This window comes from Ursus arctos, unplaced genomic scaffold (assembly GCF_023065955.2).
Source record: "Ursus arctos isolate Adak ecotype North America unplaced genomic scaffold, UrsArc2.0 scaffold_12, whole genome shotgun sequence".
NCBI lineage: Eukaryota > Metazoa > Chordata > Mammalia > Carnivora > Ursidae > Ursus > Ursus arctos.
This window is the reverse complement of record NW_026622786.1, coordinates 26,272,445-26,416,623: the sequence shown is the minus strand read 5'-3', so window position 1 is coordinate 26,416,623 and position 144,179 is coordinate 26,272,445. Positions and strand designations below refer to the sequence as shown.

General features: G+C 34.7%; 1 protein-coding gene across 5 annotated transcripts; it reads left to right on the top strand.

The window, feature by feature from the left end:
* The first annotated feature begins 51,811 nt into the window (after positions 1 to 51,811).
* PTBP2 (polypyrimidine tract binding protein 2) lies at positions 51,812 to 127,441 on the top strand. Of its 5 annotated transcripts, none has more exons than XM_026497561.4 (14): positions 51,812 to 52,049; positions 53,754 to 53,784; positions 77,660 to 77,735; positions 90,549 to 90,721; positions 91,607 to 91,750; positions 94,115 to 94,279; positions 94,381 to 94,491; positions 100,278 to 100,473; positions 117,200 to 117,354; positions 118,793 to 118,826; positions 119,244 to 119,336; positions 125,372 to 125,588; positions 125,692 to 125,769; positions 125,943 to 127,441. In XM_026497561.4, the coding sequence occupies exons 1-14, from the start codon at positions 52,042 to 52,044 to the stop codon at positions 126,073 to 126,075; spliced, it is 1,614 nt and encodes a 537-aa protein (XP_026353346.1). In that variant the 5' UTR covers positions 51,812 to 52,041; the 3' UTR covers positions 126,076 to 127,441. The 5 variants fall into 5 exon arrangements, with proteins under 5 accessions (XP_026353346.1, XP_026353349.1, XP_026353348.1 ...); XM_026497564.4 differs by having other exon boundaries at positions 51,848 to 52,049; positions 117,215 to 117,354; positions 125,946 to 127,441; XM_026497563.4 differs by having other exon boundaries at positions 51,901 to 52,049; positions 117,215 to 117,354.
* Positions 127,442 to 144,179: the final 16,738 nt, after the last annotated feature.

Sequence of the window (144,179 nt, the reverse complement as noted above, 5' to 3'; positions counted from 1 at the left end):
ACAAACACAAACATAAAAGAGTGCATGTAAAAGCTGGTGAACTCTGAACAAGTTGTGTAATTTAGTTAATAACATTATACCAGTGGCAATTTCCTGGTTTGATAAATAAGTATGATTACTTAAGGTGTTATTGAAGAAAGCAGGGTGATGTTTGCATAGAAAATCTTTGTACTATTTTTGCAACTTCTTGTGAGTCTTACATTGTTTCAAAATAAAGTTTTTAAAAATTGATGTAAGATGTAACTGGAATATAAATTTGCTTCCACCTGCAACTTCAAGTCTGTGTGAATATTATACTGGCTAAAAAGAAGAAAAACCTTGACACATCTAAAATATTCAAATCCATACGACAACAGATATGTAAAGAACCTAGATTTCTGAGTGATTTCTCTAGTAATAAAGTAGTCTAGAAATAGTGTTTATAAAACTGGGGAAATAATGATTTATGGGCCTGGCAAGAGCTTTGGAAATGAAAAAAGGAAGGAGTAAGGAGATTTGAAGCTAACACCAGAGACTACCATTGGAGATAAATTCAGGGAAAATAAACACAGGAAAATTGGAGTTCCCAGAAAAAATTCAGTGATGAGCTTACCTAGCATTGAGTTTCACTGAGTGATGTTAAGACAAAGGTTACAATCTTGACTTCAAATTGCTTTTTTTGTTACTTACTGTCAAGTTAAGCTAATGATTGAACTACTTTGGAATTTAAAGTTCTGTAAATGGGCAAAAGACTTGAATAGACAATTCACTGTAGAGGATATGCAGATGGAATATAAACACATGAAAAGATTTTCATGGAAATTGGAAATTCTTGGAAATTCTTATCTATTTCATAAAATGACAAAGTTTATAAGTTATGCCAACATTTGTCTCTAAAAATGTCTCTCAAAATTCAAGGAGTTCTTTTGCAGTTGGAAGTACTCTGTGATCATTGTAGGTTCTTTATTCATGTGCTGTTGTTATTTACAAACTATCTTACCATCTTGGAAATATAATTGGCCTTGGCCCACAATTTCAAATGATCTCTTATCTAAAGAGGGGAAAATTTCTCCAAAGTTACAATAGGAAAGGTTATAATCTCTCTAGATAACTTTTTTTTCTGAAGAGAATTTGCTAACATTTTGCATCCTTCCTCTAAATTAAAGATTATAAGGCGGCAACATCAGAAAATTGGGTATTTGTGATATGGAAGACAAGCATCAGTTCTTGGATGAATATCCAATGCACCAGATTATAGACACTGATGCAGCCACCATTGCAGCAAATGGACTGCAACTACATATTTTGAATTATTGAAGCAGTGGCTTGAAACTATTCAGTAGATCAGATGTATTGCCTTCCCTCATGAGATTGATGAGAATTCAGTTCTGCTCGCTACACTCCAGTGCAGGGACTGGAGGGCATTTAGCGCACTGAGAAAGGTCAAAGTAAGACTGTATTGGTTTCTGAACCTAAAAATTCCAAACTCTTTGCTTCCCATTAAAATGAATGAAGAAAAGCTGTGTTTTGCTGGGTAGCATCCCAAAGACTTGCTTGAGGCATAAAGGAAAGAAAGTCCCATGGCTGAGACCAGGAAATGCTTATCTGCCACCTTCTAGAGCATATAAAGGAGCACAGTGCTGCGCACTATGTCGTTCCTGAAACATTATCATCTCAAAAGTTATATGCAGCTTAAATAACGGAGTTTCCAACATGGAAAATACATTACTGGGGGGGGGGGAGACAGAGAGGCAAACCAAGAAGCTGACTCTTAACTATAGAGAACAAACATGGTTACCAGAGGGGTGGGGGTGGGGGATGGGTGAAATATGCGATGGGGGTTAAGGGGTGCCCTTGTGATGAGCACAGTGTGATGCGTCCAAGCGTTGAATCACTATACTGTGCACCTGAAACTATTACACTGGGTGTTAACTAACTGGAATTTAACAAAACCTAAAAAAAAAAAAAAAGAAAATACATCACTATATTTGGCTCTTTTTTTTTTGGCAGATATTCTAGGAACAAAACAATTTTGTGATTCAAATTGATTGCAAAATGGATTTTTCATACAAAAGCTGTAGTCAGATTTCACTGTAGGCAAAAGTTTAAAAGTTTAGGGAAAGCACTAGTTATGCAGAATATTAGATTTCTGAGAAAACACTTGCACTAGTGACCAAAGATATTTAACTCTTAAATTGAGTTCAACTCTTTGGCTAAATCAAAACAGCTCCAAATCATACGAAATGTTTTAGGATGTGAGGAATACCCTCAGTCAAACACGTTCAGTGGAAACGTTAAAAGGAAACAATTGCTCATCGAGCTGAAATAGTTGGGATTTGATACGATGAAGGTTTTTTCCCTGCTTATGTGCTTCTTGTTAGCATGTCAGATTGAACAGAGCTAGAATTCTACCAGTCTCTCCCACAATTTCCCCCCTCCTCTGACTCTCTTTAGCATCAGAGATCATAAAGAGCTTGACACATCTATTGATAAATTCTGGAAGAAGGAAATGTGATAAGTAATGTGCTTGGACACATACACACACACACACACACACACACACACACAGTTTCTTCTCTTTGAGTTTATTTCTGAATTTTTTTTCTACTGTTCTTAGTCAAATCAAAAAATAAGGCTCAAAATAAAATCTTCCTTTGAGACCCCATGATTGGTAAGCTCCCAGAGGAAAAAAAAAGACTATTTTTAAGATGATTATTAAGACTATTTTATTCTAAATAACACTTTTTGTTATTTAGAATGCCCGTGGTGGGCCCTTGGGTGGCTCAGTCAGTTAAGCATCTCCCTTTGCCTCAGGTTGTAATCTGGGGGTCCTGGGATTAGTTCCACATCAGGCTCACAGATCAGCAGGGAGTCTGCTTCTCCCTCTATCCTTCCCCCCTGCTAGTGATCTCACTCTCTCTGTCTCTCACTCAAATAAATAAATAAAATATTTAGAATGCCTATAGTAACAAAAAAGGGATACATACGTTCATCAATTAGGCTTCTATTCCATCCTTTTTATTAACATTTGACGTATGTATAAGAATACATGTAACATCAATTATTTGAAACACAAATAGAACAGTTCCTAACCTACCCCCAACTGAAGAATATTGCCAATAATGTTGCATCTATCTATGTGTCCCTTTCCCATATCACTTCTTTGCCTCCCTGTGCCCCAAAAGGTACCACTATTATGAAATTTGTGTTTATCCTTGTTTCCCCCATCCCCTAGTTTTATCACAAACGTATTTAGGTCTAAACAATACACTGTTTGATTTCTTGGTTTAAAGATTGTAAAAACAGTAACCTATTGTACATATTCTTCTATGATTTTCCTTGTTTAAGCAACATTTTGTTTCAGTCATGTTGTTGCATATAATTGTAGATCATTCATTTTCACTGCTGCATGAAATCACATTGTGTGAATATTCTGCAATTTGATGATCCATGATCCTGTCAACAGACATTTGGGACATCCTAACTGGATAGAATTGGACATTCTAACTGGACATTCTAATTGGATAACCCAGTTATCCAAGACCTTCTCATCACCCATTTCAGGTTGGGTAATCCTGACTATCAATAAGCTAAAAAGTTTCTTCAGGTAGAACAGGATTAACACCATGATAAGTTATAGCCTTTGTAAGGTATAACCCAAGAAGGCTCTTTAGATCCTTCTGATCATGGGCTGCTTAGCCCTAGAGTAAGTCATACGACTGATTCTAATATCCATTCCTTCCCTTTACGGTACACAGGTTTTGTAATACTATATTCTGCTTCATGATTACTTTGAATAAACATGGTCTGAGAAACATTTTCCATAATGCAAAGACCTTGTGCTTTGGATTCAGTCACATTTGGATTGAAATCCCGATTCTGCCACTTTCTAGCTATGAGAGCTTGAATAATTTATTTAACTTCCCCAAGCCTCAGCTTCTCTTTCAATAAAATGGAAACAATAATACATATTCATAAGATTGATACCATTTTAAAATAAGGTAATATATTCATGCCTAGCATAATGGCTAGCCTATAGAAGGCACTTAATAACTGTGTAGGAGTAAAGGACTGAAGAATGAGTAGTGGAAGTGGTGAGCAAGAGGGCAACTGAGATAGTGGCAGAGCACAGAAGGTAACAAAGCTGGGTGAATCAGGTGTGAGAAAACACTTAGTGGTGGGTCCTGTTCGAAGGAGGGAACACATGCCCCTTATTCAGGGGGCTACCACATTACACACAAGTGGTATTCTCTTGTATTGTGCAACATGGCAGCCCTGTTTTGAGACGTTTATATACTTCTTTTTTAAAATATAACATGCTGATCAACAAAACATATCTGCATGTGATTGGCCTGGATAACTATTATTCAATCCCTGATTTATAGAACTCTCATCCAGGGTTGGAGGAATGGTCAAATAGGTGGCAAAACCAAAGCTAATATCTTTGGTGTGCCTACTATATGTCATGTATCTTCTGGGAGGGGACAAGAGGAAAGTGCTGTTGAAAACATCTCATCCCTTTGCCCAAGAACTTAAAATTCACACCTTCTGTCTTGTGACATAGTCTCCTGACATGGTCCACTTGCTTGGGGAGTTTCTCTTTGTCTAGGCCTTGTGGAGTCAGTCCAGGCCAAAGGGCTCCAAACACCTAAGATACCCTTCAAAACTGCAAAGCACATATACTTACGAGACAAAATAAGCTCCTCAGCTTCTCCGTAGCGAGGATATACTGGATGTTCCTGTCCATCTCCTTCATCCCTCTTACCCCCCAGCCCCTTTCTAGTATTTCCTATTTCTGTCATCTTTTCTTCAAATCCCTACTCCCTAAACCAGAGATGTGCTGGGCAGTCCATCTCTTTAATTTTTTTTTTTAAGATTATTTATTTATTTATTTGACAGAAATAGAGACAGCCAGTGAGAGAGGGAACACAAGCAGGGGGAGTGGGAGAGGAAGAAGCAGGCTCATAGCGGAAGAGCCTGATGTGGGGCTCGATCCCATAACGCCGGGATCACGCCCTGAGCCGAAGGCAGACGCTTAACCGCTGTGCCACCCAGCGCCCCAGGCAGTCCATCTCTAATCCCCTTTATTTACCTCATCCTGGGAACAACTCTAAGGAAACAATCATTTTGCTTGACTAATTGTTGTAGTTCAAGTTCTTAGTTTGTATTACACATATCATCTACAGCATTAGTGCTGTGAAACCTTTCTCTTCCTACCATTATTAATTCAAGTAGGTTATAGTCAACCATACAAAATTCAAAACATAGCTGAGCATATTTCAATGCCAAAATTTGCTGCAAAAATAGTGGCTACATCTACCAAATTCTGACTTGTAAATTACATATTGATCTTGAAAAGTGTTAGTCATTCTGGCCTCTTTCCAACCTTTTGAAAACCTGGTCTTATGTACATTGCCCACTATTGATGCTGGATGATTAACCTAGGCTTGTCATCAATCTGACCTGCTTGCCTTGCATGCCTTAATGATTTCATTTTATTTTGCCTAACCCTATCATATATTGCCTGGCAATTTCAAATAACATGCTTGACAACTTTCTATTTTTGTCACTATGTCAGAGATCTCTGAAACACAGAACAGGTATAGTCTGACTTGCCCATTCTGTAGCATTCCTATGACCATATTAGTAAGAAAAAATAATTAATATACAAATTAAACATTAAATGATAGATGATATGTACAGGTTGCAAAATTCCAACCTTTAGGACATGCTGGCTTCATTTATAATGACTGGGAAGTGAAGAGTTCTCACCTGGCTTTCCTGCTCACCTCTGCTGCATGCCTAGTGATGTAGTACTTCTGATTCTTCCTTCTCTGGCTCCGTGTATGTCAGCATCACCTCAAGTCTTTCCAGAACCATAAGCAACCTTCTGGCCTGTCATTTATTGTCAGTTCTGCGCTCCATTTCTGCCATGATATCCACAAGGAATAATTCTTCTGAGGAGGGGCTAAGGTAAAACTCATTTCCTTGCTAAGAGCAAGTATGTTAGTGTCATTCCTCTTCTGTGTTGCTAGTATGTCACCTGCTCATTCTAGCGGCATGCTTCAATAGGAAGAGCTTGCCTTCTTGTCTTTATGCCCTTGGGAGACTCTCATGCATTGGAGAGCAGCAAAGGAAGAGCCATCCACTGCCTGTTTAAGTCTGGACTAGAATGCATTCAGCTAAAATGGAAAAGAAATATTACCAAAACTGGCTTAAGCAAACAGGAGAGTTTTTTTCCCTTATATAACCCCAAATTTAGAGGCAGGAAGTGTACTGCAGCTACTTTACAATGCCATCACAGACTAAGGCTCACATAAGCTATCTTTCTGCTCTGTGTACTAAGCATGTAGTTTTTGTCCTCATATCTACAAAATGGCTACTGCACCTCCATACATCACATCTGTGTTCATGGCAGGAAGAAGGCAGAGGGTTATTTGACATTTTATCACAGTTTCTCCTCTGGGCTTCCCTGACCAAGCAACCTCTATTTATGCCATCACTGACCAAAACTGTGTCTTTAAAGCCAATCCAGCCTACAACTGTGGCTGAGAAATCAAGTGTTTTAACTTTCCAGCCCTTAGAGTAGAAGAAGACACAAATTTTACAAACATATTACTCCTTCCATTGAAGGTTAAATCAGAGAATTTTTCTTAAAGTTTAAGGAAATTGTATTCATGAACTATATATTTCTCTATGTATATCTGTTACATTTTATTGCGATTTTCACGAGGTTGCTTAAGGCACTACATAAGTAACTCTCAAATGATAGACATTTTGCAAAATAACTAATATCTTAAACATGATCCTGCAGGGCCAAAGTGTATGAAATAAATAGAGGAAGATAACAGGGAGGGGACAATACAAAAAGAAGCACATTAAGAAATGGAAGAGGGGAGAGAACTGAATTAAATATGATAATAATAAGTGAGCGACCATCCTAAGTGCTTCTTTCTCAAAATCAAAGTCAACATGCACTCACTCTCATCTTCCCAGGGTGTCAAGGAGGGTGCTGCAGGAGAGAAAAATTCCGGATTCTTCGGTGCCTTCACAAAAACACATATGTAATCATTTTCACATACAGAAAATATTATTGATTTTATTACGCTGCATAAAAATATTAGACCACAGGCTTTAAAAATGTTGTTTCTATCTGAGGAATTCAAAACAATTATTAGCCTTTAAAAGGTACCCAGAAGAAATTTGCTAACAATACACTATATTATAGGGTAAAATTACAGTGAATCAAAGATCATTTTCTCCTTTTTTTCTCCCCATCCTTTCTTTTATATTCTCTCTCTTTCACTTGCTTTCCTTTTCCCTACACACACACACATGCATGAACACACACTAATTTATCCAAATAATATTGTATTTCCCTAAAGGGTTTAATAAAAAACACATTTTAATAATAAATATGCATATTTGTAAATAAAAGTAAGTTATTAGAATATTAAAGCATATGGTTTAATTTAAGAGAACAAATGCTTCAAATTGTTCCCTTCAGTTGTCACATTTTTTTTTTAATTAGGCAAGATAGGATGGCAATAACATCTTCATTGCCTGGTTTTCTCCTTTATCCTAGCTTATACCATTGCTCATAAAAGTGCAGATAAAATTTGCCACACATTTATTATGGAGCCTGAAAATAGTTGCAAAAAATGTTATTTACATTTAGATAATGTCTCCAACATCTTACTATGATAATAATAGTTTTCATTTTCAATGACACTTCAAAATCTACTTTTCATATTTGTATATATATCTTGATTCCACAATCGTGAATATGTCTGCGACCATATTGTAATTAATACATTAAATAGAAATCTCATGAGTAGTATCTAATGTTTGATCACAGCAGGATAAAGGTTGCATTTTAAATTCATTAATTCATTTGACATAATTTGGGGGGGACCTGCTATATACCAAATATCACGATTGCTTCTTTTCTTCTCTGTAGCCTGTGGTTAAAGACTGGAGACTAAGCATGGGTCTGTCTTCTCCTCTCAGTTGCTAGCATCTAATTTAGTGTCTAGCACATAGTAAGTGTTGAATAAACATGTGTGGAATGCACAAATAGACATTCATCTTAAAAGTCTGTTTCTGTTTTCTGGTCCACTTCTTAGTCATTGTAAATCTAAACTTTTCTTTCCAAAAGAATAATCCTTTTCCTTGTAGCAGAATTTCAGGCTTGAATGGTAGTTACATTTGTTTCCCAGCCATCTACCCATGTGCCAAACTGCTTGAAGCAGTACTTGAGTGAATTCTTAAAGCATTTCTCTTGCCTTCCCATTCACCGTTACCTGCATGCAGATCACCAGCCAGGAGCTTCTTGAGTGTCTTCTCAGGGGCAGCCTGTTGTGAAAATCAAGCACTTTTAAATAAAAGCGTCATTGAGTCACCCAAAGGACTGTCCAACCAAAATGATCCTCCCCACAGAGGGCAAAACTTCTATGAACATCTTTTGGGGCTCATTTTCTTAAAAAGCATAAATTAAATTTCAATAATCTTGAAATAAATAGTATTATCAGATTGTTTTCCTTTCTGAGAGAAAATACTCAGGGCATTTTGTGACTACTGGGATTTTCTACATAGGTCTCAGGGATTCTAGAACCATCTTGTACATTTAACGGTAAGCAACAATACTTTAAACTGTTTTTGTGAGGTTAATGGTCTTATAAAATAAGGCTAGTGAATGTGAATGTTTTCTTTCTAAGAAAAGATTTTCGTATGTGAAAACACATTTACTAGGTTATTAAGCTTACAGTTGTGACATATCAAGACTGTGAGTTTCTGCTGCATATTATACATATTTTATTAATGACTTTGTAAATCATTTCAGAGCAGTATCAGAGAGCAAAAAATTTAAAATATATTAGAAAGGTCTAATTCTATATTTAGAACCAACTGGCAACCCACCATGACCCAAGGCCTAATTTTATGACTAATTATGAAGCAGCTAGGATATGAATTATCTCTCATCAAAAATCATTCCAGGTCAATGAACTTCTAAATAGTTCCTGGAGCTACCTGCTCCCTCATGCAATTAAATAGGAAGCCATATATTTAGACACCTACAAATGTTCTCAGAAGCTATGAATTCTAATCCCGTTCTATCACTAAATTGCTTTGTAATTCTATGTTGCTTTTCTATTCCATGTTTTTTTCCCACTATAAAAATGACTATGAACATAATACTTTTCTCTCGAGGACATTGTGAGGTATAATTAATTAATGTATGTAGCACATTCTGGGAAACTCAGAGGAGAGATATATTGTATAAGTTTAGAGTATTACATGAAAATCTTTAACTGACTTAATTATACAACAATGTACATTTTCAATATGGATATTTTGGCACTATATTTTCTGTGCCAATATTATAATTTAAAATAATTATAGTAGCTTTACTTTTCAAAAAAAGACATCTTTTTCTTAGAATACCAAATGCCACTAGTCTTTTAGCTATGGTTACAATGATAGCCTTAGCAAATTTTAGGAGCCAAAAGTCATATGTAAGAAATTCAATGAGGGAAGAAAATGACTGCCACAGTTGGTCTGGGTTATGGATGTTTATAATGACATGCTGAAACCATTAGTGATGCATTAGTGTTCTAAGGATGGGCTTACCATGGTTCTACACAGAGAGCCAAATTTGAATTTAAAGCAAAACTTGATTAAATAGTGTCTGTGGAGCAAAAGGCAACAATGTTAAGGGGTGGGAAAAACTCTGAATGTCACAATGACAACCCTAAATTTTCTTTTGTTTGTTCCACCAAATTGAAAGCAATAACAACCTATCATCCACCTATTATGCATTAAGTCCCATAACTTGTCAGCTGCTGAAATAATGGCCCAACCACTTAAATATTTCCAGTATATGCCAGCAAGCAATGACAGTGTCAGATTCCCCCAAAGTATAGAATTTATGATCTTAGAATCCACTTCCTTTCTTTATTGAATCCCTATATATATACAAATATATTTAATAAATATATACATATATTACTAAATTAAAACCCTCCTTCCAATAACAGAATTATTCGAACCATGCCTGTCGTCTGTTATTCTCAAAGTACTTTACTAATAATAATAATCTGTGAAATTTGTCTGTGATGTGGGTATTACTGCTTCGTTTCAGCAGCATGCCTCTGACACTGGTCCCGTCTAGTACTGCCAAGATATCTGATTAGAGGAATTAGCAGTGGAACTGGAGACCAGAGCCAGATTGCCACGTGGGTGGCTGGTGGTTCTGTTGCTTTTTTGTGCTGTACATGTCAAGAAACTTCCAGCTCTGGTTCCACACAAGGATCAGTTTCAAAGTCTGAATCCCTAGCAGAAGAGCAATGCAGTGAACGCCGGCACAGCAGTGCCAGGCCCAGGACAAAAACACTGCTCTGATACACAGCTGCTCAAAGCTCCTGCAACCTGCCATGATTCACTGCTCCTTGCTCGTGTTTCAGTTCCTCCCTCCCAAGAAGACAGCAGAAGACCAGAATGACCACCCACTTTTCCTGAGATGGTCAAAGGGAACTCATAATAATCTTAGAGCATTGGCATCTGGAGTAGTATGTCTTGCTTATCTGTTCCTCTACTTTTTTGTGATAGTATGCTATGTAAAAATGAAGTTGCAAGGATAGTAAATGTTATAAAGAGAGGAACTGGATGGTCGAGTGATCCCCATAAAACAACTTAATAAAGGTTTGTCATTTCAAATATTGTATAATACACACCCTCTTCAGTTTTCTTGTGGTTGTTAAACCTCTGATCCTAAACACCTAAAAGTTATGAGGTTATTACTATCTATTGATTAGTATTTGTGGATAATATCCGAGTAACACTATCAGCCTTAAATTTGTTTTAATTAATTTCCAACCTGCTTGGCTATTTCTTACAAACTTTCACTAACCATTTATGCAGCTAGGGAAACATGAGTCTTCTATGGAAATGGAATTACTTCAGATTTGTAAAGATGTTGAGTGTCATAAGCATATTCAAAAGTTCCCAAATAAATATTAGACCTGGAGTGCAGTCTTTCTTTTTTTAATTAAAATGTAAAAGATCCTGAAGTAATTGACATCGTTCAAATTATCAAATAAAGTTGCTGAGCTCACAATTTTGTATCCATTGTATCCTTTCCTGAATTCCACATAGTAAAGAGAAAAGATCCATATCAGCACTGAAAGGGGTTAAAAAATCCTGTTTGCTGACTGAACATTTCAGTAAATTTCAGGAAAATACATGGATGAACTCATATTCAGGTGCTAACCACATAGCACCTTTGCAGAAAATTAGGGAAGGACACCTCCTGAGGGGATAGAGCCCTGAAGCCACATTCACATCTTTCTAAATGTTGAAGAGCCCCAACATTCAGTTCTTCATCTCTCCTCTCTCCACTCTTACTCATTAGAAAGTTCTCTTGCCTTTAAATATCATTTTAATACTGACAGCCAGATTCGTATTTCAGCCCCATTTACCTGCCTTAGCTCTTAATTCATGTGTCTGTTGTCCACTCAGCACACCCACCTTGATATCCAATAGGTCTATCAAAGTTAACATGGCCAAAAAGTAACTCTTGGTTCCCTTACCCTCACGCAAACCTGATCTTTCCTAAGTCTTTCCCATTCCAGTTAATGACACTAAGATTTCATGCGTATATTTAGCCCAAATTCCTAGAAATCATCCTCAATTCCTTTCCTATCTCCTACTGCAACCCTGAAGCATGTTCCCTGGGCCCTATATTTACTTTAAATCCTGATTCAAGCCATTCTCACCCCCCTCTACTAGTTAGTGCAAGCCACTATCATCTTTCATCACCAATCCTCTAAGGGCCTCCTAACACTTCTGGTCTTTATTCTTGCTCCCTGTACAATTCATTCTTCACACAAAAGTTATCTTTTTAAGTTATAAGTCAGACCATGGCATTGCACAGTTCAGATCCCTCCAACAATCCCCTATCAGAGTTAGAATAAAATTCAAACTTATTATCGTGGTGAACGAGGCTCTACATCTCTGGTCACTCTCTAGCTCTCAGACCTCATCTAAAACACTCTACCTCTTGTTCTCAGCCCTCCTGATAATGGTGTTTTGGTTCTTTCTCAAAAAGGTCAGGCTTGTTTCTGCTTTAGGACCATAATATTGCTCTGGTCACCCATGCACTTATGCTACTCATGTTTTTTTTTTTTTTTTTTTTAATAATGATTTTTTATTATATTATGTTAGTCACCATACAGTACATCCCCGGTTTTCGATGTAAGGCTCGATGATTCATTAGTTGTGTGTAACACCCAGTGCACCATGCAATACGTGCCCTCCTTACTACCCATCACCGGTCTATCCCGTTCCCCCACCCCCCTCCCCTCTGTAGCCCTCAGTTTGTTTCTCATAGTCCATAGTCTCTCATGTTTCATTCCCCCTTCTGATTACCCCCCCTTTCTTTATCCCTTTCTTCCCCTACCGATCTTCCTAGTTCTTATGTTCCACAGATGAGAGAAATCATATGATAGTTGTCTTTCTCTGCTTATTTCACTAAGCATTATCTCCTCCAGTGCCGTCCATGTTGTAGCAAATGTTGAGAACTCATTCTTTCTGATTGCTGGCTACTCATGTTTATTAAGCACCTCTCACAGGACAGGTTGTTTTATGCAACAAGAAAAAAATAGAACCTGCCCTCAAGGGGTTTACATTCTTGTGCCTAAAAGAATGTTTTATCATCTTTCATCAAGATTCCTAAAATAGCCTCCTAACCTTTCCCTTTGTTTCTATTCTTGCAAAAAAAAAAAAAAAAAGCAACAATATTTTACATTTCTGACTGCCCTTGTTTCAAAACATTCTGATCATGTCTTATGCATACAAGAGCTTCTTGAATCCCTTAAAGGATACTATTAGAATTTTACTAGCATCCTAAATTAATTTTGTTTCCCATAGCGTTAATTGTCCTATTTTCTCCTTTAGTTCTTTTTTGCATTGTATATTTATCTCAAGTGTCTTGTTTTCTCAGTATTCATTTCTAGTAATGAACAGAGAACAAAGTTGATTAACATAGAGCAATGACATGGGTTTCTTCTATAGAGTAGAAAAGTGTGTTGACCACAATTCAGTCTCATTTCGTTGTAGGTCACCTACTTTTCTGTCTTTAAGATATGAGAATTTTCTCTTGATATATGGGTTTTTTAATATTTCATGAGTTTTCCTCCATATACTCCTCCATTTCCTCTTTAAAACATTTTCTCCTACTAAAATTCAACCCTTTCCAATATAAACTCGATTCTCAGTTTATTCTGTTATTGCTTAATTTTGCCATTTCTCCAGTTGTCTTCTGTTAATAATTTATCTTTTCTTCCATTTTCGTTTATTCTTTCTTCCATTTCCTCTTTTCCCTCCTGCCCTGCCTCCTTTTCTCGTTCTCACTCTGTTTCTTTCTTGAGCTCTTAATAGTTGTATGTTGGACCTCCTGGATCAATTTTTTATTAATTACTTTTATAATATTTTAATCAGTTTATTTTTTGAATTATGTTTCTTGAAATTTCTTTACCTTTATCTTCTATATCATTGGTTGGTCTTCTGTGGTGTTCATTATATTCTTCTGATTTGCATCAATAACTTTGGATATTAGAGAATGATAGAGAAAATTAGAAACTAGAATTCTTTTTTTTTTAAAGATTTTATTTATTTATTTGACAGAGAACAGGCAGGAGGAGTGACAAGCAGAGGGAGAGGGAGAGGCAGGCTCCCCCCTGAGGGGAAAGCCCAATGTCCCGCTCTATCTCAGGACGCTGGGGTCATGACCTGAGCCAAGGCAGACGCTTAACCGACTAAGCCACCTAAGTGCCTCTAGAAACTAGAATTCTAAATCTAACCAAGGACTGGATACATACAAGAACTCAAAAACTTTACCTCCTACAGATGTTTTTGTAAAAGTACTGAAAAATATATTTCACAAAACAAAACAGAAATATATGTATCATAAGGAGTTATAAATGTGCTTTGAGGAGCTATGGAATTAATACAGAATACAAAAGTAAGAAAATTACTTTGGTTCTAGAATGAAAATAAAAAATGTGGCATGATTTTTAGTAATTTATGTTCTATAAGAAAAATACCATTTGACTTAATCTAAAAACATTCAATGTTGAACAGCACAGTTTTAACCAGTTATGATTACATTTTCTTCTTTACAGGTAAATCACACAATTTGGATATCAGTGAATGATGTTTTATAATTACTATAAATACTGTTTTTAGTTTCTTATTTTTGGATGAACTATTGCTAAAGATCACAAAAGCTTTGATTATATTATAGAATTATTTAAGTTAGCTTGTGAAAGAAATGACAAAAATGACAGAAATTGGAAGATGGCATGACAAGAGGTAGAGAAACATGTAAAGAAGCTAACTTCTCATATAAAACGAACTCAATAGAGTTGATAAATTAAGATATGGAACTTTAGATATTTAATATTATAATAATAACCACTTGAGTAATTAAAGTCAGAGACAGAGTGGTAGAGGCAGAAAGAGGGGAAATTAGAAGACAGTGTAACTGTAATCACTTTCTGCTTGCAGTACCGATCCAGCCAATATCGTCTAAATCAACAAGCACTGGCACGTGTGTATCACATAGAGATATAATGGTAACCTTCAGAAGAGCCAATTTTTACCACTTTTATCAGAATTAATTAGTCACATGAAAATTATGAAATTCTTGGTATCAAGGTGACACACTGGTTAAAAGTTTTAGAAGTTAATCAGACTTCATGTCATCTGGCTAAAAAATAATAAAGCGTTACTACAAAGGAAAAGTATATATTCTTAAAAGAATGAAGTATATGAAATGTGTAAATTAATCTTTAATGTGAAATATAATAATTTCTTAGTTCAACTAGAGGGCAAGGAATTTCAGATAAACAATGATGAATAAATAAAATGTAAAACATATCTAAACAAACACATTAGTTTTCGTTGAATAAAAACCAATCAAAATATCTCAGTGACATTCAACAATAAACTTTTATTATTAATATTACTTTGCTTATGGGACTGCAGGTCAGCTGGGACAACTTCTTTAGCTTTTAGTTCTGCTGCAGTGACTCAGCTCCATCGTCCTATTCAGGAGCACAGGCTGATCAGGGCAGTAGCTTTCTGAAAAAGGCTTGTCTCATGAAAAAAGTCAGAAGTTTCTACAGGGATGCATGAAAACACATGTTGCCTCTTAAGGCCCAGGTTCAAAATTTACACATTCACTTCTACCTTCATACCGCTAGTCAAAGCATATCCCATGCCCAATCTCAACATCAGTGGGGCAGGTAATATATTTCTCAAATCTGCTGAACGGTAATCTGAGCTACCACATACACACAGATGAAATCATTTGTTTCTATTGAGCACTACTGATTTCATTCAGAAATACACTTTAGGAAATTATTATTCCAATCAGACTTTACCTATATTTGTTTCTCAAGTAAAAAAAGGCCAATAAAAGCTTTGCAAGTCAAGCTGCCAATAAAACCAAGTTAATAGAGTAATATATAACCAAGCCATTATTCATCATCTCACTATAAGCGGACACTAAAGCAAATTGCATGGTAAATTATTCTCAAAAAGGAAAAGTATCATTTGTTCATTGTCTCAGCATACACATTTATGTATACATTTTATTAATTCTAGAAACATAACATTCATCTTTTGGGTGAATAGAATATGTATAGCACTTTTTTTTGGTATAGCATTTGATAGGAAATGCTCACTTTGTTCTGTTGAATAGCACTATCATTTGGAATATTAAAAACAAATTAGCACATTGGACACAACATAGTCAGGCGAAGGTTGACTAAAAGTAACAGCAGCTCTCAAATGAATTTTTTAGTATATATTCAAAAGCTCTTTAACACATAGAAACATTACTTTTGACCACCAAAAAAAATATCGTATAGTGACTTATCTTCTCTATGATCTAAAAGGAGAAACATTATAGTCTTTTAAGGTAAACATTGATTCAAATTTCACAAATGAAGCATGGCTAACCATTAAGATTTTTTTATTATTTAGATACTGCTAAAAAGAACATTAATTTTGGGCTTAGAGACATATGGATTTGGTTGATTGGCCAGCATGTTCAACAATCTAAATCCATTTTAGAAGTGTTTTAAATGAATCAGCTGGTAAAACTCCAAGCAGAAACAACAAGCCAACTGAGAAGTAGGCCATTTTTCTCTTGATATTTCTTTGTTTCTCTTTTTCATCTTCTTTCTCCATTTCCAGCCCAGGAACTAAAGTAACTCCTCATGCAAACATAGCAGAATAGTTCTTGTGGTCTTGCTCTGCCTTCCTGGCCCTCCCAACTCCCCAAATTTTCCAAATTGTTAAGACCTACACATATTTTAATGATTCATTTATCTGTACTGGAAAGAATGAGACCTACAAAGGCTTGCATGATCCTCAAACTCTAGAAAACCTTTTAAGGGGAAAAAAATCAATAAAATTCCCGCTGTATTGAATAATTCAGCAAAGTCCTTTGCTGCAAATACATACAGATAGATGGATACATGGGTTGGTAGATGATAGATAGATAGATAGATAGATAGATAGATAGATAGATGATAGATGAGAAAGAGGGAGATAGACATATAGGTATATATAGAGAGATATATGTACACATATGTACATATATATTATATATATGCATATGCATATATGTATGTATATGTGTGTTTGTATACATATATCCTTATAAGCCTATGTAGATGCAATACACTATTTTCATGATGTTCCTGCATAAAAATGTCTCACTAAACCTACCTTAAATGTATTCCTGACTGGGATGTCTGGGTGGCTCAGTTGTTTAAGTGTCTGCCTTCGGCTCAGGTCATGATCTCAGGGTCCTGGGATCGAGTCCCTCATGGGCTCCCTGCTCAATGGGGAGCCTGCTTCTCCCTCTACCCCTCCCCCTGCTCATGCTGTCTCTCTCTCACTCTCTCTCTCTCAAATATAAAATCCTTTAAAAAATTTATTCCTGACTTATATTTTAATAATAAATCGATAACTTAGGGCAGCAGTCTCTGTGGGGCAAAAAAGATCGTCCAAAAAATATATCCGAAGATTATAAATTTTTGTTTAATTTTTTTGAGGAAGGAATTAAATGCAGACATTTACTTTCTCTTTTACTAAGTGGTCTTTCCAGTTTCTGAGTTAAATTTTTGTCTTCAGTGGTCTTTCAGGTCTCTACTTGTCAAATCTCTCATTCTTATAATTGCAACCTTTTAAATAAGTAAATAATTTAGATGCTTCATTAATTCAAATTGGCCTATGTCTTCCACAACCAAACCAAATCGGTGATAATTCCTGGTACACAAATAGGGAAAGTGAAATGCTTAGCAAACAATGATGACACTTAGTAGGTACTTACTAAATCTTTGTGTAATGATTCAATGAATGAATTCTATAAAACCAGGAACTGAAAGACATATTTGGCTCGTTTTTCTTGCTTGCATTCTTTCTTTCTTTCTTTCTTTCTTTCTTTCTTTCTTTCTTTCTTTCTTTCTTTCTTTCTTTTTTTGAAAGATTTTATTTATTTATTTGACAGAGAGAGAGACAGCCAGCAAGAGAGGGAACACAAGCAGGGGGAGTGGGAGAGGAAGAAGCAGGCTCCCAGCGGAGGAGCCCGATACGGGGTTCGATCCCAGGACTCTGGGATCACGCCCTGAGCCGAAGGCAGACACTTAATGACTGAGCCACCCAGGCGCCCCTCGTTTTTCTTTATTTCACAAAATTTCAACTCAAAAACGTTGGAACTGTCACTTAATGAGGGAGAAAGTGGGTATCTGTATTTATTCCTTCTGCATGAATGCTTACAAGATTTAAATACAGATTTATAAGATGAATTTGTCCTGGATGTATTTCTTGAACAATCTTTTCTTTCCCCACCTGCACCACTGCTTTAAATTATTGATTTGTCGGGGCGCCTGGGTGGCACAGCGGTTAAGCGTCTGCCTTCGGCTCAGGGCGTGATCCCGGCATTCTGGGATCGAGCCCCACATCAGGCTCCTCCACTATGAGCCTGCTTCTTCCTCTCCCACTCCCCCTGCTTGTGTTCCCTCTCTCGCTGGCTATCTCTATCTCTGTCGAATAAATAAATAAAATCTTTAAAAAATAAATAAATAAATAAATAAATAAATAAATAAATAAATAATTGATTTGTCATTAAAGTGTAAGTCAGGAGTACATTTAAAGTAGGTTTGGTGAAAAATAAAAAATAAAGTAGGTTTAGTGAGAAATGTTTATATGAGAAAATCTTGATATAGTGTTCTTTATGAGTTTATGAGTATGTAAATGAATACATTTATTTTTGAAATATTCTGTGAAGGAGTTTTAGCGATGTGGTCATGAAAATGTGCTCTCCAGGTCTCTTGCCATGACAAGCAGAACTCCCGGAGGGCCTCAGCTGCTGGTGCTCCTCTGGATCTACCCCATCCCTCGGCCGCTCACACCAGGGCCGTGCTTCCAGACAAAGGCTGAACGTAGTGAGCGGGATAAGCTCAGTCTTGCAAGACTTGGCACTACTTTAATGAGTGGCTTTGACTCAAGGACTCTCTATTAGCCTGACCACAACGTTCTTAGAACTAAGCTTTGGTCTGAGACTCTTCCTGCTGATTCTTCCTTCCTTCCTCCTCTCTCTCACAGGTATCAAACTTACAAGGCTGTTTGAATGTTCTTCCCACTTTATCTGGCTCTGTCCCCTTTATCTTTTATAGTTTTCCCCCAATAAAGCTCTTGGACTTCCAATCTTACCATATTGTTTCTCAGACCATTCTAAGAGCTGAATAATTCAATTTAGTTGAAATTTTATTGCTTTTCTTCTCTTTAAGATCTTCTCTAGGGTTTGAAGATCATGCAGGCTTTTATAGAACTCTTACTCTATCCCATACAGATAATATATTAGTATTAACCATTAAAATATGTATAGGTTTCAACAGTTTGGAGCTTTTATTTACAATGGGAAGTGCAGAAGGGCAAGGCAAACCCAAAATAGATATCTAACTAAGTTTGCATTTGTATGTTAGGTCCCCAGGTTGGATATGGAGAGAGGAGATGAAATAGAGAAACATGGTCTACTTCTCCTTTAGCCCATTGTTGTCCCTGCTTAGACCTTCATTTGCTAATTCAATTAAAATACTTAGAAAGTGAGGATGTACTGTATGGTGACTAACATAACATAATAAAAAATTATTTAAAAAAATACTTAGGAAGTGAGTTCAAGTTGTTGAACACAATGGTTTTTTAACACAACCAGATCCAGGAGATCTTGCCATTATGTCTCTGAGCTCAAGAATGGTTATTTTATTAAGACAGTTTAAGTGCAGTTTTAAAAAATTTAATGGGGTGCCTGGGTGGCTCAGTGGGTTAAGCATCTGCCTTCAGCTCAGGTCATGATCCCAGGGTCCTGGGATCGAGTCCTACATCGGGCTCCCTGCTCAGCGGGGACTCTGCTTCTTCCTCTTCCCACTGCTCATGCTATCTCTCTCTCTCTCTTTTTTTTTTTTCTCTCTCTCTCTCTCTAAATAAATAAAAATCTTAAAATAAATAAATAAATTTAAATGTTAGCCGTGTTTCACTTGTGAAATTCAAAGCAAAGTTTATCTTAAAAGACCTTATAAAATGACCCTATTTTAGTAGAGGTCACAAAAATAAACTAGTTAAGATATGACTTTTTTTTCTCAAAAAAGTAGTATTTCTTATGTCTAAGGTGCTCTCAAATATATGCTCATATGAATTAATTTTAAAAGCTGTAGGTTAAGTATGGAGATTCCTCAAAAAGTTAAAAATAGAGCTACTCTACAACCCAGCAATTGCACTACTAGGTATTTACCCAAAGGATACAAACATGATCTGAAGGGGCACCAGCACCACGGTGTTTATAGCAGCAATGTCCATAGTTGCCGAATTATAGAAAGAGCCCAGATGTCCATTGACAGATGAATGGATAAAGATGTGGTGTGTATATATATATATATATATATATATATATGCACAATGGAATATTACTCAGCCATCAAAAGGGATGAAATCTTGCCATTTGCAATGACGTGGATGGAACTGGAGGGTACTATGCTAAGTGAAGCAAGTAAATCAGATAATTATCATATGGTTTCACTCATACGTGGAATTTAAGAAACAAAGGAGCAGATCGTAGGGGAATGGAGGGAAAAATAAAATAACATGCAATCAGAGAAGGAGACAAACCATAAGAGACTCTTAATTTTAGGAAACAAATGAGGGTTGCTGGAGTGGAGGTGGGTAGGGGGATGGGGTAACTGGGTGATGCGCATTAAGGAGGGCATGTGATGTAATGACCACTGGGTGTTATAGGCAACTGATGAGTAACTGAACTCTAAATCTGAAACTAATGATGCACTGTATGTTAATTAATTAAATTTAAATAAAATAAGATAATAAAAAACCCCCGCAGTTTACTCCAATTTAATTTTCTCTAGGATGGCGACAATGTTTCAGATGTGCTTTGTCTATCCAATGTGACAGTTCTTTTTTTTCTTAATTTTGTATCAAGCATATTTCATTGAATTGCTTTATTGTTATTTTTCATTATAAACATGAAAATAATTTTGAAAGAATGCCTGGAAGAGGAAAGCAACAAGTTGTATAACTGTAAAAACGTTAAAACATAACGTAAAACTACAATATATAAATACTTGAATTGCTTGACAAAACAGAAAAAAAACATTATTTGAAGTCATTATAATTGCATACCTGCAAAAAAGCAAGACTATCAAAGAAAAAGTCTTTTAGTATAAACTACCATGGGACACTACTGTGACATCTGTAAGACATCTGAGAAAAGAATAAAATGGTGCTGAGAATTTTGAAAGAAGATGTGAATAAATGAGAGGCCAGCTAGTGTTGCTTAGAATGAATATGGGGTTTGCTGGCCTGGAGAGGAAGTCAATATAAAGACCCACCAAGGTAATAAATTTCTAGGTTCCAGCCACATCAGTTTCTATTTCTCAAGTACAAGGCTGAGTTCCCTTGTCCCACCCAACAGGAATGTCCTTCAGAGGATATATGACTATATCATAAATGTGCCCACTCAATACCTCTTCTTGGAAATGAGATCATAGAACCCCAGCAGATGAGGGGGAGTTAGGACACAGGTTAGCCACATCCCCCTCCAAAGGTTACTGGCAAAGACAAACCTTTGGTTTTAATCAGAAATATCCATCATATATTAATATATTTCCCTCATTGTAAATTGGTTCTTTCCCCAAAAACCACTCCTGAGAGAATATAAACCCCTCAGGAGCAGGTGTCTTTGCAGATTTTGTTCACTTCTGCACCCAAGCACCAAGAATAGTGACAGGTACAGAGTAGTCACTCAAAAAATAACTGTATTGAATGAATAGGTCTCCTCCCTTAGGAGACAGTAAGACCCTCGGGAGAAAAACTCATGTTTAATCAGGTTTTGTAAATCCAGCATCCGGTTCACTGACTGAGACTTTTTCAGCATCAATGAATACATGTTGAATTAATTGATTGATTATTTAGAAGTAGAATTAATAGAAAAAAATGTATCCTCCCAATTCAGAGGTAGCACATTGGAAGCGATCTTTGAGCCACATGTACATGGCTTTTGATTATCAAGTGTTCTGCAAACTCTTCTAATCAGTTGTGAGTTTCAAGGATAAGAATGAGAAGGTAATTCGTTTTTCTATGGTATTCACAGAAGCTGATGCAATTCTCAGGACAGAGCATGACCAAGGGTGGCATTTCCCAGAACTCAGGCATTTAAATACCACTTCTAGAGTTGCTGCTTCCCCCTGCACCTCTGCCGCACTAATATATTTTTCAATTATTTACTGTGAAATAATGTTAGATTTACAGAAGAGTTGTAAAGATAGTACAGATAGCTCCCACGCACCCTTTACCCAGGTCCCCCAGTGGTGACATCTCACATAACAATGGCACTTTGGCCAACACTACAAAATTAACACTACTATTAACTAAGTTACAGACTGTGTTTGCGTTTCATCACTTTTTCCACTAATGTCCTTTTTTAAAATTTTTTATTCCAAGACCTAATCCAGAATACCATGCTGCATTTAATCATAATGTTTTCTTAGTCCCCTCTAACCTAGGACAATTTCTCAGCCTTTCATTGTTTTTCATAATCTTGACTGACACTTTTGAAGATTCGTGGTCAGGTATTCTATAGAATGTTCCTGAATTTGGGTGTATCTATTGTGCCATGATTAGAATAATACTACAGATTTGGGGAAATAACAGCACAAAGGTGAAGTGTATTTGTCCATTACTTTTTAAAAATTTTTTTAAAAGGCTTTATTTATTTGTGAGAGAAAGACAGTGGGCAGTGGGAGGAGCAGAGGGAGAGAGACAAGCAGACTCCATCCTGTGTGTGGAGCCTGACTTAGGGCTCAGTCTCAGGACCCTGAGATTGAGACCTGAGCCAAAACCAGGAGTCAGATGCTTAACTGACTGAGTCACCCAAGCGCCCCAATTTTTTTTTGAGTTTTTATTTAATTTTTTTATTATTCCAAATGATATTGCTGTTTTACAAAGCAATGTGAGCATGTCGTATCATATGCAACACCTGTCAAAATTGATGCCAGTTTCTGGTTGTGCTAAGCCTAGAAATCCTGGTAGGTAGTTTTTTTGTGTACCGGAACAATTTAAAACATGTTCTGGAAGCCTACTCTGGAGTGGCGGTCAAGGACTAAATTAAATGATTGGGTGAAAACTCCTGCTCCTGTTTTGATCCTTCTAGTGACTGATCTCAGCAGCTGCTAGAAAAGAGGAAATAAAAAAGAGACTATTTGGTGGGCATATGTCAAGTTACTTATTTTGATATCATGGGGGATGACATGGTATAGTACTTGACACATAGTAACTGTAATAAATATTTGTTGAATTAATAAGTAAATGACTAAACAGCCAAGTCACAAAAGCACATCTCCTGGTACCAACGACAGAATCTTAGGCTTAGGGGACAATGGATCTGATCCAACATGTCTGCAGATTTTCTCTTCAGGGGTCACAGTGACCTGAAAAATTAGCTTTATAACAGGTAGTTGAAGAGAAACTGAGAGAAAGGTCCCATCAAAGATTACATTGAGTATAAAATCTAAAAATTAAGTTGAGACACACATATTAAGTTTCTTCATGCTTTCTTTTTGAACCAAAAGAAAGAGTCTAGAAAAAAGTATTTTTGTTTCCTTCATTTAAATTAGATCTGTGTATCTAACAACCTTAAGTCAAAGCCTTTACATGTTTGACATTGAAATAAAGTGCACTGTGGTCAGTGCTGGCCAGAATTTTCTTTCTCTTGCTAAACCTAACTGTTGTATATATTATTGGTAGTATTTTATTTTTTTATTATTTTTAGCATTTCACGATCTAAAAATGCACATATCATTGAAAGGCAGTTTTTCTATTTCTGAAATAATTCCTCCTTAAAGAATGTTCCTGGCTTAAAGAAAATTTGGAAAAGGTTTTCTCTTTGAAAAAACTCATATGATTGAAGAGATTTCACCTTCAAAGAGTTTTACTCCAGAGGGAGCCCCCTTTGAGAATTTTAAGCATTGCATGGGAAATGTATGCTTTGAAGATTTTCATGTTAAAAAACAGTTGCATGACTTGGGTATCCTCTTTGAAGTTTTTTTAAAAACAATATTGAAAGGATTTCCCCTTTGAATGTTTTCTTGTTACTAAGTACTGCTTTTCTGAAAAATGTTACTCTTCACTCAAGTGGTTTGCTTCTTTTCATTTTTTTCCCCCATTATTACCATACCTTTTATCATTTTGGTCTAATAAGAGGGATAGAAGATGCCACTCTACCAGGGCTCCTCCTACATACTATAAAACTAGAACTGGGTTTCCCAGCCTCACCCTACATCAGATCAGAATCAGAAGTACTATAAAAATTACTACCCCATGTAAGGAACCAACATGGAAATGTGGCCTCATATGGGAGATTTTATAAGAATTGGTGATGTCTGGATGAATTACTCAAGAACATTATAAATTGGTTATAGGTAATAGAGAACACCTCAATGAATAGTCTCTTCATAATATCCTTAAATCAGATACAGCTAAAGAAGAGACAGAAAAAATCTTTTGGGCTGGATCAGATGAGGAGTATCATGACCAATACCAGGCTCCCTTCGTTTGACTATCAGTAAGACTCTACAACATCCTAGGTGCCAACGAGGACATGGAATAGATAAGACATCAGCATCACTCTAAACAAGTTTACAACCTTACAAGAAGGCATAAAATGCACAAAAATAGCTATAACCTCAGGTCTTGTGTTAATAAGTGCATCAATACTAAAAAGCCCTTATCAGACTTTAGAGAAAGGAAAGGCTGTTGGTGATTAGGGGGATAACAGTCTTCATACAGGAAGGAACATTTCAGATAAGCATTAAAGCAGTGTTTTCAATTGGAGAATAGTACCCCATAATTGGGTCAAGACTCAATCTCATGGGATAACACTAACATTCTCTTTTAATGAAAGAGAATGGTAGAGAACAGAGTACAGTACAATAAAAAAGAAATTTTACACCACTCAAAGAAAGGGGAAAATGTGCTTTCGTGAAAATTGTGTTGCATTTTATTTTTATGTGCATATGTGTGCTTGTATTAATTGCAATGTAAAATACATTTTGTACAGTGAGTCTCAGTAAAACAAAGCAAAACAAACAAAAACCACTTGAGAGCCACCGCATTTTTTTTTCAGATTTTATATATTTGAGAGAGAAAGAGAGAGAGAGAATGAGCAGGGGGAAGGGCAGAGGGAGAGGGAGAAGCAGGCTTCCTGCTGTGCAGGGAGTCTGATGCAGGACTCAATCCCAGAACCCAGAGATCATGACCTGAACCAAAGGTAGTTGCTTAACTGACTGAGCCACCCAGGCGCCCCCTGAGAGCAACCTGGCCACCCTAACAGGTGTTCACTAATGTTAAATGAAAATGTTTATATGTGGGGTTTCTTTTTTCTTTTTTTTTTTTTTTAAGATTTTATCTATTCATTTGAGAGGGAGAGAGAGCCAGCGAGAGAGGGAGCACAAGCAGGGGGAGCACAAGCAGGGGGAGTGGGAGAGGAAGAAGCAGGCTCCCAGCGGAGAAGCGTGATGTGGGGCTCGATCCCGGAACGCCGGGATCTCGCCCTGAGCTGAAGGCAGACGCTCAACGACTGAGCCACCCAGGCGCCCCAATGTATGTGGGGTTTCTTATTGCGACAAAATATATGTAACATAAAATGTACCATTTTAACCACTTTAAATGTACAACTCAATGGCATTTAGTACACTCACATTGTTCTGCAACTATGGCCACAATCCATCACCAGACTTGTTCACCATCCCAAACTGAACGAACCTCTATACACATTAAACAATAACTCCCCACTACCCCTTCCCTTAGCCCCTGTAATCACTATTCTACTTTCTGTTTCTATAAATTCGTCTATTCTAGATCACTCATGTAAGTGGAATCACAATATTTGTCCTTTTGCATCTGGCTTATTTCACTTAACATGATGTTTTCAGGGTTCACCTATGTTGTATCATGTAACAGAAATTTCCTTCCTTTGTAAGGCTGACTATAGGTATTTTTATTAGAGCATCTTCTTAGAATGCTGGCATAGAGACCACGCTGTACTCCTCATACAGCCTTTCAAACTTTGCTCCAATTCCAGCACTTTGCAGGCCAGAATGGTGATTCTTCCTATTGCCTATTTAGAGCTCAACAGCTTTCCACTCTCTGCCAGAAGCACAAAGTGGGGTCAGAGGTCAACACCACCTGTAACAGAAGCATTCAACAAACTCATTCCCTTCTTCTGTCCCTGAGTGTTCCTGCCTTCAGCAATCATATCTTCATTTTCTGGACTCTGTATCTTATCACCCCAATTCTTTCAGACCAGCCACCTGTGTTTTCTAGCTTGGCTGAATTTCCTGAACCCCTGCCACATCGTCTGACCATAGATCCCTAACAAACTTCTTTCCAACTGCTATTCTGTACTGGGGGAGATGGTCTATTACAATATGTTCAGTAAGCAAATTTAGTAAATATTTGCTAGTATAAGTTGAATTCTTTTTTATTATTTTGAAAAATTTACAATCACTGACACCTCAATGGCCATTTGAAATGATGTTTGGTGGACTATACATATAATTCCATGGTAAAACTTTTAAAAATCTTTGGAAATATGTTTATATAATAATATTTTGATATAGCTGAGATTTGTTTAATTTTCAGCTCTATTAAAGCAATTTTGTACCATTCTCCATATATATGAGATGGTTGCTAAGGAACTATTCAATGTAAATATCAAGTAATTCAGGTTTGTGCTTCAAAGGGCAAAGAGCTAAATTTGAGAGATCAGAGGAAGGTAATAGTGGCTTTCTTTCTTTCTTTCTTTCTTTCTTTCTTTCTTTCTTTCTTTCTTTCTTTCTTTCTTTCCACTTGAAAATGCAGAGAGACATTGCAAAGTCTCCTTTTGTTCCTGTGTAAGATGAATCAACCATGGCATCCTGTGCCTTGCCTCTTGTGATACTTACAATGATTGTTTAACAGCGCTTGTCTGGGCTGGGCTATATATATGCTGCATGGGGACTGTCTTGTGTTCCCTCTTGTTCCCTCCCTCTTGTTCCATGGGCCTAACACCTAGCCTGGCCTGTTGTAGGCTCTCCATAAATACTTCTTGTTTAAGTGAATAAAGGGATAAACTGGCTAGACAAATATAGCAGCTTCTTTGCTTTTCCTCAACTTTGCCTGTATTTTTCTTTCATTTAGAAGCAACAATCAGTTATGCAAGCAATCTAGCGCTGGGCAATGGTTTTCCTGACCCTCACCCTAAGTGATTAGCTCAGGAATGGGAATGTGACCCAAACGTAGCCAAATCATGATCAACTTTGGATTTTTGCTGGAACTCCTAGAAAAAGAGAAACCCTCTTTCCTCTGGGTCACTAAACTAAGGGACTGTAAGCCTAGTGTTTCAAGGAGCCTCCCTATGAATAAAGCCAACATAGAGGACTGCTGAACTGACTGAGAGAAAGGCTGAGGCTTCCTGACAAACCTTGAGCACCTGAATCGAACTCTGCCTGACCTTTCTATTCCTGTACTTTTCAGGTTCATGAGCCAATGTACTCCCTTTCACAGTGTAAGAGTTTGAATTTTCTCTCGCTTGCAAACAAGGATCATGCCTGAAAGAGCAAGTTTTAAGGTCGATGGCCCATTTGAAAAATCATAGTAGTATATTAGCAAAATTTCTCATTGTGGAGGTAATTTTAAATAACTCTCAAAGTTGCCTGTGGTGGTTGTTGTTAACCATACAGTTTTGGGAGAGGACATTGTAGGTGTCCTCTCCCAAAGATATTCCACAGATTCACACTGCCTATTAGCCATGCGTTTTTAGTGGAATCAACCTTACGTCCTGCTGTGGTAATCTAAGCACTTGAAATTCCTGGCTCACAGTGATAATTTAAGTATAGGCATGTGGCTTTACTTGATCCAACCAGAGTGAAAACCAGAACTTTCATTCAATGGTTGTGGAAAGAAAATCTCCCTTCTGAATGAATGTGGTGTGCAGTTATGACTTGGATTTGCTGCAGCCATTTTGCCACCATGAGGAAAACCAGCCTGAGGAAAGAATCAACACACAGAGGAAGACAAAGCTGTGAAAATTAGAAAAAAGTAGTCTAATCTTTAATCAATTTAATCTACCTCTGGACGTTTTAGTTCATGCACCAATATGTTCTATTTATTGTTAAAGCCAATTAAATTAGTGTTCTGCTATTTGGGTTTGAAAGTATTCTGTTAAAATGTTAATTAAACCACCAATCAGTCAACTGATAAGAAAATTCACTGCAAAGTGTCTTATTTTGCTAAAATACCTCTTTTGAGGACCCAAAAGTAACATATGTGAAAGTACCCACCAAAGATCATAGCACATAGGAGTACAAGAAATGTTGATTGAATTGGTATTACTTTTAATAATGCCTATCATTTTAGTTATGCCAGGCAATGCTAAGGATTTGACATTCTTTGGCACCTCTTCATTTAATTCTTACACCAAATTACAATAACCATAATGATTAGTTCAGGGATGGACATATGACCCAAGCCATCCAGAGTGAATCTCAAAAATTTGTAGGAGCAAAAGAAAAAGAGGCTTACTTTTTCCCATTGGATATGAAGTTGAGATAATACAAGCCCAACTCATCTTCACACACTTGATGAAGTGTCCTCTTTCTCTTTTTTTAAAGACTTTATTGATTTATTTGAGAGAGAGAGCACTCATAAGAGGGGGGAAGGGCAGAAGGAGAAGGAGAAGCTCAATCCCAGGACCCTGGGATCATGACCTGAGCTGAAGGCAGAAGCTTGTGGATTGAGCCACCCAGGTACTCCAATAAAGTTCCTCTCCAAGAATGGGACCAACACAGAAGAAACAGAGCTTAAGAGTTAAAGAAAAAGCAGATCTTAGTGTAATTGTTTAAAGTTCCTGTGCTCCAAGTTTTCACATGTTAGGTGTCAGTTATCTGCTGCTGTGTAAAACAAAACAAAACTCCAAAGCTCAGTGGCTTAAAACAATAAGCATTTGTATTTGCTCATGAGTCCATGCATCAGATGAATAGCTATGTTGATCTGGTCAGGCTCGTTCCTTTTGACTAGGCTTACTTTATGTATGTAGTCATCTGGGGACTGACTGGTCTATGATGGCTTCATTTACATACCTGGTGGTGAGTTGTCTGTAGGCTGGGGCTAAATAGAACTATAACTGATCTTTTATTGTCTGACGGGCTAGCCCATGATTGCTCACATGGCAATGACAGTGTTTCAAGAGAGGGAGCAGAGTGTACAAGGGCTGTTTACTCTTGTATAAGAACCATCACTTCTGCCACATGCTATTGGCCAAAGCAAGTCACAAGATAAGCCTAGATTCGAGTAGGAGGGAATAGACTGCCTTGATAGAAGTCCCATCGGAACAGGTGTGGATACAGGAAGGCATGAAGAATTGGAGACAGTTTTTAAATAAATCTACCACATGGGCCTAAATTGAGTTTTACTCTTAGATGTCTCGGTTATATGAAGCAATAAATTCATTTTTTAGTCAGGCTTACTTAAGTCTAGTTTCCTATCTCTCAAGTCTATCAGAGTTTTAACTGATACAATGATTGCCTCCCCTTTGTAGCCATATTTTGGACTCCTATAGGGTGAGAGTCACATACATTTATGACCCTCAAAGTTACTGTCATTAGGTGTTTGAAAATTTTACTATTTTAGGCTACTGTGTTGGAGGAAATATCATACCAGGACTGTCCAATAGTAGCCACTAGTTACATGCGGCTATTGAGCACTGAAATGTGGCTAATTTGTACAACAAACTGAATTTTAATACTATTCAATTTTTTAAATTTTATGTTTAAATAGCCACATGTGGCTAATGATTAGCCTAACAGGACAGGTCTACACTGATAATCTCACCTATGCCCCAGGCTAGCTGAATGACTATGGGTCAGTCACATAAGCCTTCTAGTCTTAGGTCCCTTACCTAATTGATGAGTGATCAGACAAAATGTTTTCTAAACAAACTCTTAACTTTAATATTTTATGATTTTAGGTAATTCAGTAACTTCTGCCGGAAGGATGAAAACTTCTGTAGGAAGTTTGATATTTTGTGAAGATATAAAAATGGTATAAAAGATTGTTTTTCTTTTTTAAAATAGTATTTATAACTCTTTTTCCTGCATTAAGAGTAGTATGTGAAAGTTAGGGGAAATTGACAATAAAGGAAAGAGGAAAATAAAATTCTGCTATAACTGGGATAAGCATATAATTTATTGTCCAAACACAGACAATTTTGAGAGTGAAAAGGACACTAATGACAATTGCAGTGGGACAAGTGGGATCCAGAACTGTCCCAGACAAACTAGGCTTTATGGCCACTCTGTATATAGTCCACAATGTGCCTTAGTATAAACCAATAACATAACATGGAGCTAACGTAATGTGTCCAGGTGTGTATGTTTTCTGATGTTCTGTCATACTACAGGGATAGATTTTATAATATTTAAAGAAAGAAATGGATGACATAGCTTTCAGTCAATTCTTCAAAAATTATTGTTTCTTCTGGCTAGAGCTTCAGAAGGTATTGAACAACAATGAATTAAAGATCAGTATATCAGGAGAGAGTCTCTATAAAATATTGCAGACTAAAACCAGATCCATGTCTTCTAACAGCCAGTCAAACATAGGGTAGAATTTGCCTCTTCTATTACTTAGAATTAACAGTTTCTTGTGAAGAAGGTACTTACTATCGTTTTAATTCTAGGAAAATGGGGGAAATTTTTCTCATTTATGTGAATGATAATTTGCTTACAAAATGAGAAGGTAGTTTAACTATGACAATAATAATGGTGTTTTAGACTTCTTCATTATAATATTAGAAATAATTTTACTTGAAAATAGGGGCGCCTGGGTGGCACAGCGGTTAAGCGTCTGCATTCGGCTCAGGGCATGATCCCGGCGTTACGGGATTGAGCCCCACATCAGGCTCTTCCGCTATGGGCCTGCTTCTTCCTCTCCCACTCCCCTGCTGTGTTCCCTCTCTCACTGGCTGTCTCTATCTCTGTCGAATAAATAAAATAAAATCTTTAAAAAAAAAATAAAAAAAATAAAAAAGAAATAATTTTACTTGAAAATAAAACAGACCTTAAAAAGATCAAGTACTACCATTTTTATGTAGCATTTCTATGTATATTAACTAATTTCTTTTCCTTTCTTTCTCTACCTAACTGTATCTTTATATTTAAAATATGTTTCTGGCGGACAGTATATAGTTGGTTCTGCTAACTGATAATATCTACCTTTTGTTGAACTGTTTAGGCCATTAATATTTAATGTTAGTATAGAAAAAATTAGGTTTAAGTCTACTACTTTAGTTTTGTTTCCTCTTTATCCTATCTACTTCATCATTTCCTTTTTCTGTTTTTGCCTTCTTTTTGTTTTTTGTTTGCTTGCTTTTACGTTTTTATTTAAATTTCAGTTAATATACAGTGTAATATTAGTTTCAGGTGTACAATACAGCGATTCCACACTTCCATACATCACCCTGTGCTCATCACAAGTGCCCTCCTTAATCCCCATCCCTATTTCACCCATTTCTCCCCACTGCCCCTCTGGTAACTATCAGTTTGTTCTCTATAGTTAAGAGTGTTTCTTGGTTTGCTTCCCCCTCTCTCTTTTTCCCCTTTGTTCGTTCATTTTGTTTCTTAAATTCCACATATGAGTGAAATTGTATGGTATTTGTCTTTTTCTGACTGGCTAATTTCACTTAGCGTAATACTCTCTATCTCCATCCACATAATTGTAAATGGCAAGATTTCATTCTTTTTTATGGCTGTAGTTCATTAGATAGATCTTTCATTAGATCTTCTTTACCCAGTCATTAGTCCATGGACACTTGGGCTATTTCCATAATCTGGCTATTGTAGATAATGTTGCTATAAATATCAGGGTGCATGTATCCCTTTGAATTAGTATTTTTGTATTCTTTAGATAAATACCTAGTAGTGCAATTGTTGGATCATAGGGAGTTCTATTTTTTTTTTTTAAGATTTTATTTATTTATTTGAGAGAGAGAGAGAGAGTGTGTGTGAGCACAAGCAGGAATAGGCAGAGGGAGAAGCAAACCCCCCATTGAGCAGGGAGCCCAATCTCGGGACCCATGAGATGATGACCTGAGCGAAAGCCAGCTGTTTAACCGACTGAGCCACCCAGGTGCCCCGGGGTAGTTCTATTTTTAGCTTTTTGAGGAACCTCCTTACTATTTTCAAGAGTGGCTGCGCTAGTTTGCATTCCCACCACACTGCAAGGGGGTTTCCTTTTCTCCACATCCTCACCAGCCCCTGTTGTTTCTTGTATTATTCTGGCAGGTATAAAGTAATATCTCATTATAGTTTTGATTTGTATTTCCCTGACAATGAGTAATGTTGAGCATCTTTTCATATCTGTTGGCCATCTCTATGTCTTCTTTGGAAAAATGTCTATTCGTGTCTTCTGCCCATATTTTAATTGGATCATTTCTTTTTGGGGGGTATTGAGCTTTGTAAGTTCTTTGTATATTTTGTATGTAATTTGTAAATATCTTCTTCCTTTCCATAGGCTGCCTTTTAGTTTTTTGCCTTCTTTTGGATTGAGTATTTTTATGACACCATTTTATCTTTTGTACTGTTTAGCTATAATTCCTTGTTATATCCTTATAGCTGTGGCTGTAGGTTTTACTATATGCATCTTTGACCACAATCTCCCTTTAAATATTATACCACTTCGTGCATAATGTAAAAAGCTCACATTATTCTTCCTTTCTTCTCCTTCCATCCCACTGTTATTGTTGTCACACATTTACTTCTACATTTACTTTTTCATTACAACATTGGAAAACAATTTTATTAGTGAAATAAATAAAATAAATTGAAACAAAACACATGAAAAGACCAAATTTTATCATTTTATATAAGATTTCAATCAATATTAATGACTTTTTCTTTTAACTCACAGTAAGTTGTTATTAATTTCTGCTTTAAGCACGCAATTATCTTTTGAAGAAATTCTTAAAATAGAAAAATTTAAACATACCCACATATTTACCTTTTCAAAACTTTTTATGCCATTATTGAGACTCAATTTCTTTTTTTTTTTTTTAAAGATTTTATTTATTTATTCGACAGAGACAGCCAGCGAGAGAGGGAACACAAGCAGGGGGATTGAGAGAGGAAGAAGCAGGCTCATAGCGGAGGAGCCTGATGTGGGGCTCGATCCCAGAACGCCGGGATCACGCCCTGAGCCCGGGATCACGCCCTGAGCCGAAGGCAGACGCTTAACCGCTGTGCCACCCAGGCGCCCCGAGACTCAATTTCTGTCTAGTATAATTTCTTTTTATCTGAGAAACATTTTTCTTGTTGTGTAGATCAGCTGAGAAATTTTTTCAACTTTGTCCGAAAAAGAATTTTTTTTCCTAATTTTTGAAAGATATTTTCTCTGGATATTGAATTCTAGTTTGACAGCAATTTTTTTCAACACTTGAAAGATGTCATCGTATTTCTGGATTGCAATTTTTTTCCAGTGAGAAGTCTGCAATCATTCTTTGTTTTCTCTGGCTGCTTTTAAGATTTTGTCTTTATCATTAATTTTTAGCAACTTGCTTTTGATGTGTCTTTATGTGGGTTTTTGTGTTGTTTATCTTGAGCTCTTAGGTTTGTAGTTTCATACTTTCTATCAAATTTGGAAAATTTTTAGTCACTAAAATTCCCATCTTCTCTTCCACGTCAAAACTTCAATTGCATGTGTTTCAGACTATTTAATATTTTACCATGGGTCCCTGAAACTCTTCATTTTTTTTCAGTCTTTTCTTCCTTTTTGTATATCAGTTTGTATAGTTTCTATTGATTTCTATGTCTTTGAGTTTATTGATCTTTACTTACGTAGTTTCTAAAAACTCCATTAAGCCCATCTACCAGTTTTTTCATTTTAAATATTATCTTTTTCAGTGCTAAAAGTTCCATGTGACCTTTTTGTTATATATGTTACATAATAATAATTTTATATCTATAATCTTTATACTTTTATTTCTGTCATTACATTTATGCTTTTCTTTAAGCACTTGACTTTATAATAGCCATTTAAAGTATGTGCTAAAACCCCTCATCTCTACAGTTTCTGGGTATATTCCTATTCATTGATATCTCTCTTGATATAAGTCTCATTTTTCTGCTTGTTTACATGTCTTGTAATTTTGTAGTGAGTTCTAGACAGCAAATTTTATGTTGCTGTGTATCTGTGTTTTGTTGTCTTTAAAGATTGTTGAATTCAGTTTGGTAGGTGTTCAAGTTACTTTTGGATCTATGTGACTCTTTCTTGATTTTCTTTTTGTAACTTGGTCAGGGATGGTCAAGAGCATTCTTAACACTAGTGTGAGTTAGCTCTACTGTTAAGGTGTGAGCTTTCTGGGGTTTCTGTTGAATGTCCGAGATGTTCAGTGAAGGCTCTGTACTATGGCTTATTAGAACTCAAATCTCTCCCCCTCCTGTGTATCTCCTGGCCCTGTGTGAGTAATGGACTTTGCTCAGCTTATGGCTCCTCAATCATTTTCTACCAGCCTTATGGAGTTTCACCCTATGCTTGTGTAGCTCAGTATTCACCAGTAGACTCAAGAATAACTCTTGCAGATTTTCTCTGTCCTCTTTCCTTTCCTGTTCTTATCAGTTCAAATTTCAGGTGGTTAGCCTCTCTTAAGTCTCATATCTGTCACTTCAACTTATTGAGAGTGTCGTATTCTGCTTTCCTTACTTCTCTCCTTACCATATTCCAGGAAGTATCTTCAGGCACAAAGCTGAAGATATCATAAAGTTCACCTCATTTATTTTCTTTTTTCTCAGTTATGCACTATTTGTTGTCCAATGTATGAAAACAGTTGTGTCTTTACATTTTTTCAAGTTTTCTAGTGTTCATTTTATTTTATTTTTGTATTTATTTTTTTTTAAGATTTTGCTTATTTATTTGAGATAGAGCAAGAGAGAGAGAGAGAGAGAGAGCCCACGAGCAGGGCAGAGGGGCAAAGGGAGAGGGAGAAGCAGGCTCCCTGATGAGCAGGGAGCCCCATGCAGGGCTCAATTCCAGGACCTAGACAGCATGACCTGAGGTGAAAACTGATGCTTAACCAACTGAACCACCCAGGCACCCCTCTAGTGTTCATTTTAATGGTAGGAGGGCAAGTCAGGTCCCAGTTACTCTTTAATGACTAAGGATGCTAATGAGCCTAGCCCAGATCCTTATCTGTGGTTTTAATGTCTTGACTCTTTGTTAGGGAAGTTTCTGTTTTCTCTTGCATGCTGCTATATTAGTTGAGAACCCTGGTTTTATCATACAGAAGTATGTTCTATTGGATTTACTCCTGAGAACTGGAGATGGAACAAAACAGTCTTAGAAAAAACAAAAACAAAAAAGAAAGCAGAGTGGCCTACTCCCTGTGGCCATTATTTCTGCTGTAGCTCAAGGATCTTGTCCCCAGTATAGCTAAGCCAGATGCCCGGACTGGTGAACTTTGTTGCTACCAGGGACTCACTCAGGAATTTTGCCATTATTTTTTAACCCAAATGGTATTAATGTTTAATTTCATTAACACTCTCTAAACTGTTTATGAACATTTTCGTGCAGTATGTATGAAATATTTCACAATACAAATTAAGAGTTTTGCTTAGTAAGGATAAAATGTTGGAATTATGAAGTTCACATTTTGTATTTTAACCATTGTGAGATAAACACATTCTGGTAGGCACAGTGCTACCATAAAACAACAAACAAGCAAAGAGACAAACCAAGAAATAAAAACTTACATGCCAGTGGACCATGAACTCTAAAGGTATCCAGAGAAAATTTTAATTATTATGATGAATTGATTAAATACGTTTCATATTGCAGTATGGTAAGAAGAATTGGTGGATCAAGGTGAAAAAATATAGTTTCTACCCTTAAGGACCTACAGGGTATGTGCAATGGTGGAGTTGGGGAGCCCCAAGCTTACGGAGATAATTGGAAAATAATAGATAAGAATGGGTGGTGGAGAACCACGGAATATTATTACAGCACAAAAGGAAAGATTTTGTGTTGAAGTGACATATTAAATGACTCCAATAAAATAAGCAGAAATTAAATTAGGGAAAGGGCATATGTGGTGTGGGAAAGTTGGAAAGGTCATTAACAGACATTAACAAGGTCATTGAGGCAAAAATGGAATGATGGGTGCAGGATACTGGTGTCTATTTGGAGCATAAAGCGGAAGACTGGCAATGCCTGAAAATGAGGCTCAACACTATGAAGAGTTTGTATACTATGTTAACAAACTTGGAGTTCACCTATAATGAAAAGGAGCCATTAGAGGTTTTTAAGAAAGCTGTTCCATATACAGACTTATTTTTGCACAAATGTCATGGAGTGTAGCATTCATATGAATAAGAACAGTGGTTAGAAAAGTCAAATGATTATTATAGTAGTTGAGTTAAAAGAATCCTGCCCCTGAAAAAAAAGTTTAATGATAGAAGAGGGGGAGTAATCGACAGATCAAGGGCCCAGATAGTACAGCATCAAGGAACTGGAAAGGGCACCCTTCATCCTCAAAACTAGAGGAAAGGAATACATGTGAATGGTTTATGTAAATTATTTTATAGGTGAGAGATTGGCAAATTCAGAGAGACTATGCATTATGGCCTCAGTTTTGTCAATGAAAGTGGCCTGAAAGTGAGTGGAGAATTGGATGAGATTTGTGCAGATTTGGAATAGTAGTTGAGGGAGAGGAAGCAAAATACAGCTCAAGAGATTAGTAGAAGAAGCTGAAGATCCAGCTGCAGTTTGAAATTATGATTTTATGGTGGCAGTATCTATAAGACTGGGAGATTTTTCACCTACTGGCACTCAACTGCTCAGGTGTAGGAAAGGGAAGATGATAGATTAAAGCTCTGATTCGGTTTTTGTTGCATTGAATTTAGATGGTAGGGGTTCACAGTTTTTCTGAGTAGCAATTAAAAGCTTTTTTTAGAGAATCAAACCTACCTTTTAAATCTTCTCTCTCATCTCCTATAAGGAGGGAAGAAAATGTATTCATCAGGGGTCCTCTTGGGAAGAACAAAGTATAGTATTATTTGGAAGAATTATTTCTTGGAGTTGTGACCTCCAATTGCATATTGAAACAATAAATGGTATTCACTAAAATGATATGCATTAGAGAGGGAGGAAATTTTGGTTTGCTTCAACAGGGAGAGATGAGAATACAAAAACAAGAAGAAGGAAAGAAGGAAGGGAGAGGGGCTGCAGATATCTAACCTGCACAATATACTCCTCATTGTCACCTCTAAATATTCAGGGACAATCTAACAAATACTTGGTAGAATCTAATTTATCATGTCAATTAGATAAGGGACTGAATTTTATGTACAGGTTAATGCAAAATGTACAAATGCAGGAAACACGAACATAGGAACTAGAGGCAGCATACCTCATGAGAATTCAAGCTCCCAAGAATAGACATTGGCGATCCATGGCCAGTTTACCTACAGTGTCAGGAAAGTCTCCCTAATAGCTTCTGAAGGATAGGATTCAAACCGACCCTCTGTATCTCCTGACTGCTTAGCATATGCCTTACACACAGGAAGCATTCAGTAGATAAACTCTATTCTGAGTCATCCTTCTTAAGGATGAATGCTACCTTTTCCAAGAGGGAACAGAAGGAAAAAAAAGTGACTGGATCTCTGACCTTTCCCTGCCTTCAAATAAACAACTCAAAGCACAGCTCAGCACTGTCATTTTCAAATAACAAGGGCACGACATTTTCAAACATTGGAATACTGTGATAGCACATGTAAATTTTCTAAGAGAGACTGTATAACCAGAAACATATGTGCATTCAGTAACTATTATAAATTCCTGTGGCTAGGCTACAAGTAAAGCCACCCTTGTAGCAACTCTGTACCAGAAGCCATGGACATCTGTTCCTAAAGGTAAGTGCTGGCTCTCAGCTCTCTGGTTGAGGTCATTGTCTGGAAAAAATTTGTCAGGTTGGTCAGTACAGCGGTTAGTACTGGATTAACCAATTATCAGGTTAAGTTTGTGTTTAGGATGCCAGCAAAGCTGGGGCACCATATATATATATTGTACACCATATATATATATAATTTTTTTTTAATGAAAGGCTTCCAAGAATATTATAGGAAAATTCATTGGGAAAGGTTTACTTTTTGTTTTTGTTTTGTTTTTTAGATTATATTGGGAGTTGATGAGATATGTAGGAGAGGAAAAGGTTTTCCTCAACCTTCTTAGGATCCTTGGCTGGGTCTCAAAAATTAAATTGGCAAAGATAAATTAACAGAAGAAAAGAACACACATTTTATTGACTTTTTACATGTACATGGAAGAACTGAAGAAGTGACCAGAGTAGGAAGCTGTTGTTCCTTTTAGGAAAAGAAACAATAAATTTGTGAAGGATTGACAAAAGAGAGGGGTTTGAGTTCTCTAACTCAAAGTAGCAAGTGGTGAAGTAGTCACTGAGAAGATAAGGATGAATTTAATAAGGTTTGTTTGTACAGATTTCTCAACCCCAAATTCTCCATCTCTGGTGATAAAAATGTCGTTCTTCTTCCTTGTACAGGGACAGTAACTTTTATATGGGAGTTTCATGATCTATTTCAGGGAATAGGGGTGAGGAGGATGGTGGGAGGTCAAAGTGACCTTCCTGCTTCTGCCCTTTTCTCAAAGTCCTCCAGTTTAAGATATTCAACATGCCAAGTTTCCATTGTTTGGGGTAGCATGTCCTGAACCCCACAAGATGGAAACATACTTTTGTTAGTTTTGTTAGTAATTGTCTTCAAAAATTACACTGTAGGTGGATATTTTCAGCAGACACAATGGCATTGAATAATAACAAAGAAGTAGCAAACAAGTTGGGATAGTTCAATAAAATAACCAAGTTCAATTCGACAAAGATAAAGGGCAGAAAACATCAGAATTTTCCCTTACTCATTCAGCGATTAAGTCTTAAGCAACTCAAGCTTACAGCTAACAATATGTTGACTAATAAAAATCCTGGGGGGACTGATTTAATGAATAGATAAGAATTATTCACATATTAATTATAATTAGCATATCAACTGTATGGAAATTAACTACTTCTGAAGTATTTGAGGGTATTGAAGGTGCTTAGAAACAGTTGATAGTCTCTGTTATCTTAAACGTTCTGCTTACACTTAAACAATTAAACCATACTGTTCATAAGCAAGGAATTATTTTGACAAAGATGAACTTTATTTAAATTTAACTCAAGCTCAGACGTCCTAAATTATACAAAATCTGAATATTGTGGAGTATGTTGAAAGATTTTATTGCAGCTTTTAAATCCTCTTTTTTTTTTCTTTCTTTTTTTTCTCTTTTTAGTGATATCGGGAAGGAGTTCCAGAAGATGTGCCTATACTGGACATGAGTTTAAAAAGATACATTTTGTAAATTATTAAAATCTTATCTTAAAATATACCCTAATTGGTCACATTGCATTCCACAGTCCGTGTAACATCTGAGTGGCCAGATGGGTACCTTCTTTTTAACTATATCCTTGTACCCTATGGGATACAGGGAAAGAAAAAAAATCTCTTCTTCTGCCTACCTGAAGTTCTTCAACTGGAACCCTGTAAATTAGACTGACAAAAGACAGATTAATAAGAGAAAAACAAATAGAAGTTTACTAACCTGTATATTTCACATATACAAGAGAGATACTCAGGGTTTAGTAACTCAAAGGGGTGACTAGACCTTGGGCTTATATAGCATTATAACAAAGGAGTAATAATTTTTTGAGAGAAGTAGCAAGACAAAGGAAAAGTACCTTGAGATTCTAGGGCTCAAACCATGGGAAGTCAAGTATCTGGGAAAGAAACGGTAGACAAAGGCTATTTAGTGAAGTTTGTTATGTAGATTATTCCAGTGCTGTTTCCAGGCTGATAAGGATCTAAAGTTGTCTCCAGTGATTCACTTTTGTTGTTCCTAGCGGAGGGGAGGAAGGACATCTTTATAAATTTATGTCCTGCTTTTAGACAAATAGGAGAGCAGATTAAATTTTATATATTTGCTTCTTCTCAATTGCTTTCAGCTCAAAATCATCCTTATGCCAAAGTGGCAAATTTTGAGTGGCAAATTCTTCTGTGCTTCAAGGACAGGATTTTGCTTGTTCCTGCCCAAACTTCACAAACCTCTTTGTATTTGTAGAAAATGTGAGAAAGGGATAGTTTTTGATGAGATATAAATAAACTGTTTTTCTCATTAATATCAAAGGAAAGTCCATCAGTCCATTGCATTTACCAAGGTAAAATCAAGGCAATATTAACATATTATTAGCAATAATATTGGTGGGAAAATATCCTATTGGCCTATTATAGAAGCTTCAGATCAAAGAAGTTTCCAGTCTATACTACGTCTGGAAAGAGCCACTAAGACAAATATCTTGCTTAAATATCCTTTATGTATTTCAATGTTAAAGAGAAACTATAAGTTCATTGTATTGCAGTTTTTTCTTTCTGAGATATCAATGTGTCAAATAGGTACAATTTTATGAAATAGTCTTATGACTTTAAAAAAGTTAAAATTTCAGTGTCTACCCTAAATGTCTATGCAAATATCTTATAAGGACCTCATGTCCTCCCCTGCTTAAAACTTTCCAACAACTTCCTATTGCATTGCCTTTAGGATAAGGTTCAAACTCATCAGCACGGTATATTCAGATATTTCAGGATCAGGCTTCCTCCTCATTCTCCATTCCTTACACCAAAATTCTCAACACCATTAATATCTCTCTGTGTGCCAGTTCTGACCACTTGACACTCTTTCCTGACTCCCTGCTCTGCAGATGCTGTTTCCTCTGCTGGGATGCCTTCCCTGCCTCATCTACTGGCAACCTGACAGTTCAAGCTTCAACCACCCAGAAACCTGATCATGGATCCTCAACCTTCTCCAGCTTACATTCAAAAAAACATTGTGTGAGAGACGTCTTTTGTGCTTTTCTTGGTTGTGCTGGTGCTGCACTGATTTTATTTATTTTTTTTTGCACTGAATTTTAAGAATTGATTTTCTCATCTCTTCTCTCTACCAGAAGTTAAATTACTTGAGGTTGAGGACAGTTGGGGTTTTTTGTTTGTTTTCAGTACCTTGCACAGAGATTGAAATAGGATAGTTTTTCAATAAATAAGTGTTAGATACTTAAATTTTAAAAAATTTTGAACAGCCACAGTCAATATATTTCTACATCTTAGCAGCCTGGATTATCATACCTGCTGTCTCACTCTCTTCTCTTTTCTTCTTTCAAGTCTCTGCTTAAATGTCACATTATCAAGATGGCCTTTCCCAGTCTCCCTACTGAAACCTTTCACTCAATTCTCATCTATTACCCTCTTTCTACACTGCCTTGCTGTTTTTCGATACAGCACTTATCATCTCCTGACATACATACATACATGCATAAATAGTTTTCTGTCTCTCCCACTGGAATGTAAGTTCCTTGAGAGCAGAGTCTTTATTTTGTTCTCTACTCTATCTCTAGTCCCTAAAATAGTGTCTGAAACATAGAAAGTATAAATTTCATTCATTTAACAAATATTTATTGAGTGCCAGGTACTGTTCTAAGTGCTTAGTGTACATTGGTGAACAAAGTTAAGCTCTTTCCCTTGTGAGTGGCCAGGGGGAGGCAGTAGTGAGGGAGGGAAAAAAATAAAAATAAAAAATTGGCATAAAAAATAAGGAAAATATTTGCTATATTGGAAGATGTTATGCGAAAAGAAATATATAGTGAAGAGGATCAGGTGTTCTAAGGGGAAATTTACACTATTAAATAGGGTGGTCAAATAAATATTTATGAATAAATAAATGTTTATTGAATAATATATATTTGTTTGACGAATGAATGAATATCTTCTATTCCATATGGTCAGCTATGTTATACATACTTCAACTTGGATGAGTTAAATAACTTCAGCTTACTAACAACCACAACATGTACGGAAACCTTTCGAATAGAAAATTATTTTGTTTGAATGGGACCTTTCACCTCATGTAAAAAAAAAAACTAAATATTTCCTCCTATTCAGTTAGGCAATTAGAGGAAGAGTAAACTCTCATAAACTGCCAGTCCATTGTTCTTTTCATTATATCAGACTGGTTCAAATCCAAACTTTTATTTCTGAGTTGACCTAATAGCCTTATAGAAAGACAGCACATTTTATGTATATAGGTAAAGTCAACTTGTTTTTCTGTATTTCAGTCTTCCAAGCTATGAAATAGGATAAGGAAGAAAAGATTTGCCATCTGTTATGCAGGCATATCACTAGAAATATAATGTTCCTAAATGAACTTTCTGCTAACTTCCCACTCTAGCTCATTTGTCTTATATATCTATGTAATTGCTTATTCATATATTCAAACATTTTTATTGAGTGCCAATTCTGGTCCAGGGACTGTGCTGAGCGCTTAGGATGTAGAGATGATTACCACTTTATTTAACAAAGTCTATTCATTAATTCATTCCATAATTATTTATTGACTACTTTATGTCAGGCATTGTTCTAGGTGCTGGGAGGGCAGCAAAGAACAAAAAATGCAAATTCACTGTTCTTATGTAAGTTGCATTTTGGGAGGAGAGACAAATAATAATCAACTAAACATATAGATACATGATATAATGTTAGGCTGTTAATTCCTAAGAAGAGAAATAAAGTAAAGAACGAAATATAGTGATGGGATAGAGTTGCTGTTTTAAATAAAATTCTCCAAGAAGGCCCATCTGAGAGGGTCATTTCTGAGCAAGACTTGAATGAAGTAAAGGAGAAAACCCTGTAAAGATATGGAGCAGAGCATTCATGACAGAAAGCACTGGCTGAGGCTCACTTTCTCTGAGAGCCGGTTCTAGACACAAGGTAGGCTATTATCAGTGGGTATGCCCTCAAGGGCCAACTGTGCTTGGATAGATTATGCTAATCCATGTATAGTCACGTTTGTACCTTGAAATCGACCATGGTGGACGTATTTATGTCATGCAAATCAACAAATATAACAAATCAGAGTTTTTCTCCCAGAGAGCCAGTTGTTAAACATTTACTGGCATATCATTGACTCCGTTCCCAAGTACTGAGGGAAGGGAGAGTGTTAGAGGTGAAATAATTTCCTTAGGGGCTAGATCCAACTTCTGTGAGACCAGTTCTCTTGGTGGAGACCTAGCCAAAAGATTCTGGTTGTTTCTTTATGTATCCCTTCCTGGACCCCAATGTTTGAGGTGGGGGGAGTAAACTTGGTAGTCACTGCCCTGAGTAATTGGTAAATGGCATCAATGAAAAAGCCCTTCCTCCTTACCCTTGCACTTCAGTGCCACTCTCAATTTTTTAAAATGTTTAGTCCATAATACCTGTTTTATCATGTTCACAGTACCACCACCAACCAAACCTGAAAGAATAAAAAAGCTAAGTGGAGGACCGAATAGAAAATACTACCACCTCCTGCTCCCACCAAAAGCGAGCAGGACATAATAACAGCATTAAGGTACCTAAATAAAAATATGCTGTACATTTGTGAACTGTACATTGTGAACGTCAACATTTTAGAACTGTTATCACAATTTTTTAAGACTTAATTTCAAGTATTAATACGATGGAAATGATGATAGGGCAACTAATACATTGCAAAAAAATGTCATACAGCGTATTTTTTTCAATTAAGTGACAGTGTATGCATTCCAGTTAATGTGTAGACAGAATCTTATTTTTACCCATTTTATATAAATGGTAGAAGGTTTAATTTATTAACCTGGATCCCATACACACAAACAATAGTTAAAAGTGAAATAAAGTGTTATTGATTGTAACTCTTTGGTTGCAAGTAACAGAAACAACTTGACTGAGTTACAGAAAAGAAAGACAGAAAGGGAAAGAGAATACCATTGGACCTTAGGAAGGCCTGGAACTAGGAATTAGAAATTCTGATAACCAGGCAGTACAAGTACAGTCTCTGTTACTTATTGTTGCTCTCTCTTTGTATCAGCTTCAATCCTTTATTCCTTCCGCAGACCAGTTATCTCCACTCCTTAGCTCACATGGTAGAATATAGTTGTCCATTACTTCTGAGTTAAGATGTTACCTTTCTAATCACTTGAGAACACCGACTGAGAGTTTTTCCTCCTATATCTAAGTTTTTAGGTGGAAGAATTAGATTGACACACTTTGCTAAGCTGCCCATTCTTGGTCTAACCAGCTATGGCCAAAGGAACTGGGCTCTCACATTACAGATATGGCTGCTGAAAGCCCATGATGTGAAGAGAGTCAAGGAATTGAGAAAGAGATAGTTCATAGAGAAAGAACATGTATTTATGGGCTAAGCAAATATACTATAAGTGCCCACATCAAAATACTTCATAGCAAATTTGAGAGTAGAAAGGGACTCAAAAAATCACCTAGTTCAATCCACTGCCCTGTGCAGCGCTCTCTTCCATCCTGTCTCTGATGCATGCATTCAGCCTCTGCTTGAACATATAATAACAGAGAGCTGACTAAAGCATGAGGCCACTCATTGCAATGTGAGGCACTTTCATTGTTAGAAGGTTCATTCTTGCACTGAGCTGAAATTTGCCTCTCTATAACTTTAATCTATTCTACTTTGTGGAACAATAAATAATATGCTTAATTCCTCTTTTTACATGACAGCCCTTTATTTATTTAAGGATGACTAACATATTCTTCACTGGTTTTCCCCAGGGCAAACATTTCCAACTCCTTCAAACATTCTTTCTCTGACATGAATCCCTCATCCTTCCCTATTTTAATGGCTAGTTTGCTTTTGATTATCTAGAAAAAATATTCCTACTCCAAATATATAAAGCAGTAAAGGGATCTCCCTGGCTCACATCACTGGCAAGACTACTAGAGTCAGTCTTCAGAACGTCGGTGATCCAGCAGCTCAGTTACTCATTCATCCTTCAGCAAAGGCCTGGGGAGCATCTACTTTGTGCTAGGCATTTGTACGAGGCACGTGAGATACATCAAGGCTAAAACAAACTGTTGGTTCTAGAGCTTATATTCCAACAGAGGGAGACAGATGGTAAGGAATAAATGTAAAAAAATAAATTGTATAATATATTAGAATGTGGTGAGTGCCTTTAATAAAAAGAGTAAGTAGAGCAAGGAAAGGGGGACTGAGATGATTGGAGCAGGGTGGCAAGTGGCTGTATTTAGTAGTGTGATCGGGGTGCATCTCATTGAGATTTGAATAAAGACTTAAAGAGGAAGAGAGTTGGGGGGGTGTGTGCAAGCGAAGTAGATAAAAGTATTTGCAGGAAGAGCAGAGCAGAGAAACAGCTTAAGTGACGACCCTAAAGTGAGACAGTGCCTGGCATGTTCTAGGACCAGCAAAAACAGCCAGTACATGGCAAAGAATGAGTGAAGGGGAGTCATCAGTGTTGAAGACAGTGAACAGAGGACCAGAGCACGTAGGATTATAAGCTTTTGTAAGGACCCTGCCTTTTACTCAGAATGAAATCAGGTTCCATTTCAGGGTTCTGAGCACAGGAGTGACATGGTCTTACTTACATGTTAAAAGAATCTCCCTGGCTCCTCTTCAAAATACATTGTCGGGAGGTAAGAGTTTCTTTCTGTTTTTCTATAGTCTACATTTAGTAACCAGCCTCTTTTGTGATTATAATGTGGTTGCCTGCAATGATCAGCTATATGCTTCCACATTTGTGTCCATCAAGCAGGAGATGATGATTATTACCACCATCACATGATGGCAAACTTCATGTTGATTGACCCACCCCTGAACCAATCCCTGGCTTCAAAGGAATGCCATATTCTGATTGGCCTTACCTCTGAATTACCTGAAACTATCACCATGGAATGGGAATGATTACTTTGATTAGCTTATCTGTGAAACTAGGAATGAAGGTTCAGCTACTCCACAGTGGAAAACTGAATGAACGTTGAGCTGCCAACAATAACGCCCTCTACAATTATCCTGGTCTAACATTTTCTTAACATTTATTCTAACTAAACATAATCTGTGGGCAAAATTTGAGTACAGTACTTTCATTTCATTAACAAATCCTAGGATTATAATTGTTTTGGTTCAATACTTCATGATTTCTTTATAGGGTCTGTCATCAAACCATGTATCCCTTAATGTGTATTTTCCGGCTATTTCTTTTAACCTAAATAGGAGATCTTACATCTAAATTCCTGTTGTATTCCTTCAAATATCATCCTGAATGCTGATTCTATCTTCCTAATATAGATTATCTGTGATTTGCAAATTTGGTAAACATTCTTCATTGTAAATATTAACTAAGGACAAAATCATATTCTTTTTTTCTTAAAAGACACTTTGTTTCTCTAATAGAATATGGGTGTACAGGGTCAGGGAATCATAGACAGAGGTGACAATGCTCCAAGAGAGACAGCTATTGCAAAATAATTAAGAGACTTAACCAAATTTGAACTATTTTCAGCTCTCAATTCTCAGTTTTTCATTGCCAGTGTTCAGGAGCAAATGTATCCAAACCACTTTTAAAACTTTTGAAATATTGAAAGATTTTGAAAAGGCTGATGGTTTCCATTTGTTATTTGGTTCCTTTCTTTGTGAAGTTATCAAAGAATAATTCAGCTGGGAAGAGTTACTCATTCCAGGAATGAGTTTAAAACCTGTATTTTTATTTGCAAGTCACTCGTCAGTCATCATTTACGTGGCTATTTACATAAAGCCACATAACTTATAATACGGATTTTATAATATATTTATAACATTTCATAATTTATAATATTTTAAAGCAAAATGATGTTGTTTCCTTTGTATGTAGGATTTTTTTCATCTTTTACTTTTCTGTATATTTTTCTTTACTTTTCTCATTCTCTCCCCTAGTTTAGTCCTTTATGCATGATCATTCTAAAAACTGCTGATCCACTCAAACTATTGTGTTCTCTTCCAAGAATAATCTCTATTATATGCACAGTATAGGAAGGACAGCCAGCTATGCTGAGCTTTTTTCAGTGAGCATGTAGATAAGCAGTCACTTTTGCTGAATACAAAAGAGGCAATGTTTGTGCTAAGACAGTCCTTTGCTCATTGCCATCTAATCCTTTCGTTTTTTAATGTAAAATGTATTTTTATCAAAGTAACACATGCACAAAGCTTAACAAGTAAATAGTTCTGGAAGATTTATCATGAAATAAAACCAAAACTATACTCTTCTGCCTTACCCTTTTCTTATCCCCAAGTACCATGCCCCAGAAACAACCACTTTGAACTCTTTTCCCTGATTCTCCTGGTATTTACCTCTATGCTTCTGAATGATATGCTCACTTGCTATTTTCTCACCTATCAATTCTACACATATTCTATTGACTTCCTACTTTGGAATATGAGAATTTATATTCCCGCCACACACACACATGCACACATTCATACTTCTCTTCTAACCTCCCATGAAATTGTTTCATAACCTTAGTTTCATTAATATTCAGTGCTTGCATTATTATGAAGATGTAACTATTTTTATGATTGATCCATAGGGTGCATTGTGATTTATTTACTTACAACTTTATTTCTCTCAGAGTTAATTTTTTTCCCCTAAGCTTACCAACAGCACTACAAAACTCTGCTCAATATAGTCACACATTTTTGGTCTATATAGATCCATGCTTTTTCTTGGAGACATCTTTCCTGGGGCCCTCTGGTCTCATATTGTATTGGAACCTAAGGACTCCTGTACTGCTGTATAGCTCTTGGCCTAGGTCTTCTTCGATCAATATCTAATTTACTTTTCCTCTCTTATATGTTGGATCTCTGGCTTCCTGGATAGCATATGTCCTTTACTGATGTATTCCCTCACTGGGAAATGCATCTTCCAGGAGATTGCCAAGAAGAGATTCATAGGGAACAAACTCTTTGACATACAAATGTAGTATATTTAGAAGTATGTTTATTCTATTTTTATACAAATTGATAGTGTGGAAAGGAATCCTTGTTCTCAGTACTTAGGAAGCTTTGTGCTATGTCTGCTGGGGAGCGAGACAGGTGGGCATTGACAGGTAAAAAAGGGTATTTTAGTACAGTTTTATCTTCATTATAAGTGAGGTTGAACATTTTTGTTTTTACTTTTCTGTAATATTTTTCCATATTCTATTTGTATGCTTACTTATTTTTCTATTTGGTTGTTGACTTCTTTATTTTCAGGAACTGCTTATGTATTAAAGAAATCAGCCCCCCTTTTTACAATAGGAATTGCTAATATTTTTTCACAAGGGCTCAAGGACTTAGAAGACAATTTGATAGCATTTTTAAAAATTAAAAATGCATTCTACCCAGGAATTTAGTTTGTAGTATTTTTCCAGCAGATATATTTGCACATATATATGGACAATAACTTAGAAACAAGAGCATTGATTGCAGAATTGCTTGCAAATAGTTAAGATTGGAGGCAACCTAAATGTTCGTCAATGATATCCAGTGAAATAAATCATGATTTACTCATTTGGTGGAATATTATGCAGCCATATATAAAGAATAAGACAGTTCTAAATGTACTGATAAGGAAAGATCTCTATGACATATTTTTTAATTTAAAATATAAGCTGCAGGGGCGCCTGGGTGGCTCAGTCATTAAGCATCTGCCTTCGGCTCAGGGCGTGATCCCGGAGTCCTGGGATCGAGCCCCACATCAGGCTCCTCTGCTGGGAGCCTGCTTCTTCCTCTCCCACTTCCCTTGCTTGTGTTCCCTCTCTCTCTGGCTGTCTCTCTCTCTCTGTCAAATAAATAAATAAATAAAATCTTAAAAAAAAAAATATATATATATATATATAAGCTGCAGAAATGTGTGTACTGTAATTATTACTTCAAAATAAAAACTAAAACTATATGTAATCAAATTATGCAGTAGAACATTATACAATAAATTGGTAAGATGGGTTGCTTCTGGAGTAGCTGGGGAGCAGGAATAGAAGGTATATGCTTTTTTTTGGTAACTGCTTTATTGATATATAACTTATATTCTATGAAATTCTCCAATATTCACTGTATAATTCAATGAACTTTATTTTATTTTATTTTATTTTATTTTATTTTATTTTATTTTTTTAAAGATTTTATTTATTTATTCGACAGGATAGAGACTGCCAGCGAGAGAGGGAACACAAGCAGGGGGAGTGGGAGAGGAAGAAGCAGGCTCACAGCGGAGGAGCCTGATGTGGGGCTCGATCCCACAACACCGGGATCACGCCCTGAACCGAAGGCAGACGCTCAACCGCTGTGCCACCCAGGCGCCCCAATTCAATGAACTTTAGTATACTTAGTATATTGTACAACTATCACTACAATCTAGTTTTAGAATATTTCCATCAGCCTAAAAAGAAACCTGTGTCCATTTACAGTTAGTCCCCATTTTCACTCCTAGCCCTAGGCAACCACTAATCTATTTTTTGTCTCTCTATATTTGCCTTTCTGGGCATTTTATATATGTTTCTATATCTTTTGAATTAACTGTCCCTATTTTGAATTTGTATCACCTATTCAAAAATACATACCAAAAAACCTGATCTAATTGATTATACTATTATTCCTTCTCATAAGAAGAAACTGCTTTGTGAAAAAGTTAAAGGAAGTCTTTGGTACTATAAGCAGATGAGAGGTGAAGATAGGAATAAAATCAGAACATTATGAACAAGATCCTATTTCCTACTTTTTTTGCATCCATATTAGATCTCGTTTTGGCTTAGCATACACTGAAATTTAGATTTAATCATTGTTCACATAAGTGTAAATCTCTGTAAAAGGTCAAAACATTTACCACTCAGAAGGGAAAGAACAAATCATTACACTGAAAAAAGATATGGGTATGAAAATAATACTGTACAGGCACTTCACTTTTTATTGCCTTATTTTGTTAGGAATCCATAAACACTAATATAATCTTGTCATATATTACAAAGGTCTGCCATCTGCTAATGTTAAGATTAATAATCTGCCCATGGTTAACTCATAGAATCATACAAATTTAGATTTGGATGAGGTTTCAGAAATTTATCTATGACATTTTCCCAGATTTATTCTACTAGATATCAGCCAATCTAATTACTTCAGTGACATGTTTAACCTTTGTGAAAATCCCTATATGGATTTATTTATATCAATATTGTTGGCTGTTAACAATCCAAGAGCTAAATTTGCTACTGGTTTCTTGTCAAGTGAATAATAATAGTTAATAACAAAAATAATAACTATGATGATAGCACCCTTTATTGAATATTTACTGTAACCCATCACTGAACTAGAGAGGTGCTTTACATAAAGGCATTTAGATTTCACAACCATCTAGGATGAAGGCCCTATTTTTAATTCCATTTTCATTTTCAGTAAAGTAAATCCCATTATTTTCAGTAATGGAAACTTTTTCCTGGAGAGGTTAAGGAACATGCTTAATGTCACACAGCTGCTAAATGAAAGAGCTCAAATTTGAACCCAGTTTTTAATCAACATGCTTTTGTGATATACATTGTTGCATTAGCCTCATTCCTGACTCCATATTATACTTTTGTCCTTTTGTCTTAATCCCTCTCATTTGACTTTGTTATTTCATCTACTATTTTATATGACTTGACTTGTAAAGAACCTTAAATCTTTTCTAGATAGTGACAGGTTTAAATAAGCAAGCATATTGACTATTGTTTGTTCATAGTCTTGTACTTTATTAGGAGAAAAAAAAGAAAAACATGTTTTTGTAAATGCTGTAATTTCTTTTGACACCTAAGGACAGGCTTCCCCTCATGAGATAGTTTGTCTTTGCCAATAGATCAATATTGATTGAGTCAATGTGGAGAATACAGAAAATTATGCTAGAGTTCCTGCCCTTTGGGAGCTTACATATTAATTGTTGGGGGAAAATACATGTACAAAACCACAAATAGGTGAAAAATTATTATTAATGACATATAATGGGTTCTTTATGTATTGTAAGTCAATGGTGAAGACAAAGGGAAGGCATTGTTGGAAATAGATATTTTTAAGGATTGCCAATCCCTGAGTTAAGTCAAGAATTTTTAACATTTGTGTGCTTTGAAGAGTTCTATACCGAAATATTTGGACAAGATGCTCTTTAAGTTCTGTCCGCCTTAAAAATAATATAATTTTACGAATTATACATAAAGTACCATTTAGTACAGTGAAATTCCAATTAGTAATGGGGTAAGAGGGTTGCATGAAGGATGAATAGGAAAACCAGACTGAGAGTAACTGGAGAAATATAGGGAATATATTTCGTTTCTCAGGATTTTAAGTACATTTGTGTTTGTGTTGTGGTTTGGGGTGATGGGTGGAGAAGAGGGTAAATTGCTGGCAAAGCAGTCACCCACTGAGCAAATTTCCCCCAAATGGATGCTTGTTCAAACTTTCTTGAACCTCTGAAAAACATGTTAAAGAAAAGGTGCCATATGGTATTTGAATTAAAATGGAGACCGTGAGATAAATGGAAAAGGGAGTCAATTTGTGTAGCCCATTTTAATGTTCCTTTCGTCTCTAACCAGTGGTGAAGACTGAGGTACCACTCCCATCCCCACTTTCCCTTTCAAGCCCCCAAATGGTAGCTCCTAACTTATCATAACATTAACATTTTTCGTACCTACTTTTATGACATGGCTCAACCGGTCTTTTTCATCCAGGGCATTGTGACTATTTCCTACAGGTGCCCACTAATCAGCAGCTGAGGTTGAGAATCGCATTTTCCTCCAGTTGGCGTGGAACTACAAGTGCCTGCCTGGAAGCAAAAGCCTAGGTTTCAGATACCCAATAAGCAGTTGTCTCATAATGGAGTAAAGGTGTTTTGTTTTTTGTATCTGTTTTTGTTTTAGGGAAGGGAGAGGGTCTGCAAATAAAAGATGGCGTAAGAGGAAAGCGATAAAATAGTTTTTCCTTGGCCCCAGTAGGTCGAGGGTAGCCAAGTTGGGAACTGGTTTGGAGCTTAAACTGGAGGCTGCCTGGGGACAGTCCTGCGGTCCCGGGACCACTCTCCTGAGGTGCAGGGCAGTGGGTGTGGAGGCTTGAGAGGTGTACCACCCACGCCTCCCAAGAAAGACATCACGGACTTCTCAGACCATCGTGCAAAAGGAAGCCAGGCCGCCGCGCTCCACAGCTGCAGGCCCGGGCCCAAAGGGCGGAGGGCGGAGGGCCCCAGGCGCGCGGCGGCGCGGAGGAAGCGACGGCGGCGGCGCCCACTCCCCCTCGTCCCCGCGCCCCGCCGCTCGCATCCCGCAGCCGGGCGCCGGCGCGCTCGGCTCTTTCCGCTGCCGCCGCTGCCGCGCGCTGCCCCGTGCGCTCCGGCACCTTCGGCAATTTCCGTCGGGCCCTGGCCGCCATTTTCTCGCCGCTTGTGTGTCTCGGTGGCTGCGTGGCTCGGTTCTTGTGAGCGAAGCTTTGTCCGGTTCGGCAATGGACGGGTATGTAATGGGGCTGGCGAGGAGGTGTGTGAGAGGGGAGTTGGACCGTCCTTCGGCCGGGTCCAGGGTCGGCCAGAAACCCTCCGGCGGCCCCTCCCAGGGCTGGGCTGCCGTTACCCAACCCCCGCCCCATCGCACACACCCCTCCTTTCGCTTCCCCCGGCGGGCTCTGGTCGAGAAAATGAGAAGAAAGCGGGCTTGTAGACAGGAGAGGCACTGGGGCGATGGCGGGGGCGACGACCCCGGAGGGGGAGCGGACACGGGCTTGGCGGCGGGGGATGGGGTGGGAACCCCAGAATGTCTGGCCCGTCCCTGCCCCCTCTAGGAGCCATTTCGATCCGTAACCGGGTACCCGAACCCTGAGTAGCCGCGCCTGTGGAAGCGTGTGTAGTGCCAAAGAGAGAGGCCTGTGTGGGGACTCTTGGGGGAGAGAGGAGAGGCATCTGTGTGCACCCCAGCCGTCCCCAACCTCCCCGGCCTCGCCCGGCCCGCCCTGGCTGGGGGAGATGCCGGTGGCGGGAGCTCGGGGGAAAGCTAAGTGGGAGCCGCTGGGGAAGGGGGGGCGGGGAGGGCGTGCGGCGGCGGGAGGAAGGGGGAAGGCAGATGTCATACTCCTTTGTTTTCACTTGAGTCTGGTAGTGGGGGCGGGAGACAGGAAAAAAATGCCTTTTTGTGGGGGCCTAAGAACATTCAAGGCTTGGCAAAAGGGCCCAGAAATTAAATCATCTAAAAAACCAAGTGTTTGTGGTCGACATCAGTCACATGGGCAAGGGCCAACAGCCATGGCAGAAACAAGAGCAGATAGTCAACACAGGGCCATTTTTTTAAGCCACTTTGACCAGTTTCTGGAAAAACAAAAACAACTACAAAAAGCCAGAACCGTGCTGCATCTTTGGGAGCCCGAGTGGAGATAGAATGCTGAGTGAGGTGAGGCAAGGGCTTTGGGAAATGACACGGACCGGGGTCTCCCTGGTACTTAATGCTCTACATCTGAAAAGACTCGTAATTATTTAACTAATTGTTGGAAAAGAGGCACCCTTGAGGGCGAAAATACAGCTCTATTCAGCCCTTCTGGGGGTATAAAAACACTATTATTTAAAACACATTTATTAGAATCAGTGACAACATATGAAGAGCCAAATAAGGGTTTATTTTAAGTGTTTGGAGTTTAGTGTTTTTAAAAGATACTAAGGGAAGACCATATCAAAATTAACAGTAACAAAACTTAAATTATCCTAGAGGTTATCTAGCGATTGTTTTCCACTTGAAACATAGATCTAGAGAAGTTCACTATTTCACCAGATAAACATGGAAATTGATGACAAAACTTGGCAGTGGAATTAATGTGTCCTGATTCTATCAAGATAACTAAAGAGTTGGTTTAAGTTTTAAATTATTAATCTAAGTGTACAAGCTTTGCCTAAATGGCATTATTGTGTTCGGGGTTTAGTTCTTTTTGATATTTAAAGGGTTGTTTAAAAAATACCGGAAGTTTAGTGAATTTCATCTCAAGTTTGAAAGCAATTTCTAGAAAACGGAGTTGAAGATAGTACAAAGAAGTGTCACTGACAATCTATGTATTTGTTTACCATTTGCATGGTGAGTGGAGGATTTATGAATGATGAACTACCCTAAAAAGTTTTAGAGTCCAACAGTGATCATTAGAAAAATAATAAGGTTGAAACTATTTTTTTTTCTTTACAGAATTGTCACTGAGGTTGCAGTTGGCGTGAAGGTAGGAAAAAATTGTTTGAAACTAATGAAAACTGAATTGCTGAATCTACATTAAAGGAAATTTTCAGCTAGCTTTTGAAAGTTAAACAAAAGTGTGAAGTGTTTCGTTGAATTTTAAAAGTTGGGTTACATAGTTTATAATCTAAATAGACAAAAACTAAGTTTTTCTAGAAATGCAGACTGTGAGAACATTTTAAAGTAGGTTACGAACGCTGTTCAGGGTTGAAAAATGCTTTCAGACATGGCTTTTGGTGGATATATAAATGATATCCCAATTTTCTGAGGGGAAATTATGGTTTTAAATGGATAGATAAGTGATTTGACCTAAATCATATAATTTATTAAGATTTTTTTTTACTTTTGATTACGAATACTAAAATATGTATTTCAGTAATGAGCCGCATTAGAAATCAGTTATCTTGATACTTACAAGAAACTTGTTTAGACAATTAGCTTCCAATTAGAGTCAGAAGTTAAGAGCTAGTTTGTCTTTCCATTAAAGGAAAATAGGCCTTACGGTACAGATCATTTGGAAGCTTTCCTCACTTTTTGGCCAGGAAAACTACTCCTTTAGACCTTAGTTCTAATGCTTAGGCCTGTTTTTTTTAAATTTTTCAAACCTGGCACATCTTCCAGGCCTCATGCACAAAGACTTGTTGATGCAATAACATTTCTGCCTTTAAAGTGTGAGTAGTCTTGAGAGGCTGTGTCCCTAGTGTAGTGTTGGTGACTATTTATAATATTTTTTGGAATTCTTAAAATTTCATCCATAACAATGGGATATTCTTTGCAATACTTCAGGAGATATTTTGTTTTATCTTATTTTCTGTTCTCTGCCCTATAATGCACTAGATATTTATCCATATTTTAGTAGTTAGGCTTTTTTTTTGAATTCATATTACATAGATTGGGGGAGAAATAGCTTTTTCTAGGGAAGGTATTCTTATTTGGCACTGGTACTTTCTAAGTTGAGGTAGTTGCAGGATTTGAAATTGGAAATAAGTCAAGAGTGCGAGATCTAGAATGTATAGTTACCATCCAAATAGGTATTCTCTGGAATTTTGTAAAAGAATGAATGATACAAGTCTGAGTTGTCCACTGTTAGTGGATGAGGAAAGAAGGAACTCAGACAAGAGGCGAGAGAAATGAGGAGACGAAGAATTGGATGTCCAGGTATGGTTTATTGGTTTTACCAGTTTTCTGTATTAATTCGAGGAGAAAAAATTGGAAAATGATGTAAAAATAATTGCCAACCTTTTTTTTAATCCTTTGTTTAATATAAAAATTTGAACAACTGAAGTTTTGTTTTATGAACTTTTCTGAGGTAGGGGTTAAGAATTTTTGCTTGGGGGGCGCCTGGGTGGCTCATTCGTTAAGCATCTGCCTTCGGCTCAGGGCGTGATCCTGGTATTCTGGGATGGAGCCCCACATCAGGCTCCTCCCCTGGGTGCTTGCTTCTTCCTCTCCCACTCCCCCTGCTTGTGTTCCCTCTCTCACTGGCTCGCTCTCTCTCTGTCAAATAAATAAAATAAAATCTTTAAAAAAAAAAAAGAATTTTTGTTTGGGAGTCATGCCTGTGTATGAGTAATTAAGTTTTCATATGTATATATTATTTTAATATGCATGATTAAATTCATAGTGGTAAGTATTTCTCCCTGAGTCCTAGTGCTGTTTCTCAAGTGTAGGTAATTATGTTAAATTTTTTCTGGTGCATTTTTTTTCCTGAAGTGTTAACTAGTTTGTATATTATCAAACATTAGTATCCTCGCTTATTTATACAAATGGGTTCTTATCACGTGTACTGGCCCACATCCTGCCTTTTTTAAAAAATAGCTTTATTGAGAGAAAATTTGACATAAAATAAACTGCACATATCTAAAGTGTACAATTTTTTGACATGTGGATACACCTATGAGACCATTACTACAGCAAAGATAATGAGCATCCATCACCCCCAAAAGTATCATTTTTGCCCTTTTGTAATCACTCCCTTTTGCCTTTCCTCAAGCAACCATTGATTGATTTCTGTCACTATAGGTTAGTTTGCATTTTTTTAGAATTTTAAATGAATCAAAATGTACCCTCTTTTTTTTGTTTTTTTTTTGTTTTGGTCTTATTTCACTCTAATTATTTTGAGTTTTACCTATGTCGTCTATCAATAGTCTATTCCTTTTTCTTGCTTAGTAATATTACATTTTATGGGTATACGGCAATTTGTTTATCCATTCAACTCTTGATGGACATTTGGGTTGTTTCCAGTTTTGACTATTGTAAGTAAAGCTGCTGTGAATATACTTGTAAAAGTCTTTGTGTGAACTTTCATTTCTCTTGGGGAAATACCTTTGGAATGGCTGGATCATATGGTAGGCATATGATTTTAACTTTTTAAAGTTTTAAGAAACTGCAGAACATTTTCCAAAATGGTTGTGCTATTTTACATTGCCACCAGTAGGGTGTGAGATTTTTCAGTCCTTCCACATTCTCTCCAATGCCTGTGATTGTCTTTGATTATAGACATTCTGATAGGTGTGAAGGGTAATCTCCCTGTGTTTTTAATTTGCATTTCTCTAATGTCTGTGATGTTAATTGTCGTTTCATGTGCTTTTTGCCAGCTGTATATCATCTTGGGTGACGTGTCTGTATCTCTTGCCAACTTTTTAAATTGGGTTACTCTTGAGTTTTAACAGGTCTTCATTCTGGTTATAAGTCCTTTATCAGATATATGGTTAATATTTCTCCTGTTTGTGTTTTCACTTTCTCAATAGTGTATTTTGAAGAACAGCAGTTTTTAATTATAATGAACTGAAGTTTACCGGTTTTGTACGTCTCAAGCTTTTGGTGTCATATCTAAGCTATCTTTGCCTAACCCAAGGTCACAAAGATTTTCTCCTTTGATTTCTAGTAGAAGTTTAATAGTTTTTGGTATTGCATTTAAGTTTATTTAATTTTTTTTCATATGGTGCAAAATATAAGTCAACATTTTTTGTTTTGGGGTATGGACTTAAACTTTTTCCAGCACCATTTGTTGAAAAGGCTGTCCTTTGTTCATTGAATTGGCTTTGCACCATTGTCAAAAATCATCTATGTATGTATGATTCTATTTCTGTGCTGTATGCTTTTCCATTGACCCATTTTTGTCCTTCTAGATGCCAAAAACATACTGTCTTAATTACTATCATTTTATATTAAATAGTCTTGAAATAAAGCAGTCATGGTCTTCTTTGTTCATTTTTAAAGTTGTTTTGGCTCTTCACATGTCTTTTTTTATATGAGTCAGTTTCTACAAAAAAGTTTGCTGGGATTTTATTGGAATTAACTTGAAAGGAATTTGAAGTAAACTGACATCCTGACAATCTTGAGTTTTCCCACTCAAGAACGCAATTTATCTTTCCATTTACCTAAATCTTTTAATTTCTTTCAGCAGTGTTTTCAGTGTATAGTTTTTGTACATTTTTGTCAGATTTACCCTGTTTCATGTTTTTTGGTGCCATTGTAAATGATGTTTTAAAAATCTCATTTTCCAGTTGTTATTATTGTAAAGAAATACAAATATTTTTCCGGGTTGTTCTTGTATTCTTCACTCTTGCCAAACTCACTTGCTAGGTCTAATAGCTTTTTTGTATATCATCAGATTTTCTGTACACACTGTTTATCTTTTTTCCTATCTGGATGCCATTTTTTTCCCCCTGCCTGTGGCATCTGGTACAGTGCTGAGTAGAAGTGATGAGAGCAAACATCTTTACTTTGTTCTTATTATCAGCGTGAATCCCTAAATGATATTATTTCTTTCTTAAATGTTTGGGGGCAAATGACCAGTGAAGTTGTGAGGGCCTGATGTTCGTTTTCTTTGTGAAAGTTTTAAATGACACATTTAATCTATTTAATTAGATATAGGACTATTTGGTTTATCTATTTCTTCTTAAGTGAACTTTGATAATTTGTACTTTCTGATCCAAGTTAGAGTTTATTTGTATAAAGTCGTTTATGATATTACCTTTTTATACTGTTGATGTCTGTAGAATCTGTAGTGATGTCACTTCTCTCATTCCTGATGCTATTTGTCTTTTTCCCCTTGTCAGTTTAGCTAGAGATTAATTTATTAATATTCCCCAAAAATCAGCTTTTGATTTCACGGAGTTGTCTGTTCCTACTTTATTGATATCTGCTGTTTTAGTTTTCTTTTGCTTGGCAGAAGTTCTTCTTTTTCAACTTAGTTATGTTGAAGCTGATATCATTGACATGATACCTTTTCTAATATAGAGGCTTAGTGCTATGTGTATTTCCTTTTTAAGCACAGCTTTTGTGGCATCTCTCAAATTTTGACATGCACACTTCTTTTCATTCAGTTCAAATACATTCTAATATACTTTTTTGACCCATGTGTTATTCAGAAGTATGTTATTTATTTAATTGCCAAATATTTGGAGTTTTCCATAGATGTTCCTGTTACTCTAATTTCATTGTAGCTAGCGAACATATTTTAAGACTTGAATCTTTTGTAAATTTGTTGAGACTTGTTTTAGGACTCAAATATATATCTTAAGTTTTATGTGTACCTCATAGGGATGTGTATTCTGCTGTTGGGTAGTGTTCTATAAATGTCAGTTATATTAAGTTTATTGATAACATTGAAGTGATTTCTGTCCTTCCTGATTTTCTGTTGTGCTAGCACATTGAGAGAAAGATATTGAAATCTCTTTTACTTGTGCATGTGTCTGTTTCTCCTTGTACTTCTACCAGTTTTTGTTTAATTTTTTTTGAAGTTTATGATTAGTGCATAAATGTTTAGGATTACTATGTCCTTTTTATGCATTGACTCCTTTTTTATTATGTAGTGATCACTTTTATCCCTGGTAATATTCTTTGCTTTAAAATCTTCTTATGAGATTGGTATAGCCATCTTGGCTTTCTTTTGAATAGAGTTCACATGATATATCTTTTTTTCATTCTTTCACTTTCAACCAATATGTGTCCTTAGATTTAAAATGTGTTTTTTGTATATAGCATAAAGTTGGAATTTGATTTTTACATCCAACTTAACACCCTCTTCTTTTGACTAATATGGTTACTTTTAAAACTACTACTTTGCTGTTTTTCTATTTGTGCTTCGTGTTCTTCCCTTTTTCTGCTTTCTTTTGGATGAGTATTTTTTTTAAGTTCCATTACATTTCTTGTTGATTAGCTTGTAACTCTGTTTTGTTATATTGGTGGCTGTTTTTAGGAGTTTTAACATAAATCTCAAACTTACCACAGTCTTCCCTCAAGGAGTATATATGCCACTTCACATAAATTTTGTGAGTATGAGAATACTTTATTTCTCTTCTCTTGGCCTCTGCTATTGTTATCAAACATTTTACTTCTATAGATGTTAAAAATTCTATACAGTTTGTTTATTGAAACAGCCAGTTATCTTTTAAACATGACTTAACAAGAAAAACATCTTCTTTATTATTCATAACATAGTTGTATGTATGCACTGAATATTCGGGGGGATTCTCTGCAGATTCTCGGAGTTGTCTCTGTGCACCTGTCTTTGGTACTCTGCCATACAAACTCTCCTTGCTTTGGTCTCTTTGGACTCATGTCCTCTTACTTAATTGAGGGAGTTTTTGAAGTTTGGCCATTTTCTGCACCTGAGCTGTGCCATGGACTGGTCTCAAGAGAGTGAGCTGGGGCAATCATGGACTCAGCTCGTTTGTTTTTTGAATTTCAGGGATCATTGTTCATCATTGTCTGATCTTCACTGGTCTTGAAAAACCATTGTTCTATACATGATGTGTGATTTTTTAGAAGTTTCAACAGGGCAAACTGGTGCATGTTACACCACGTTGGCTGGAACTGGAAGTCCACCTATTTTTTTTCTTTAAAAAAAAAATTACATAATATGGTCTGCAGTTCAAGATCTGCCTCATTCTTTGTTACATGGACACACCACAATATAGTTCCTACATTGATGGGCTTATGGTTTGATTCCAGTTTGCAGTTAAAGACTGTGTGGGAATATTTACAATGGAAGTAGAAATGTGTCAAGTGAAATTTACAGTTAAAAAGTATATGAAAACCACATTGCCAAAAGGGGATTCTTCACTAAGTGCTTTTCCACAACTGTATGGGAGTACCTGTTTCTCTACACCCTTGCCGAATTTTGGGTTTTATTTTTTTATTTTTTATTTTTTTTAAAGATTTTATTCATTTATTTGACAGAGACAGCAAGAGAGGGCACACAAGCAAGGGGATTGTGAGAGGGAGGAGCAGGCCTCCCGCTGAGCAGGGAGCCGGATGTGGGGCTCCATCCCAAGACCCTAGGATCATGACCTGAGCCGAAGGCAGATGCTTAATGGCTGAGCCACCCAGGCGCCCTGAATTCTGGGTCTTATAAAAATTTAGAATGTTAGCTAATTTTAAGCAAAAGAAAAGTGCTTTATAATTTATATTTTGAAGTGGGTGAGATTTTAAGAATTTGACTTTATATTTCTTGTCCTGTGAACTGCCTCTGTATACCCGACCTATTTTAATGATCATCTTTGTTAGATTTCTGTGTAAGAATTGATTGATACCATATTCATCATAGGTACATTTTCTTATAGCTTATTCTTTTAATTTTTTTCCTTTGCATTTCTTCATGTAGTTTTGGGCATATAGATTTATTTGTGTATTATTATTAAGTAGTATTTCTTTTTTTTTTTTTTTAGTTTATTTGATTTTAAACGTTTTTAGCTTCTGTTACCATCTTTTAAATGCGATTATAATAGTTTTGAAGATTAATGTGATTATGCAGAAAAAGTATTTTTCACAACTAGGTCTTCAGTTAACGTTAACTGATATACAGTACATATAGAATATTCAAATTTTATAGCTTTAGAATATGTTGAAATTTCATTTTTCATTATCTTTATAAATTTGCTGTACTCAGTTGATGTTAGTCCTTTTTGGTAAGCTTAGTGAGAGTATAAAAGGAAATTTGAATTTTTAATAAGAGGTTTGTTGCATGTCTTTAAAATGGTTTTTTACATTCCTTGTAATTTGTAATTAATTTCAGGTTTCGTTTCTGTACCATTAACTTTTTGTCACTGTGAAATCTTTGCAAAATAATTGGCCTCTTACTTAGGAAAACAGAAATGGTTGAGGTGATTGCATTGTAATTCAAGATGATACTCAGTATGGTAAAATGTTCACTTTTTGGATGGTTATTTTAAATAGTGAAATTTGTAGTAGTTCTCTTCTTACTAAATTAACTAAAGGAAGCCTTTAACACTAGACAGTTAATAAAGAACATAGGTGTTAAAATAAGTTGTTAGCATTTTCCAATTTGGATTTCACTAGTATTTTGAAAGCACTGGTTGTGAAGTGCTGAACTTACTGTATAAGTTTTGATATAGCAATTGAATTTACCAACATTGGCTGTTTAGATAGTTGCAATGAAGTAATGCCAACTGTTACTTTTCGTAATGATTTAACATAACTGATTGTTTATAATAGGTATGTTATTAAAAACTGTTTTGTTTGGGTTTTTAGATTCTGATATTTCTTAAAATGCTGTACAGATATGATATGCATGCTTAGGTATTTACATTAGAATTTCAAGTGAAGACATTTTGAATGTGTCTACTAAATGACAAGACTGTTAACTTGTAACTCAAAGACTGAGAGAATATATGCTCCTTGAGGGGAGAAAGAGGTATTATTCAACAACAAGTTGCTTTATTGCTCCTCCATCATCAATAAATAGTACATACTCAGTAAATATTTAATGACTCCTAAAGGGTCTGGCTTCAGTATTCTTATAATCTCATGAGCCACTAATCAATACAAAGATAAACACCAATTTTATTTCACAGCATTCTTCCTTTTTGCTGGAGATCTGTCTTTTAGGACCTCATATAGTTGAAGAGAGAAGTACTCAAGGTTTAAGCATGTGCCATACGGCCATGATAGGAGAGATTAGTTGGGTTTGGTAGGATCAGAGTAGACTTAACGAAAATAGTGAGTTGTGACATATGCATTGTAAATAGTTTGCGATAGGAGATGAGTAGTATTTGTTGAGAGAATGACATGGCCAAAGTTGTATGATGGGCTGGCACAAATTCACAACCACTGAATAGCTTTTGTGCCAATAGGTTTGTATATGGGTTTATATATGGATATGAGAGAAAGAGAAGATGGCAGATAGGTTGTAGAAGGCCTCATGTGCAGGTTGTGAAATTTGTACTTCATTTGGTAGACACTACTCTGTATACCTGTCAGTTCCCACACATAAAAGTAGCTCGCTATTATGCTGTTCTTGGAACTTGGAGAATGAGCTCTGAAAAGATTGGCTTCGGTATTACATGGAGTGCTATGAGCTAGAATAATGAGTCTCTGTAAATGTTAATATTTTAATCTCTTATTTGGTCTATTTGTGTTGCTAAAGTGTAATAGCTTTCTTAATGTAGTTTTAGACATGGTGCATTAGGAGCTAATGTGGCTAAGTAATATTTTTACTTTAGAAGTAATAAAGTATCACAAGAACTTATGATAAGTGTTTTTGAAGAATGATTCTTTTTTTATAACTTGTGAATTTTGAACATAGAAAAAGACAGTAGTTATCATGAACCATTATTTATCTGTCACTTAATCCCAATAATCATCAGTAAACCATCGTTAAAATTTGTGATATCCACTCTACTTTTCTCCTCCTGTATTGAGACAAGTTGCAAATACTGTATTTAGAGAGAGAGAGAGAGAGAGAGAGAGCACTCCAGCAGGTGGGGAGGGGCAGAGGGAGAGGAAGGGAGAGAGAATCTTAAGCAAACTCCACACTGAGCATGGAGCCCGACATGGGACTTGATCTCACGACCCTGAGATCATAACCGGAGCTGAAGTCAAGAGTCAGATGCTTAACTGACTGAGCCACCCGGGCACCGCTGTATTATTTTATTTGTAAATGTTTTGGTGTGTCTCTAAAAGATAAGGACTTTGTCTTTCTCTCTCTCTCCTATTTTTTTTTTTTAATATAACCACAATATTGTTAGGACGTCCAAAAAAATGAGCAATTCCTTAATGTTATCAACTGCCAAATTTGTGTTAAAATTTTACTTGTCTCATAAAAGTCATAATACTTTTACAGTTGTTTTTTTTTTTTCAGTGGGGGGGAAGGCAGGATCAAATAAGATGAACACATTCAATATATTGATATGCCTGTTTTATTTCTTTTAATCTGCAAGTTTTCCCTTGACCCCTGTGGGTTTTTTTTCTTTTTTTTTACTTTGCATTTTGTTTATGAAGAAAACTTGTTGGGGCCCCAGAGTTGCCCCAGTCTGCATCTACTGATTGTGTTCTAATGTTGTAATTTAAAATGTTCATGTATCATTGGTGTTGGATCTAGAGATATCATATTCTCTTTTCATTTGTTTTTGGTAATATTTTATAAGCGGTGGTATGTTTTTCCATTAGAAGACATATGCTGTCTGATTTGTGTGTATGTGCGTGTGTGTAATGTTATTCCCAGTAATATTTCTTGTAATAACTTCTTTCACCTTGTTTGTGCTCAGCATAGTCTGTGCTCAATAAACATCTGTTTATCGGTGTTCTTAAAGGATATGTAAAAGAAGTGTATCTTAACGTTCGCTTAAACTTTGTATGATAGAAACGCAATATTAAAATTTAATGTGAATTGTAATTATTGATGGTGGACAAGAATGTTTTTTCAATGGAGGTCTTGTCAAGTTAAGAACATGTGATTTAGAATTTGCTAGCAGGCTAGGGTTTGGCCTAGGTAATCTCTGAGCTTTAGTTTAACAAATTTTTAAATGGTTTTAATTTAATAGGACCTACCTCAAAAGTTATTTTGAAGATGAGATAAAGTAACATGTAAGAGTTAACACAGAATGGCACATAAGTGCTCAAATGATGATCATGGTTGTTACTATAGGTCTTTATATGCCTGATTTGGAAGGAGCACCTCTGGATGCCGAATAATATAGATTTCTTACGTGACTATTAGAGACAGGATTTTTTTATTGTTTACAAGTTAAATTTTTTTAGGAGCGCCTGGGTGGCTCAGTCGTTAAGCGTCTGCCTTCAGCTCAGGTCCTGATCCCAGGGTCCTGGGATCGAGCCCTCCATCAGGCTCCCTGCTCAGCGGGACCTGCTTCTCCCTCTCTCACTCCCCTGCTTGTGTTTGCTGTCTTGTTGTCTCTCTCTGTCAAATAAATAAATAAAATCTTTAAAAGTTAACTTTTTTTAATTGAAGTGTAGTTACCCTACAGTATTATATTTTCAAGAATACATAATTTTTAAAAAGTTTATTATTTTTTTAGTAATCTCTGTGCCTAGCATGGGGCTCAAACTCACAACCGTGAAATCAAGAGTCACGTACTCTTCCAACTGCCAGCCAGGCACCCTCTCAAGTGTACATTAATTTTTAAGAGAGCCTGGAGTCCACGTTAAAAACCGCTAGTCAGAAAACACTAGAGAGAATTGGTTAACTAAAAGATAAAAATTACTCAGTTTAACACAGAACAACAAAGAGATGAAAATAGTAGAGGGGTTAAAAGATATGGAGGAAAGGAAGAGGAATTCTAACGAATATCTAATTAGAGTACCAGAAAGAGAAAGTAAAGATTGCAGAGAAGCAGAATATGAAAGTTTAAAAGAGTGATAATTTTCCAAAATTGATGAGCTTCATGAATTCTTAGGTTTAGGAAGCACAAGAAAACTTAGACACATCACAGTTAAAGAGCAGACCAACAGACATAGAGATGAGCAGCCATAGAAAAATCAGATTTCTTAATAAGAACTGGAAAGACACAATATGCTTCTTCAACATAGGGGTGCAGAAGATAGTGAAATAGTATTTTCAAAATGTTGAATGAAAATAACTACCTATTCTATAATTAGCTAAATTGTCACTTAAAGAGAAAAACAAAATAGTGACATTTTCAGAGACACTGCTCCCTTTTCCTCTCCCCCAAGAAAGGCAATTGAGGAAATTGACCAACAGACTGGTTTGAGGTAGGAGAAGTAAGGTTAACCAAGAAATTGGTAGGACTGTGGGTAAATGTAATTACTGACAGTATAAGAAAGTAATGGCAGTGATTGTTTGATTTGGGGTTTGAAAAATAAAACTAAAAGTATTAAATCATAATAACATGAAAGAGTAGTCAAGTAACTGATATGTAAGTTCTGATGATTCTGGTATTGTTCTGAACTGTTGTGTTCTTTATAGTAGGCATTAGTCATACATGGGTATTGAGCACTTGATGTGTGACTAGTCTAAACTAATCTCCAGTTGTAAAATGCACATAAATTTCCAAGACTTAGTATGATTAAAAAAATACTGTAATTTTTATACCTATTACATATTGATAATATTTTGGATTAAATAAAATATCATTTGTATCCTTTTTCTTTTTACTTGCTAAAATATGGTTATTAGAACGTTTGTAAGATCTTATCTGTTGCTCATCTTACATTTCTTCTGGACAGTACCAGTGTGGAGGATGGAAATTTCAAGTCCAAAATGAACCAGATAAGTGTACATTTTAAAATTGTAAGGGTCAGCAGAATAAAAATACAGGGTATATAATTTCTAAAATAATTGGAGGATGGGAGTGACTAAAATTAAAGACACATAATCCAAAAGAAGTCGGGGGGAGAAAAGCTAAAATAATAGGACACAAGGTGAATTCATTTTAATGGTGTTAAAAGAAAGATTCTGTGGAGGATTCCTTTGAAAAATATAGAATTTTGGAGGGCATGGAGTTGGATCTCAGCCCTAATTATCTCCCAAAGGCTCCATTTCCAAATACTGTGACATTGGGAGTTATAACTTCAGCATATGAATTTCGAGGGTCATTAACATTCAGTTCATTGCATCCTCTATATACTTTCCCTCCACTTCCACCCCAGGTAACCACTATCTTGAGTTTGGTGTTTGCCGTTCCTGTGTATACTTTCACTATGTGTTACTTATCTTTTTGTATGTTAAGCAATATATGGTTTTGTTTTATATGTTCCACATGCTGTGTATATTCTATAACTTGTCCTTTCTGTTCAATATTATTTTTGTTTTTTTAATGTAAGTTTATATGTGGCTCTAATTCATTTGCTTTCATTGCCATATGGTATGTGATTTTATGAGTGTACCATTACCTTATTGACAAATATTGAGGTTGTTTGTAAATTTTTCCTGTTACAAATTTTGAGTATTCTTGTGCATATATCAGTAATTGTCAGTATTCAAGTTTCTCTGGAAGTGGAATCATTGGATTATAGAGTGTGTCTATTTTGAAGTTGATTGGATGTTGACATGTTGCATTTCTAAGTGCTTGTACTAATTTATACTCTACTAGCAGTGTATGAGAATTTGTTTCTGCACGTCTTCTCTGATAATTGGCATTGTTGGACTTTCTGTCAGTCTAAGGAACATGTGCATGGTGTCTTGTTTTAGTTTGAATTCCCTGAGTATAAATGATACGTTTTGTTAGTTTATAGGCCTCTTATGTTTCTTCTCTGTTAAATACCTGTTCATGTAGTCTGTCCATTTTCTTTTTAATGTAATTTTTAATCTTTTCCTTAGGAGTTTTTATATATTGTGGATACTAAAGCCATGTTACTTATATATACTACAATTAACTCATGTCTATAGCTTCATTGTTATTATCGATGAATAGAAGTTGGGAATTTTAATATTACATTTATATTTTGGTTTTAAGAAAGTTTTCTTTAACTCAAGGTCTTATATATAGTGGATTTTATTTTGAAAGTTTTGAAATTTTGATTTTCACATTTAAGGCCCCAGTTTACCTGGAATTTAATTTTTGTATAGTGTTTGATAAAGGTTTAATGATTTTTTTCCCTTATGGATAATAAATTTAGTACCAACTTAATTGAATAGTTCATGTTTTTTTCCTCAATGATCCGCAGTGTCAGCTGTCAGGTTTCCATACATGCATGGAACTGTTTCTGGGCTATCTGTTCTATTTCATTGTTTGTCTGTCCTGTTTCATTGTTTGTCTCTACCACAGTGTCTTAATTTATTGTGGCATCTTGGAATCTTGTGGAGTGAATTTCACAACTCTGTTCTTCAAAATTGTTTTGAAAAACATTTTCTTTACCATGTGTATTTTGAGATCATTTGGCTGAGTTCCATGAAGATTTTTTGGGTTTCGAATACATTGCTCTAAGTTTATAAGATAATTGGGGGAGTGTTTACATTATCAATAAAATAAGTTGGCAGTGCTTGAACTCAAAGGGAGAGGACTATAACATTTCTTTGAAAAATATTTCTTCCGTGTAAGATTTTCTCTAATTATAGAGGTCGTGCTTAATGCTTTAGGCAAAAATGAAAATAAATGAAATCACCAGTGATTTTATCCAAGTTAATCAGCACTATACTTGCTTCCCATCATTTCCCCTATATATTAAAAGGATTTTAAGCAGCTTATCTGTAAAGGGTGAAGAAAGAGGGATACTTCTTTGACAAATAGTTCAGTTTCTTCCAAAGTTAGTGGTTTATTCACTGCTTTTCTAGAAAATTATGTTTTACTGGACTTCAGATTTCTTAGAATTGTGTAGCATTTTTAAATTCTCCCCTTTGTATTGCTAATATTAAACATTTATATTTTGTTTAATTCTCTTGTCGGAGACCTTAACCTTACTAGTCACTAGTCTGTACAAAGAACCAGCTTTTATACTTTTTTTTGTTTCCGTGATGCATTAATCTGTTTTTATCTTTATTTTTCTGCCTCATGCTAGATTTATTTTGTTTTTAGGTCCACTTTAGATCCTGAACTCATTGACTTTCTTGTTTAAAAAAATAACATTCAAGATTAAGGAAGACTAGGTGATACTTTGGCAATAAGATTTTGCTTTTAGAGTTCTCTTTTTCTTTTTTTTTAAATTGAGAAATAATTGACATATAACACTGTTGGTTTCACATGTACAACATAATGATTTGATATATGAGTATGTTATGAAACAATTACCAGGATAAGTTAATATCCATCATGACATATAGTTAAAATTTTTTTCCTTATAATGAGAATTTTTAAGATTTTACTCTATTAGCACTTTGAAGTGTACAATACAGTATTGTTAATTGCAGTAACAATGCTGTACTTTGCATCCCCAGGATTCATTTATCTTACAACTGCAAGTTTGTATGTTTTGACCACCTTCGTCCATTTTGTCCATCCTCTACCTCTGGCAACCACCCATCTGTTTTTTTATTTTATGAGTTTAGGTTTCTTTTTAATTAGATTTTACATATAAGGGAGATCGTACATACAGTATTTGTCTTTCTCTGACTTAGCATAATACCCTCAAGGCCCATCCATTGTAAGTGGTAAGATTTCTTTTTTTTTTTAATGCCTGAATAATCCATACCACATTGTCTATCCATTCATCCATCGATGGACATTTAGATTAGTTTCCATGTCTTGGTTGTAAATTCTGCAGTGAACATGGGGATGCAAATATCTTTTTGAGATAGCGATTTCCTTTCCTTCAGAAAAATTTCCAGAAGTGGAATTGCTGGATTGTATGATGATACTTTTAAAAATTTGGCCGGGGTGGGGGGACCTTTACTGTTTTCTATAGTGGCTGCACCAGTTTACATTCCTGTCAGTAGTGCACAAGGGATCTCTTTTTTCCACATTCTCACCAGCACTTTATTTCTTGCCTTTTTTGGTAATAGCCATTCTAACAGATGTGAGGTGATACCTCATTGTGGTTTTGATTTGCATTACTCTGATGATTTGTGATGTTGAGCACTTTTTTACGTACCTATTGGCTATGTGCCTGTCTTCTTTGGAAAGATATCTATTCAGATCATCTGCCCATTTTTAATTGGATTATTGTTTTATGAGTCATATGAGTTCTTTATATATTTTGAATATTATCAAATACAGTAGTATCCCTTTATTCCCAGGGGTACATTCCAAGATCCCCAGTGGATGCCTAAAACTCAGTAGTACTTAACTCTATATATATTGTATTTTTTGCTGCACATGCATACTTGTGGTAAAGTTTAACTTACAAATGAGGTACAGGAAGAGATTAACAACAATAACTAATAAAATAGTACCATTTATAGTTAGGTGAATGTGATCTTTCATCTCAGATTATCTTATTGTGCTGTACTCACACTTCTTGTGGTGATAAAATGGCTACATGATGAGATGAAGTGAGGTGAATGACGTAGGAATTGTGATGTAGGATTAGGATGGTCATGACCTTCTGACAATACTTCAGAAGAAGGATCATTTGCTTCCAGACTATGGTTGTCCATGTGTAACCGAAATTATAGATAAGAGGGGACAACTGTGTATGACTTGCAGTTATTTTCTCCTATTCTGTAGGTCCTCAGGTTGCCTTTGCTTTTGTGTCAAATCCAAAAAATCATTACGTAGGCTGTGTTAAGGAACTTACCACCTGTGTTTTCTTCTAGGAGTTTTATGGTTTCAGGTCTTATATTCAAGTATTTAATCTATTTTTAGTTAGTTTTTGTGTATGGTGTGAGGTAGTAGTCTAGTTTCATTCTTTTGCATGTGGCTATTTAGTTTTCCTAGTATCATTTATTGAAGAGACTGTGTTTCCCCATTTTATGTTTTTGGCTTCTTTGTCATAAATTAATTGACCCTATATGTATGGGTGTATTTCTATTTCTGTTCTATTGATCTATGTATCTAGTTTTCATGCCTTACCATCCTATTTTGATCACTAGTTTGAAATCAGGGAGTGTGATGCCTCCATCTTTATTCTTTCGCAAGATTGCTTTGGCTATTTGGGCCCTTTCCAATTCCATACAAATAGTAGGATTGTGTGTTCTATGTCTGTGAAAAATGCCATTGGAATTTTGATAGGGATTGCATTGAATCTGTAGATTGCTTTGGGTAGTGTGAACATTTTAACAATATTGATTTTTCCAATCCATGAGCACAAAATGTCTTTCCATGTATTCGTGTCAATTTTCTCATTTTAATTTTTTTAAGCTTCATTATTAAACTTTAAAGATACACAAAAGTGGTATGAATGGTACAGTAATACACAAATCCTTCCTCTTGGAGAATATTAAAGGAAATCTCAGATAATTGCATACCATCCCTAAATACTTTATTGTGTGTATCTAACAGATATATACTCTAAGGATGATATTGATACCATTATTATACCTAAATGAAATTTAAAATAATTTCTTAATATTATCTAATATCCAGTAGTAGCCAAAATTTCCCAATTGTCTCAAAAATGTCTTTTCCCCCCTTTCAAATCAGGAATCAAGGAAAGTCAGTATGTTTAGTTAATGTCTTTTAAGTCTCTTTATAAAGCAATTTACCTTCCCCTCTCCCTTTATTGCTTTTTATTTATTGATTATTAGAGAAACGGGGTCATCTATTCTGTATGATTTTCCACTTTGTTGATTTCAGTGATTATACCTCCATGTCATTTTGTATGTTCCTCATATCATATTTCCTGAGGTGAGGCTTGATCAAATTCAGGCTTAATTGTTAGCAGGAATATTTTGTAGATGCACTCTATGTGATTCCTATTGTATCACACCAGGAGGAATATGTCTAATTATCTCTTTATGATGTTAACATTTATCAGTAGGTTCGGGTTTTGTCAGTGTGATGCATCCAGTATAGAGTGCTCCATCATCCTTTCACCTTCTTGATTTTATTAGTTAATGATTGCAGTTTTGTTGGGCATTGCAAAAATGGTGATATTCTTTTTTACCCCTTCATGTTTTAGATTCTTTTGTTAAGTTTTTACATCAAATATTTGTCATACTGGAATATTCTTTTTGTAAGAAAACAGGATAGAATTTGACTTTAAAAACATTTCCTGATGAGTTGGTACTGTAGTAACCTCCAGTGTAGCCAGTGTGAGTTTTTGTTGTTGTTAGAATCATTGTGGTGGCAAGAACTTTTACATTTATTTTCCAGTCTTATAGCAATGATCATTCTTTTAAAAGTCTTTGTTTGGGGGCGCCTGGGTGGCACAGCGGTTAAGCGTCTGCCTTCGGCTCAGGGCGTGATCCCGGCGTTCTGGGATCGAGCCCCACATCAGGCTCCTCCATTATGAGCCTGCTTCTTCCTCTCCCACTCCCCCTGCTTGTGTTCCCTCTCTCGCTGGCTGTCTCTATCTCTGTCAAATAAATAAATAAAATATTAAAAAAAAAAAAAAAGTCTTTGATCTTGAGCCAGTGAGAGCTCATAACAGGGGTAGCTTTGATACTTACTTGCTTGAAGTGCCATTTTTTGTTCCAGACCTTTAGCCATTTCTTTAAGAAAATGCTGGTTCCTTTGGGTGGGTACTGGTCCTTAGTGACCACATTAATGTGGGTGCAAAGGTGCTAATTGCTGTTAGGTTATTACTTCAAAGCTCTTTTAGTGGACAGAGCTAGCAGTGTTTTGAAGACAAATACTGTGAGCTCATTTGTTATTTCCAGTTCATATTTAACTTTACAGTTTTACTTTTCTGATTTTATATTTGTACCTCTCGTGCATTGAATATTTCTGCTTGCTAATATTAACAAAATATTACATATATATACTAGTTTTTTTTTTAAAGGAACATCAGTATTACACTGATATTATAATTACTGAATATAGTTTAAGATTTCTTTGCAGTTATTTTTGTCCTTATAGTATAATTACAGAATTCTGAAGTTTATTGAGAGAATTCTATGTGTGGTTCTACTACCAAGCTGATAGTTAGGTTTAATGGTTTCATTTTGGTTTTGATTTTTAGAGATTTCCTCCTCTCCATTTTTGGCTTAATTTTCCCAAGTGAAAAAGTAAAACAAACTACATTTATAATGATCCTTAAATTCCTGTCCACTCTAATTTGTCTTTTCTATCCCATTATAGGTATCATTTTCGTTAATTTTTGGTTCATACTTTTATCTAATACAAACAAATATGAATTGCTTCCTACATTCTCCCTCCCATCACCATGGAGAGAAAGTGGCAGGGTATACAGATTATAACAGCTATAACTTCCTTTTTAATGATAAGTATATTCTGGAAATCACTCCATGGCTATACATGGAAATTTTTGTCTTTTTTTTTTTTTCCTGTACCCGCTGCATAGAAAGTATATGAGTGTCTCTGTTCCTGATAGCCTGCCCAGTAGAGTATATTGTTCAGATTGGGGTTTTGCTAGTCTGATATATGAGATGTTACTTAAATGTATTAATTTGAACTGGTTTTTACTGTGAGCAAGATGAAACAGCTTTTCAGTTTAATATTTTGCCTATTTTTTTTTAATGGGGTAACATCTTTCTAAATTTTTACAGTAGTCTGTATTTGAAGTTTATATGCTCATTTTGATCCAAGTTATTTGGGAACCATTTCAGAATTTCATCTGATTAAAATAAAACAATTGAATTTTTTTCTAGTTTTCTTTTTCCTCATCAAAATGTCTTATTGTGTTTGAGCAAATATGGTTTGTACAATTTCTTTATGTAATTTATTGAGTTACTCGTTACATAGATTATGATCTGTTTTTGTGACTTTCATGGGTATTTAAATACAAGGATGAATTGCACATAACTGAAACGTATCAGCTTGAGAATTTAAAAAACCATGGTACACCAGTATACTAGAATGCTATGAAGATGTTGATAAAATGAAGTACTTTAGTAGTGTTGAGTTTAAGAATCTCTCAGCTATTTTATTAAATGAGGAAGACGGTGTGAAGCAGCATTTATGGTGTGATTCTGTTTTGTATGAATATTAGAAACAGATAAATATAAATTTTTGGAAAGGAATTGTAATAAATTTAATGATAACAAATTTTGAACTGGGGAGAACTTCACATTTTCTATCTTTTTGGACTTGAATTTTCTAAATATTTGGAATTAATATTGAATGTTATCAATGCTGTTGCATATGCTTTTGTGTTCTTTTAATCTCCCTTCCACCCTGCCATGAGTAGTGATTGCCAGGAATTATTTTATCCTTTTTATATATGATTTTGTCATGTATATGGCAAAAATATATTATTTTGTGTTTTCTTGAGTCTTATGAAAATGGTATGCCCCTTTTATGTTTTCTGTGACTTGTGTTTTACTTTAACAGTGTTTTTAATTATTAGCCATGCTTTTGTATATAGTTACGTAATACTCATTGCAGTATAGTATTAATCTGTGAAAATACCCTGATTTATCTCTTTTCTTGTTGGAATTCACTTGGGTCATTTACCATTTTTTACTTAAAAACAGTGCTGCTCTGAACATTTTTGTATTGGTGCACGTGTGCTAAAGTTTTTGAGCGTATATATCTAAGAATAAATATTGCTATGATGTAGAGTATGTTGAACTTTACAAGGTAGTACTAGATTATTTTTCAAAGTATTGCTCCAATTTATGTTAACAATAGTATGTAAGAGGGTGAAGGCTAAGTTATTGTATTAAATGCTGAACATAGTGGTATAAACATACAAGTTTATTCTCATAAGCTAAAGTCCTGCTGGTTTAAGAAAATGGTGGTATTCTGCTTGACGAGATTATTCACTGGGCCGACTTTCTTTCATCTTGTTGCTTTATTATTTTCTAAGCTTTTGTTCTTGTCTGCATGGTCTGAAAATACATAATTGTACTGTCTTGTTTGTTTTTTCCTTTGGTTATTCTCACCCTGAGGTTTGTCTGTTGTTTTGTTTAAAAATCAACTTTTGTTTTTTATTGATCCTCTTCAGTGTATTATTGCCATCCATATTCCGTATTTTTATTGGTTGTATGAGTTAGTGCTTCCACAGCTTCTAGTAGGAAGCTAGCACCCAGTGCACGTCTTCTTGGCAGCACCTTTGTGTTTAAAGAAATACTCACCTGAATATCTTCTTTTCTGAGAATCTAGCTTTTCTCAGGGACTTGATGTTGATTGGCATCCTTGCCCCCAAGACTTTGGGTCACGGTTCCTTCTTCTCCAAAAAAGAGTCTTTGGGCAATTCTCAGTCCTGAAACCTAACAGAGCCCAGGGACTCTTGTCAACCTCAGTCTTCAGTTCTTGCTTGCCTTCCTGATAGCTTCAGCAGCTCTTCTACCTGGGGGTGATAGATGGTACTTGGATTAAATTATTACAATGAACGGGATATCCAATAACGAAGATTAAAAAAAAAAGTTTTAAGTACTGAAATTAATGTAAAATATCATTTAAACTGTACTTTTTCTACTCATACTATTTTTTACACCTTTTTTTTTTTAACATATAGATCGTATCTTTGCATATTAGCATTTTCCTGATTATTTTTTGTGGGATGTTCACTTCTCATGAAATGGTCATTTTTGTTACACAGGAAAAAAAGTTTCTGTGGTCAGATTTAAAATGGAGGGACAACAATGCCTATTTTAACACTTAATTTCCTTTTTTAATTGAATCTAAGATCAGTTGACATCCATCCTAGATGAATTTTAGGAATACATATTTTTAGTAGAAGTTGTTAATCTGAGTTTAAGTTCTTATTCAGTTTGTTTTAATAGTCACTACTGTGAAACAGCCATCAATCACTATTTTGTTGAGTCATTTGATTTTTATCTCTTCCAACTTAAGCATCTATGCTAAGGTATATCAAATAAAATTGTTCTACCAATTAATGTGGAGACATTAATATTTTTTCAGTACTGTAGAATAACTTATTTGGAGCATAGAAGTTGGTAAGCTTTATACTCAGTGGAAAGACCAACATAATTTTTAAAAAATAATGTTTATAAACATTTTCAGTAATTTTGGTAAAAATATCTAGAATTTCAGATAACTTGACATTCTGCTGATTCAGTTATGAAGACTGTTAAACCTACTATTCTGGCAGTATGTGTGAAATCATTGTTGAGGGAGAAAACTCACAAGTAAAGCATTTTTAAAAAAATTAAGACTTTGCCATTCTTGAACATACTTTGAAGGAAGGAGGAAGTGTCCTGCATGCATCATGTCAAAATTACATGAATTTTACAAAAAATTACAAAATTCCTTTTATACTTCAGTAGATCTAAGCTTCCTCACCCCTCATCTCCGGAATTATGAATCCACTGAGGTGGAAGGATTTTGACTCACACAAACATCTAAAAAGTAAACTGATAAGATATATTTGAAAAGAAGTCAGGTATACTTTTGAAAATTATGGGAGTCTTTGTTTTTTGAGAACTAGGGCAATTGTTAGTAATAAACATTCATTCACTTATTTAGTCAAAAATTATATGTGGACCCCGGGCTTGGTTGACACTTGGGAATATTATAGTGAACACTGCTGATGTGGGCCAGGTGTGCTGTCTGGTAATCACTGTTCATGTATTATAACATTTAATCCCAAGGATTTTGATGTAAATGTTCTCCGTATTACGAATGAGGAAGCTAAAGCTTAGGATCGTTAAGTAATTTACTAGTTACATAGCTGGTACATAGAAGCTAAACTACAGGGCCCCTTTTCTTTTTTTTCTTTTTTTTTTTTTTTAAAGATTTTATTTATTTATTTGACAGACAGCCAGCGAGAGAGGGAACACAAGCAGGGGGAGTGGGAGAGGAAAAAGCAGGCTCCCAGCGGAGGAGCCTGATGTGGGGCTCGAACCCAGAACGCTGGGATCACGCCCTGAGCCAAAGGCAGACGCTTAACCACTGCGCTACCCAGGCGCCCCTAGGGCCCCTTTTCTTAATGCCATATTGCATACTTGCTATGAAAACAAAATTAGGATGATCTATCACATCAACAGACTAAAAAAAGAAAAGTCACATGATAATAGCAGTAGATGCAGAAAAAACATTTGACAGAATCCAACATCCACTCATCATAAAAACTAGAAATAGTGGTAGGAGAACTTCCTCAACTTGATGAAAAACATCTACAGGGGTGCCTGGGTGGCTCATTCAGTTAAGCATCTACCTTTGGCTCAGGTCATGATCCCAGGGTCCTGGGATGGAGCCCCGCATTGGGCTCCTTGCTCGGCGGGGAGCCTGCTTCGCCCTCTGCCTACCACTCCCCGTGCTTGTGTGTGCATGCTCTCTCTGTCTGACAAATAAATAAATAAAATGTTAAAAAAAATCTACAAAGAAACTACAGCTAACATACTTAATGGTCAGAAACTCAACACTTTCTAAGATTAGGTACAAGGCAAAGACATTCTCTCTCATCAGTTCCTTTCAACATTCTGTTGGAACTTTTTGCTCATGTGGTAGGGCAAGAAAAGGAAATAAAAGGTATACAGATCAAGAAGGAAAACATAAAATTGTTGTTTGCAGATGACGTGATGGCCTGTGTAGAAAATCTGAAAGAAATGACAATCTGGAACTAATAAGCAATTACTGCACTGTTGCAAGATACAAGGTTAATATACAGAAGTCAGTTGCTTTTCTGTATATCAGTGGTGAACAAACGCAGTTTGAAATGAAAAATACAGTACTCTTGACAGCACCCCAGAAAATGAAATAAATACCTAGGTATAAATCTAACACAAAATATAGAAGATCTATGTGAGGAAAACTACAAAGCTCTGATGACTGGAACAAAAACAAAATAAATGGAGAGATATTCCATGTTTGTGAATAGAAGACTCAATATTGTCAAGATGTCAGTTCTTTCCAACTTGATCTATAGATTTAATGCAATCCCAGTCAAAATTAGAGCAGGTTTTTTTGTAGATATCAGCAGGTGGATTCTAAAGTTTCTGGGAAGGGCAGAAGATCCAAAATAGCCAACACAGTACTGAAGAAAAACAGAATTGGAGGACTGACACTACCCAACTTCAGCACTTACTGTGAAGCTACATTAGTCAAGACAGTGTGGTTTTGGGGAAAGAATAGACAAATAGGTCAGTGGAACAGAATGGAGAGCCCAGTATAGAGCCCCCGTAAATATAGTCAACTCATCTTTGACAAAGGCACAAATGCAATACCATGGAGCAAATACAGTCTCATTAGCAAATGCTGCTGGAACAATTGGACATCCACTTGCAAAAGAATGAATCGAGACACAGTTAACACTCTTAAAAATTAATTCCATGGATTTAAGGTTCCTCCTTATCTTTTCATGGTTTGATAGCCTGTTTTGTTTTACTTCTGAAAAATATCCCATTGTCTGGACATACCACAGTTTAGTTATTCGTTCAGTCTACTGAAAGACTTTTGGTTGCTCCCAAGTTTTGACAACTATGAATAAGGATGCTATAAATATCTGTGTACAGTGTTTTTTGTGTATATCAAATTTTCAACTCCTTTGGGAGTTGAAGATGCATAATTGTTGGATTGTGTAAGAGTATATTTGTTTTATAAAACTTTCAAACTACTTTTCAAAGTAGCTCCCCCTCACCAGAGATGGGGTTCGGGGAAGGATGAATAAAGCAGAGCATAGAGAATTTTTTAGGGCAGTGAAAATACTTTATACAACATAATGATAGAAGTATGTCCTTACACATTTGTTCAAACCCATCGAATGTATAACATCAAGAGTGAACCCTCGGGTAAACTGGATTTTCAGTGATTATGATGTGTCATTGCAGGTTGATCCTTGGAATAGCTACCACTTTGTTGGGAGGTTTTGGTAATGAGGGATGCGATGTATGTATGGGGGCAGGGAGTGTATAGAAATCTCTGTTGTCGCCTTCTCATTTTTATTGTAAACCTAAAACTGCTCTTAAAAAAAGAGAACATTTTTATTGTTGATAGTGAACCAACACTTAGGTGAAAGGAAAGAAGGAAAAACTGTTGGCTTTGTGGAAAAGGGAGACAGATTGACAAGAAAGTGCAGTTAATTTTCTATTTTAGGGGTTAAAATTTAAAACTATTCCCAATAATGTAACAGCTGACGTTTGCTTCTCAGTGAATATTTGAAAAATATAGATAAGTGACAGATTCATATTTTTAAAGTTAAAAATGTCTTATGCTAACGTGTTTTTGTTTTTATAGAGAGGATCTGACGAACTACTCTCAGGCAGTGTTCTCAGTAGTCCAAACTCTAATATGAGCAGCATGGTGGTTACAGGTAAGTGATTCTTTCTTAACAGTGTTGCTTAATTATTTGCCATTTTATGGGGCATAATGTTAAAACTAAAATTTAGTCTTTTATCAGAATAGCCTTTTATAATTTATATTAAATGTTTCTGTTGAAATGCGACAGGAAACTTTACTAGAGTATATATATGTAAAAAAAAAAAGTGTGTAAGGTGGGTAAAAATTTGTACTAAGAAGTAAAAAACCTAAACTTGGTGACTTCTGTGGGCAAGTACCTAAGTCTGATTGCCTTTTTTAAATCAAAAAAATATAACCATTTTTCTTTCATGTTCTAAGTCCCCTCTTTCTTGCCCCTTTTGTACTTTTCTTTTTGGTTTTTGTGTTTGCACGTCTTAGAATATTTTTTACATAGTCCCCGTGCCTCCCTGAGAGATAAGTTCCAAGACTTGCAGGGAATGCCTGAAACTGCAGGTAGTACAAAACCCTAAATATACTATGCTTTTTCCTATACATACATACCTATGATAAAGCTTAGTTTATAAACTGGGCATATTAAGAAATTAACAACTAAAAATGGAACAATGATAACAATATAGTATAATAAAAGGATGTACTCACCCTTTGTCTACTGATGATGATGTGAGATGATAAAATGGCTGTGTGATAAGATGAAGCTAGGTGAATAATGTAGGCATTGTGATACAGTGTTAAGCTACAGTATTTTAGAAGGATGATCATCTGCTTCTGGTCTGTGGTTGACAACTGGTAACTGAAACCATGGAAAACAAAGCTGCAGATAAAGGGAATTACTGTGTTTTAAGTATTTGATATCCCATAAGCCCTAAAGCCGAACTAAATAAAAATAAAAAGATTCAGCTGTATAGTTGTCTTTTTTGTGTGCTTTCACCCTTTTTTCTTTGCTGTAACAGTATTTTAATTCTTTGAATTGCATTCCTTAATGTTATCTCCCTATTATCTTCATACTTAGGGTATTTTTTTTTTATATGTCTGAAATAACATTGTTGGTTGTAATGTTTGTCTAAACAAATGTAAACTAATTTTTGGACCCTAGTTTTATGGACCAAAATTTGAATCTGATGATGATGATGATGATGACGACAACGACGACAACTGGATTAGTTTACCTTATAACCCTGCATTTTACATTGTTTACCTAAAACCAAAGTTCCTTTCCTGAATTACTTACTTGAGGAATTAATTGTATTGAATAGTAAAAGGGCTGTAAAAGACTGGAAGCATTTTGATTTACTCCAGGTAGCTATTGCTTATGAATATGTACACCTCAGCACACACATACACATGTCTGGCAGTTCAGTTAAATAAAAACTGTAATGAAGTATTTACCATATCTAGTCATAATAATGTGAAAATGAATTTGCCTACACATTATTATTATTGGCTTTTCCATGAGTACAAAGCAAAATCACTAGGCCATGATTTTGATAGTCAAAGTATGGTATACAAATAATTAAACAGGTTCAAATGTCTGTAATGCTGCTTTGCTATCATTTTTTAGAACAATATATATAGTGATGAATAGTTGAAACATTTTAAAAATTAATATGTAGGGCTATGACAGAATAACTGATAGCAGCTTTCCCTTCTCCCACTGATATGCCCTCCAAAATCAACAACTATGAAACTGTGTAAAATATATTGGACAACTGTTGTCTAGAATTGATGAGCAGACAGTACTAGATAATGATCCCTGAAAGAAGGGAATAGGGTCATTATTATATGAGGTGAATCCCATAATCACTTTGGCTTTCTTCCTTGGGGTACCCTGCTATTACAGCATAGGAAAGGGGAATCTAAGCAGAGTATGGAAGTCTCACTGAGCCAAAAGACAGATTGGAATTCAGCTGCTCAGACATCTAGGATTTGTGGAGAACGGTCCTAAAAAAGGAAGCTCTCCAGGGATTGGAGCATAGGGCAGGGGTGAAAATTCAGTGTGGGGATTCATTTGATTCAGTGTTTTTGAATAATAGCTGGGCTGCCTGTGTGCAGTTGGGAAAAACTGCATGGTCTGTCAGAACTGACCTGCTTTGGGGCTGAGAGCTAGAATGGTGGTTTCAAAAGATTGTTTAGTGCTCTGAGAGCTTAGAGTTCTGGGAAGTCAGAATACAGACATCTTGGAGACAACCTCAAGCATTTAATTTAGACTACAGAAAGCCCAGTCCTTAAGAGAGTGGATCACACACTATAGCAAGTGCCAACCTTAGGACTAAGTTAAGAAACTGATATAGTTTAGCCTGACAACACATTAAGGATCACCAGTAATTTAGTTGCTTGCCTAAAGAAAACAATACCTCCTAAGGAAGACATGATTCAGTCTTTATTTTGTGAACCGTCATTCACAGTATCCACCATACCATCAAAAATTGCAAATTATGGAAAGCATGAGAACATTCCATAAAATTGAGAAGCATTAAATAGGACCAGACACAAGAATGATCTAGATAATGGAATTGACAGACAAGGACTATAAATATTTTTAAAGCTATAAAGGAAAATACTAAATAGTGAGTGAACACGTAGAGGCATGTGTTAAGAGAGAAAAGAGAAGTAGAGAGCATACAGAAATCTGAAATATATTTGAGATGAAAAATTCACTGGGGCTAACAGCAGATTGGAGACAACTAAAGAAAGGTTTTTGAACTTGAATACACATGGATAGAAAAATTAAGTTTCCCAGAGAGAAGAAAATCTATCATAGGGACAATTAAACTGTCTAATACACGTATAATTGGAGTTCCAGAGAGGAAATAAAGAGAATGGGGCCAAGTATGTGTAATTGAAGCAGTAATGGCTGAAAACTTCTAAAATTTTAAGAAAAATATCAAGTTGGGTAAATAAAAAGAACCACGCTTAGGCACATAATAGTCAAAATATTGAAAATCTAATGATAAAGAGCAAATCTTACAGTCAGGAAGAAGCCATCTCACAGGAGACCAACACCTTCACTAAAAGGAAAAAAAAGCTAACTTTAGATTGAATAGAATGATACTACGTAAAAACTTGGATTTGCAGGAGGTAAACCAGGAGTACCGGGAATGGTAAATGTGTGTGTAAATTAAAAAAGCTCTCTTTTAATCCTTTAAATCTCTTTGAAAGACTGTTTACGTACATTTAAAAAAAAAAACATATGTATGTAGATGTTTCTGTGACAACAGCACTAAGTGAAAGTAGAATTTTACAGTTGTAGGGCTTTTATTATTTATATGAAAAGATAGAATATTAACTTGAACATAGACTCTTTTAAGGTTGCATATTGAAATGATCTCCAAAAAAAAAAAAAAAAAGATACAAGGAAGTACAGTTAAGTGTGAATAGAGAGAAAGTTGGAGGACTGATTCCCTGTTTTCAAATGTTAATATGAAGCTGAGAAATCAAAACAATGCCATATTGGCATAAAGAAAGATAAATAGATTAATAGAACAGAATAGAATCCAGAAATAAACCTACATAATTATGGACAGCTGTTTTTTGACTAAGATACCCATATGTAAAAAAAAAAACAAGAAAACAAAAAAAAACTTGAACCTGTATCTCATACCATAGTTAAGAACTAGCTCTGAGTGGACCATACATGATGTAAATAAAATCTAAAATTATAAAACTTCTAGAAGACATAGTAGAAAATCTTTGTTACCTTGGGTTAGGACCCCAAAAGCATAATCTATAAAAGAACAAATGGAACTTCATCAGGTTTTAAAACTTAAAGTTTTTCAGAAGACATTGATAGTAGAATGAAAAAACAAGCCATAGAATATCTGAACATCTTTATAAGCATATGGCTGGCAAAGAACTTTGATTCAGAATATATATAAATTTGGACTGTATAAACGCTAAAAATGAAGGCAACAAACAACCCAATGTAATAAATTGGCAAAAAGTACTTGATCAGCAAAAACATGTGGCAAATAAGGACATGAAAATCGTGCTCAGTATAGTAATCATTAGAGAAATGTAGATTAAAACTAAAGTGAGAAAACATTACCCCCTTATTATAATGGCTAAAATTTAAAAGATTGACCATACTGAGTGTTGGAAAAGATGTGGAAGAACCATAACTCTTATACTGTTGGTGGGAATGTAAACTTGTAGAACTGCTTGGGCAAATAATCTGACAGTTTCTTAAAAACTTGAACATCTATGAAATGATGCAGCTGTTTGTCTCTTAGGCATTGATGCAGGAAAAATGAAGACATGTTCATTAAAAAAAGCTTAAAAACTTAAGATGAATGTTCATAGTAGCTCTTTTTGTTAATACCCAAAGCCCAAAACAATCCAGATGTCCATCAACAGCTGAATGGATAAATGGATTGCAGTTTTGACATTGTATTCCATTGCATACTATGAACTACCACTCAGTCATAGAGAATAAGCTATTTTTTTAAAGTAAGCTCTCCGCCCATCGTTGTGCTTGAACTCATGACCTGGGATCAAGAGTCTCCTGCTGTACCGACTGAGCCAACCAGACTCCTAGAATAAGCCACTGATACATGTAGTAGCAGGGATAAATCTCCAAATAATTATGCTGTGAAAGAAGTGGGAAAAAGGAGTACATTCTGTGTGATTCCATTTATATAAAACACAAGGAAATGCAAACTAAACAGTTTGGATTTGGGGGTGGGGATGTCCGAAGGGGACGTGGTTGCAAAGAGTAAAAGGAGATTTGGGGGTGATATATATATACTTACAGTATTTCTTATAGAAGATTTCATGGATGTATGAATATATCAAACCTTGTCAAATTGTATGCCTTGAATATATGCAGCTTATTGTATGTGAATAAAACCTCAAAAGGGCTGTTTAAAAAGAAAAAGCCCATAGATGGATTAAAATGGAATACTATTGAATATTCTATTAGTGCAGTGCAAGACAAGACCACCACCAAAAACACTGGGTAGTTAGGAATAGCACATTTCAAGTGCTCATAGCTTCACATAGCTACTGATTACTACAGATTAAGGTTTTGGGTTTGTTTTTTTTTTTTTTGCCAATTTTACACATCAGTTTAGTGTTTAGAAGTTAGTTTAACATCTATTTATTTTCTAACTACCCAGTAACTTCTAAACACTAAACTAATGTGTAAAAGTAAATTGGCAAAAAAAACCCCCAAAACCTTAATCTGTAGTAATCAGTGCTATGTGAAGCTATGAGCACTTGAAATGTGCTATTCCTAATTGAGATGTATATGTGGTGCATGTGTGTTTCAAAGACGTAGTATCAAAAATAGAATGTAAAATACTTGATTTTTAAGAATAATGTGTGTTGATACGGTAATATTTCAGATATATTGAACTGAAATATATTAAAATTAATTTCACTCCTTTTTACTTTTTGGTATGGTTAATAGAATATTTAAGATTATATGACTTGCTGAACATTTCTTTTGGACATTACTGATCTAAGAATTCCAATTAAAAGTCAGAGATTGTCAGACTGGGTTAAAAAGCAAGACCTAACTGCAGTACCTATTACTAGAGTCAGACTGAGGTAAAAGGACACAGACTGAAAGTAAAAAGGATGGAAAATAATATTCTGTGTAGACAGCAAGCACAAGAAAGTTGATCTGATTACATTAACTTCAGACAGAGTAGAATTCAAGACGGAGTATTACCAGATATAAAAAAAAGCATATTTCATGTGTTTAAAGTGTTAATATATTAGAAAACATTTGTATGTCAGTAATACAGAGCTTTAGAGTTCATTAAATAACTAAGGAGAGAAACAAGTCTGTAATCATTGTTGGATATTTTAACATTAATTGATTTAACAGTAACCGATAGGACAGTTAGATCTTTAAAATATTTTTTTAAACAATGTCCTTCAGCTGGGCTTAATTCATATTCAGGAAACTACAACCTGACTTCAGAATAACTTTTCAAGTGTACATAGCACCATGATAGACTGACTATATATTAGGACATAAAATAGCTCAATAGATTTCAAATGGCTGAAAAGCTCATATAGTATCTGATTATAGTGGAATTTAAGTAGAACTCAAAAACAGAAATCTAAGAAATTACCAAATATTTAGAAATTGAACTACGTAATTCTGAACATGAATTAAGGAAAATACAAGGGTGGGTATCTTTATGACTGAATAAAAGTGAAAATATATCACAATTTGTTGGCTGTAATGCAAGAAAGTACCTGAGGGAAAATATGTCTACACCTATATACGTATATTAGAAAATGCTTATATTAGAAAAAAGGTTTAATAATCCTATCAGAACTATAATGCCAATATCAGGAATGAAAGTAGAGGTACCAGTACGGATCCTACAGAATGTTAATAGGAAAATAAGGCAATATTACAAACGGCAGTAATGCCAATAAATTCAGCAACTTAGGTGAAATAGACAAAATCCTTCAGAAACCTAATTTATCAAAAGTGACATAAACTATTACTCCATAATATATACAGATTAGCTCTATGTCTATTATAAAAAATAAACTTAAAATTTTTCCACAAAGATTACTTCAGGCATAGGTGATTTCACTCATAGGTGATTTTACTCAAGTATGAAGCTTCAAAGTAAGAAATAATAGCCATCTTCGGTATACTTTTTTAGAAAATAGAGAAGCAGGGAATATTGCAAATTCTACTTTATGATGCTGTGTAGCAGCTGATGGCAAACTGGTGCCAAAACCTAACAAAGAAGATATGAGAAATCAAGATTTGAAACTAATATTTTTCATTAACATAAATTCAGACATTCTTAACAAAGTGTTAGATCACATCTGGCAATATGTAAATGATAATTCATGATTATTAATTGAGGCTTACGTGAGGATTGTAAGGTTTAACATTAAGCAAGTGAACTCAGTATAATTTATCACAATAATAGAATGAAGGTGCGGGGTGGGGGGGGGAATCATGTCACTAGAAGGATAAAAAGCATTTGATAAATACAGCATTCATTCATGATAAAAATCTCTCAGATAACTAGCAAGGTAAGGGAACTTCCACAAGGTGTGAATAAGGGGCGTCTAAGAGCCTAAAACAAATTCCAATCTTTAATGAAGTATTGAATGTTTTCTCTTTAAAAACAGGAATGAGGTAAAGGATGTCTGTTTTCACAATTTTCCCAGCTTTTTGCTTACATTAGGGCAAGTAGAATAAAAAGCATAAAGTTTAAAAAAGAAGTAAAACTATCTTATTCACAGTCAACATTTTTATTTTTTTTTTTGAAATTGAGTTTATTTGTATAATTACAGAGAAGTGTAGATGCTTCTGGCAGTTCACGATACTACATAGGGTATTTGGTTCCTATTTTTAAATATCTGACTTTGTATAAACTTGCTATTCGACTCTATTTGCTATGTAATTTTCTTTAAATGCAACTTATGTAAGTTAGTTAACATATAGTGTAGTATTGGTTTCAGAATTGAGTGATTCATCACTTATGTATAATATCCAGTGCTCATCCCAGCAAGTGTCCTCTTTAATGCCCGTCATCCATTTATCCCATCCCTCCAAACTCCTCCCTTCCCGCAACCCTCATTTTGTTCTCTTAACTATACAGTCTCTTATGGTTTGCCTCCTCTCTGTTTTTATCTTATTTTATTTTTCCTTTCCCTCCCCTTGTTCTTCTGTTTTGTTTCTTAAATTCCATATATAAGTGAAATCATGGTATTTGTCTTTCTCTGACTTATTTTGTTTAGCATAATACACTCTAGTCCATCCATGTTGTCCCAACATGATTTTTAAAATAAAAAACCCAAAGGAATCTACAAAATGTTTTGTAGAACTGATCATTGAATTTAGAAGGGTTACATAATACAAGTCCAATATACAAAAATAGTTTGCTGATATTATTAGCATATTATTGGAAAATGAAATTTTAAAAAAATGCTTTTATAAAAATGAGGAAATATCAAGGAATAAATTTAACAAATAATGTGAGAGACATGGACACCAGTAACTATACAAGACATAGCAAAAAGATATTAGAGACCTAAGTGAGAAAGAAACTATGTTCATGAATTAGAAGGCTCAATATGTTAAAATGTCATTTTCCCCTAAATTGAATGGAGTTGAATCTATAAGTCAGTCAAGCTCAACAGGCTTTTAAATTGAAATTGACAATGGATTCTAGAATTTATGTGGAAATAAAAAAGAACCTAGATGAACTAAAACCATTTTCCAAAAGAAAAATGTTGACATGATCTGATTTCAAGATTCACTGTAAACTTGTCATAATGGAACAGTTTAATATTAGCAAGGTTAGTATTTACAGAATAGCGTACAGAAATAAACTCCTACATTTAAGGTCCACTGATTACTTACAAAGGTGTCTTGGTCATTCAATTGGAGAAATGGTGCCAGAAAACAATTGGAAACACATATGAAAAAAAAGAAACTCAAACTACTTAATACAGTACAGAAATAATAGATGAATATATACCTAAACCTAAGAAACTAAATATATAAAGCTTTTTTTAAAAAAATTGTAGAATATATTCATGAACTTGAGGTAAATATTTTTTAGAGAAGACACAAAAACCACTACCCATAAAGCAATAATTTATAAACTAGACAGTTTACCTAAATGAAAAACTTCTCATCAGAAGACATTGTTAAGACAGTGAAAAGGCAAGTCACAGATTGGAAAAAGATACTAATATTCACATATTAATACATATATTTGCAAAGGACTTGTATGCAGAGTATATAAAGAATTCTTTCAAAAAAAGAAAGGATTCTTTCACATCTATAAATACAAACAGCCTAAGTTTTTGAAAAAGACAAAAGAAGGTATATGAATGGCTGATGAGCACATGAAAATACATATTAGTCATCAAGAAAACACGTTATACCTACTGTGAGGCGTCCTGTCATGCCAACTAGAATCTTGGCTAAAATTAAACAGATTGGCAACAAAAACATGATGAGGATATAGAGCAAATGGAACAGTTTACCATGGCTGGTAAAAATGTAAAATAGTTTGGTAAACAGCTTGGCTGTATCTTACAAAGTTAAACATGAACATGGCCTATGACCCGGTACTTATACATCTAGGTTTTTCCCCCAATGAAAAGGACTTGTACAAATATGTATATAAAAACTTTATTCATCATGGTCCCAAATGTGAAATTACCCAGTGTCTGTCAGTAGGAAAATGGGTCAATGAATTGTGGTATAATCATACAGTAGATTACTAATTAGTAACAAAAGAATGACTATTAACAAATAACAAAACCATGAGTGAAGATTAAGACAGCATATGAAGCAAAAGAAGCCAGACAGAAAACAGAAATCACTGAAATGAATCATTGTGTGATTCCATTTTTATAAAATTAAAGAACAGATAATCAATTTTTAGTATAAATAGTGGTTGCCTGTGGGTGTTGGGATTAACAGGAAGTACAAGGAATTCTCTGCAGTATTGGACATGTTCCATATCAATTAACAAAGTTGTACAATCCAAAATTTGTTTGAAACAGTAGGGTATGTGTGGGAATCATGAACTATGCCTAGTTTTATTTTGCTGGAATGTGAAATAAGAGAGGGGGGGAATGACTTAAGTTGAGTCCTGATAGGTGTAGGGGTTTGGATATAGGATTTGATTTGTTCAGGAGTTTGAACTTTACCAGATTTACATTTTAGAAAGGATTTTTCTTCCATTTGTATTTTGTGGGGGGTCACTAACCGTACATAGGACAGTTAAAAGTTTTACAATAATCTGCCTCGGACATATTAAGGTATGATTTTTAGGTTCTTAGAATATGGAGGAAATGATGTATCAAAAAATTAGAACTTCTTAGTTATTTGGAAATAGACTGGTTTGGGAGAAGTGTTAGTTTGGGCTTAGAATCACTGGGTTGATGGATGATAGTCCCATTAACAAAGGGAAGATAGTAGAAAAGGAGATTTGTTTTTGGTGGAAAGAATTATCTGTTAAAAGCGTGTTTGGCAGTGATACTTAATGTACTTTATGACCAAAGAATGAATTGAGTCTTGGAGTGATGGAATAAAATTCTTTAAAGCCTTGTTTTAACATAAATTTATATGCATTCAATTTATTTTACCTTTATTCACAGTGGAAACACTGAGTTTTAAAATTTTTTTCCCCATAACATAAAAAGATGGGAAGAGTCTGTTTATGTTCTCACAGAGCCTAATTTGAATATTGTTGCATATTAAGAGCAAATTGCAAAAAAGACTTTTAAGAACTAGTGATTGATTATACTTGCCTGGAAAAATATGCCATTGTCATCCAGGTGTCTCAAGGATAGTTTTATAGACCATGTTATAAAGAAACTTTTATGGTTATCAGATACAGAACAGGATTTCATTCTTATATTCTAGCCATATCCAAAATGTTTCCTCAATTTCACTTTACTATAGAATTTGGTTTCTAAAAGTATCTCAACGGCCTTTCCCTTATCTGTCCAGACTTTCTTTCTAAATATATACCTGGTTTTTGTGTCAAAGAAGTGAAAAAAGTTAATGTCATTAGAACCTAAGTCTCCGGTAAATATCTAATAAGTCAGTGCATTAAAATTAATTTGTAATACCTTAGTTCTTCCAGAAGTAAAAGTGAAACATTAAAAAAAAACCTAACCCCTAACTCCAACTAGTATTGGGATTGGATTTTATTGAAAGGAGTTTGTAACTGTTTGTCAGTGAAGGAACCTTGACAGTTGTAAAATTCTTGAGTCATTTCTTTATAGCTGTGGATATGGAATATTCCTTTAATTCTGCCAGTGCTGCTAATTGTTATTCTATAATAGCAGGATTTACTATTGCTAAAAGTGTGACATTTTGCTTTGTGTGAAAGAACTGAAATCATTCCATAGATTCTGTTATGTTACTCAGAACTCTTTGGGACTTTCATTTTATGTGAAGACATTTTTATATAATGTCATTTCATTTTGTTATAATGCTTTGCGAGTATTCCAGCACATGAGACTTCTAGTTTAGTCTAGGCTTCTGTTTTTTTCTAGCTCATGTGTATGGTACTTTTGGCAAGTAGGCTATGCGGCTTCTTAAAAATGCAGTTACAGCCAGTTTTTACAATAAACCTAAGATTTTTTGTGTGGTAGCTGTTGGTCTTGGCTTAACAGCTAGCAGAATAACGGAAGTATCTTTCTGTATATTACTTGCATTTCTGGTTAACCCTTTGGAATTTCTGTTTTCCCAGATAAGAAAGTAGTAAAGTGTACAGACATTCATTTTTCATAACTCAGATTCTTTTTATTTTTTATTTTTTTAAAGCCAACAGCTTCTATAATATTATGCTTTGCCCTGAAGTCTAACTTAAAACTGCTTGGAATTGAAACTGCTTTTCTTCTCAGTTTCACATTTGATAAAGGATGCTACCAGTGCTTTTTTTATAAATGCTTGAGTGTGAAAGACTTAAGAGATTGAGAATGTACTTATTTTTTTTAGTTTTGCTAATTTCTGCTGTATAAATAGGTAGAAGCATAAAGTTTTGAAATGTTGCACTTCAGGTTGATAGACAGTTGGAAGTATAGAATTAGAATATTGGTGAATGAGTGGTACTAAAAGAATAGATTTACAAATTAAATGAGAAGGTGGTTTTTGAGACCCAAGTACTGGAGTGTTCACATGAGCAAGTAAAGATAGGACTTTGGGGCCAAAACAGCTTGAAGAACTCCCAACTATTATTGGGAATGAATATGTAAGCAGAGGGTTTGAAGCAGCTATAAAATGAATCAGGGAAGTAAGAAAACTAGAAATGAATTGTTAAGGGTGTTGTGAGAACAGAGAAATTTGGTAAGGATGAGAGGGCTCACAGTATTTTGACCATGGATGGATTTAACAAATTACAAATTAGTGAGACCGTTTATGTAAAAGCTGCAAGTAAATACCAGTAAAGAACAAAGGTCAGTCAAGGAAAAAAGAGATAGAGTGATCAAAGGTGAAGATGTTCTCTATAGAATTGAGGTAGAAAACCACTTCTGAGTTTGGAAGAGAAGTATACAAATAGAAATAGTTTTTACATTTTTTTAACATATTATTTGTTTCGCATTTGAAAGAACATCTTAAAAGCCTTAAGAAGTCTGAATAACATATGGGAAATGATGTGATTAAAGATTTCTTCAATTTATATACAACCTATGTACATAAATAAAAGCATTACTACATTGTTGTTGCCTTAGTTCTTCGAAATCATTTTAATTATTACTGATTTTACATTCACAAACCAAAAGTTTGTGCGTTTACCTGGGGAGCGGAAGGGAAAAGATCATGGAAAGAAGTCCAAATTATTGTACTTTGTCTTCTGAAGAATCACAGATCTGTAACCCAGAGAGACCCAATCTTCCTTACTTCTTGGGTAATAAATGGCCTACTTGTTTCATAAGCTAAGGGCTGTACATTTTCTTGTGTCCTTTTTCTTTTCCAGGGATGGAGTGTTTTTATATAGGAAAGTGTGCTTAGTCGTATGATTTTGAAAAGTCCTTATTTCCTCATTTCATGTTCTTATATCTCATCTAAAATGAAAACTTTCATAATATTTAGCACTAAAATATGAGTATTTAGTAGCCACCCCTTCTAAAACTATTCACCCACCGAGGGAGTATCAGAGTATGAAGAGAATATATCATTTGTTACTTTTTACATATATTGTTCAGAAACATGTATCTAATAATTATCTTAATTGATAATGTAATTCTATTTAATAATTGGTGGATATGATTTTCTCTATTCCTTTGGAAGCCTGGCTTTTGAATTTTTATTCAGGTGTATTCAGCTATGTTTTTAAGTTCTTTTTTAAACTTTGTTTTGTGGTTTTTATGCAAATGAGGAAAATTAATAAAGACTTTTTTAAATGTCTTTCAGCCAATGGTAATGATAGCAAAAAATTTAAAGGAGAAGATAAAATGGATGGTGCTCCTTCTCGTGTACTTCATATTCGAAAATTACCTGGTGAAGTGACAGAAACTGAAGTCATTGCTTTAGGCTTACCTTTTGGTAAGGTGACCAACATCCTTATGCTGAAAGGAAAAAATCAGGTATGCTTCTTTCAGGACCTATAAAATGTTAAGCTGCAAACTACCCAGTATGTGTGAATTAGCTAACTCCTAATAAAAGGATAGAATATAGTCCTGACTTTTCTAAAAGAACATAACAAAGTCTTACTCTGACTTTTCCTGGTAATGCTGTTTGAGAAACTAATGCTAGGAAGCCAAAATGAATGAGTCACTATAGTTTTCAAATTTTGCCTTTTGAATTCGCTTTTGGATTGTTATAAAGAGATTGTGGAAAATACAAATGAATGCAAATGAAGGATTTCTTTTATTGTGACTCTACTCTTTGTAATATCAGAAAACAGCGGGGGCACCAGTAGCATCTTATCCTTTAATCTTATCCCATGGAAATATTTATCTGATAGCATTAGAAGAAAATAGTCACTAATCCTAGGTATTCTTCATTGAATAAATGTATCTGTGGCAGAAAGACTCAGGGGTATTAAAAAGATTTTGTTTTAAAATTTCTAATGATACTATTTAAAAGAATTTATGAAATTTAACATTCCCTTAAATATAATTAATGTCACTAATAATCTAATATTTAATTTTTAATTTTTTCCTTTGTCTCTTTTGAGTTATGCTGCTTTAAAAAAAACTCTGAGATCGCTTATGTTTTCTAGTATCGGAATGGTAAAATTCTGATATTGAAAAATGTCTAGATTTTATTTTCTCTAGCCTTTGTTGGACTACATTTGTGGTGTACAGAAAATAAGGAAAGTAAGGATAACTTATTTGAGTGTCTAAATGTTAACTGGGAAGGTTATACTCTAGATATGGATTTTTCTCATTGGCTGAATAAGTTATAGATAATGAGGTTTACTTGAATATAATTCATAGTATTCCAATTTTTGCTATTTAAATTTTCAGGCATTTTTGGAACTAGCAACAGAGGAAGCAGCTATTACTATGGTTAATTACTATTCCGCTGTGACACCTCATCTCCGTAACCAACCAATTTATATCCAGTACTCCAATCACAAAGAATTAAAAACAGATAATACATTAAACCAAGTGAGTATGTGTAGATACATAAATAAAATGGACATATTAAGAATCTCAAACTTATTAACAGAAAGATGTAACTAAGGGCATTTTCTTGTTATTTTTAAAGATACTTTCTTGTAATATGTCCCTAAATATTAAGTATTATGTTAATTTACAAAAAGTATGTGCAGTCTATTATTTTCATGTTTTAAATTGGTACTTAAATAATTTTTTTTCAAAGCTTTAAGGTTCTGGTCAAAATGTTCATTTTCATGTTGCAACTTCAGATTTTTGTATAGAAACTGTTAGGAGATTGGGCTCACTATTTGCATAAACTGTACTCTGCTGCTTAGACTTTTAAGGTATGATGTTTAATGCTTTTAGTTATTTGACTTTTTATAGGTCTTAGGTTTCTCATGGAAATATTTTTATTGAAGATGTGTTAATGGTTTTCTTTGGGGGGATGTAAGAATTGAGAATATATGAATATATTGATTTGTTTTTTAAAAATGTAGAAGATACTGAGTATTTAAAATTAATATATTTTTAATGGGTTTATACCTAAATATATAGCATTGCAGAAATGGTCAAAAATCTTTAGCTCCTTTAATATAGTTTTTAGCTAACTATCTTTCTGTTTCGGGAAGATCTAAACTATATATGACCCTTTGTCTTATTGAAAATGTAATGGAGAATAACTCCTCATAGATTTTAACCATCATAAAAAGTGACCTTTCAAGATCATCTTGATAGTTTATAAATAAATAAGCATTTAAAACTTTCTGTCTGAAGATAAGGCTAAATTTTCCACTTTTTTTTAAATTTTAATTTGATAATAATTTTCATTACTTTTGAACCAGAAATTGTACTTCTAAAAATTTATCTTTGGAAATATACTAGAAGAAAATATTCTATATTCATTTTACTTAGAATTTAAAATGGTATTTATATTTCAGTTTTATTTTATATGTTAGTATTTCTAGTAAAGTAATTCATGAAGATATTCTCATTTTAAAAGCTTCCAATGGAAGGAACATGAAAAGGATAAAGATAAGGCATCTTTATAATCTTAAATAGGATAAACAGCGAAAGCCCCATGAAGAAGTGACATTTGAGTAACAAACTTTAAAGTGGTTAGGAAATAAACGCACTTATTTTGGTCTGGGTTATTCCAGATTCAGGGAACAATCAATGCAAACTTGCTTCTCTTGGAAAAAAAAAAAACCAAAAAAACCTGGTTTTTCATGTTCACGACAAAGGCCCTCAGAAGAGGTGGCTACTATTTCTATTTTATTGGCTATATATTTGCCTATGCTTCTACCCAAAAGTAATTGTAAACCTGGCATGAATTCCAGACTCTGTGATTTCCTGGTTATGTGACATTTCAGTGAACTATTTTTTTTGTTTCCAGCTTTATTGAGATATAATTGATATATTGTGTAATATAAGGTATACAGTGTGTTGACTTGATACACTTTATATATTGCAGAATGATTACCGCCTTAGCAAATGTGCTGCTAGAGGGAGCACTGACTATTTGTGTTTATTCTCATAAGTGTTGGCCTAATTCTTTTGTGTTCTTCCTTTTCGTATATCATGGTGTGCAGTTGATATTCCTATTCATATGCCAATATAGGTTTTTCAAACTCTAAAGCAATGTAACGGTATTTGTCATTGTTACTTAACAGTTATTTGCCTTTATGTAGGTTTTTTGACTCTAGATAGGTAGAAAAATTATTTCCTTATCAATGAATCTGTCACAGTAGTAATATTCTGTTCTGTATTTTTTTTTCACATTTTAAAATCTCAGTGATTAAAAAAAAAATTCTAAGAAATTAAGATGTGTCTCAACAGTAGTGAATCTCTCCCGGTTTAATTAGCAGTATCTTAGAAGTTATGCTAGTATGAAAAAGGACTTAATATGTATTCTGAGTATTCCTCCTTTAAGATTGTATTAGAAATAATAAGCTTTATGGAAGTTTTTCTGGGTAATCTAGTAATCTTGCTGAGGTTTACCATGTGCCCTTTGAATAATGTTAGATTGAAGTTCTCTTAAAGTGTCTGTTTAAAATAACATTTTCTGATTATGTGAATTTGCCAAACTATATTTTGTTCTTTTGAAAATAAATTATACTGCCTGTCTTTGCCTGTTCAGTATAGGTCCCAAACCCTAGATAATTGTTTTGAAGTAAATACTGGTAGAATACTTGAATTATAAACAGATAATACCTGGCTCATGGCAGGTAATCAAAAGTATTTATTGAGTGACTATTAAATTTTGTTTAATCTGCATGTGTTCTAGAAAAGAAATGAGCTAATAGTGTAACATGCAGCAGAGTATAAGTGAAAATACTGAGTATGTTTCTAAAGTGTTTATCTTTCAATTTTTAGCGTGCTCAAGCAGTTCTTCAAGCTGTGACAGCTGTCCAGACAGCAAATACTCCTCTTAGTGGCACCACAGTTAGTGAGAGTGCAGTGACTCCAGCCCAGAGTCCAGTGCTTAGAATAATTATTGACAATATGTACTACCCTGTAACACTTGATGTTCTTCACCAAGTAAGTTTAACTTACTTTTCATGTTTACCTATAAACATGAGAAACAATGGAGAAACAATGATAGAGTAGATAAATAATACTTGATTTTTATATTTTAACAGATATTTTCTAAGTTTGGTGCTGTATTGAAGATAATCACATTTACAAAAAATAACCAGTTTCAAGCTCTTCTCCAGTATGGTGATCCAGTAAATGCTCAACAAGCAAAACTAGTAAGTCTGGAGCATTTTTTTTTTTTTTTTGAGATTTCGATATTTTTTAGTGGCAGATAGACATACACGCATATATATAGCTAATGTTATTAATACTAACATAACTTGGCAATACCATGTAGCATTATAGATGGTGCAAATTGATGTCATTTAGATACTATTAAGAAAGCTTAAATTTATGATAAAGAAGTGTTTCTTTTTAAGGATAGTTATATGTGTAGTTATCTATAATATAGACTTCTCTTATTTTGCATTTTTGTTTGACTTAGGTCCAAAGTTTTAAGCTCTTGAGGATATAACAGGATTAAATTGTGCGTGCACACCAGTAAAGATTTTAAATGTTTTCCAGTGGGAGTTTCACAGTAATTCATTTAGCTATCAAGACAGTTTGGCTAAAGTATATCATCACGCATGTGGCTCCGATGTTATGATAGGCTGTCAGTTTATTTAAGACTACAGTATATTTAATATTCTTTTTAAAGAGCTTTTTTGAATAGGTTCTTAGTCTACTTTTTATTTACATCCTTTATATTTTTTATTGTTACATATGGAGGGTAAGAAACTATTAAAAGAAATAAAATATGTTCTCACATCATGGCCATCCTTGAAAACTGCATACCATATCTTTGCTTCTAAATGCCTTAATCTTCCATTTGTGTATCGTATTTTAAATCTACCTTTGTTCTAGCTCTTTAACTTCTTGTGTCATATTATCTCACTGTGATTATTATTCTGTTGTTAAACCATTAAATATTATTAAACCATCACATCAACTGTCTTTACTTATCTTCCTTTACCTTCTGCCTTACCTCTTTTTCTCCCTTTTACTCTTACTTTCAGACTAATTATGGTGTGTAATACTTCAGTGCCTCCTCTAGATTAAGATAGATTGTGTGGAACGCAGACCATTTTTGATTGTTTCATTGTGTTTCCATCCTCAGAATCTCATTTGGGTAGCACAAAGTCTGTACTGTTAATATTGGCATAATTGAAATGGTTTAGCAAGTGCTGTTATCTCATTTTTTTCTGGTATTTTGTGTTGTAAACAGAACAGGAATTTTTCCTGTGTTACATGGGGGGGCTAATATTTAAAGTAAATAAATTACTTATCATAATACACACTATATGTGAGGTAGACATATTTTCAGCCTGTTTTTCTCCAGTATGTTGCTACTCACTGATTCTTAAGTTATGACCTAATCTTATTATATTTTCCTTTGCAGGCATACATTAACACTTGGAATTCTTTTTTCCAAAAATAATGATTTCTCTTTACATGCCCCAGCCCTCCAACTTTGGAGATATTTTATATTTAAAGAGTAACCAAAATCCATATGGTATGAGGTTTGATCAGTAGCAATCTAGAAGCCATAATCTTTATGGCATTTTTTTTTTGCAACTTCACAACATATTAGAATATAGTGCATGTTTTTCTTAATGTGTAATATTTTTTGTGATCCCTTCTGAGGCAGAGGGAAGAGTATTTGGTAAAAGACCAATGAAATGGAATTTGATTTGGAATTATACTGCACTGGGGCTATAGTTCAGTGGGGAAAGTAGTTTATATGTGTGTTTTGTCTGAAATAATTTATAGTAATCATGACAAAAGATTATGCTTTAATAATGTTATCAGGTATTTGAAGTTTTCATTTAACCAATCTTCTGTGTACAGATAATAAGCATCAGGTATTTGTGAATGTTATATACACTCACTCAGGTCTTTTCTACAAAGATACACAGTTGTAATTCCAAAAGAGTAGGTAATTATTGAATATTATTAATTAACTGTTCTGGTATCTGAACTCAAGTTCATTTCACTATTATTAGAGAAGGAAAAAGTTTATTTCCCAGACTTGCTTGCCCCATTATCTTATAACCTGATACCTTGTTTTGATGACTGTAGTAATCTTTCTTCATGCCAGTATCTGTACTGTTGAGTATACCTAGAGAATATCATATAATCTAGCAATTGGTACCAGTTGAAATTCATCATCATCAACTACAACTAGACCAGGCCCTCTACTCTACTTGAAAAATCTTACCATGTTTCTCCAGGCAGCATGCTGTCCCATTTTTCACAATGACTATATCAGAAAATTCTCATTCCACCAAGTCTCTCCTTACTTCCCCTTTTGACCTTGCCTCCCACTTCTCAGGAAAAATAGAAACTATCAGATGGAAACTCCCATCAGCTTTTCTCACAAAATCTACTTAAAACACACCTATCTTTCTCTTCTAATAAAAGGCATAGATATTTCTAAGACCAGTAAACACCAGATCCTGTCCTCTTCTGCCCTCCAAGAGACTGCACGATCTGTTATCCCCTCTTTCTCATATTTTTTTCTCTGTTGGCTACTTCTCACTAGTGTTTCAAATATCCTTAAATCTCTCTCATTGTAAGTAAATTTACCCTGAACTCCACATAACTCTCCATCTATTCACCCATTCTCCCTTTTTCATTTATAGCCAGATTTATTAAATAAGCTCTCTTTGTTTGCTGTTTATACTTACCTCCTTTTTCTCTACCTACTGCAGTTTAGTTTCAACCCCCATTTACCCAAATTGTTCTTCCCAGTGTCACCAGCGATTGCTATAGTGCTAAATCTCAGCGTAATTCAATCCTGATCATCCATATCTAGGTAACATTTGACACTGTGAGCCATTCTTTTTCTTAAAATCATCTCTTCTCCTGGTCTCCAACACTTCTTGCTTAGATGTATTCTACCTCTCTGACTATGTCTTATCATATCCCTCCCTACCCTTCTGCATGGGGGACTTCATCTATTCCCACAGCTGAATTATACTATACTTTGTGACTCTGACAGTGCCCCCATGACTCTCTAGCATCAGATCCTTTCTAAGAGACCCAGGCTAGGAACTTAGTGGACCATCAGGCACTTTCAGACTTAGTGTGTTCAGTTCAACTCCTGTAACTTACCCCCCTGCCCCCCACAAAAAAAATCCTTGCCCCATCTGTGGTGCTCACTGTGTACCAAATTGGACATCAGTAACAAGCCAGAAAACATGGCTTTTATTCCTTTTACTTTCAGCCTATCACCAAATCTTACTGATTCTCATCCTAAATTTCTCTTGAATCTGTCCTTTTGTCTCCCAGCTCTCTTGCCACCATTCTAGTCTAAGCCAGGTGTCACTCAAAGTGCTGGTCTCTGATGTTACCAGGAGCTTTTGCCAAGATACAAGTCAGCATGCTTCTAGCTATAATGTGTGATTATTGATACAGATTCTGACATAGATTCCTTACCTTCATGCAGATAGGTTTGGGCTGATAGTCCATGAATCAGTTTGAGTAAAGCACTGATTTAAGCCATCATCTCTTAAATCCTTACTTCATTGGCCTTCTGACTCAGTTCACCTATTTTTCCACAGAGTACTAAATGATCTCAACTTAAAGTCCTATAACTTCATTCTCAGTGCCCTTCAGTGACTGACTTTTGTCGTTAGTATAAAGTCCTCAGTCCTTAACATGGCTTACAAAACTCTTAATCAATCCTCAGCTTGTCTCGCCTTTTACTGACTTTTTAAAATAGCTTGCAAATGCTGTATTTTCTCTGATTTCTCAGGCTTCCAGCTTGATGTTCCATTTGCTTCTATTCCTTTTTCTTTGTCTTTTTATGTCCAGCTCTTCCTGTCTTCTTTCAGGTTTGCAAGTCTCAGAGAGGTCTTCCATAAAGTTCCAACTACATTATATCCCTTCTTTTCTTAGTTCTCACTACCACACATCAAATTTATAATTATTTGTTAGATGTCTGTATTTTCTGTTTTACTGTAAGTCACGTAAGAGTGGGTACCTTTTCTTCTTTGTTCTCTGCTGTATTCTTAGAACGTAGCACAGTGTATGGCACATTGTAGGTATTAGAACTTTCATCGCATGTCACAACTCTCCCAGCATCTGTTGTGCTACCATTTTGCAGTCATCCTTGTATATCTCAGTATATTATGGAATGAGTTGGTTCTAAACTTTGTAGTTCAGTGCTACATTTTTATACTTGTTAAAACAATGGAGGTTATATAAAATTATAGCCAAAGAATACAAGTTTAGAAAGAGAATCTCAAGCCTACCTCTCCTAGTGACAGTTGTTCTGTATGAATGGGAGATGAAAAATACATCTTAAGCACTGGAAATTCAGTTAGCCAGCAAAGTGTACCTTTAGGTTTTGCAGAAGAGAATTTATAGTGTTCTTCAAAGTATGGTCCAGAGCCCACGTAGGTTCTTGTCATGTAGATTGCTTGTGAAAAAAAAAAAAAAAAAAAAAAAAAAGGACTCTTAGGTATCCTGACCTAAGAAGTCATAATCTTTGGGGATGGCAGCTGAGCACTGTTTTTGGAAGCTCTGGGAACCACTGCTTTGTAAAGGAAGCTTGAGTGATCGCGCCAATGAAATTCTTTTTTTATACTAGTTAAAATTTTGGGCAGTTATTTTCAGTTAATTGGAAAATTTTGCCCCCTAGCATTTTGCTTTATAAGAGAATAACAGCTTGGAAAAAATTTAATAATGGAGGTATTAGTGAGGGTTGGAGCGAAAAATTCAACAGTCCTGAGGATTTGTGTGTGTGTGTGTGTGTGTGTGTGTGTTGTGTGTGTGTGTGTGTGTGTGTATTCCTAAGGTTCATATATATTTCAGTCCAATTTCTAAAAAGGTCATGCAAAGACGTACTATTAAAATAATATAGTTCTAGATTTACATCCCTAGTGGATCTTGGTCTATATAAACATCAGGTTTAATCTATTGATGTATTATCAGAAGAACTGTCATTTCATTTTCACAGTGACTTATAGAGCTAAACATATTTTTCATTTCTGAACTGTTATTTTATACAGTAAATGTTTATTCTTCTAATGAAAAATTAACAATATATTCTCCTGTTCTTTAGTTTGTTTTAGGCTTATATCCAGCTGGAGTAGAAATGTTGATTATATAGGACCAGGAAAAAAAACCCGTAATAATCATAACACCAGCATATGTCTTTTATAACTCACATTGTACTTTCACATATGTGATCTTTTATTTAATCCTCAAGGTAACCTTGTGAGGATCCTGGCAGCCATTATCATCTCTGTTTTCCAGATTAAGAAAGATCCTGAGATTCAGAGAGGTTAAGTAACTTGTTCAAGATGACCTAATTGAGTGTAGGCTTTCAGCTCTAGAGCTTGCACTCTTCTATTCCCAAGCTTTCCTGGGATGATGTTCTATTTTCTAATTCAACAGTCCATTTTGATTCGGGTTGAACACCTCAAGTTAAGGAAATAATAGTGTTTGCCCCATTTCATGGCAATCGCTATTATGCATTATAGTGATACTTATTTGGCTTGAGGCACTTCATAAAATGTGACATCAAACAAAAGTTACCTTATAAAATTACACCAATTCTTCTAAGTACTGCCATCCAGCAAAAAATGTGTATGTATAATAAAACTAAATTATTACGTAGACTATTATGGTGTGACTTTGGCAGGACTGACTATATTTGTAATCTTTATTTTTTTAAATTGAATTATTTGCAGATTTTTTCAAATTAAAAGCATTAGCATATTTGTTTACCTGGTTGTATTTTAGATTTAAGTAGCACTTTCTATTTAAAGAAGATGGTATTTGTGGAAACGAATACATGTACAACTGGGACAACAAAGAATGATGTATGGTATTTGATCCCTTTCCTGGTGTCTTTTATGTGCAGGTCTTCATTGTTGGGTTTTATTGTCGAAGTCCTGTTTCTTGCTAATTTTCATTCCTTAAGACTGCTGATATACTTTATTCACTTTTACAGGCCCTAGATGGTCAGAATATTTATAATGCTTGCTGTACCCTAAGGATTGATTTTTCCAAACTTGTGAATTTGAATGTAAAATACAACAATGATAAAAGTAGGGATTATACTCGACCTGATCTTCCATCTGGGGATGGACAGCCTGCATTGGACCCAGCTATTGCTGCAGCATTTGCCAAGGAAACATCCCTCTTAGGTATGATTTTTATTGTCTATACCACTTTTCTCCCATTTTGCCAAATGGGAAGGTGCCTGTTAAACTCCAGTAAGTATAATGAATCCCCCATTTTGGAATTTAAGAAATTGTGTTAGGTTTTATTTTTATTTTTACTCTTTTTTTTAGATAAGAGGCATTTGAAAGCTGTTGGGAGGAAAACCTAAAGTGTTAATAAAAAATCTATTAGCTGTATTCCTTTCACCATCCTCATTTTCTCTCCCAAAATGAAAGAAGAAAAGCTCTCATGAAGAAATACTGTTGAGTTCTTATTTCACGTTAAATTTGATGTCACACTGTCTACGTCTAAGCCCAGGTTTAGAGTCCTTGTGCATATTCTTTAGGGCTAATCTGATTGTTGTAATCCAGCACTGTATAGAAACAGTGAAAAGTGAACAGGTAAAACATGTAATGGAAGTAGTCATAATGGATTTTATAGCCTGTCTGTTGAACAATTTAAACTGGGAAGAATTTTCTATAAAATTTTTTTTGTATTCACATTTTGTCTTAATCATTTATATTTCACCTCATTCTACAATGGATTTGACTCAAGAAAATGCAAAAATTTGCAACTCCTAGTTGATGGAGTGAAAATGAAGAAAAAATAAGGGAAAATGTTATTTTGCAAATAAAATGAGTGAATGATTTATAATTTAAGATGAAATTTTACAGTTTTATTTGCTGTGTTTGGGAAATTCTTGATTTCTTATATATTTGTAAGATTATCTTTAAATCAGAGTTTCTGTCCATATGGAAACCAAAATTGATGAGTTATAAACTAGCTCTTAGAGTTCAGTTTATGTCTCTCAGTCAGAAAAAAAAAAAGCATATTATAATAAAGTAATCTTGCAAGTAGATACATATTTACTATAGATATATAACAATTGTGCTGTTATAAATATGTAGTAAATATAAATATGTAGTAATAAACATGAGCAGAGACACCTTATGCACAAGAGAAGCAATTGATGTTTGAAATTAATTCTGGTAACTTCAGACAAAATTGACCCTTTATTTTAATTATCTAATACATCTAGCACAAGCCATAATTGTTTATCATGATTTTAACAGATTGTTCAGGTTAATAACATTCTTTTCTGACAGAATCTCTTATCACTGTGTGCGCTTAGTTTAAACCTTTATTCCCTCAACTTGGCTTGTTGACTATTTCATAGTGTACCGTTTTTAAAGGTAAAGTCAAGAGTGAGACAATCAGTGATACATGATCTTTGCTTATAATTATTACTGTAGATTCTTACATTATTTACTGATAGAAATTGTATTATTTTGTACAAGAGAAAAAAAAAATCAACATTTATTGAATAACTCCCAGGTCCTAGGCATTGTACTAGGCACAGTAGTTCTACTGGATCAGATACGTTATTTAATCCTTAGCACAAAGTAGGTAACATCAAGATTTTACATACAGTTTCTGAGAAGTTTAAAAATTCACATCCAGCTCTTTAAACAACTTAAGTGTAAAATGTCAAGAAATTCCGGGTAGCATCAAGCACAAGACCATAACAATCACTTCCTTGTACTCGAAGGAGTTTTGTGCTTTTTGCCCATTTGGATATAGTTAGATGTGTCTGTGTGTGTTTGGATTCTGGGTGGAGTCCTGGTTAGAAGTCACTTGGGTTCTTCAGGGAGTTCATCACTGTTTTCCTTGTAACCTCATGGCCCTGGTGAAATTTCTTTTAAATAATAATGAAATGTCTGAATAATAATGAATTGTATCTTCCTCTATACTTTTATTAGTCATTTTTCAGGTGTTCTGCATTTTTTGCATTAAAAGCATGAGTAAAGTTGTTCACTAAATAAATTTGTCTTCATCTTCTAGATCTATTCTGAATATTTCAGTATATCTTTATTTCTGCAGTGTGCTTGATAAGAAAGATGAAGGTGAAGATATATGAATTCACCTTTTTTTACTAAATAACTTCATCATATTAAGTATCCCCAGATATTTTTTGAATGTTAGATGAGTTAAAAGTTTCAAAAATCAAATAATGGTATGGACTCTGGTAGTTTTGATAATTTACAAGAGGGGTAACCATTTTTTCTCTTATTTTCTATGTAAATACATTATTTTTGTACAAAATTAAAACCACACTGTGTGCAGTTCTGTGTTTTATTATAATTGTTATTTTAGTAAGAATTTAAAAAAAACTTAATAGCTTCTTAGCATGCTAGTGGATTTGTAGTACTTGAGAAAGCACCTTTATCAGACATTTAATCTAGTTCCATACTTTTTATTTATATATATATATATGGCATTTTGATAAACACCCTGTACATAACTTTTTTGTCTTTCGGGTTATTTCCTGAGACTAGATTCCTAGTGCTAGATTTATTGGGTCAAAGAAAATGTTAGAGACTCCTGATTCTTACTGCAAATTTCTTTTTAGAAGGATGATACTAAATTAATATGAATGGTATATGAGGCTGGCTATTCCACTTTTTTGCCTACCAGCATTGAGTATTATTTTTTGGATTTGATAGGATATTAATTTGGTAGGAATAGGAATGTGTCAAATTATTTTAATTTTTATTATTTTATGAGCTAGCTTATAATTTTTAAGTGCTCATTAGACATTTACAATTCCCTGAATTGGTTGTCTAGGTTCTTTCTATTGGGATGTACAATACATATAAATTGTGTATTAAGGGTATTCATACTTCATATGAGCTGAGTCTTCAACTTGATTCACAATATTTTAGACTAGCCAGTTTATAGAAAAATTATTTTTAAATAGTTTATCTCAATCCCAAAGTATCCATTTATTGGACATGAAGTTAACTTTTTTCCCCCACACATTTGTGGCTATTGTGATCTTTATAAGGAACCTCTTATGCTTTGCCTTTTAAAGTAGTTTTCAAACATCCTTTATAGTAATAACATCCAGTATTACTTTAGTGAGGTCATGTCTTCTGGAATGGTAACTAAATCTTTTCTATGTTTATTTGCCTCCAGTGAAATTAATAAGTCAGGTGACTTCAACATACAACAAACTAGTGTTGATGGGATCCATTTCCTGCTGAGTCTTCCTCAAACAGTACTTGTTCAAAATGAAATAATTGATCTCCCTTTATTTTAAAGATTCTGTAAGAACACAAGTACTAAGTGATCCTTCTTTTCTGCAAATATTTAGGGGGATTAACTTTACCTTGTATAATTTTTATATTTAAGAACTTGACTGAATTTGCAATCAGTATAATACATTTTAATGGTTTATTTTACACTGTAATTTTTTAAGACTAGCTTTTATACCTGGCTTTTTTTATACCTTTTCTTTTTCTTTTAGTAACTAGGGATTACAGTGTCTCAGAAAATGTAATTTTTTCAAGAAGGAAGACTGAGGGCTTTGTAATTAATTAGAAATCTGACATCTAAATACATAATCACAAACCTGTCAGACTATTAGTTATTCATATATTCTACTTCATATAACAAAGTGATAAAAATCCTTGAGATTTATAAATTGAGACATCGTTACTATGATCATTTTATCATGTTTAAGAAGTGTAGTTAATTTATTAAGGGGTGGATCACTTTTAGAAAAATTGCTAGAAGTAATTTTTCATGATCATGTTGTCTACCTTTTAAAACTTAGGGAAGATAATGTGTACAAAGAATACTTAATGTTAGAGCTTTCTATGCATTTTGAGTTGAATAAAGTGGCAGTCAGCCATTTCATCATATGGCCTTAACAGAAAGGCAAACAAATTTTTTATGAGAAATCTATTGACCTTAAAATAATTGATAATTGAGAACAGTTATAACAGACCTTTTGTTCATAAAGGTAAATCTGTACATAGAACAGTATCTCCATTTTCTGCACATTGAAATCACCAGGCGGCCCTACCCTAGACTGAGAATCATAAGTAGTGAGTCCTAGGAGTTTGTAGTTTAAGATCTCAAGATGGTTTTACTGTGTAATGAGAGTTGATAATTACTGTTACAGAGAAAAGTTTGTAATTCTTAGATGCTAAATTTTAGCTTTTTAGCTAGCAAAGTTAAGGGTGTTCTCAAAAAAACTTCTTTATAGCTATTGAACAGTATTTTATACTTTGTTTATTCATGCCAAGTAAATATATCTTGGTATAATTGTTCTGATAGACTATTGTTTAGCTGTTAAATTGAATTTGGTTTTTTCTATGTGTCATACATAAAATTAATAAGTAAACTTTAAAATATTCTTTTAATGTTATTTTTAAGTGATTTCTGAAGCTTGTTACTTTTGAATGGGTTATTCACATGGTAATTTTTAAGAGCTTTTTACTGTTAAAGTTCAGTCATCATATAGCAATAAAGTGAATCCCACATTCGCATCATCTTGATTTAGTAGTTTCTACACTTGTTTTATCTTTTCATTTTTTCTATTGTATTTTTAAGCAAATCCTTGACATCATGTCATCTCAAACATTATCATAGTATCTTTAAAATAATGACATTTTCTTATCAAACCATAATATGATGATCATACCCATCAAGTTTGACAATGATTTCTTAATGTCATTGAATACCCAATCCATGTTCAAATTTCCCCAGTTGTCTCAAAAAATGTATTTTAAGAGTTGATTTGTTCAGAATAGGATCCTCTCAAGGGCCATACATAGCATTTGGTTGTTATTTCTCCTAAAACTCTATTAATCTGTGGTAGTCCTCTCCCTTCATCTTCACCCTCAGTTCCACTGACTTAATGAAGAAACCTAATTATTTTGAGAAAAAGCCCTACTGTCTTAATTGGTGTGGCTGTTTCTTTGTAGTGTCACCTTTAACTTGTTCCTCCATCCATTGCATTTTTTATGTAAACCAGAAGTTAGCTCCAAAAGCTTGATTAGATTTAGGTTCTGTTATTTATTTATATTTTTCAAGCAAGAGTACTTTATAGGTGTTCTTGTGTTTCATATTGTATCTCAGTTGGAAGCATAAAATATCTGGTTATCCCACGTTTGGTGATGCTTCAAGATGAATTGTGGTTCAGGTGGTGACATTCTGATCCTTCCATTGTATTTTTCTACTAATGGTTTGACTTTCCACCAGTGATTTGTGCCTTAGTTTATTTTGTTTGGGGTTTGTGAATGTTGCCTTCCCACCCTCCCCAATTCACGTATTTCTCTACATTAATTAGTTGAAAATCTATATAGAGTTCTCCTTCATCGACTAGGGCTGTTTACCTTGTAATACAGTTTGTACAGGACAGTTAAATTCTTGCATTTATTTTTTTGGTTTTTGGTGGAAGAAATTGATGCCCAGCTTTTGTTTTTTCATTAATTATTTAAACCAGTGTGTATGAATGGGTACAGCCTAGATTCTTCACAATACTGCTTTAAACTTTAGAAACTGCAGGTTGCCTCCAGGTTCTGGTAGCCCCAGAGTGATTTGAGATAGTGACTTTCGTCCAGAGGTGAGCTGTTTTGTTTATTAACGTAATAATTATTTTTTATTTTGGTCTTAGCCAGTGGTCCAGAAAAGGGAATGGGTGGTGGATAAGGGACTAAACAGAGTTAATTAAAATTTAGATCTGTTTCTCTCAAGAAGGAATTTCATCCCCCTAAAATAAAGAACCAGGAAGCATTAGTATTTCCTTACTAAACACCAATAGAATGTAAATCCGTTCTCTCTTGTAGCTAATTGTGAGAAAAAAAATATCTACAGATAAGAGTGTGAGTTGTTTTCTCAAAGGATTAAAATCCCTTAGGTGGTGTTTTCCTTGTATCCGTGTGTATGTGTAGTCTGTTTATACTTTTTAAATATGATTCTATAAGATGTGCAGTAAAAACAAACATCGTTAGTGAAACATTGCTATCTTATATATGCTATTTCAGTAGAGAGATGAGGGGGAGAACTGCAAAGCTAGACTAATTGGAAATTAGTATGTAGCAGTGAGCTGTTAGAGCAGTATTCATATATTTTCTTATATTTAAGTGATGCCTTTGTTTTCCCACGTGTGTGTTTTTAGAAAATAAGATATTTACTCGTTGTCTTTTAGATATTATTTAATAAATTTAGGCTGTTTCAGTATCCTCCAAGGTGAATGCCATTTGGAAATTCTTACTTTGTTTTTCTACTGAACCATTCAGTAGCCACAGAGCTTAGGAAGAATAAAATTATCACTTGGTATTTTCATGAATTTGTAAGGCTGCTTTCAGTTAATTATTGTGCTGTGTAAGCCATTAAGTAGGCTTTTCTAAAAAGAAATGCTGGTTGAAATGAGTCTTAAGGATACTTTGTACCAGTTTCTAAAAAGTGGGGTCTTTTAGATGATTGTTATTGATAGAAGGAATTAGCTGTTTTTTCTACCACTATTTGCTTTCTCTATAAAAATTTGTATCCACTGTCAAAATGCCTAGATCTTTTGGGGGTAATTCCTGTGATAGGAATAAATATTTAGAAAATTATTAGTTTAAAAGGAGTTGCTTAGGTGCCACCTTAATTGTTACAATTCATTTCATATATTTTGTAGGAAAAACACATGAAATACTCTGGCTTAGAATGAAATTGTCTCAGTGCCTGGAACCAAAAGGTTATCTGATGCATATGGATACTAATCATTAGCCATTTCTTGAATATGTATTAAGTGCCTACATCATTCTTAGCCCTTGTGAGTTAATCCTCACATTATCCCTAAATGAAGTTACTCTTACCCTCTTCATAGATTTAGAAATTGGGACACGAAAAGATTAGCAGTTTGCTCAGATTCCCATAATTAGTGAGTGGCCGAGACCGGCATTCTGGCAGTCTGGCTCCCAAGTTCATGCTCCTAACCAACGATTGAATAAAATATACTATAGATTAGCTGGGCTTTTTAGCCTGTCTTCTTTCCCCTATGGAGTTAATAATAGAACAATGTCATACATCTAGTAAATACGTAAGTCCTATAATTTTAATTTCCCCCCATATACTAAACCCCCCCCCCCATATACTAAGGTGTTTTCTGTTGCCAAGAAAGATTGTTTTTTTGTTGCCAAGTCCATTCAGTGTTTAACCTGGTTATTATATGATTGCAAAACCAAAAGTATTGTTCATATGTCCCTTCAAAATTGAATCCAAAATAGAGATATATATAACATACAAACCAAAATATAGTAAACTGAATTTATATTTTTATGTTTTCACAAAATGTACACTAAACTTAAAAACCAAAATCTTAATTTTAGCAAAGCCCTAATCTATAATATCCCATTATAAGACTGCATTATAGCAAAGAAAATTGTCATAAAATCAGACTGAATAATTCATCTACTGCAGGCACATTTACAAGTCATTGTCCAACAAACATTTTAGAAATATTTCCTAGAAATATTAAACAACATAGATTTTTAGAGTGTATCACTGAATGCCATAACATTAAAATTTTTTTAAAAAGCCATATAATTAGAAAACCAGTATTTTATCATGTTCAATATCAATCATATTTTTGGCCAGAAGTCACATGAAAATACCTGTATAACTCAATGTTCCGTAACTTTGGCTTTCTCATTTTATTTCTGTTTTAACGTGTAAGAAGTAAGAAAGTATAGAAGTTAAGTTGAAACTTCTCTACATGTGTATTCTTAGAAAATGATGTTGAGTTCTTTGGATTATTGAACTATCCTCCATTTTGCTATGGCTGAATTTTTAATATATTAATTTCTCAGTCTTTAAAATGTTTATTTTAGAAGTAGTGAGCTGAGATAGAATTGTTCATTTAAAATACCTGTCAGTGGACAAAATTTTAACTTCTAAATTGTAAATTAACTTGAAGCAGTAACCTTTAGAAAGTTTAACTCTGAGTCCTTTTTAAATAATATTTGAATGAATGTGTGTTAAATCTGGAATTATTTTTGTTTTCTCAGCAAGAGAAATGTGTTGGTGGTAGTAGCATACTTCGGAAGTATAACGGGCCTCAGGTGTGATATGAACATTAGAAGAAATAACGTTACCATGTCGGTGCATATTTGCTTATTCGCCAGCATTCTCAGATATTCCTGTTGGGCTAAAATGTTATTCATAGACTGCCTTTTAACTATTCAGGGTAAAATTTTCATATGAAGTTCTTAATGGATGATCATGTAGACTTTGCTTGAACTAATCTGTTAGGTTCACCCGTTATATTCTCAGCTATGGTTTTAAGAAATTTTATTTACCTTCATTTTCAAGACAGTCTGTCAGATATTTGAATTTATCCTAGTGTTACTATTCATATTTTTCAGGCTAAACAGCCTGAATTTAGTAGTAATCAACACTAGCCTTTGGATATAAAAGGTAGGTTTAAAGTAAATCAGACTGTAGATTTATTCTGAAAAAGTGTTGGTTTTTAAGAGTTGACAGTTATAGTATATCTAAGACAAAGGAAAGCCTTTCTAAAGTATGTTACTATTGCTTCTGTGACTGATAGAAGAATAACTGTGTTTGTGACCACAGTCTAAAATGTGCCTCTATCTAAAGCAGGTAAAAATTAGGAGATTTTCACTAGTTCCTCTAAAGATACACCAAGAAAACAGTAGATAATATATAGGAAATCTCATTTCGATTCTTCTCTTGATTTTTTTTCCCTAAGTTCTTTCTAACTTCATATTTTGCTTCCCTTTTAGCTTCTGTGCTTTTTTTTTTCCCCTGTTGATATTGATTTCAGTATAAAGGTGTTACTTTTTGAGTTTACGTTTCCTCTATGCCCCACTTCCTAGATATTTCTGATACCCTTATTAAGTAATTACCATGAGCATTTCATATCTGTGGAAGAATTCTGCCTCACCTCAGTGGCATCCTGGTTAATTCATTCATTGAATTATTCAGCATTCATTTTAGCACTATGCTAGGCACTGGTTTAAAATCTGGTGGAGGCAACAAACATCTGAGTAGCTCTAATGTGAGGCAAAGTGAAATCTGTAATAGAGTTGGTGTGGTATTAGAGCATAATGAAATGCATAACAAGATTCATTATCTGAAGGAGTAATTGGGAGGGTTTTATGGGCCAAAGCCATTTGATTTGGATACGAATAAGAATAAAAAACAGCATGAGCAGATGTGATAAAGTATATATCATGTTTAGGGAGTGACAAGCATTCAGTTATTAGTAAGCTCTATTGAAGACTGGAGACTATTAGTCTAAATAAGATATAGTTGTTGAATCTAAACCGGGGACATGAGAATGAAAAGAAACAAATATGGAAAAAAGTAAACATAAAAGTAATAGTACTTGGCACCTTATTGATTATGAGTACTTATGAAGAATTAAACTTGGGGAGAAGTCCACTAGACAGTAGGAAATTCTGCCTACAACTTGGACAATAGTTCTGTGAGCTTGTGAATTGGGAGAACAGATGTGTGATATATTAAAAGCTTGGCTTAAGATTCTTCAGGTATAAGAGGGCAAGAGGATTAATGACTTGAAAAGTAAAATTGAAACTTAAGCAGTAAACATTTATATTGTGGGGAAAAAATAAGAAATTGAGGGATGAAATAAATAGGATTAAAATTAGAAGTTCCTGTTCAGTTCCGTAGTTCCCATATGGTTATTCATGAGGGTGGGTATAAATCAAATTATTATGGATTAAGGGTATAAGAAAGATTTATTACTCTTTGAAGAAGTGTGATGTAATAAAGGAAAGAGAAATGGAATGGTAGTTGGAGTAGAGCAGGGCCAGGGAGAAATGTTTGCATTGAGGAACCATGCATAACTGTATGGGCTCCAAAATCCAGATGTCCTGAGTTCAAAATCTGTCTCAACTTCACTGTCTTGGCCTCCAAATTTGTAATGGATATAATGACAGTGTTACAAGGCTATTGTGAGGATTAAATGTGTTAAGTGAAGTTTGTATAGTGCTTGGCATATAATGAATGTTCACTTCATATTAACTAGTATTTGGGTTTTGTGGGGTTTTTTGAAGATTTATTTATTTTAGAGAGCACAAGTGGGAGGGGGAGAAGAAGAGGAAGAGAGAATCTCAAGTAGACTCCGCGTTGATCGTGGAGCCTGACACAGGGCTCGATCTCAAGAACTGAGCCTCGTGACCTGAGAGAGATCACGACCTGAGCTGAAACCAAGAGTTGGAGCTTAACCAACTGTGCCACCGAGGCATCCCTGGTGTTTATTTTTAAGGCTAGCTTAAGTCCTAGAATTGATGGTAGAGGATTGGGTCTAGAGTATAGTGAAAATGCTGGGGTCTAAAAAATAATGCTTGCTTAGGATCATTGTGAGAACTAGAAGGGATTATCATCAAGCTCACATAGAAACGTAGGGGCAGAGCTGGGGCCAGAACTGAAGTCATCAGCTATGTAGTCCATGTTCTTTCCTCTCACCATTCTATGTTTTTTCTGAAGAAAGGGAAGAGGGAAAACAGATGAAAGAAGGGAGTACTTTTGAAGTTGGTTGAAAAATTTGAGGAAATTCTGATCTTATTCTTAGACTTTCTGAACATAACAAGATTGAGAGTAGGATGTGGGGCTTAAGTCTGGTGGCTTTGTAGGAAACCTTGAAAGTAGACTCAGATATCAGGTAATGTTACATACCAAAATGTTTATGGAATCAATTTTTGGGTGTGCGTATGTGTGTGTTCACTCTAGTGCTTGCCTCGGCAGCACATATACTAAAGTTGGAATGTTTTCACTCTAATACTTACCGAGATGAAAGCTTAGCCAAAATACAAGATTGGACTTATCTATGTCTGGCATTGAAGAACATCAAAAAAACACTTAGCCTACATTGTAAAGTCAAGCCAAGAAAAAACAGGGAACTAGTCAACAGAGAGGCCAAAAGTGGGTTCAGTGATTGTGTGGAGTAGGAGAATTGAGAAAGATGAAAGAATGAAGTCAGGAAAGGGGATTTTAAATACTGGAAATGAATGGCATAACAGATAAAGAGAAAGAAAAAGCAAAGATGTAGCAAGAGAAGTTGCTAAAATGGATTGATGTAGTAAAAGTTGTCAAAGTAGAAGTTTTAAAGAAATTGTGAACCAAGGGTTGTTTGACATAAGATAACGAGCTGGTAGAGAAGGAGGAAATAAAGCCAGGTGCTAAAGTCTTTCTGTGATGAGAGAAAATGTTCTAGTGACCTGATGGTGGTTTTGATGAGAAATGATTGGATGCAGAATGTCTTAATTGATGGTGGTAGAACTGCAGTATGAAAGTAACATTGGGTGGTAGGGTAGAATGATGAATAATGCATCCTTTTTCCTTCCTTTGGGGAAGGGTTTAGGGAGATAAAAATGACTTTTTGAGAGGGTTATGAGAAAAGTTTCATTAGGATAAAGCAAGCCTTTAATCAAAAAGTTTCTCTAAGGAACACATTGAATAAAAATGCAATTGTTAATGATAGAAAAGAGCATGGATTCCAGCAGGCAAAATAAGGAATTGAAAGGAAGCTGGTAGAAGAGGAGGAATGGATTGTTTCAGGAAAGAATATCGTTTGTCATTCTTGTCAAAAGTGAAAGTTTCAGTTTCAAATCATGAAGTACATGTTGTAAAAAACTGCCCTTCCCCACCCAAGACCCTGTACTTTATGAATTAGAAAGGGCCTCGAAGTCCCACCCCCTGTCCTCTGTTCAGTAATACATGAGACAACTACCAGATGTCTTGAACAGGGTAAAGAAGTAAGACCAAAAGAAATGTAATCAACTTTGGATAGAAGTTTTAGAATGGGAAATGAAGGGATAAAATAAATTCTGTATCTTTAAAAATCATGGATAAAATTGTCATAATCAAGAGGAGCCTAAGGAGACATGACTACATGTAATATGAGATCCTGGAACAGAAAAGGGTATTAGATGCACACCAAAAAAGTCTAGACTATAGTTAATAATAATATATCAGTATTGGCTGATTAATTGCAGCAACTATACCATACTAATGTAAGATGTTAATAATAGAGGGAAAAGGAAGTACCCAGGTTATATAGGAACTGTATAGAATCTTCAATTTTTCTGTAAATCTAAAATATAAACCTTATTTTTTTTAAAAGATTTTATTTATTTATTTGACAGAGACAGCCAGCGAGAGAGGGAACACAAGCAGGTGGAGTGGGAGAGGAAGAAGCAGGCTCCTAGCGGAGGAGCCTGATGTAGGGCTCGATCCCAGAACGCCAGGATCACGCCCTGAGCCAAAGGCAGACGCTTAACGACTGCGCCACCCAGGCGCCCCCCCTAAAATATAAACCTTATTAAAAATCATAGATAAATGTGTGAATGATTTAAAGTTAACAAAAGGTTTAATTCTTCTGAGCAGGATTAAGGATGTCTAATGTGACCTTAAGGGAAGAGGGATAGGTAGTTATATCACTTCATGCCACTGGACTTTGTATCATATACATGGCTGTGTGTTCATCCATTTTAGTGGAGGAAGGGTTAGTAATAATATGTCAGAACTAACATGAGAAATTCATTAAATTGCTGAATCACTCAAAATATCTGGGTGGCCCACCTGATGAAGATCATTTCACATGGAATCCCTGTGATACCTTTATATGGTAAACTGCCATACAACATTATTTTATCGTTACAATAATCCTGGAGGTAGAACAGGCATTTTTAATCTCTTATCATCAACATGCATTAGTAATGTTTTTTCCAGCATGCCTACAGCCCTAGCTAAACATGTAAATCTTCAAAATTACAGCTAAAAATAATTTACTGGAGCCAATGTATGTAACATGTTTTTATACATTTTTTACAAAGGGAAGATAGTAAGTTTATTGACCTATAGCTAGGAGTAAATATGAAAAATACAATACAGAATTTTTGGTATGGTATAACATTATGGTATAAATAGTGCATCATGAAGTATTTTGTAGGTTGTGTTTATTGTAGAAGACATTTAAGTTAAACCTAATTTTTTTTTCCTGATAATAATTTTTCAGAGAAGAACGTACTGAGAGAAATTGTAGAATCTTTCATTAGAGGCTTTAAAAGTCCAGTAAAAACTCAAGACTAATTCCAGTGATTTAGAACTGTGAATAGATGGCTTAAATAACTTTTCTAAGTTATCAGCCTGGGGGAGGAAATAGTGGAAGAAAAGTATATGCTAATGGCATCAAAGACAGTGACTGCCCTAATCTCTCAAAGTACTCTTACACCATACTCTGGGCTTCCTAAAATGAAGAAAGATGACTTGGTAGGATATATCATAACCTGACACACTAACACAGTGGCCCAGATTATAAATGGATAAGTGATAATAAATGGAAAAGTATGGAGATATGAAGTAACATTTGGATAGTAGTAACAATAGTGGGGATCTCACAGCTTACATTCCACTTTTTGCTAAGCCTCCCATTACCTCCTCACCTTAGAAGGAGGTAAATTGCATCTCCTTTGAGCCCATTTTCTCACTAGAAAATTTGCAGTCTTATTGTTACTAAAGGGCAATGTTGTTTAATAAAGGGTGGCATTTCCTGGCATTTAAAAAAAAAAAAAAAAAGACTTGCAGATCTGTCACAGTAAAAAAGACTGCAGCCTGGACTTTTAATTTTCAGTTACTATTTTAAATGAGTTTCAGTTCTCTTTTAATTCTCAGTGATCATTTTTCCATAAGTTTTGTTGTTTTAAATAATATTGTGCCACCAAGTTACCTACCTTCGTTATATAACCCAGATTTCAACAAGAAATGTACTTCAAAACAATTATGTCTTGAATATTTAAAGTTTCTTTGAACAAATTTCCTATCACCTTTGAATATTTTGGTGAAGTTTTCATGAGATTGTTGAATTGTATATTGACATTGTAGGGATGTATTTCAGAAGAAGCTTTTCTGCAAAAATGAAGTATTAAGCTTAGACTGTCGTGTTTAGATTGATATATCAAATTTAGGTAGATTGGTGTTTTATATTTCATGAAGTAATAATTTTCCTTGAAATGTCAACAGGGAAAGACGAGTAATAGATGACTTAGAACCTACGTTCTAAGTGTCAGTAGTGTGTAATCTATCTGCATGTCTCACGTTCTTTTTTTTTCTTATCTTTTTTTTAACATAGCCATACTTTATTAAGCATTTTCTTTGAAATGAATAAATGTATTTTTTTTAATTCCTTAGTATTTCTCAAGAACCACATATGTACAAAAAACATCATACCAAGTATACATGGCAGTAGTCACAAAATATCTAGAGATCTCTCGGACTGTAACAGTTAAAATCAAAACTATATTCATGACAATACTAAAATATTATTTGTTTTTTGACTCTTACTCTCACTAGCATACATTGCTCTGAAGGCTAATAGCATATGTGATCATGTGTTCTTGTTCTTTGTAAAACAGGTCTTGGCTTTTATTTCTGATATGTTAAATATCAGTTGATATAACCCAAATAAACAAAAGGTCTTTGTGATCCTCAGTCATTTCTAAGAGTGTAAAGGGGTCCTGAGACCAAAAAGATTGAGAACTTTTTCAGTGTGGGGATACAAAGTTCAAGATAATTCTATTAAATAAATAGGAGTATTTTAATAAACAGAAGATGGCGGTAAGAGTCAGAAGATATAAAGGGAAAATGCTAGGGATATAGGGAATTTTTTAGATTAATTTTGGTATCTAAATATAATTAATCGTTCAGTTGTTTGGTTTAGTGAGCCCTGAAAATTGGTAGAATTGGAAATGAAACCAGAAATTAAACTGATTTAATTTTTTTAATGTGGACAAGAGCTGCTCAGATGTCTTTCTTTGATGGATTAAAAAAAATCTTTTATTCTTAAAGGAATTTGAGGATTGATAAATGAACTTTTTTTTTCTGCGTCCCATGTATTGTTGTTGGTGTTTGTTTTGGGCCACCGACCGGATCCCATTAAGACCAAGGAACTTAACAGAATTTTAAGTTACTTTTTCCACTGAAGAGTAGCCAATTAAAGGCAGGGAAACAAGGGAATGATTTGACAATGTAATGCCTACATCTGGAGTTTCTGCCACTGTCGAATAATTGTGTTATCAACTTTAGTTGAATGCTATGTACATTCAGCCACAACTATCTAAAAAATACTTTCAAGGAATGCTAATTAAAGGAGGAGGGGGAGGGCCATTTTCTAAGAGTGTGCAAAACCAAAATTACTGTGAGTGATTTAATTTAACATGGGGAAGTTTGACATGCTGTAGAACAGTTGGTTAAAAAGATCCACACTGGTGGATCCAAAAAGGCATCAAAGACTACAAAGACATGACAAGTTTTTATTTTAAAATTAGATACTTGTTTCTGGGATTTACTTTTAAAATAAAAGGATGAAAAAATAATAAATACATAAAATGGATGAGTGGAAGGAACAAGATTGGCCATGAGTGCCATGAGTTAATACTTGTTAAACCAGTGTGATGGGTATGTGGGGTTTGTTATTCTAGTCTTTTTTTTTTTTTTAATGTTGGATATTTTCCATAACAAAGAGTAAAATCTAAAAAAGAAAATAGAGAAATAAAAAAAGGGGAATCTGGAAAAGTGGGCAAAAAGCACTAAAGCTCATCCTCAGAAAGATTGAAAAAATATTATTCCGCTGTTGTACTGCTCAGAGAGAAGAGATAAAAAGAAATTGGAGGGAAAAAATTTGTAAGTCAGAAACTGAAGAGATTAAGAATTTTGAATCTTAACCCTTCAGACCATCAATGAAATCATAGTTTCTATAAAGTAAAAAAAGAAAAAAAAACCAAACTTGGCCAAAATACTAGATCTGAAACCAAAGGCAACAGCACATCCTTGTCACATACACAAGAAGGCTGGTGGAAAGAGAAAAGAAGAAATAAAACATGAACTTACCGGACAACAGTACTAAGGGCCATTTCTATCCAGGTATGTCATGAATTAACTTCGTGTAGGTTGGATGTTTCATTTTTCATGGAAGGAGAAAAATATAATTCATTAGTGAACTAGTATTTATTGAGATATAAACTGGTATGTAAGAATTGAAGGGAGGGAAGGATTTTGAGTTTATTCTTAATTGTAATGTGGATAAAAGATGGTGCGACAAAAGAATTCTTTCGTGAATAAATGACTGGCATATCTTAAAGATGATAGAAGAACAGTAAGACTGGAAAATAGAACAGTAGAAATAAGGAAATGTTAAAACTGGTAGGCAAAAGATAGGAAAAGACTGAAAGAGAAAGCTTGCATGTTAACAGTGACATTTTCTCAATCTTCCTATTGGGGAAATGTTGTATTTGAGAGATTTGTTGTGTTCATTATAACTACTTGAGTGTGAAATTAAGGCAGATAAACTTGGTAAGATTTTCTTTAGGTCATTTGAATGAATTAATTAAATAATGATGTTCCGGGTGATATGTCTCCAAGAACAGAAGAACTTACTATATTGTTTCATAAGCTGTAATTGTCTGCAAGTATGAGTTTATGAAGAAGATAGCACTTGTATAACAATGTATTGAGTTATTGTTGAAGATGATATTTTAGATGTGCCTTCTTGCTATAAACCATGGAAGTGAATTTTTCAAGTTTCTGACTTAGAAAATATATTCTTTATGCTTTGTTTGCTTTTCCATAGGAAATGGAATATTGTATATTTAATTTTTTAGCATACTACAGGTATGTACCTTAGCCCTAATATTTAATGATTTCATTGAAACCAGTTAATTTTCTCTAACTGCTACATTATGAGCAAGCCATTTTTCTAAATGTTACAAAAATTAACTTTCAGGAACCATTTGGAATGGTCAGCCCTAAGCCATGCAGCCATCGTGCTTAAATTGGTTTTTGTAAACGACTTGTGTGTGTTTCGTAAAATATGCTTTATTTTAAAATTAGGGCTTCCTGTTGCAGCTGTTCCAGGAGCTCTGAGTCCTTTGGCTATTCCAAATGCTGCTGCAGCAGCTGCTGCAGCTGCTGCTGGCCGAGTGGGTATGCCTGGAGTCTCAGCTGGTGGCAATACAGTCCTGTTGGTTAGCAATTTAAATGAAGAGGTTAGTAAAATAATTTTCTAATGTTTATTCTTTAACTCCATTTCATTTGTGAAAGTTTCTCATGTTTATTTCATTTTGCACTTGCCTTTCTTTTTATGTACATTCATTAGTCAAAGTATTTTATGTATGTTTCTACTTCTGAATAAAATCTATGTACTTGTTTAGGTAATATTTCCTTAGTCATATCTTATATATATATATATAATTATTATTATTATTTTAACCTAACTACCTATTTTTCCTAAGAAAAATATGGTGAAGTACTATAGTATGGCTTTTTCTTTTTGTTGTTCTCAAAGGCAAATGTGATCTAATTTGCAGATTTAACTGTAAAACAATTTTGTTCTTTGCCTTTTCTAATTATTTGCTTGTTCATTTCATGCTTATGTGTCATTGCATTTTTTTAAATCTTATTTTATGTGAACTACTCTAATACATTTTTCTTTGAAGGTTCTTCCAAAGATCTTGACGAGGCACTCTTCCAGTCTTTCTTAGTAATTTTTTCTTTGCAGTTATTAGTCATTGTCTTCTAAAAATATTTTTCAACTTTATCCCCCCCTTGTTAAATAAAATTTATTGCTGAGTTATTTTCTTTAGTTGTACATTTTATGTCTGGTATATTTTATTTTGATTGCTATGAAAGCTGGTATGAAATGTGGGAAGCTCGATGTATCAGTTTACAATGTCTAAATATTTCATTTTTAATTGGCCTCTGTTAATACGAACATTAAGCTTATTTTATCATTTAATACTATTGTCATTCACAGTTCTGCATGCTAAAATGTTTGAATCAGAGTGCCTTTGTTTTTCTTTTAAGAATTTTGCCTGCATTTCATAACCAGCCATGCTTATGCAGTTAAAGTTCAAAGTTTAAAATTCCTGTGCATGCTTTCCTTCCCTATGTTGAGATGAAATGCTGTAATTTACTCTTTGATATAGATGTACTTTACCCATATTTGTCTTGGATGACTACATTTTACTCAGTTTTTCTTGTACAGTACATAAACCAACCATTTTCTGACCAAATTCCTGCATTTCCTATGTACTGACCTATATTTTATTTTTTTTTTGTTCCCCAATTCCTTATTTTTTTCTTCTGCATTGCTGTTTCCCTTCCCCATTTCATCCTTTTCCCCTGTGTGTTCACCTTCCCTTTCCTTGTCTTTTCCCAAATGCCCATTCCCTTCCCTGTCTTATCCTTTATTTTCCTTGTCCTTGTCTTCATTCCCTGTCTCCATTCCCTATGTTCATGCTTCTGTGCTTGAACAAATGTTCCTCGGACCAACTTGCCCCAATTAACCGCCTTGAACCATGATCCATGACCACCTCACCATTCTGCGGGAACCACCCTTCGTTATGGATGATCTGTTCATCTCCGCTCTTCCTCGACTCTTCTCTCTTCTTGTCTTACGCTGCTTGCTCTTCTCTCCTTCTAAAGATGGTTACGCCCCAAAGTCTGTTTACCCTCTTCGGTATGTTATTGTTAGCACTATACTTTTATTATTGATTTGATTTTTGTTTCACCTTAATTCTTATTTGTAGCTAGCACTTTGGCTTAAAGTTGAATAGTAAATCTTTTGCTATTTTTCTTTGCTATTTAAAACTCTCCATAGACACAAAATTTGTTTTAATGCATGCTGATTTATTTTGCATGGTCTTTAATTTAATATCATTCACATAGCTTTGAGGGTTTATCAAAAATTATTCTTTTCAAAATTCACTGTTCAAAATCTTGATCTTCTTTATTCATTTGTGAGAATGATGAGTTTGAATGAGTGATCATGTTGATGTCTGAATGTTTCATTAATATGTCAGAAAGATAATCCTCAGCTGACTTGCATGTAAAATTAATTCCATTTTTGGATTACCTCTCTGTGGCTCCAAAAAAGGTGTTTATGGAGATGTGCAGCGTGTGAAGATTTTGTACAATAAGAAAGACAGTGCTCTGATACAGATGGCCGATGGAAACCAATCACAACTTGGTAAGATTAAGCTATGTGTTATCTATACATCTTTAAGTCTGAATCTGTTAATAAAAACAAACCCCTTTATGGCAGTAAGAAACTATTTTTTTTTATAGCTGGGCTCAAAATGTCATGTTAATTGTCATATTTTAATGTATTTATACATGATAAACATGTTTGTATATTCTGCTGTCCTCTTACCTAGCCTCAAGTACAATCTAATGGAAAAAGGTTTGGGCTCCAAAATGGCAGTAACAGTTTCACATAATAATGATAGCATTTATATTAAAGATCCTTAGTGTATTTCTTTCCTGGTTACTCTTTACAATAGAAGTTAACTGTTCATTTGGTCCATGGAATCCTGGTTTTAATTATTCTAAGTATTTGTCTAAACTTAGTAATGGAAAGAATCACATGGAAAATGTATTTTAGAGGTACCAGGTTTCTACAAAATGAAAAACTTGTGCCACATACACCATTGTTAATCCCTTTTGGAATCTTAAAATGTACTTGAGTCAAATTACACATATATTCTTTCTTAGGTAAATATTTTAATGTACCATTTGACTTTAGATACAAAGTCAGATCACATAAATTTGGAATACAACTGCATATTCACAATGTGGTAAGACTGTAAATATCATGTTCTTAGCTTATAATTCTGTTCATTGAGATTAACGGATGATGATGCCTCATATTGGTTGTTTCCACGTTGTTAATTCTGAAATTCGTTATTTTTGATGTAAGGGCGGTGTATTTTTGCTCTTAACACCCAGTGAAACTCAAACTTGAACAGTGTGATATATTTGGCCTTTGGTAACAGAAGTAAGTTTGAATTTCATTGTTTCTTACCAGCTATCATGGTAGCTCAGACAACATATAAAACTATACATCTGGCTCTCCACTTTTTAAAATGGAGAGATCTATCTTCAATGAAAGATTTATAAAAGTGTTAATCATGTCCTAGATGCCTACCTTCTGCTGCTTTGTATACTTCTGTGCTCTGGTAGGGGTAGTCATGGCCATTGTTTTTATGTACATTGTAAATAGCATCTTAGAAAGCATTAAAGCTTTCTCAAATGTTTCATTTTTTTTCTCATCACCCACAGTGTGAGCTGTGGGTGGCATTACCCTTCATATAAAGTATATACAAGCATCATGGTTGAGAAGTACCTGAGGTAGAATGTAACCAAACTCTTCTGGATACTTTTTATATAAGGACTATTTTAAATAAGTCACATTTTAATTTTTGTTATAGTTCTATTAGTTTCCTTGCTGCTAAAACAAAATACCGCAGACTGCATGCCTTAAAAAAAACAGAAATTTACTTTCTCAGGTGCCAGCAGATTCAGTTTCTGATAAGGGCTTTTTTCCTGACTTGCAGATGGCTAACTTCTCCATGTGTCCTCCCTTGGACTTTCCTCTGAGTTCTCTGGGTTTCTCTTCCTCTTATAAGGACACTAGTCTAATTGGATGAGGGCCTCATCCGCATGACCTCATTTAGCCTTCATTATCTCTTTAAAAGTCCTGGTCTTTTGATGGTCATATTGTAGGATTAGAGCTTCAGTATATGACTTTTGGGAGAATACAGTTCAGTGCATAATAGTATTTACATTTGTAAATCTTTTATGGCTGCTTTTTATAAGATCTTTTTTAATAAAGCTTTGACGTGATTTATAGTTTTTAAACTATAATAGTAAATAACATTTTTCATTGCTAGATTTTGCTTTTTTGAAGTAGATGACCATAAAAATATGTAGATGACCATAAAAATAATGGCACACCATTAATGCCTTTAATATTGAAAAAGAATTTTTAAAATTTAATATGCTTTATTTCTGGGCACTGTTCTTTTGTTTTCATACGACTGTTTGGAAATACTCATTGTTTCATGATACAGGTAGTTTTTTTTTTATGCTTAGGCAGTGGTATGGGGGAAATAACAGAATTAAGAGATCATAGTGTTTAATCGTGAATTAGATTGTTGCAAACCTCAGAGGCCATGTTAAATCATTTGAGACCACAGTTTTAAAATTTGCAAATATTGATTTTTTTTAATGAAGATTCTACCATCTAGTGTTTTCTTAAATTGGATGTTTTAATAATTTGTGTATATTATCTTTAAATGAACTTTAACAGAAGTTTAACAAAATACCAAAGAGTAGTAGTTCCTTCATGTTAAACTGGTTTTTATTTATTATATATAGCTGTCATCTCAAAAGTAAACTTAGTTCTTCTTAACAGATCTTTATCTACTTAATTATATCTTATCAAAGTGTGCTGTGAGTGGAAATCCTGTAACTCTGTTACGATATTTGAATAATTTTTAAGTATGGTTATATATTGGCTTTCACAGAACTACCCTATTCTGAATAGTGAAGAATTCTCAGTCACACTTTGAGGTCTTGCTGGTCTCCCAAAAGAGATTTCAAGAGATCCCCTCCTTCCCCCAAGGAGGGAAATAGCAAATTGTATGGAGTATAATGAGGAAACAATAAATTTAAAAATTATGATAGAATCTAAATCCCTATGTAGCAATAATAACAACAAATGTAAAGGAGTAAATGCATCAGTGAAAAGACAGGTTGTCAGATCTGAGTTTTTAAAAGTTTATTACAAGAAACACATAAAGCACAAGATGTGGAAAGGTTGAAAGTAAAAGGGATATAAAAAAGATAAATTTAGATCACCAGGAAGATAAAAGTTTTTTATGTGTGTGTGTACTCCCTAATGAAATAGCCTCAAAATATGTAAATCATAAATGAATAGAACTAGAGGGAGACTTGAGCAAATCTTCTCTTATACAGAGAAATTTCAACACACCTTTCTGAATTATGTCAGGCAGACAAAAAGAGTATCAACAAAGATACAAATGGTAGGACACAATTACCTTAACAGAATTGCACATGTATAGAATTACACATTTAACACATTAAGTACATATGGGAACACTTATGAAAGCAGGCTTCAATAAAGCAAAAAGTATCCTATAGACCCTATTCTCTGTTGCACAATTTAAGAGTTAATAACAAAAAGATATATTTAGAATTTCTCAGTCTCTCATGGATCAAGCAAGTTACTTTAATAATTTAGAATACTTTAAAATGATAATGAAAGTACTATACAAAGTAGATATGTGTAGTACAGTGAAAGTGGTGTTTTGACAGGTTAACTTTATGAATGTTGGTATAAACCTAAGAAAAGGAAATGGTAATAAAGACAAGACTAGAAATCATTGGTATAGAAGACAGTTGAGAGAAAAAAAAAGCTAGAAGCTGGGTCTTTGGATAGATTGATAAAATAGACAAGTGGATGTTGAGATTCATTTTTTAAAAAATGAGAGGCAACACAAATAATACTTTGAATTATAAAGGGGATAATTGTTGATATAGCTCCAGTTCCACATTTTATAAACTCCTCCTGTATAAATTATTTTTTACCATCTTTGACTTTCCGTTATTCATTAATATCTTCTTTAGAGGTTAAGGGAAAAGTAAAAAATTGTATTCAACCAAAACTTGCCATTTACACTGTGCAACATTGGCCTTTTCCTCTTTTATCATTGATTGCTTTGCCCATTTACACCATATTTCTTATAACTGATTTCAAGATAGAGTCCTGTTATTTATACTTGAATCTTAAATTAGCAATTCAAATAATCCCTGGCAGTTTGTTTAATCATTACGTGTGCTGCAGTTTTTGACTTTTTTTGTTTTTTAAACCGTGATACTCGACCCCTCATCTTCACCCTCATCCACTTGAGATTACTTCAGATTCTTTTGTCAAGTCAGCTGACTAGGATACTTCTCATTACCTGACTCTTCCAGAGTTAGCTCTTTGGTTATTTTGGTTTGTTTTAATACCATTTCTCTATCATCCATCTCCTCTTGGTACAGGTACTATGCCTAGGACTTTGTTTTCTTATTTCCGCCCTTCAGTATATCAAAACTCAGCTATTTGTGCAGTCTTTTCATAACTTTTCAAAGCTGAACTAAGATAGCTTTATAAGAGTCTTTGTTTACTTCTTTATATCACTTTATTTCCCAGATTCATTTCTTATAACACATTTGTATGAGCTAATCATAAGCAATAGAATGATAGAACTTTAAAAATGTTTTGTAATTCAAGTAAGTTTTATTATAATAGTGTATGTACCATCTCTGAATAATTGATTTTATAAGTGAAAATTTAGAAGTATATGTGATGTGCAGGGGCGCCTGGGTAGCGCAGTCGTTAAAGCGTCTTCCTTAGGCTCGGGGCGTGATCCCGGCGTTCCGAGATCGAGTCCCACATCGGGCTTCTCCGCTGGGAGCCTGCTTCTTCCTCTCTCACTCGCCTGCTGTGTTCCCTCTCTCGCTGGCTGTCTCTCTGTCACATAAATAAATAAAATCTTAAAAAAAAAAAAAGTATATGTGAAATGCAGTGGAACTAGTGAGAAAGAATTCAGGACTAAGAGGATTTTTTTCTTTTAGTCTCAGTTAAAAATCTAAGAAAAATACATTACAAATACATTAACACTACAGTAAAAACAGTCAGGAAGAGTAAACTTGTTTTTAAAAATTAGGGAAGCTGTAAGTGAAAAAAGAACATACTTTTGATTCTTTTCTGAATGGTACCTTATACTTTTATAGCATTTTCCTTTTCAGACCAATTTTATATTTAACTGGTTTATATTCTATACAAATAAGTATGACAGGATGCACAGATTTAATAAATTCTGTGTATCTCCAGTGTCAGACTGTGTACTGCAGTATACTAATCAAATTAAAACATTTTGAGAGTAGGGATTTTGTTCTCATTTCCCTGCTCTTCCACATTGCCTTTATCTCTCTGCTGTTAATACTCTAATACTTTGAGTAGTCAAATCAGACCTTCAGTTTAAAGTATATATGACTTTTGAAATGGTCTTAAGTTGTTGTGACTAGTGAGTAAAACATAGAGAACTGTTCTGTAATCTCAGATCAGTTCATTTAGCTTAAAAATAATCCAACTGCTACTTCAAGAAGTAGGCATGTAATGTTTTGTGTTTAAGCACTGTACTTTGTGCTGGAATAAAGACCGTGGTGCCTGCCTTCATGTACTCTGCAGTCGGAAAGAGGATTTAGATAAAATAAATTGTGATGAATTTAAAAAGAAGTAAAGGATGAATATCTAGTGAGGTTCTGAACCTTTCCAGAGGATGAAGGAAAGGCCTTTTCAGAGAAGAACGATGAGAAAGGTTAGGAAAGATAACGAACAAGTTGGGAAATTATTATAGATAGAACAGCATGCACACAGTGCTAAAGGTAAGAAAAACAAACATGTCAAGGAGATAGGTTTTATATAGCTGGAGCTTAAAGTGCAAGGAAGTACGGTACTAAAACACCCTAAGTTCCATGAGGGGTAGGATGGTTCTTGTCTTACACTTGATTATCGGCACTAACAAAGTAGTTGGTATTGTCATACATCATCAAGAAATACTTCCAAGAGGCTGGGGAGATTTCATTCTTTAACATGGCTTATACTTTTCCTAGTCTGACCTCAAGGATTTTAAGCAGATAATGACATCAGATTTGTAGTTTATAGAGTTCATCCAGCTGCTGTGTGTAATAGATGGAGAAAAGTAGAAAAAAATGCAACAGGAAGATAAATTAGGAGACTAGGTTATGCAGATCAAAACATTGTGACAGTGAAAAGTGGAGAATGGAGAGATGAATTGAGGGATAATTAGGAAAAGTATTCTAGGACTTGGCAGGTTGTGGGGCAGAAGGGGGAAAAAGTTACAGATGAGTACTAAGTTCCTTTCTGCAGCGACTAAGTGTATGACTTAGCAGGATTGGCAAGGGAGAGAGAGATTCATAATCAGGATTTTCATCCTATGAAAGAAACTGGCTTTTTCGCCAGAATGCTTGTCTATTGCAAATAAATTTAAATCATCTTGTCACCAATGACTGTTGTAAACTTACGATTTATTTAAAAATCATAGAATTTGGTTATTTCTGTTCTAAAAAGAATTTTTTTTGCTTTGGACTTTGTTAATACTGTTTTTTAATAGGCATTTTTTCTTTTTACAGCCATGAACCATCTTAATGGACAGAAAATGTATGGCAAAATTATTCGTGTTACTCTGTCTAAACATCAGACTGTACAACTACCTCGAGAGGGACTTGATGATCAAGGGCTAACAAAGGATTTTGGTAATTCCCCATTGCATCGTTTTAAGAAACCTGGATCCAAAAATTTTCAGAACATTTTTCCTCCTTCTGCAACCCTTCACCTATCCAATATCCCGTAAGTATGAAAGTTGGAGTTTTTTAAGGGTATACATTTTAAGAATAAAACATAAAATTTATCATTAATCTTTACTTTTTTTTTCCCCATCCAATTTTCCTAGTCCTTCAGTAGCAGAAGAGGATCTACGAACACTGTTTGCTAACACTGGGGGCACTGTGAAAGCATTTAAGTTTTTTCAGTAAGCAAGCTTTCTTGTCTTTAAATTAGTGACTTCATAGAAATTAAAAGTTGTCTTCATAGTAGTTTTTATCCTTTTTGTTTATGGAAATTGATTCTGGAATGGGTAAAAATTCAAGTATTTAAGCCCTTCCTAATTTTTATGAAGTATCTGATTTCATAATTTTGTTTCAGAAGAGATCACAAAATGGCTCTTCTTCAGATGGCAACAGTGGAAGAAGCTATCCAGGCCTTGATTGATCTTCATAATTACAACCTTGGTGAAAACCATCATCTGAGAGTGTCTTTCTCCAAGTCAACAATTTAAAAAGGGGGAGGTGAAGAATAAGGGTGTATCACATTGTTTGGTGTCATCACCTATTGACTGTTCAGAAAAGTGGGGACCAGAGTTTGATTTTTTTGTTGTTTCCTTTTTTTTTTTTTCCCATGCTGTTATCATTCCTTGGTTATAAAATGAAATGGCATACATAAAGGCAGAGTTGTTAACTGCTGTATTTCATCTGTTCTATTGGGAGGCCATTTTTATTGTCTGTTTATAATTTTAGTTTAATTATACTTTCCTTTTTCAACTTAGTTGACATACGTGCCTTAAAAAGGAAAACTAGTGTTGCTATTGTGCATTTACTAGGAAAAAGGAATTGGTTGTCTAGGGCACATTGTTATATGGGAATTACAATATGTTTAGGCAGGGGTGTGTAAAAAGGTTAAGTTTTTGTTTCTCCTGCTTGGAACTTATTTTGAATTATTGGCTTGTCACATTTCTTTCTATTTAATCAAATAAGATACATGATACTGAAAGAATTAAAGCAGCATATTTTAGTTTTTACTACCTTAGGCTTTATTGCTTTAAAAAAACATTGGCCTTTTGTATCTCACAATTCTGGTCTAGATTCAGTTATGAATGTAGGCATTAGTTAAAATTAACAAGATGCAGAGTATTAATTTCTTAAGACAACAAAGTGATTTCTGTAAGTTTGAGCCCTATGTGGAAAGCATTGTGGAATCTTAACCTTTTTGTACACACTCTTGTGGGACGTATCATATAAATGTCAGCACTAAGTAATGTCTTGTTTGTGGCTGAATATTTTTCGTAGATGTTTTTGAAGTTGACATGACTTACGTGCATTTAAATATATATTGCCATCCTTAGTTTGTAATTAAGATTTGGAATATGGTTGTGGATTTCTGAGCATGTGCAGACTGGTCTAGCTAGTTCAGGAACTGGTGCATGTATTTTTCAAAGATAAAGAAAGTGTACTGCGAAAATTTGCAGGAAGATTAATTTTGTGGCAGTTTTCTAAAACTGACAACCAGGTGGGACCAAAGTTTATGTGCCTTTAGTCTTAATTTACCTTGCATTGTAATATTCAGTTTTAATAAATCTTCAAAATATTTTGTATTTAGGAATAGATCTGACTTTAATAAAAACATGGCTCAGAATCTACAGGTCAAATTAATTTGAACAGTTCTTGTCAATCTGAATTGTTGATTCTGTTTAAATGACCAATACTTTTTGAAATTGATGTACTTAGTTTCAAGATTCATAGATTCTGTTATCTATGTAGACAGAATGGTCATGTATATTTTCTATTAGTTGAGTTTTTACATCTTTAGAAATGTAAAATTCAGTATAGTTTGAAAGTGGCACAATTAAAAATTAATTTTCTAACAAAGTTGGGAGGTTTGATGGTTGTTTAATTTCCTTTTGTGTGTACTCTGCTTACCTCTGTAGCATGCTCAATAAACACTTCTGTAGCTCTGTATTCACCTTTTCTGTCTTTCTCTGCTGCCTTTTCTCTCTCCTCTTCTTTGTTTTTCACTCCACTGTGCTTCTGAATTCATGTTTATTCTCTGCCAGGGTGGGAAAGGAGTATTAATATTACAATTCTATGGCTTTATACCATAAATAAATCTAGATGCTATGAAAATATACCAGCTGGTTTTTTTTTTAATTTAAAAGATAGCAACTGCTTTTCAGGAGGACACATATTAAACATTTCCCACCCTGTTATAATCTGCTTTAAAGACATAACTTTTATTGTATCTTGTTAATTCTTTCTATCTCTTTTGTTGTTGTTGTTTTTTTTCCAGTAGATTTATGCACTAATAGATCTTTTGGATTTGCCATGCTCTCTTGCTGCAGTTTCATCTTTCATCTTTTGTGTCTGCTAAAGATTTCCTACTAATCTTAGATTACCTTGTGAGTTTTAACAAAGGGTACTAGGTGTTATTGGGAAGAAACAGTAACATATGGTCTGTTTTTTTGCCATGGGTGGGAAGATAATACATTCAGGTATTTTAAAATTTAAGGGTTATCTTGTGATGTAACATTTTTTTTTTTTTTTTAAGGAATTCAGTTAGGGTGCTATTTGTGTTACTCATAATATTTTTGGTCACTTAACAATTGATATGTTGGTGTCAGGTAACTTCAGAGTTAATACATGTTCCATAGGTTTGTTTTGTTGTTATGAAATAACTAAGAATTATGCAAAACTCATACATTAGGAGAATAAAAAACGAAGTAGTAGGAGATAACTTTAAATGTGCCATATTAATACAACAATTCACTTATCTCGAAGAAAGAAGAATATAGTAGATAAAACAATTGCTTACATTTGAGTCAACAACATTGGGGTTCTGTGGAAGCTAGGTGATCTCGTTGTTTCTTCTTAAAATGGAATTATACTGCAGAAGCACTCAAAGCAACAGCAGATGTGCCTGAAATATGTAAACAAAAACCAATACCATGGCTATTGAATAGTAATTGAACAAAATTTCTTCTAAGTGAACTTTTTTCTCAGTATTGGGTGGTGGTTGAAACACCTGAAAGTAGGTACTTAGCCACCTTTCAAGTATTCTTTGTGGCTGGCTTTGGGTTGGAGAAAGGAAGGTCCTGAAATGCACACAAGAACTGGGTTGCTTCAGTTGCTGAGCTGGGGGAAGAGTTCACAATACCTCTGATAGGGGATAATAACCAGACACCAAAGTTCTTCCTGCCCAGGGAGTGGCAGATTCTTCAGTCTCTTAGAGTACACTGTGATACACAGCCTTCCTTCCAAAAAGCACCAAGTCAGTAAAGTGGTAATGTTGACATTGTAGAATATTTAAAATTTGGTACCTTAAATCAACTCAGTCCTTGTCATATGTAAGTTGCTGAAGTGCTAGGTGAAAATGCATTGTCATCATTATTACCACTATATGCCTCAGTCTTTTACAGTGAACTAGAGAACAGTGAGGTGTTCTTACGACTTAGCTGCTTGTTAATAGAGGCCTTACCTTGAATACTTAGGTTTTTTTTTATGACTGTGCTAGAAAACCTGGTTTTTTGACATTAAGATTTGGAAATGGGTTTCAAAGCACCTATTTAAGGAATGGATTCATATGTGTTTATATTTAATGTTATATTTAACATAAGAAATGTAATTTAGTATTTGAAAGCCACTAAAAGTACCTTGGCTTGACCAGGAAGGGTAACAAATCATTCTGTTAGGAATATATTAACTCAGACTTTTGAGGCATTTTAAGATTTAAGGTTAGTCTGATCAAATTACAGTATTTGTTCCCGTAGTTCTGTTTGGATCACCATATAGTGTCTAGGCAGAGGACAAGTCACTTTTCTAAGACTCAGTATCCTCCATCTATAAAATGGTGGCAATAAATTCTCTGCCCACCTCACAGAATTATTGTGAAGCTCAATCAGGATAAATGCAGGAATGCTGTTTGGTAAACTGTAGGAGAAAATGTAACAGCGCCAAAGTTCTAGGACTGCCATATTAGCCTGCAGTAAACTTATCCACAATAAATCCTATCCTACTGCCTTTTTTGCTAAAAAGGAAGTATTTTTTAATGGTCTAAAATTATTTTTTAAGTGTCAGTCCGGTAAAGCAAAAAGATGGAGAATGCAAGTATATAATGCATCCCCTGAAGCCAAATGAAAGGGACCTGGATTTATTAGGCTATTTGATAGCTCAGTAATTGAACATAGATACATATTTAATTATAGGTTCCACTTAAAAATGAGATTTTGTATATATATACATATATAATATTTATATATAAAATATCATATATATATATATAGCTTTAAAGTTTGCTGTGAAACTTGGAGGTAATTCTAACACTTAAGACTTTGAAGGCTATGAAAGGAAGAAAAGATATTCTCATGGCTAGCACAGGACTTCAAACTAAATTTCCTCACTGACGTAATATTTTCAAATGGAACATAAATCTGAAAACATGTTTGTTCATTCAGGAAAAAGGTGTACAGTATTTAGTGAAATTGAGCATACATAGGTTTCTATTGTAGCTATATGTTTCTAGAAAAAATTTTAAGCCACAGTATTAGAATTTGTGTACTAATTATCAAAAATCTTAATTTTATAGTTATTTTTTTCTAAATATACTTTTAAGGTTTTTTTTTCACTTTTTTCACATACAGAGAAAATTGCATGAACACCTATGCACTTGGCACTTGATTCTTTCACACTTCACACTTTCCATACTTTATATGTAATTTTAATGACTTAAAAGAAATAAAACATAACAGATTGAACTGACATACCTGTGTACTTCTTGATCTAGTCCCTACGCCATCCCATCCCCAGAGGTAATCATTACCTTGAATTTTTTTTTCTTTTTATTCAGCAGTTGCTCTTCTGTATTTGTTCTGTATTCTATAGCCTAAACGTTCTTTTTCTATCTAAATACCGCACATACACTAATAATCATGATGTTTGGATGGTATATTTTGTTGTCCAACACACAAACTATAATTTTTTAAGATTGAGATATTTGGACATCGATACTCCCCTCCTCAAATCTCATGACATTTAACATATTTTAAGGTTTTTAACTCATTTTTAAATAAACATTGAATAAGTTGTTGGAGCATCAAGTTTCTCCTAATGTAAAGATGTAAAAAGTAAGCAAGGAACTGTTGATAGTATCTTAAAAGCTGAAATTATGTGTAAGATTCTTAAATATAAAGACATCCTTTCTGGCTTCCCATTATAGCCACCCTTCTTGCAACTTCCTCCCTCCCTCACCATTTCAATGGAAAGGTGCTTGGCATCTTTGTTTTCATCCCCTTAATTGGTGTTAGCGTGTATAGGATTTTTTAGTGAAGGCGTGTTACTTTTTATTATGAAACATTTCAAACACAAACAATAGAAGACTATAAGTACCCCATCATTCAGCTTCATTTACCAACTTAACCTTTCTTGTTCCTCTACCCACTTCTCAACTCCCATATTAACACAAATCCCAAATATATTTCATCATCAGACTTTCTGGTATATTTTCCTTGCATTCCTGGTCATAGTCACTATTCTATAATAACGGCTGGGCTAGTCTCACTTGTCAGCATTGCAATTTCTTCAGATCGTAGAAGCTTGCTACTAAAAATGCAGTCCCCAGATCAGCAGCAATTAATATCACCTGGGAGCTTATTAGAAACTATCTCTGGCCGTCTCTGACCTGCTGAATACATTTTGACAAGATTGGCAGGTGAGATCCATTTGGGCATTGAAGTTGGAGAAGCACTCTAGTAGAATATACTTTTTTCAGTTTCATGAAATTTTTTTTTCTGAGTGAAAATTTTATTAGTAATTTTAAGTTACTCAGATAAGTACTGTTAATAACAAAGGAATAACTGTAGAACTGAAAAGGACCCTATAATATATGTATTACAGTTTCTAACCTCGTTTTAAATACAAACTTCTAGAAAAGTCAAATGAATAGTTTCACAACATATTTCTATTGACTGATCTGTAATTTAGAATACAGATCCTTGGGTTCCCAGTCCAGTCCTCCAGTGTGTTCTACCAATTAAAGGAAATATAGGCCTGCTGTTAGCTCAAATTAAAACTAATTTAGTGTACAAGTTAATAGGTAAATAGCTAATAATAGAAATCAATATGATTTTTTATTTAGTCCTAAACATCAAATTTAGCTTGGCAGGGAAAGAAATTCCACGTGAATTGATTTTAAACGATTAGAAATTAACATTCTTTTAAGTGCTGACTCAAAGTATGGTATAATAAAATTACTAAATTGACCCAAGGGCATAAATAGGCAGCTTTTCTATTCACTGAATACTTCAATCCATTTCCCGACTTCAACTGGATAGCAGTTTCCTAGTTGAAATACCTAAGCTTCGCTGAGTGATATTGCTAACACTCTCATAGTTAGAGCTGTGTTAATAGAGATTTAGCTTTGCCATAGCATGCCCTTAGGGACTCTTAAAGCATACTTTTAGCATAGTTCTTAATGTTCGTATGGCTAGCAGTTTTTTCTCCAGTGTCCTGTCTTGCTGAATTTTTCCTGCTTGCCACCACTATTGCTGTCCCTAAACCTTTTGCTGCTTTAGCTGTCATTTACCCTGTTTATTTCATTTTTCATCTATCCTCTTTTCTTCTTTGCGATTTTCTTGCTCTTTCTCTTGCTCTAGTAGAATATACTTTTTTCAGTTTTGTAACTTTTCTTTTTTGTAAGCATAACCAACCAATTACATTATCCCTTTATACTTCTGGTTAATGAACTGACAAATGATAGTGCATTGTATGTAATATTCAGATATTTTCCTGTTTTTGTCTGGTTCTGCTTAAAGTCCTTTTGCCTTTATTTTGCTTTGTAAATTTTGGGATTGTAACAATTCCAGATGGTTCAAATCACTAGAAGTCTTCCAGAAACCTGAAGCATTCATGTATTTATCACTATGTTCAATTCTAGTGGAGGGAAATCTGTCAAAGAGTTGTGGTTAAAGAGCTCCTTTAAGGAGACTTTTAAACTTCTAAAAGGTTTCCAATTCATTTAGTCATGATTCCAAGAAATTAAAGCATATATGTTCAAAGGAATAATTGTATTTTCTAAAGATGTAAGTGAAAGAGCTCCAGGAGGAAGTAATAACATTACAATAGTTCTCTCTTCCCTCTGTTTGGAATTTTATAATGTGAGATACTGTTATTTTTTTTTTTTATTCTGGAAAAAGCATAGGCATTAATGTTAGACTACACTGTATTCAAGCCTTATTCTCCTACCTAGTAGCTGTGAGACTTTTACAAGCCTTAACTTTCCCATCTGTAAAATGGAGTTAACATATACCTCAAATGTGCACTGTGGGGGATTTATGTGAAATACAGTTTCATCCCTTTGATAGTTTTTCTTTTCCCTTGCTTGGGGAAGATTTTTCGCATTCCATTTATGGAAGGTTTTTTTTTTCCCCCGTAAATATTAGACCTCTTTTATTCAAAAGACATTTATTGGACACTTGCTACATGCATTGTAGGGAATTCAAGGAAAAATAGAACAATACAGCTTTATAACACTTGGAAAAGGCAAACTTGTTCCAACATATTTGATAAACTTCAGGGAATAATTTAAGCATTACATGAGTTTTGCATTTACTCATGTGCAATTTCATCATGGGAAACATTGATAAAAGCAAAAAACTGCACCCAGCTAAACCAGCTGTATAGAAGTATGTAGAAATTTACACAAAATATGCTCATGTATATTCCTCAGATATCTGTTGGCTACCTCAGTTCTCCACATGTATTAGGTGCCACACTTAACCCACATCTGGTGTTAACTTTTCATCCAGTTTCAGGTAAGTCAACCAACACTTTACAATAATAACTGATAAGCTTCAACACTACTTCCCATATTCCCACAAAACAACTTAAGATCTTTTTCAAGATGATATCATATTTATAGCAGTATTTATATATTTTTTAACCAGTTAACATGTTAAAACTGTGCTGCCTTTTTTACTGTTTTTACTTTTTATGTTCCTGATGAAGTTTTTGAGTGTTGTGCCCCAACCCCATTTTTCCCCATTAAGCCCTGTGGTTTTTATTTTGTGATTTTGCATAATGTGGGAGTTTCTGGAAATGTTTATGCTATGTTATAGAACTATCTACTCTCAAGGAGCTTCTAGTCTAAATCACATTATGACAAGACAGTGTATGGCAAAATATTGGACATTAGACATCAAAACACAGGATTTGATGTTGGGCATCACCATTTACTGATACTGGTAGCTAGAGCAAGGCCAGTCAGTTTTCTGAGCCCCTTTTCTCATCTATATCCTTTCTTACAGGGTTATTTTTAGTTTCACCCAAGATAATTTATGCAAACATTGTATAAAATATCAACACCTGTAGAAATAGCAGTTTTGGGAATGTCTGTACGTGGTATGAAAATTGCCTTTTGGGCCAATTTTAAGGTGGGATGATCATAAAAATTTTTCTGAGCTATGGAGATATTTTTTAACCTCAAAGCCCATGCTCTTTTTACTTAATACCACGCTGAATAATAACAACGTATATAAGTTACCTGTGGTTAATTTATTCCCTTACCACTTTTGTTTTTTAAATAGTTGAATTTAATTATTTATCTTTAAAATTAACTATAGGAGAGCACCTTGAAGACGTAGGTTCCAGTTTTAAAGATTGTCAATATAAAAAATCCAAGTATTGTCCTTTCAAATGAAATACTAGTCCCTAAAACTATGATTTCTACCGACTAGAAATATAAATCAATTTTAAAAGCATTTTATACTTTATCTGCTAACATCTTTTAACCTCCTGAGAATTCATTCATTCTTTCATTCAACAAATACTACCTGCTAACCATGTGCCACCTTAGATGCTGTGAAATGGCACATAAAACACAGTTCCTTATCATGGGGCTTTCAGTGTGCTCTGAGGTAAGTAAACAAGCACTTAGATAGTTTGGTAAGTTTTATGGAGAAAGTACTGGGTGCTATTATATCATACTTAACCTTTATCAAGTAGGGATTCTTGGAGGTAGTTATACTTTAGAGCTGGGTTGGAGGAAGAACGAGGAAGGGAACTGTTCAAGACAAAAACTGTGTTTTTAAAAAAGAGATACCTGAATCAAGATTATGGCACCCTAGAGAAACTAAAAGTTAACATGGCTAGGTTGTAGATTATGAGACACAGAAGCAGTAGAGAAAATGTCCTTTGATAGGAAGAGGTCAGATTATGGGCCATGCTAAAGAATTTGGACTCTAAGATCAGTGGTTTTCAAACAATTATTGGTAAATGGATTTAAGAGAGGTAACATGGATGATAGGTCAACACTGGTAAATTTACCCTGCATATTTAAAAAATATCCCTTTTAAATACAAAGTTCTTCTAATTCTAAACAAAATCACATAAAAATTAAATTTATTTAAACCTATCCATCTAAGAATCTCAAAATTTGATATTAAATTATTTTAAAGAATACAAAGTTAAGACTTCCAGAAGTATTTTTTGTCGAATGCCATTAAAAGGAAGCCACTCTAATGCATTATCCTGACAATCTAAACCCCATGACCATACTTCTCTATATGATAAGGGTTAGACAAAGCCATGGAATGCTGCATGTTTTTGAATTGTCTTTTTTTTCTTAGTGGTAATTAAAACTATTTTCCCATTAAAACAAACATGGATGTATCATTGGAAGAATGCAAAACATAAAGCCTGTAATTTACAACATAAGATTTAAAATGAAATTTCAAAGCCATTTTAGCCACCATGCTTTAAGGACCGTTTTAGGTTGTGCATCATTATAACCCAGGAATACTGGTTCACTTTCCTATGCTGTTTAGGCTGCTGTTTGGTTTTAGAATTCTGAGAATCCCTACTCTTAATAGAGAAGTTTTAAATCTGAAATGCCAGTTTTGTTTAGTCAAGAGTTGGTGTATATGAGCAAATATCCCTTTCTAAAAAACATTTTAACCATTAAAAAGAAAGTCTCATAGCAAGTTTAAATGTTATTTGCTAATAAGATAGAAAAGAAGTATGTTAACCATAATTTATTGTTTAGCTAGTTCAAGTACAATTACACTTGCAGCATATTCTTGAGTTTAAAACCACACTCAAAACCAGTTTAATGATTGAAAATTCAACATACTTTACCACCTGTGTCTCTAAATATGCTCTCTACCTTGGCTTATCATTTTGTATACAAAAGCCATATGTAATTGAGTTTAGTGAAAATTATTTGAAATCAAGAAAACAAGGTATCTATGGGAATATTGAATTTCATAATAGATAAACAGAATGTCCAAAAATACTTGTGTTAGCATTTGCTTTCTTTCTGATCACTGAATTACCATACTTAACCTAGAACTCTATAGAGGTTCCTTACTAATATATTCTCTTTCCCTCAAGTGTCTCTTTCTGTGTCTCTGTTTTTACTAACCATTCTTAACTGTGATGATGTATATAGCCAATATCCAGGCCAAATTCCAGTTTAGGAACTCCAAAAGACTCACATTTTTGACACATACTTTAAGTGAATTGTTCTTGAACAGATGTAATTTAGTTGTAAATAAGTTTGATACTGTTTCACCTAAGTAGATCAAAGAACTCTCATTCATTCTTTAATATATTTACTGCATAAATTTCAGACCATCTTGGTCTAACGTGGCCTAATAAATGCAAAATAACTGGCAAAATTCATCCAAATTTTGTTTTCATTTACTATTTTTATTAAATTCTAAATCTGAGCATGATATATGCAAGGATTATACACTAGCACACAAGAATTTTTTTTTTTCAAGAGTAGTTAGAATGTTGTCTTCTGAGGGTTGGAGAGCTGAAGTATATGGTTCCTTATAGATTCATTGAAGCAAATGATAGGAAATCATTTAACTTATAAGGACACCGAAACAGCAAAGTCATGTAACATGTAACAATTTCTAAAAGAACAAACAGGTGTGTCCTTATCCTCTTTTATATCTGTACTCAACAATCAACACTTTATGCAATGGAGATCTGAAATCAGGGTGAACCCTTTTCTTGCCCTTTCTTCGGGGGAGGGAAGAAGTATAGAGGTATAAGAACCTAATTTGCTGTGATAGAGACATGATCAGAGTCAACCATGGACCTAATTTAACTTTGTTAGATTCACAGTGCCAAAAGAAGACAAATTCCTTTAATTTATCTATACAACCATAACTAAAAGCAAATTATCCGTATGGTAACTCTTCAGTCAAAAAGAGATGAAGAAAAGATCTTTATTGAATCTATCCATCTTAGTCACTTACCTGTATAACTCTTATTCCTGACACAATTTTACATTACTTAACATTTTTTCTGTCCTTTGGATGTAAATCTTATACTTTTTTATCATAAAATCTAAATGGATTTTTGCACTAGAGAGCCAGAACTTTCTCTCAGCTGACCTCCATCTTCTCTCCCACAGGATAAGCATGAGAACATCTGTTTTTCCTTTTCAGATAATGGGGAATTTTAGGAAACAACACACATGTTGGAGCAGTGGTGACAGAAAACACAAATCTGATGTCTAGTAGGTCTGATTTAGTTCTGGTCCTGTAGTAAATAATAGCTAGAATTTAAGAAATATTTTCTAGTAACACTTATATATGCTGTACTTTATATGCATTTGTACATCTGATTCCTGTGGTAACAGCGTGAAGCAATTATTTCCATATTACAGAAAATGAGGATTAGTCGATGTTTCTACCAAAGTCACCCAGTAAATGGCAAAGCCTGAGCCCATGTTTTAAACACTAATCCACTCTCATCTCAGCCCATAGACCATCAGTGATCACACTTTATCATATGCCTTCATAAATATGAACAGTTTTGTTTGAACACATTTACTTTTAAGCCTGTCTTATTGCTCTGCCTACCTCAGGCTTTAAGTTTCAGAGCCATGTGATGGGGCAAATAAACACAAAACTAAGCTCACTTTTCAGTGGGAGTGTTTTAACCAGGGTCCAGGTGATGGTATTCTTTACTCTTGAGTCTTTAAGCTGGCTATTTCTATTTTTATTGACATCAGTCTCGTGAGGCCTCAAGTCCTCTCTGAGTTTCCCAAAACAATGACCTTCATTTCCACCAGGGACGTAATCTGGGACTGGCTTCGATGTCTATTGATCAGAACTTTGTTTTCTAGGGCCTTAATCTACACCAGTTTATAAAACAGGCCCATGACTGGCTTCATTTAACTTCCAACAACTTCCTTGGGGTTCAGCGTATTAATAATACCTAATAATTAAGAATTCCTCTGTGCAAGCTCTATAGAAAGCATTTTATATAATTTCCAAAGTCACGGAGTCTATATATAAGTGGTAAAGCTGAAATCTACCTTAGGAAGTCTGTCTCTAGAATCGTACCTATTTGAGACATTTTTGAAATATTTGAGTCAGCTAAGTCCATCCCAAAGTGTAAGTTCTGCTGTATGTTCATCCTCATACTTTTCTAAGGTATCCACAGCCCAGTGGAAAGAGAAAGCAAACTCCTCACTCCAAGGTCAACAAATCCCTTAGAGAGTTCATATAATGCCTTTTCTACTTCCTTAATTAAAACCTGGTTCTTATTTTACACGTATCTCACAGGGTCAAAAGGTAGGGCATGCTCTTTTCTCTCAACTACTGCTTCTATTTTCTACTTTCAAGTAAACATTACCACTCCATTGAAACTTTTGCATCTTACTATGCCTTTTGCCCATTTCCATCGCTACAATGTAGCAAACTCCTGTTCACTCCCTTACATTCATTGGAGACTTTTGCATCTGGCTTTTTTAATCACCCAAGAGCTGACAATGTCCTGATTGATTTCCTGTCCATGTTTATAGCTTATGGAATCTAGTCTCCTTAGAGTTTCTTGCTTTCGTAAACTCTAGTGACCCAAACCACAACCCTTCAGCCATCTCTTCCATGGCATATCTCTGATCTTTGAATCTTCCAGAACTACTTTACCTCTGAAAATTTGAACTTTGACAAATATCTTGGGGACTTTTGTCTTTTTAATAATCTGTTTCCCTGTGCTTAAAATAGTACCTGGCACATAGTAAGTGCTTAATAAATGCCTATTGAATTCACAAATTACAACTTTTGTTTTTTTAAAAATTTTATTTATTTGAGGGAGAGAGAGAGAAAGAGAAAGAATCTCAAGCAGACTGCTTGCTGAGCACAGAGCTAAATGCGGGGCTCGATCCCATGACCATGAGATCATGACGTGAGCTGAAATCAAGAGTCAGATGCTTAAGCAACTGAGCCACCCAGATGCCCCAACAAATTACAACTTTTAATTTCTTAATCCCAGTGTATATGATTTTTGGAAACAGCCTGTGTTCCTTGATTCTTCCAGTTCTTATACCTCATCTGAAACCAAGAATTGTCATGTGAATCACCTCACTACAATCTTCATTTCCCTTATACTTATCTATTTATGCCATACCTGCCCAGCAAATCTCAAGTCAGATCAATATCAAAATCTAAATTCTTTGCTCAATTTACTGAGTATAGTTGAACAAAATCATATACCTTTAAATATTAGTTCAACTCATCTGAATCCTTTGCAACATCGATCATTTTAAGGATCAAGGTCAATCCCCTTTTTCTATTTCCTTTAGCCTATATATACGTTTTTTCCAACTTTGCCTCTAGCAAATACTGAGAAATCACTAAACATAACTTTACTTTTGGTACACATTTGTCCGTTGTAATATTCTAACTTTCCTCTTTCCTAGCCTAGACTTGTCTTTATTATTATTTTTTAAGTAGTCTCTATACCCAACATGGGGCTCAAAAGCACAATCCTGAGATCAAGAATACTCTACTGACTGAACCAGCCAGGCACCCCGACTTGTATTTATTCTTAAAACAGAATTGTGTTACTGGGAATTCTTACCTGATTTGTCAGCCTAGACTTGGTAATTTGTCTCCCTGAACCAAGTGTTTATCTGTATCACTGCACATGCCAAATTTGTTCTATTCAAGCAAAAATTACAAAAATGACCCACAGTCTAGCAAAGAAAAAAAACCACATTGCCATGATTATAATAGAGATGTATATGTAATTGTGCAATGAAAACTCATGGAAAGGATAAATTAATGCCACAAGGGATATGACATTTGACTGGAGAACTGAAGGGTAAGTAAACATTTGCCAGAAGGAGAAATGGATAAAGAAGGCATACTAGGTATGCTGAAAGATTTAGGCAGAGGCACAGAGCAATGGAAGAACATATTTTTTTAGCTCATGTGAAAGTGCAGTATTGATGAAGTGTAGTATGGGAGATGGGGAGTAGTGAAAGATAAGTCTAGAGAAGTTGGTAAGTTTCCTCTTTCATGCTGAGGATTTTGGTCTTCCTTATAGATCAAAATTGTGAATATTTAAATTGGGGTTCTATGGCCTCAGGGACCTGTCTTGTACCCACTTCGTGAGCTGTCCTGCCAGGTTGCTTTCTTCACAGAAAGCCTTAGGAGCACCCCAGCCCATGCCCCCCTAAGCTTCAGCTATCCTGGTAAAGGCCTCTCTGTATGGAGAGCCACAGGACCTGCCAGTTCATATTCAATTCAGCTTCAGCTGTCCTGCCAGTACGTCCCCTGCGTGGAGAGCACAGGGACTACCCAAACCTGTGCCCACTTCAGCTCTAGCCATTCCACCAGGGAGACCCCAGCACGGAATACCCTAGGACCCCCAGCCTATGCAGTTACATCTCCAGCTAGCCAGCCAAAGTCAGCAGGCACACATAGTCTACTCAAGGGTGATCACACACAAGATCATTCCTTCAAGTTTAGAAGAGGTAACTGTTCCACCTAATTCATAGAAACAAACACAGAGTCAAACAAAATGGGTAGACAAAATATGCTCCAACTGAAAGAAAGATAAGAACTCAGAAAAAGAACCAGATGAAACCAAGATAAGCAATCCACCTGATAAAGAGTTTAAAGTAATGGTCATAAAGATGCTCACCAGATTGGAGGGAAAAGCGGATGAACTCAGTGAGAACTTCAATAAAGAGATAGAAAATAAAAAGCAAAACCAAAAACTATCAGAGTTGAAGAATACAATATCCAGAATGACAAATACACTAGAGGGAATTTACAGTAGATTAGGGAATGTGGAACAATGGATCAATGATCTGGAAAACAAGGTAATGGAAAGCACCCAATCTGAACAGTAAAAAGAAAAAAGATTTTTTAAAACGAGGATAAAATAAGGTATCTCTTGGACAACATCAAGCAAACAAACATTCGCATTATAGGGATCCCAGAAGGAGAAAAGAGAAAGGGGCAGAAAACTTACTGTTAGAAATAATAACTGAAAACTTCCCTAATCTGTGGAAAGAAACAGATATCCAGGTTTAGGAATCACAGAGAACTCTAAATAAGATGACCTAAGAAGATTCACACACTATGTAATCATTAAAATGTCAAATATTAAAGGGAGAGTTTTTAAAGCAGCAAGAGAGAAGCAACAGGTTACATACAAGGGAAATACCTTTAGGCTATGGGCTGATCTTTCAACAGAAACTGCAGCCCAGCATCCTCAAAGTGCTGCAAGGAAGAAAAAAAAAAAGGGCAAGAATATTCTACCTGGTAAAGTTATTAAGAATTGAAGATGAATTAAAGAGTTTCCCAGCCCCCCCCAAAAGGATTTTATCATCCCTAAACCAGCATTGCAAGAAGTGTTAAACGAACTTCTTAAAGCAGAAAAGAAAAGGCTATAATTACAAGTAAGAAAATTAGGAAAGGAAAAAAATGTCATGACTAAAAGCAAACACACAGGAAAGGAGTGTAGCAATCACTTATAAAGCTAATATGAAGGCTAAAAAAAGTAGTAAAATCAATTATATCTAAAAAATTAGTTAAGGGTACTCACAAAATTAAAAGATGTAAAATATGACAACACATACATAAAATGTGGAGGGGAAAATAAAAATGAAATTCTTTTAGAATGCGTTTGAAATTCAGTGACCATCAACTTAATACAGACAGCTATATACTTAGGATGTCATATATGAACCTAATGGTGATCACAATCCAAAAACCTATAATAGATACACAAACAAAAAGAAAGGAATCTAACACACACACACACACAGCCATTAAATGACAAGAGAAGAACACAAGAAAGGAATAGAGAGAAACAACAAAAACAAGCAGAAAACAATGACGAAAATGGCAGTAAGTACATATCTTTCAATAATTACTCTAAATGTATATGGTCTCAATGTTCCAATCAAAATATGTAGGTGACAGACTAGATTAAAAAACAAGACCCATTTATATGCTTCCTACAGGAAACTCACTTCAGACCTAAAGACACATACAGACTGACATGTCATTTGCAAATATCTTCTCTCATTCTGTCGGCTGTCTTTTGGTTTTGTCGACTATTTATTTTGCTGTGCAAAAGCTTTTTATCTTGATGAAGTCCCAATAGTTCATTTTTGCCTTTGTTTCCCTTGCCTTTGGAGATGTGTCTAGCAAGAAGTTGTTGTGGCCAAGGTCACAGAGGTTGCTGCTTGTGTTCTCCTCTAGGATTTGGATGGATTCTGGTCTCACATTTAGGTCTTTCATCCATTTTGAGTCTATCTTTGTGTATGGTATAAAGATATTGTCCAGTTTCATTCTTCTGCATGTGTCTGTCCAATTTTCCCAACACCATTGTTGAAGACACTGTCTTTTTTCCATTGGATATTCTTTCCTACTTTGTTGAAGATTAGTTGACCATAGAGTTGAGGGTCCATTTCTGGGTTCTCTGTTCCATTGATCCATGTGTCTGTTTTTGTGCCAGTACATACTGTTTTGATGATTATGGCTTTGTAATAGAGCTTGAAGTCTGAAACTGTGATGCCACTAGATCAGATAAGGGGCTTATATCCACTATAAAGAACTTATCAAACTCAACACCAAAAGAACAAATAATCTAATCAAGAAATGGGCAGAAGACATGAACAGACATTTCTTCAAAGAAGACATACAAATGACCAACAGACACATGAAAAAAGCTACACATCCTTTGGCATCAGGGAAATACAGAATGAATACCATCTCACACCAGTCAGAATGGCTAAAATTAACAAGTCAGGAAACAACAGATATTGGTGAGGATGCAGAGGAAGGGGAACTCTCTCACACTTTGGTAGGAATGCAAGCTGGTGCAGCCACTCTGAAAAACAGTATGGATGTTCCTCAAAAAGTTGAAAATAGAGCTACCCAACAATCCAGCAATTGTATTACTGGGTATTTACCCCAAAGATAAAAATGTAGTAATCTGAAGGGGCACCTACACCCCAATGTTTATAGCAACAATGGTTACAATAGTCACACTATGGAAGAGCCCAGATGTCCATTGACAGATGAATGAATAAAGAAAATGTGGTATATATAAATATAGCCATCAAAAAAATGAAATCTTGCCATTTGCAATGATGTGGATGGAACTGGAGTGTATTATGCTAAATGAAATAAGTCAATCAGAGAAAGACAATTATCATATGATCTCATGTGGAATTTAAGAAACAAAACAGGATCATAGGGGAAGAGAGGGAAAAATAAAACAAAATCAGAGAGGGAGACAAACCATAAGAGACTTAATCATAGTAAACAAACTGAGGGTTGCTGGAGGGGGTGGGGAGTTGGGGTGATGGACATTAAGGAGGGCACACGATGTAATGAGTACTGTGTATAATATCAGACTGATGAATCACTGACCTCTACCTCTGAAACCAATAATACATTATATGTTAATTGAATTTAAATAAAAAACAAACAATAAAGACACAGACTGAAATTGAAGGGACAGAAAAAGATATTCCATGTAAATGGAAGCAAAAAAAAAAAAAAAAAAAAGAAAAGCCAGAGTCGTGATACTTGTGTCAGACAAAATAGACTTTAAAACAAAGACTGTAAAAAGAGACAACAGCATTACAAAATGATAAACAGAATCAGCAAGATAAAACAACTGTATATATGTATGCACCCAACATTGGAGCACCTAAATACATAAAGCAAATTTAACAGACATAAGTGGAGAAATTGAGAGTAACAATAGAGAACTTTAACACCCCACTTACATCAATGGATAAATCACGCAGGCAAAAAATCAATAAGGAAGCAGTGTCTGAATGATGCACTGGACAAGTGGATCTAACAGAAATATACAGAACATTCCATCCAAAAACAACAGAATTCATGTTATTATCAAGTTTAAATGGAACATTCTCCAGGATAGATCATGTTAGGCCACACCACAATGGCAGTCTCAACAAGTTTAAGAAAATAGAAATCATTTCAAGTATCTTTTTGACCACAATGATATAAACCTAGAAATCAATTACTAGGAAAGAAAAACACTGGAAAAAACACACAACATGCTAAGCAACATGCTGCTAAACAACCAATGGGTCAACCAATAAATCAAAGAAAAAATTTTTAAAAAATACATAGAGACAAATGAAAATGAAAGCACAATGGTCCAAAATCTCAGGACATAGCAAAATCAGTTATAAGAGAGAAATTTATAGCAATGCAGTCCTACCTCAAGAAATAGGAAAAATCTTGATTAAATAATCTAATCTTACACTTAAAGGAACTAGAAAAAGAAAAACAAAGAAAACCCGAAGTTAATATAAAGA

What these genes read in the sequence shown, in the direction of transcription:
- PTBP2 (XM_026497561.4), top strand. An exon ending in CACTTGATGTTCTTCACCAA is followed by an intron (nt 94,280 to 94,380) that starts GTAAGTTTAACT and finishes ATATTTTAACAG; the next exon opens with ATATTTTCTAAGTTTGGTGC. An exon ending in ATGCTCAACAAGCAAAACTA is followed by an intron (nt 94,492 to 100,277) that starts GTAAGTCTGGAG and finishes TCACTTTTACAG; the next exon opens with GCCCTAGATGGTCAGAATAT.